The sequence below is a fragment of the Eulemur rufifrons genome, chromosome 3, assembly GCF_041146395.1.
Source record: "Eulemur rufifrons isolate Redbay chromosome 3, OSU_ERuf_1, whole genome shotgun sequence".
NCBI classification, from domain to species: Eukaryota; Metazoa; Chordata; class Mammalia; order Primates; family Lemuridae; genus Eulemur; species Eulemur rufifrons.
Window position 1 is genome coordinate 1,086,794 of NC_090985.1, and position 136,234 is coordinate 1,223,027.

Here is a 136,234-nt window from a genome sequence, read left to right on the forward strand (position 1 = left end):
TGGCAGGGCATGTGCTTCCTCTCCCACGCAAGACGCCAGGCAGAAGAAAGGAAATAAAAGAATGGCTGCTGTGAGGACAGAAACCCAGAAATCAGGCCAACAGGCAGGGCAGATGGAAGGAGTGAGGCAAAGATGTCAGAGCGTTGGCAGAGGGTTTATGGGACGAGACCGACATGAAGGATTCTGATGTCGCAGGCCGCTCACTGGAGCCATTATGTGTGTGCTCATAAACAGTCCTTTCTAAAAGATCCAACAAACTGTAAATAATTCTGTACAAACTAGATTTCCACTTCAATGCGTTTGTGTTAAACAAAGTGTGATGAAGAAAAATTGAGCCATTTAAACTGCTGTTTCCAGAACCAGGACCGAGTATCATATTTAAACTGCAGGAACAGAGATTAGCGCCAGGGGTCATTGCTCCAGACGCAGCTCCTGCCCCCGGCGCTGTGCTAAACACCTTTCTGGCCGTCTGCCTGAATCCGGGGCCCCGGTTCATCTCCTAACTGTCGTCAAGGTGCAGTTTGGTCACGAAGGTCACAAAAACAAAACGTCTAAATGAGCAGAGAAGTGAACGTTTGTGCTCTTCCCTTTTGGCAAATCTATTGAAGCCCATTTTGCATTTATCGCTTACAAGATTTGCATACGGGGTGGTGGGACTGCAGCTGATTTCAGCGGTTCACACGCGTGGCCGTCCCGCAGTGCGAGAGCCGCCAAGACCAGCAGGCAGCCCTGCCACGCTGGACGCTGAATATTTGAAACCCCTCTGGTGAAGCCTGTGGAGCAACTGGCCCTCTTCTAACGCAAGTCACGAAACAGAAATTTGGAAGTGACTTGCAGAGCGTGGGATCCACCCCATCTCGCAGGATGCAAACACGCCACAGCGCGGCGGGGACCTCAGAGGACGCAGCCAGCCCGCGCATCCCGGGGCCCTCCCTGGTCCCAGGCGGGACGACAGGCAGAGAAGACAGACAAGCAGGCCCCAGGGCAGCGCTGTGCGACGGGACGTGGGCTGAGCCACACACTCGAGCTGCTGCGTCGCTCTGGATTTCCCGGCAGGCACGTTTTTAAAAGGTAAAAAAGAAATAGGTGAAATTAGCACAAATGTTATATGCACGAGCACACACGAGCACACACACGTGCACACACACAAATACAAACACAGACACAAGGTTGTCCGGAAAGTATCCAGCCATGTACTATGAAATGTTATGTTAACAATGGCTGGATACTTTCCGGACAGCCCTCACATATATTACTTAACTCAATATATCCAAAATGTTATCACTTCAACATGTAATCAGTGGGAAAAATATTGATGAGATCTTGCACATTCTTTAGCGCTGTCTTCAAACCCCAGCGTGCGTCTCGTGCCTACAGCAATCTCAGTCAGGGGTAACCGCCTGCGCCTGCTGAGCACGCAGAAGGCCGGGGAGCCTGCTTTCCGTTTGCATCCGCGAAGTTCCTTCTGCATTAACCAAGGAGCTCTCAAAAAATCTTTTAGAGTTGGCAGAATGTGATAAAATAAGTCAAATACTTAGAAATTTCAGGTTAGGCATTTGGAAGAATTTCAGTGCCTTGCAACGTGTTTCTCAGGAAGATTAAGCATATTTCCCTCGCTGGCAATGTTGAAGAACAACTGGACTCCACAGATGGTGGACGAGGGCTGACAGCGCGCCGGGCGCCGGGCAGCCTCTGAGGATGCCCGTCAGCAAGGCAGGCGTCCTGTCCTCAAAGCCCTCGGCCCCCACGGAAGACGGATCTGCACAAGGAGGGCTGCCGGGGCGGGGGTCAATGAACCACGTCTGCAGCCGTGTGGGTCTAGCGTGGCTCTGCAGCAAGCCCGTGGCCACAGGAAAGAGACTGGAAGACAGGTTAGAGCTCGGGGTGCTAAGAAAGCGTCCTCCTCTTTCCATGGCTTTAACCAAGTGAGAGATGCCACAGAATTCAGACGAGGACAGTGTGTCAGTCTGATGGCTACTAGCTACAGGACAGAACAGGCTTCCTGCTCCTCCCCTGCGAATAGAACGCACGCCTAGTTAGAGAGAGAGCAACAGACACCTGCTTCTCCCTCCACCAAGGGGCCAGGTCTGCCCCACGCGAGAGCGCTGCGGCCTGCCCAGAGAAAGGGCCAGGGGGAGGGAAACCTGGGCTCCGCCCTTTCTCAATCTCATCGTCAGACGAGTCATTCCACCTCCACTGGGGTGACAAGAATCAGCCCCTCCGTAACTCCGGAAGTTTCCAGGAGACAGGCTGGTCGGGGGACATGGGTTCCTCTTGTACACAGTGAGTTTCTGTTCTGTGGCTTTTACGTGGAAGCCCATGGTCACCAGGAGCACCGGTGTCCCTTTGAAATGGGACAAGGAAGGAGACCAGACTGCATCAAACAGGTGGCTCCGCCTCTCCTGTGGCCTCTCTGCAGACCCGACCTCTCCTCGGGACGCGTCGGGGGCAGAGTCCTTTGCCCCCAGAGAACTCCGGAATGGATCCGAATAACAGTCCACACAGACTCTAGGCTAAAAAGGCAGTCGCCACTCGACTTCTGCTTTTGACTCACACACAGCCACGCCATCCAGATGGCCCACTCAGAGCCCAAGTCACAAGCACTAAGGACAGCACAGACTGTCCCTGAGGATTATAATGCCGGTCACATACACGTTCCCTAAATTGGACCTCCTCCCACTTCTAATTTCCCAAGAAAAGCTGAAGTCCAAAAACACAAGTTCTCTTCCCTTGTAACTTAAAGTCTGTGCAAATCCTCACTGTGCTTCCCTCCCCGACCGCTCAGTTCAATCTGGCAGTCCCGGCCGGCCATTCCCCCAAAGGATGGGCAGGAGAAGCTTCTTTCTGTAGCTCACAGTCTGGGCTCTTTTTCTGGGATGGCTGAAGCTCTTTCGGGCTCAACATCTTGGACCCCAAGAGTCCTCGGGGCACAGACAGTTACCGCAGCCCCAGCCTCAACCCCTGTCATCCTTGGGCGCTGGGGCAGTTGTCCCAGGGAGCGCTGGTTTGTCGGGATGCAGCGCCGAGGTCACCCACGCCCACGTTGCCGTTGTCGGCAAACCATCCCGAAGAGATGCAGTGGCCTCTTGAGTAAACGGGAAAACCTCCAGAGAAAAGAGAAAGCCGCCTTTGTTCCCATCTTGCCGGGATGCCGGCCCGTCTACGCCAGGCGTCTGGAGTCCACGACCAACGCGCGTTCACGCAAGTGGAAGAAATCCCTCATCAAGGGCTCTATTGTGCTCCTGCGTCCTCCTCCCCCCGCGCCAGGCAGGAAGCCAAAGCGCTCTCAGCCCTGGGCTTCCCTGGAGGCCTGAAGAGAGGCGGTATCTTCTGCCCCCAAATCTTGCCTTTCCAGCTTTTAACTTCCCATGACTTAATTAACCTCCTCTGCTTGGAGGGGATGTAAAAATCCCTTTCCACCTGCTGCTCTCCTGTTTCAGCAGGGTTTGATTTCTCCTGGATACCAGTCCCTTCACCAGAGCTGAGAAAAAGGATGAAAGCAGAAAACAAGCCCCAAATACCCCACAGTATCTGCCTTTTACCCCAGTGCTGAGCAGTGCACAGATGCAAACACTGGAAATCCGTGCGTGTGCACTTGAGCCTCGTGCCCCAGGGACTGGAGCGAAACCCCGTGAAGGGGCTGAGCCTCCCGCAGTCTAGGAGGAGGCAAAGGCCTTGCCCTCTTCACCTGGGACTCTGCAGTCCCCAACGAGTCCTCAGCATCAGCTGCCTAACAAAGATCCCCTGAGGCCCAGAGAGGGAGTCTCTACTTCAGCCTGAGACTGGCCTTCTGTGTGCTAAGGTGAGATCCCAAACAAGCCCATCTCAACCTAAGGTGAGCCCAAGGACAGCCCTGATTGGTAGCAACCGACCCACGAGGTCCACGCCTAACTACAGAAACATGTTCAGCCAACACCTGTTTAAACCAACCGCACACCTGCAAACATTAGCCGTGATGCAAGACGGTACAGACCACAGACACCAAGTGGTCTAACTAAACCTTCCAAACCAGCCGCACCTGTCAAATCCTGCCATGCAGGGATCTGGTCACCACGCTACTGGCCGTGTCCCATTAGGGCTTCCCGGGCAGCACATCGGATGTTGAAGATTCAAGGTGACAGTTAGCTGTATCCCTCTCCGTTTCATACTGTAGGACACACGGATCCCACAGGAATCAAAATACATACTCTGCTGCTGCTGGTAGAGTTGGGTAAGATTAGAAACTGGAACTTGGACCCAAGGCAAAGTGCTTTTCCTGTGCCCGGCGGCAAGCGGAGGATCTGGACCCCCACAGGCTGCCCCCTGGGCCTCCCCACCACGCCCCTGTGGGAGCAGCGCCTGCCCCAGGTTGCTTGGCAGGTGTGGGAGGCAGAGACGGGGAGAGGAGGCAGGTAGTGGCGAGATTCCAACATAAAGGACAGAGGACAGGCAAGGACACACCTGTGTGGTGGCCCTTTTCCGAACCTCAGCCTCAGGGCACCCCGCCTCTGCCCACTCGGGAGGAACAAAGAAGGGACGGGGAAGGCAGAAGCTACCTGCCAGGGGCCTCAGGGTACGAGTTCCCGGTGCTCTGGCTGGCAGCAATGCAGGGAGAGGAAAAGGATGGTTTCCCTGCAAAACTACATGCAGAATTAGCTTTGCCGACTATTCAGTACTGAGTGGAAAGTTGGTTCTGGAAGGGACTGTGAGACCCAGAGAAGCCAACTGGCTTGCTCAAGGTAGACAGCACAGCTCGCCCGGAACCCCAAACCCCCAGCGCCCAGCGTGTGTGCTACTCCGAGACCGTCTAGGCTTACTTATTTACTTTTAAGCTGATGATCACTAAGCACTCCCCATATGCCAAGCACGTGGTATCACTTCTAATCTATACAACAGTCTTTCAGGGAAGGGACTATTATTATGCCTGTATTATAGATGTAGGCATTCGGGCACAAAAATGTTAAATAACGTACCCCAAGTCACACAGCTCGGACAGTCTGGCTCCTGGATGTGCACTGACTGCAGGACCCACAGTCAGTGGCGTCTGTGCTGGACTCCAGGCCCCCTGGGTCCCCGTTCTCGGCTTGGGGGAGACTCCCGCTAAGGAGTGGAATGGGCCTGCCTGGTGGCATCATTTGGGAACTCTCCCTCACCTGCCCAGGAGAGACCCAGCTTCTCATCTCCTGTATTTACAAAGACACCTCCAGACGGTCTCTTGGTTAGAGGTGGCACAGAAAGGGGACACGGTCTCTTCCCCGTGGGATCCAGTGTCCTTGGGGAGACTTGTGTGAACAGACTCTCGCAGAGAGAGATGCCACGGGGTGTAGACGAGGACGTGACCAATCCCCATCCCGGGCAGGGCCCTGGCAGGACGCGTGGGACACGTTCAAAGGGGGTCATTTGAAGAAAGGCTGATAAAGGGACTGACTGTGAAGCTGAAGGCAGGGATTAGGCGCAAAGCCTGGAACCTCCAGCAGCCAGACGCCCCCACGCCCCACCCCGGCCAGGCCCCTCGGGCAGCCCCCGCCCACACCCCCCCCTTCCAGATTCCACTAACGCCTCATTATTTCCAGGAAAGGTGATTTTTAACAACTATTTCTCTGGGCTACGAACGGGATCCCTATTCACACCCACTAAGCAGAACACGATGGCAACTTTTTATCGTAAAATTGTTCTTGGCTGGCGGCTGCATTTTGCTGCAGCAACATTGACCCACCGGGCGGCCTGGGCTCTGGCTCGCGTGCGGTTACCTGCTGCGGGGACTCAGGAGATCACGCTTCCACGGGGAGCTGGATGCAGGCCCCAGACACGGAGGTCAGGGCTTGCCGAAAACGCCGTTCGAGCCAGACTGAACGTTCTCTTGCAGTCCGTGGAACGTCTGCTGGGGAAACACCAGGAGGGAATTCTGGGTCCAATTAGAGAAGTGAGAGCTGGAGCAGGTGAGGGAGGAAACAAAGCCTCAGCGGGGAGAACTTCGGGAGGGTTGATTGACTCGGACGATAGTCTCCAGGGACTGAGGTGCTAGGGAGCTCGAGACTGGCGAGAGTGCCGAACAGAGGCAGCTGCCCTGCATGAAGCAGTGAGCAGCTAAGTGTTTTGCCCACCTGGGGCCAACTCTGAGACAGGCAGAGGCCCCAGCTGGCAGGAGACCCCCCCCCTCCGCCCCCAGGCTCTCTCGGTTGAGGACCTGATGCAGCCCTGGGCGAGCTGAAATCAAGCCAGCAGAGCTTGACCTATCAAGCCGTGTTCGGACAGGCATCTGTCCCTGTCCTTGAGGACTTCTGGCGTGGAGTGGGAGAGAGGGAATGGTAAACAAAGGCAGCCACGCTGGAGAGAACAGAGACTGGTTACGTCAACAGCACTGGTCCTTGTCTTGGTCTTTCCTTTAAGGCAGAGGAAACAGGACACAAAACAGTCAATGAACTGAGCATCAAATGCCCAAGGAAAAGGTGGCAAAGCCAATGGCAGTGGGGACTCTCAGGAGGGCCCTATGGGAGAACAAAGGCCTGGTACGCCGTGTGTCCACCCCATGGTTGCTGCATTTTCACACCTGGACACCTGTGAATTTGGAGACCTGTCCCGTGGCCGAATGGGCGCCCGGGGTCCAATGCTAACATAGTTATAGCTACCCTGCCACAGGTGATCTCTAAATCTAGGGAGCTGGCAAGACTTGTCAAAGGAGAGTCAAATATGAACATTTAAGGCTGAGGCAGACACAGTTTCATCCAACCCAGTAGCCGAGCGTGTCAGAGCGCTGGACAGGTGGCTCTGCCGCGCTGATGCTCTGCTGTGCAGCCAGGATTTAATGAGCTCCGTCTGAAACAACATCCCCGAGAACGCTTGCAAATCATGTTTGCTAAGAGGGAGCAGCCGAATTTTCAATGCACCTCACTCAGAGATTAGCATAGCGCCTTGAGAGTAATTAAACATCATTACTTTAGAACCAAATGTCCCACACAGTGGGAAAAATGCACACGATTGTCTAGACATCCCCTTAGACAGAGGGATTCCTGGTCTAATCGGGGATGGCGGTGGAACTGGGCGGACTGATACGCGGGTTTTGTGTCTCAGAGCAGACTTGCCTCCAAGCCCCACTGTGGTGGTTTTCACAGCTTTAGTGTTGTTTCCAACTAAGAATAGAAAGTTCTTTCATGTTGACCTGTGAGGTTCATATTCCCTCTTTAATATCTTCATCTGCCCATGGCAAAGTCGGTGCTTATTGGTACGACCTGCTCGCTCATGTTGGACACAGCTGGCCCGGACTGCTGGCCTTGATCACTCACCACACACACACACACACACACACACGCATGCACACACACACACGCACGCACACACACACACACACACTACTGAGGTCTAGAGCAGGGTTTCCAACAGCGGCATTCTTGGTATTTCGGGGTAGACAACTCCGTGTTGTGAGGGGCTGTCCTGCGCACAGTAGGATGTTCAGCAGCGGATGCCGGTAGTACACCTCTCCCAAGTCATAGCAACCAAAACTGTCCGCAGACGTTGCCACAGGTCCCCCCACAGGGCAACGTTGCCCGTGGCTGGGCCCACTGGCCGAGACAAAGTCTGCGGGGCCCTCACTCTTTTACAAGGGAGAGGTAAGGCCAGTGCCTAACTCAAGGGAAGGGCTTGTGGCATTGCCTTGGACCCTGACGTGGACCCCACAGTCTGGGTGTCAGTGGGGACAGATACAACCTGTGCAACTGGCACAAGGAAACTACTGACCCTCTTTCCGAACCACCTTCTTTTATCCAGTTGTGATCAACCTGTTCAGAGAAAGTCCTGTCCTGTTCAGCAGTACCTGACAGAAAGCTAGATGGAAAACAACTAAGGAAAGGAAGCAATTCTTCAACATAAAGCGGCCACTGGTTTTTTTTTAAAAGAAGAAGATTTAAAATAACTAATAGCTTAGTAAAGGTTGGTTGGTTGATAGAAATAAATATCCCTTTCTAATTCCCACAAGTTTTTGAGACCACTAATGTGGTTCTTTCAAGACTTTTCCTGGACTCCCTCAGACCTAGACAAATTAAGGGTAAAATATTTAGCAAGCATGTAGAAAATCTAAATAAGCAATCAAACATTATATCTTATGGCTATGTATCCCAGCCTGTACCCTGCCAGCACAGAATATTCCTCTTTTCAAGTGCATATAAATCAATTATGAAAATAGACCATATATTTTAAGCAATAAAGAAAATCTACATTAATTCTAAAAATTGAAATATCATTAAGAAAATTCTTACCATATTATAATAAAACTATAAATTGCTAGCAAAATTTTTAAAATATGCCCTTTCACCTGAAAAACTTTTAAAACTCTTTATTAAATAATTCTTGGGTCAAGGTGATATGCAAAATGACAGAAAATTTCTAGAAATCCTTAATAAGGAAAGCACATCTAGAAATAAAACTAAAGTAGTGCTCATAGGAAAAATCTATATTTCCTTAAATAACCATATCAATAAGGACAAAAATGAAAATAAATTATTCAATATCCAGCTCAACCAATTAGAAAAACAAAAAGACAATAAACCAAAAGAAGATATAAGGAAGAAATTTAAAAGGATAAAAGCAGAAAATAATAAATTAATAAACAGAAAAACTGTAAAACTAATATGTAATTTTTAAAATTTAGCAATTAAAAAGGGGGAGGAAAAACATGAAAACACAAAATAAATGTCAAACAGGAAATACTCATAGTCAGAGAGGAAATTTTAAAATTATATGAGATTACTTTGTAAAAACCTATACAAGTATTTTTTTGAAAGGTAAAATGAATAACTTCCTGGGAAAATATAATTTACTAAAACTGACGAGAGTAAAGACATAAAGTCCAGACAGGAACTTTCAGCCAGGAACTAATGTTATCAGTGGGCACCTCCCGACCCCCAGCATAGTCACCAGGTGCAAACGGCTTCACGGGAAAGTCCTAATCAAAGCCTCAAAGACCAGATTCTTTGCATGATTAGTGTTCTACAGCACACGAAAAGGAAGAAGGTAAACATCTGTTGATACCAACCTGGCAAAGAGTTCACAAAAACAGAAAAACGCAGCCCACTCTCACTGGAGTATCAGCGCAGCAGCACAGGAGCCTGGGGGTCTGAGGCACAGCACGAGGACTGCGGGGAACAAAGTCGCACTCGATGTGGGATTCGTGCGAGTGAGTAGGTTTTAGCTGTTCTTGCCACACATAAAAAAATGGGTAACAAGGCGAGATGATGAGTGTGTTACTCTATTTCACTATAGTAATCTTTTTACTATCTATACCTACCCCATAACATCAGATTATATGCCTTAAATATTCACAAAATTTATTTCAAAAAAATATTATCAAATAGGCCAAGCATAGGGGCTCATGCCTGTAATCCTAGACTTTGGGAGGCCAAGGAGGGAGGATCACTTGAGGCCAAGAGTTCAAGACTGGCCTGGGCAACATAGTGAGACCACATCTCTACAAAAAAATAGAAAAATTAGCCAGGCACGGTGGCTCATGCCCATAGTACCAGCTACTCAGGAGGCTGAGGCAGGAGGATCGCTTGAGTCCAGGAGCTTGAGGCTGCAGTGAGCTATGATGCTATGATGATGCCACTGTACTCCAGTCCAGGCAACAGAGCAAGACCCTGTCCCCTGAAAAAATGCTGTCAAATTGAATTCAACACCAACAACAAAAATACATCATGACTAGTTATGATTCATTCCAGGAATGCAAAGATGGTTCAATATTTACAAGTCCATTAATATAAGTACTCAAAATAATAGAGTTGAGGAGAAAAAACATACGATCATTTTCACAAATGCCAGGTAAGTGTAGTGGTGGGAACCTCTGGAATTTCCTTTCTAGTTTCTCCTAGTATCTCAGTATAATAGGAAGCAAGGTCACCAACCAAGAGACTAGAGAACAAGGAAAAATATAAAATATGAAATTGTCATCTAGGAAATGGTTTATCTTCAATAAGTTAAATAAAATTGTGCCACAATATAAGATTATTTCTGCAATGCTCCTTTGCAAAAGGTATTATTGTTCTAACTCCATGTCATCCAAATTCATCTCCTTCTCTCCAACGTAAATGCATTACTTCTGTTGTGTCTCTAACAGGACATGAGGCCTTAAGACCCAAAACCGATGGCCTGAGATGGAACTTTATAGGTCTGTCCCATCAGTACCTTCCTCCCTGCTCCCAGACAATGTTTCATATTCAGGCATTCAGTGTAAACTTAGTAATGATTAATAAGGTAAACACATCTTTCAAGATGATATAGATACAATCTCCTCAATTCCACATCCAAGAATTTACCCTACAAATGTATCAGCCCATATATTTAGTGTATATGTACATGTTCTCTCATTGCGGAACTATTTTAACAAAAAACGACTAAAATGACCAACGAGGGACTGGATAAGGAAATTATGTTACCACCATACGATGGAAAATTATGCAGCCTTAAAAAGGAAATTAGGTAGATCTATATATGTTGATTTGCCCAGGATATACTATGAAGTATAGGGAAAAAAGTTTTAGAACTGTATCAATATTACAATTCCATCTCTTTTTAAAACTATATATACATATAGAAATTCATCATTATCTAAGAAATGACATATCAGTGGCAAAGTTATGAAGTCAAAAATCTTTATAATAAGAAAATATTATTACTGAAATAACCACCCTTAAAATTAATACCCAAACATACTCCACCCCACCCCCAGCTAAACACTTGAATCAATTTCTATCAACCCAATTAGCATCTTCCAGGCAGCCCCTGGTCCATAGGAAACTTCAGGGGACGTACTCACCATCTCTGCATCATTTTCGGAAGCACGGAGTTTTCCTGATGCTCCTATGCCACTATGCATAGGCGAAATCACTAGAGTACCTTAAAACTCATCAGGAAATTAGATTTCTTATTTGCCAAGTGGCTTGTTTAAGGTCATATTTCTAGAAAAGTTCAATCTTGAACATGCTCTTGTTCCTGTGTTTTTCAGCCACTATTTGTATTATTGAGCTGTCTCATCCTCTCCATCCTTCAGGGCTGCCAATCAGATTTCACCTACTCCAGGAAGTCCTCCAGGCTTCCCCTTAGCAGGGAATGATGCACCTTCGTCTGAACCCCAACACACGGAACCTGAATCACTCGTGTGGACTTCATTGCTGCCTTCTTTGCCTTGAACTGCTGATATACAGAGTTACCTGCTCACCTCCTCCGTCGTCTCCTTGAGGGACGTTCATTCATTCACCGTGTGTGTGATACCCCGGTCAGGATTAGGGTGAGGCAAGTGAGGGACCTGGGGCACAAAATTTGGTGAGGCCCTCACTCCCAAGGTCGCTGAAGTGCAGGGTCATCGGTCTCACCCTGGCCCAGCCCCAGTAGCACGTGGTAGAATAAAGGTCCGCCATAGGCTGTAATAGGTCGCCGTAGACCAGAACAGTCAGGGCAGCCTTGGGCAGCTGGACGCACCACCCAAGCCAGCCAGCAAGTGGCTGGTGGCACAGGGATCCCAGTGCTCCTAGCCTCCACCTCCTGACACTGCGTGAGGCGCCGTGCGGGGCTCCTGGTGAGGACGGGGCCGGGAGTCGAGAAAGATGAGCCATCCATGAGCACCACCCCAGAGCGCTCCCGTGTGAGGAGGAGCCCTGCATGGCTGCCGCTGTGTTCCAAAGTGACTGCATACGAGAGGGGCAAGATCCCTTTGCTAAATTCTATTTTCTGTCATTTCCAAAATAGTGATTTATTAATAAAATGTGCATCCTCCATGAAATAACTTGAAATTAGATTTTAAAAAGTAAAAAGAAATTAGATCAATGAAATGAGCCTATTTATCATTTTCTTTCTCCGAGGGTCGGAAGCACTTCTTTTCATTTGTATTCACAACTGAGTGCGCTCAGTTCCGGGCTGAGCTGCCGGCAGATGAATGAGGCCAACCAGCTCCGGCACAGCCTCCGGGCCGTACAGAGGGGCGCGGCGTTCAGGCTTCACTCCAACCATCTGCCAAATCATGCCTTGGAGAGGCGGAGTGGGGAATCGAGTGCAACTTCTATTTGCAGTAATGGGAACAAGAACTGAGGGTTCCATCCACTTGTGGCTGAACTGTTCATCAATCCCAAAGAAGCTTCTGAATCCAGCTCACTCTCTGGCCCCCAAGGGGATACATGATCCTAAAGTCAATCTCCCTTGACTTGGCATTCCTCAAAACCAAACCAACTGGGCAAGCACAGAACAGCACCCACAGATGACACCTGTATTCATTCTACCAAGAGAGGCCACGTCAGGAGGCTCCTTGAGGTCAGCTTGATCGTCTCAAATTGGGGCCTTCCCTCTCTGTCCTGGGACATCCTCCACCCAGCCGGGAGGCAAATCTGTCACACGTCCTCCCTCATGGCCTCTCTGACCTGCCTCCCATCCCTCTCCAGTCTGACTCGCGCTGGGATGTTGGAACAAGCGTAGCAAAAGATCATTGGTTAAAAAAAAAAATGATGATTATCAAGTTGATGAGCCAACTGAACGAAAGCAAGACATTTTTAATCCTTTTTGGCTGACGAGCAATCATCAAATTACGTTATCACGGACCTGTTTCTTCCTCAAGAAGGCTGAGGACCACTGCACGCCATGTCAGCACTAATCGCTGATCCACAAATGAACCGAGGAACCGACTGAGCACCCGCCCGGGAAAGCACAGGTTAGGCGTCGAGGCAGAGAGACGAGGAGAAGGTGCCGGCCCTTCCGAGGGCTCGGGGTAAAGGCTCGCGTGCGGAGTGGGCAGAGACCGGGTGCTGCGCTGGGGCAGCCTGGACGGCAGCCTGCAGCACTGGCGCAGCGGGAGGTCCCAGGAAGGTGGGCACACCACGACCAGTCCTCTCACCGTTTGGGGACGTGTGGCTCATTCTGCTTGAAATGGTTGTTCCCTCCTTTTCCACCTGGCGAGTTTCCTTCTCCTCCAAGACCGCACTGCTAAGGCCGTGGACACCACCTGGGGAGGTGCGCCTCACGACAGGGGCCACCACCTGGGGAGGGGGTGCCTCATGACAGGGGACACCACCTGGGGAGGTGCGCCTCACGACAGGGGCCACCACCTGGGGAGGGGATGCCTCACGACAGGGGATACCACCTGGGGAGGGGTGCCTCACGACAGGGGCCACCACCTGGGGAGGGGTGCCTCACGACAGGGGCCGCCACCTGGGGAGGTGCGCCTCACGACAGGGGCCACCACCTGGGGAGGGGATGCCTCACGACAGGGGCCGCCACCTGGGGAGGGGCGCCTCACGACAGGGGACACCACCTGGGGAGGGGCGCCTCACGACAGGGGCCACCACCTGGGGAGGGGCGCCTCACGACAGGGGGAGGCCCACACGTCGGGTAGCAAGCTTCACCCACTTCCCTTTTCCACGGTTATCTGTCCCAAAATGAGCCCGGGGTCCTTCGGCCTCACTAAACCCATCTGGGCTGCCCCTGATACAAAGCTGTGCCCGGATGTAAGAATTAGGACCAACTCGGGACCAGGTTCCAGAGACCTCGCTCTGGGCCTGCCTGGTCAGGGGACGCATCTTCAGATTCGCACCTGCTCCTACACCTTCTCCATCCTCTCCCTCCGCAGGGCAGCGACTGCCTGCTTCCCTGGGGGCCTGTCCCACGCCCCGCGAATGCAAATGTCTGTCCAGACCAAAGGAGTCAAAGGGGCCTTTTTACCCACAGCTTAGGAGTTACATAATCTCACACAAACTGGAGCTGGTGCCACTCGCAGTGTTTTCTCTGAGAGGACAGATGACAGGGAGGGAAATGCACGGCCTTTTCCCCTTTCCCTTTTTATTGATATATAATTCACATACCCTACAATTCATTAACTTAAATTGTACAATTCAAAGGTCTTTAGTTTATTCACAGAGCTGTGCAGCAATTGTGTAGAACATGTTTATCATTCTGAAAAGAAACGCCACCCGCATTGGCAGTCACCTCCCATCCCCCGCCCCCAACCACCTTGCCCTAAACAACATATCGTCCTTTCTGTCTGGACGGATGTGCCTGGTCTGGACATTCGTGTAAGTGGCATCACACACTAAACGGCCTTCTGTGTGTGGCTTCCTTCACTGAGGACACTGTTCCCAAGGTTCAACCACGGAACACACACCAGTACTCATTTCTCTTTGTAGCTGAACACGATTCCACTGTTTGGATATACAGCATTTTGTTCATTCATCAGGTAGTAGATACTTGTACTGTTTCTAAACGTTGGCTATTTATCTTCTCCATATCAGGCTATGTGTATTCACATAGTTGTTTTTGTGTGGATGCCTATTTTCACATCTCTTACTTGCTGGATCACATGGTAGCCATGTTTAACATTAGAGAGCTCCCAAACCGCTGTCGTAAAGTGGCCACACGATTTCCATCGCCACAGCAACGTCTCAGAGCTCCAGTGTCTGCACATCCCCACCAACATCTGCTATTACCTGTCTGGTTTGTCTCAGCCATACTGGGAGTGGGAAGCAGTATCTCATTGTAGGTTCATTGGCAATTCCCTAATGACCCATGGGTTGAGCATCTTTTCCCGTGCTTATGTGGCCATTTTTATACCTTATTTGGAGAAATGTCTATTCAGATCCTTTGCCCATTTTAATTTGACTATTGAGTGTAAGGTTCTGAATACCAGTCCCTTATCAGATATATGACTTACAAATATTTTCTTCCATCCCAGGAGTTGTCTTTTCATTTCCTTGACAGTGTCCTCTGAAACACAAAAATTTTTAATTTTGATAAAGTCCACTATATCTATTTTTCTTTTGTCACATTTGCTTTTAATTTCATATCTGAGAAACCATTTCCTAACCCAAGGTCATGCAGATTCACTATGTTTTCTTCTAAGAGTTTTTAAGGTTAGCTTTGACATTTTGGTCTTTGATTCCTTTCAAGTTAATTTTTGCATATGCTGTGAGGTAGGAGTCTAACTTCACTCTTTTGTGTGTGAATATCCTGTTGTCCTGGTAGTGTGTTGAAAAGAATATTTTTCCTCACTTAAACGTCTTACCACCCTTACCAAAAATCAATTGACCATAAATGTAAGGGTTTTTTTCTGGACTCTCAATTCTATACCATTGACTTGTATGTTTATCCCTGTGCTAATACCACACTATTTTGATTACTGTAGATTTGTAGTAAGTTTGAGGTGGAGAAGTGAGTTCTCTGATGACTTTTTTTCTATACTGGGTTTTTTTTGCATTTCTGAATGCATTTTAGGGTGAGCTTGTCAATGTCTGGAAAAAATGGTAGCTGTAATTTTTTTTTCTTTTCTTTTCTTTTTTTTTGGAGACAGGGTTTTACTCTCTTGCCCAGGCTGGAGTGCAGTGGCACAATCACAGCTCACTGCAGCCTTGAACTCTTGGGCTCAGGCAATCCTCCTGCCTCAGCCTCCCAGCCTCCAGAGTAGCTGGGACTACAGGCATGTACCACCACACCAGGTTAATTTTCTTTACAGGGGGTCTGACTATGTTGCTCAGGTCGGTCTCGAATGCCTCGGCCTCCCAAAGTGCTGAGATTGTAGGCGTGAGCCACCAGGCCTGGCCTCAGATCTTGATAATGATTGCCCCTTTGTGCTTTTCACGTGTCCTTGTTTTGCTTCCTTTGGTTTCAATGATGGGATTTTGATTTGTGGACACTTTGGTCAAAATATGCTGCATTGAACTAAAGACACTGTGTTGTTTTTTCCTGTGATGCCAACTGTTACCCTGGAGTCTATGAAGTGCCCTAACAGCCAATGAGCCAAGCTAGTCTGTCTGTTCCTGTGTCACCCATCAGCCCACAGGCTACAGCTACTAAGGAACAGAAGGCCTGGAAGCAGTGACAAAAATACTCTCCTCACCCCCATTCTAAATACTCTTACAAACCAGAAACACTACAGGATCAGTGCAATCAATGCTCTGGGCCAGGCACGGACATAAACTGGCCCTTTCACTGAATGATATCCGTTTGGGTTTACTACCCAGCACACACATTTACACGCACAAACACACACACACACACACACACACAGAGCTGCTAATCTGCCCCGCAAAGACTTTAAACTTCTTGATAAGCTCAACCATGTATACAAAAGTGCTTTTTCCTTCCTTTGATACTAGTTTTCATGAGCAGCCAGGCAAAGCTGAATGCTCAGCTGTGGGGCTTCTTTGAAAAGAAGAAAATTGGCTTCTGATTGTACATACATGATAATGAACCAGGAATATATATTATATAGGCTATATTTGCATATGCAAATTAGAAAAGCATCGCTTAACTTTTCTCTCCCCAGCAAAAACATGGTTGGAGATGCTCAGTCTGATTGAATTTAAATATTCACATATACGGCAGCTGTCTCTCGGTGAGTCAATAGCTAGCATATCCAGTTGCATCAGACAGAGAACCATTCTCAAATATATGTCCTAAAAATGGACTATGCTTTAAATAAATTTATTTTTTCCTCTCAATGAACTTAAAGTGGAGGCTGACTACCTCATAGTTGAAACCCAGGTTCAGCCACATACTCCATGCATTCTTTGTGGACTTATCCCGTGAGGACCAGACCTACGCTTTGCACATTTCTTACGTAGTAATCAGGGGAATTGATGACACACTGACAGCTTGTAGGCCTCCTCTCCACGGGCTCGCTGGTGACGCTTCAGGCAGAGACCTGAAAGGAGGGAAGAAGGTAAGTGCAACGCAGCGCTTCACACAGCTGGTGCTTTGTAGGCTGTTGTATGAGAAAACACACATTAGTTATCACATGACAATGCTTATTATCAGAGCAGAAATCAGGGGCTTTGATTCTATCTCTGGCTATACTATGTCTTTGTTATCAATAGTTTTCTGACACTTTGGAGGTGCTTGGCCAGAACCTTTTGCTCTGTGGTACCCAGTGGGAAGGGTAGGATTTCCATCCCGCAAGGTGGGAATAAAAGAGGAGGCTGTCTTCTTTTCTGAGTTGAAGACAACAGACCTCTCACCTTGGAACTAACCTTGGTAGTTTGATCCCAAGTTCTCAGACTCTCCCTCTCTTCAACCCTTTCCCCTTAACCTTGCTGCACTCCACCCGCCACCTGCCACCTGCCACCTGCCACCTGCCACCGCCATGGAAAAAGCTAAGCCCACAACAGAGAACCTGGGCTTTGGAAACAGGTCGTCAGCGACAGATGTGTGGAAACCCAGGAGGAGAAGGCGGAGGTGACACCTCCCCACTATCTTGTTTAGCAAGCGAGGATTTCTGATGTAACCTATACCCACACCAGACCAGTCTAGCGCAACTTTCACGTGACAAAGTTGCACGTAGTGTTTCAGTTGCCGTGGACTCCCAGGTTGAAGGTCACACAACCTGAGCGTGCCCAGTTGGACCAAGTGTTCAACCCTGGGCAGAACCTCAGTGCTCCAACCCAGGATCCAGGCCTGGATTGAGGAGTGGAGACCACGTGGCAGGATCCAGGATCTAAGCAGATCAAGCCTGTGGTCACCCTCCTGGCAGGATCCGGTCAGAGCACACCTCTCAGCCTCCCCTCGTTGCAAGATCCGGTCAGATTGCACCTCGTCACCTAAGGCTTATAAAACCCGACAGCCCCAGCTCAGGAGACAGATTTGAGCATTTCCTGCATCCTCCTGCCCGTTGACTCCCAATAAAGCTTTGCTTTTCTCAAAGGCCAGTGCCGTGGTATTGGCTTCTGTGCACACTGGGCAGCGAGCCCACTGATTGCTTGGTGACAAAGACATGCAGTAGGACAATGAGTGAATAGTGCCAAGTGGCCTTGGTGTGGAGTCAGGGAAGAACACTACATGGGTCTGACTGTACAAACAGCCCTCCGTGTCCAGGTCCCCAAGCTGCTACCCCCGAGTTGTCTCTGGGGAGCTGCTGAGAAGACAGAGGAACAGGTGGCCTCTTTGTTTGCCCGATGGAGGCTGCCACGAGTGCACAGCCCACTGTGTTCAGCAAGGCCACGTCAGACCAAGGGGAGGTGGTGAGGGAGGTGCTCACAAATCCACCAGACACAGAAAAGCAGAGAGAAGCCCAGTCCTTGCTCCTTGTTCCCAGCCCTTGACCACCATAGGTGTTACCATGGAAATGTCCTGGGATCCGGAGTGAGACACCTTGATTTAGGTCCAGTTCCCCCACTTAGGGGCCATGTGACTTTGATTGGCTCTCTCAACTTTTCCAAGTCTTGGCGTCTCCGTCTGTAAAGTGGAGATCCCTGAACTACACTTTCACAAGGTTTTGGTGAGAATCAAATGAGATGATGGGAGGGAAAACCCTTCGGACCAAAGTGTACCATGTACACGGCAATCTTGCCGCGTTCCCCGCTAGCCGGAGCTACTATCAGTGTCGCCACCAGACTCAATGGCTGCACGGAGCAGCTCTCGCTCCAGGGGAGAGCAGGGCAGCAGAGGCAGTACCTGCGAGGGAGCCGGGGCACAGGTGCAGCTGGACTCCAGGTGTGGATATGTGCACATCCGTGGTCACCAACACCCTTCACAGGAAGTACGAGGCGGGTGACTGTCTCAGACACAAAGGAGAGTCTGGTGTGAGGGCCACGAGTATGTGGCTCACAGATCTGCAGCTGCAGGGAGAGTAACTGCCCAAGGACTCGGGCTGTCTCTGGAATCCATGACTACGTTTGCGCCAGGTAAAGCTTCCGAAAGCTGCTTCCAGCCACGGACACCAAGTGCAGCAGGACTGCTGAGGCAGGCCTATTCCAGAAGATACAAAACTTCTCTAACGGCTGACTTTAGTTCAAAAATTCCCCAATGGCTTTGCCAAATTTTCCTTAGACTGCAGAACACTCTAGAGGCTTCTACCCATCCTTCTTTTCCACGATCCTTCACTCAGAACAGATGTTTCATACTTAAAGAAAGAGACCTGCTCACAGAGCACACAGGACTCACCTCCATGGGACTCACGGGGTGTGGACGGAGGCCCCCTGACAGTCAAAATGTTCCATAGCTCTGTGTTTCATGTGCCAGAGGAGAGATGGCCCAGTGAAAGGCAATGGGGAAAAAAGACTGGGAAAGAAAGGCTTTTTCTTAATGGAAAGGGAGAGCTATTTTTGAAAAAATAGAGCTTGACAGAAATATTAGTTGAAGAGTCGTTCAAAGATTGCACTGACCATCGCAGGAAGCAGGGAAATCACTGAAAGTATTGATCCAGAGGATGAGGTTACTTTGCAGGGATCCTGCTACGTGATATGCAGGGGCTGCTGAACTTGATACGCTGCAAGTCTGTGACGCTAGGAGCCATTCAATCCAATGCAAACACGGGTCTGGACACTTCCAATACCACAGAGCTGAAATGAGCCTGACGTCCTTCCCCTAAACGCCAAATTTAGTTCTATGAAAATGACCAGTGTGCATCCACTCTTACTTGACTTGCTCCTATTCTAGACCTTGAAAGAAACCCTGGGTGACCAGCTAGACCCCAGTCCCACCTTTCCCAGGGTATTAGCACTCCTGGTGGGCCTGGGAGTGGCCACCAGCCACCTCGGTGGGAGGCACTGGGCACCGGGCTGTCCTCGGTGCCCTTTTCCCGCCCTCCTGGCAGCACGGGCAGTGCCAGCCTCCCAGCTGCCTCCTCCTTCGCCTGCTCTCAAGTCTTCTCTCGTCTTTAATCCATTCACATCATTTCTTCAACAACTATTTCTGAGTCCCCACGACATGCCAGGCACGGAGCGAGGCACCAGGAGTGTGGTGGAGAGGAAAGGCAGGCACGGTTCCAGTCCTCATGGGATGTGCACTCTAATGGGGAAGCCACACGTTCTTCAAATAGCCACCGAGATAAAGGCCAAATTGCAGCTGTGACAACTGACTCACTGGAGAGGGACCCTGTGCAGCTGGGGCTTCCACACCGGGGAACCCAACCTAGTCAGGGAAGCCAAGCCTTCCCCAAGGACGTGATGCCCACTGAGATCCGAAGGATGGGGGGTGTTAACTAGGGGGACGGGGTGAGGAAGGGTGTTTCAGGCAAAGGAACCAGCCCATACGAAGGCCATTTAGCAGAGGAAACGTGGTAAGTCTAAAAGAAGATGTTTCGGGTCACCTTCCCTAGAAGCAGAGCCTGGACTTGGGTTGTGGTTCCTGTGATTTATCAAGGGATGCCCCCAGGAGAAGGGGTGAGGGAGACGGAGGAGCTAAGCTAGGATGTGGTCACAGCAGTAGCCTGGTGCCAGCCCGTCCCAGGGAGAACCCGAGGGGGACTTACAGCAGAGCTGAGGCAGGAGGAAAGGCTTCCGCCCTGGCTCCCGCGCAATCCAGCCACTGGCTGTGGGCTCCCTGGGGGAGGAGACCTGTCAGGCGAAGGAGGTCCCTTGACCAAGGGCAGGTCTCCAGGGAGGGGCAGCTGCAAGCCCTTAGCAGCCCACACCCACAGCAGCTGTGGGCGGGCGCCCCAGCCCTGCACGGAGGGTTGAGCAGGACGCAGCAGCGTTCAGCACAGGGGCCTGTGCGGCCAGATCCTGAGCGGAAGGAAGTTCTTCTGGGTCTGGGCCCTCGGTGTTCCCCCTCCCTCGACCTACATTTTCTTTCCTATAAAATCTCTTAGTGCCTCTCGGACCCATTCACATGCCGTGGTTATTTTTTCATCTTTTGGCTCCTGGGCTGGAGTTCACTTCAGATACAGCCTGGCTGCCCAGACGCAAGGCCCTGGGGGCCATGTGTCAGCACCCGTCCCAGCCTCCAACCAACAACCGCAGCAGGAGTCAAACCCCGAGGACACCAGGAAGGCCCGACAGTTCACGAGAGAGATGCTGAGGCCAAGGGTCAAAATAAGGCTGTCGCTCAGGCGGGTGGTGAGTTAGGGGCCACCAAAATGGGTAACAGAAGTGTCAGAGGGGAAGCCAGGGAAGGCCCAGGCAGAGTGAGGCTGGTCTGGGGACACGCGGGACAGGGAAGCTTGGCATGGGGTGGAGTGTGGCGAGGCAGGAACAGCCCTGGAAAAGCAGATTCCAGGAGCCACAGAGCCACTGGTGCCGTCCACGCTCCAGGACCCGGGGGCCGCAGCCGGGCACATGGAACCTTCATCTTCTCCCTGAGTCTTCTCCCAGAGACTCTCACTGAGCTGACACTCAGTTCCGGGAAATAGGTGAAACATAAAAATTCAGCAGAGAATGGAGCAGGCACCAAAACAGGAAAAAATACAGAAATGTTAGGATTTTTAGCTTTTTAGAAAAACCACTGCATATGTATTAATACATAGAAGGCACAATACACGTTATCAGTCTGCTCGTGGTAATCTGTGCACTGAAATATAGAGCTCTAACGTCTCAGCCCGCTCACCATTCAGTCTGACTCAAACTAATTTCCTAGTGCCGTATATATAGAACAAGACAAATATAGCAGTTCTTTATTGAAGAACTGTGCTCAGCTTTGCATACTTTATTTAAACAGTGCTCTTACATAAATCGTCTCTCTAATCCTTCCAACAGCCCATAGGAAAGTATAATTATCTCCATTTTACAGATGAACAAACCAAAATCTAGAGAGTTCACCAACTGGCATGTGGCAGACTCAGACTATGAACTCAGATCTTCCTTCTGACCACAAAAGAACATTTGCAACAGAAATATCCGATCTTCATATGCAAATGAAGTTTGCTCCATTCAAATGTGCCCTCTGGAGACAGCACAACTCTCTTCCTTAGAAAGAGCTTTGCGAACCTGAAGCACCATCTTCTGAGTATTCTCATTGCAGTCAGGGCTTCATCCTCGAAGGGTGGAGCTGATCTTCAGTGGTCGCTGGGAGCGAAGGCCAGCTGGCACCGGAGCCAGGGCGGGTCCCGGAGCCAGGGCGGGTCCCGGAGCCAGGGCGGATCCCGGAGCACGGCTGCCTTTCATCCGTCCGGCTGCCTCTCTCTGCGAGGAGCAGATCCTCCCCCACACGCGCCCCTGCTGAGTCCCGAGTTCACAGTGGTCACTCACGCTGCCTCGTCTTTCTGTCTGGTGTGTTCAGCCCCAAAGGTGGGTATACGGCCCAGGTAAAGCAATTTAGAAAACCCATACGAGATTTAGCATATCGGTGTTGGAGAAAAAGGTCTCTCTTCTTTTGGATTGTGTATTAACCTCCTATAGCTGCTGTAACAAATCCAACAAACTTTGTGGCTGGAAACAACTTGAACTCAGTTTCTTACGGTTCTGGAGGCCAGAGGTCTGAAATCAGCGTCACTGGGCTACAGTCAGGGTGTCAGCAGGCTGGTTCCTCCACGAGGCTCTAGGGTAGAATCTGTTTCCTTGCCTTTTCGGGCTTCCAGAGGCTGCCCACGTTGCGTGGTCTGGGGCCCCTCGCTCCATCTTCAAAGCGCCTTGCTCCACCTTCTGCTTGGTGCTCCCTTCTCCTCCTTCCATCTTGACTGTCCTCCTCCCTCTTACAGGGACCTTCATGATGACACTGGGCCCACCCGGATAATCCAGGATAATCTTCCCATCTCATGATCCTCAAGCACATCTGCGAAGTTTCTTTTGCCAGGCAAGGTGACATGTTCTCAGGGTCCAGGGATGTTTAGGACACAGACGTGTTTCGGAGGCCATTACTCTGGCAACATAGATGGCAGGTTTGGGGGCTGCCTGTGGCTATGACAGTCACATTAAGAACGCTTAATTGTAGTGTAGGGCATGGACAAGAAGAAAAAAATAAGAGAAATAGAGAGAGCAAGAGAGAGAAAGCTGACAGCATCTGTGATCTTCTAGATTCGGTTGTCCCCGGGAGAATGACAGAATGGGAATTCTGGGCTGTAATGTGGAGAAAGTCTGGGTGGAGAGTGATGTGTTTAAGCCCCTGAACCCAACTGAACCTACAGCCACCTGCACTCTTGGAAATCCAGTTGTGTTTCTGGTTTTTTGGTAATTTGTAATTATTATGGGTACGTAATAGTTGTATATCTTCATAGGGCACGTGTGATGTTTGATTCAGGCACACAATGTGCAGTCATCAAATCAGGGTAATTGGAGTGTCCGTCCCAGTTGTGTTTTTGTCACTAGCAATTAAAGGTGAAAAAATACCATGTTCTGGTCAAGAGGGAGTTGTGATACCAAGAATAGACACTGATTTTCTTTAAAGGAACGTCCCTGACCCTAAAGCCTGTCCTCAGAGACAAGTGCTGGGGTCAGCAATAAAATAGCTACACAGGTTTTGGAAAAGGTACTTTGCATTCCAAGGTAACCGCATGAAAATAATACTCATTTGGAAAGTTTTACATACTTGTAACTTTTCAAACCATTTACTGTTTCATAGAAGAGATGCTCCTGGTTTCTTCTCTCATCCTTTATTTCATTCTTGGAAAATGCACCCGTGGTTTATTCTCAAAGGACCCACCACAAGGTCACTGCTGATCAGATCAGGCAACACCCACCAGGCCTGAGCAGACTGAATTTTCCCGCAGGTTCTTGCGATGGGACTCAGAGCCACGGGCTGGAGTGAGATGGTGCTCAGAGAGCCAGAGAAAGCTGGCCTGTAAGGACAGGGACGATGGGGACACACAGAGAAACACAGGTCTGGAGGCCAAAGAGCGGGAAAGAGAAAGAGAAAGCAAGCAAGTGTAATGACATTTTAAGATTTGGGAAATCTGGGCAAAGTGTATCTTGGAATTATTTGCATTATTCTTGAAATTTTTGTATAATTGTGAAATTGTTTAAAATTTTTCAAGTTTCAAAAAGTAACGTGAGCAGTGTAAACACTGCAAGTAAAATGCATTGTTGAGAAAAACAAAAGGTGAGCAGACCAGAAGAAAATATTTTCACACCATGTACCTAGATGGTGGGGCGATGGCTGCCTAGAGACGTCGGTGCCAGATCGGCCGCAGGAAAAGAAGCGTTCGGGTTTGGGATACAGGAGGGGATGGGCGCAGCTCAGCTGTGGTTTGGAGGGAAAGGTGCAGAGCCCGCCCGAGACCTCGTGGCAAGAAAGGAGAAAAAAACATATCAGCAAAGACCAACCCGGGGAAGCTCAGAGCCCAGCGAAGGGTAGGTGGGGTTCGTTCCTCCTCCCCACATCCTCCGTCATCAACTGGGCGAGCTGCTTGGAGGCTTTTCCACCCCCACAAGCCCAAGCGCTGCTGCAGCCACTGAACTGGGACCTTCCAGAAAGTAAAGCATCGGACTCTCAGCACTCCCACTCCCAGACCCCTATACGCCCCCGCCCCCACCCTGTGACCACAGCCCCAGTGGACAAGGCGGTTACCATGCTGCTTTCCCGCCTGTAGGGACCCTTGACCACTCCAGGGAGCTCAAGCCCTTCGGTTCGCATCACCCGTCTCCACGCAGATGGTCCCCACGCCTGCCCAGACCACGGGAGGCCCCATAACTTGTGTGGTCCAGAACGTGGACGTCTGCGGCCTCAGTCCAGGGAGAGGGACCCATGCAGTGGGGTGCTGCCTGTTCTCCCAGACTCTCCCTCCCCACCCTGCAGCGAGGGCGGACCAAGCTGAGACTGCCAAGGCCACCTCCCCGCTGCTGCTGATCTTTGACAAAGCAAACACCAATGTGCACTGGGGAAGAGAAGCCCTGTTCAACAGATGGCGCTGGGAAAATTGGATAGCCACAGGCAGAAGAGTGAAGCAGGACCCCTGTCTATCACCACTCACAAAAATTAATTCAAGATGGATAAAAGACTTAAATGTAAGGCATGAAACCAAAGAATTATAGAAGAAAATGTAGGAAAAACTCTTCTAGATATTGGCCTATGCAAAGATTTTATGACTAAGACCCCCAGTGGCAATTACAGCAACAAGGAAAATAAATAAATGGGATTAGATTAAACCAAAAAGCTTCTCCACAGCTAAGGAAATAATCAAAGCAAACAGACAACCTACAGAATGGGAGAAAATATTCGCAAACTATACATCTAATAAAGGGCTGAAATCCAGAATCTACAGAGAACTCCAGTAAATCAGCAGAAAAAAACAAACAACCCCATTAAAAAGTGGGCAAAGACATGAAAAGAAGCTTTTCAAAAGAAGCTAGACAACTGGCCAATAAACATATGAAAAAATGTTCCACGTCACTAACCATCAGGGAAATGCAAATTAAAACCACAATGAGATATCACCTTCCCCCAGTTAGAATGGCTTTCATTAAAAAGTCCAAAACAATAGATGCTGGCATGGATGCAGAGAGAAAGGAACCCTTATACACTGTTGCTGGGACTACGTGTTGGGACCTCTATGGAAAACAGAATGGAGACTCCTCAAAGAACTAAAAGTAGACCCACCATTCAATCCAGCAATCCCATTACTGGGTATCTACCCAAAGGAAAAGAAGTATTTTTATCAAAAAGACACGTGCACTCCAATGTTTATTGCAGCATGCAGCACAATTCACAATTGCAAAGATGTGGAATCAACCCAAGTGCCCATCAATCCATGAGTGGATTAGTAAAATGTGGTATACGTATACCATGGAGTACTACTCAGCCACAAAAAAGGATGAATTAATGCCTTTTGCAACAATTTGGATGGAACTGGAGACCATTCTCCTCAGTGAAGTATCTAAAGAATGGAAAAACAAATACCACATGTACTCGCTATTAAATTGGAACTAACCGAAGAGCACATGTGGGCACAGACGGAAGTAAAGCTCAATGGAAATCAGTGGAAATCAAGCAGGTGAGAGCAGGGAGGAAGGGAGGGTCAAAACCCCACCTAATGGGTACAATAAACACTATTTAGGTGATGGGCACACTTACAGCCATTACTAAAGCATTACAAAAGTGACCCATGTAACCAAAAACATTTATGTCACCTTAATATTTTGAAATTTAAAAAACCCATATAACTGATAAAGGACTTATATCCAAAATATATAAAGAATACTTATCTAAATAATAGGAAGGGAGTCGATTCCGATTTTTTAAAATGGACAAGTAATTTTACTAGTCACCTCACCAAAAAAGATAAACAAGTGGTAAGTACATGAAAAGATTCATCAGAGACATGTAAATTAGAAGCACATTGAGATACACCCTACATGCTCAGTGGAATGGGCTAAAATTAAAGACTGACAATACCAAGTGTTGCTGAGGACACGGGATACCTGAAACTGTCATACACTGATGGTGGGAATGCAAAATGGCACAGCCACTTCAAAGTCTGAAAGTTTCTTATAAAATTAAACATGCAGTTACTCTACGACCCAGCAATCCTGCTCCTAGACATTGACTCATGAGATAGGGAAACATAAGTTCACACAAAGGCATGTACTTTATTCAGAAATGAAACCCAAATATCTATCATCTGCCAATCAGATAAACGAATTATGTTCTGTCTGTGCAGGGGAATACTACTCTGCAATGAAAAGGAAGAATTACTTATATGTACAAGAGCAGGAATGGCTCTCAAAAGCATATGCTAAGTCAAAGAAGTCGGACATCAACAGATACTGTAGAATCGATTTATGTGAAATCTACACAAAGCAAAGCGATGACAGAAAGCAGATCAGTGACGCCAGGGATGGTGAGGGGACTGGCTACAAAGCAGCATACGGGGGTGACGGAAACGTTCCGTATCGTGATTGTGATGGATACACACTGTATGTCCTTATGAAAGCTCATCAGATGACAGTTTTGAATTGATATATTTTATTGTATGCAAATTATCTCAAATAAGCTGATATTTAAAACTGACTTTTAAAAATTCTCTTCTCCCCCAGCACAAAGAATACACCCAGCCTCCAAAATAGAGGAGCTAGGCTTTTTCTAGCCCTTTGAGAGAAGGAAGGAGAAAATACCTAATTTCTCTACTAGGTCATCTTGCCTCACTTATAAAACACCCCTCTTCACCTTCATAAGTACATTCATTTCTCTCACTTGTGACCCAAACAGCTCTAAAATATTTTTTATGGAAAAAAATGAAGTTTCTTAAGTAACTCAGGAGGCCCAAACTACCTAGAAACATAATGTCATACGATCGTCCAACACTGCATTCGCGAGGCTCGCGCGGACGTTTAGCTCGCGGCTCCCCAGCCCGCTGCACGCATGCTCAGTGCGGCCCAGCCCCGACCTGCGCCAAGGCTGCTCCAGGATGAGCAAACCCCTCCCCCGGCAGAACGGTCTCAACACCTCTCTGCGTCGAGATCGAACAATGAGTTCAGTTCTCTGCGACTGCTCCGCGGAAGGAGCAGCGATGACTCCGTGTCGTGAGGTCACTGCAGGGCCGCCCTTTCCCGGGCTGCGGCACCTGACAGCTCCGCGTGTTTCCAGCGAAGGCAGAAACAGCGGAACCCCGGGACCCACCTGACTCCCACGGGCTCCTGGGTAGCTGCTGCCTCCCAGTCCCCGGGCTCATGTGACAGCTCCACGGAGAACACAGCCCTGCATCCGATTGTGAACCGCGTTGCACGTGCTGAGAGCAGCGGCACCGCCAGCAGCGCGCCCCGCACGGGGACTAGCCTCGGCCTCGGCATAACGGCTGTCAGGGCGTTGCAGATCCATCTGATGCTGGGAGTTGCATCCAAGACCAGCAGCCAGACATTTAAGGGTTTGTATCATGACAAACATAATTATGAGACAGAAAGGGCCTATTAGTTCCACCATGCAATTTTAAACCTCCAACTGTCAAACATAAACAAACCTCATCTTATTCTGAGAAGCTGTCACTGTCCCAGCACCCGGTACAGCCCACTCGGTGGCTGGCAAGTGGCCCTTCTTAGCTGACAGGGCCTCATTCTGTGCTGGTTCAGGTGTCAGGACAGTTTGGACACAGGAGACTGGTCCAGATGACCCGAGGAAGCCCCCGGATTCTGCAAGCTTCAGTGTGAAGCTGGGTAGAACATGCCTCACTTACTGTTAGTTTTTAATTAGGAAATTGCACTTGTCCCTAACAGGTTTCTGCCTACATGGGTCTGTGTGTGCACACCTGGCATTTGTGGGTCTACGTGAGTCTCTGGGGACATGTGTGTGAACATTCATGCCCGACCATCCGGATGCTTCTCTCTAAGTGCAGATGTTCTCAAGGCGTGAGGATGTCCTTCGCAACCTGCGACGTCATCTGCTTGGTGCTGTGTGGGCACAGCCTCGTGGGGCCTGGCGATGGAAAGGAAAGTGCCCTGGGCAGCATACCAGGGCTCCAGCTGATTAGCTGTTCACCTCTAGACAACTTGCCTTACCTCTCTGATAGTCCTCTGTTTCCTTCTCTGCAAAACAAAGATAAGCATATTTAATTCATAGGGTTCACAGGATTGGATGAGCAAACTTGTGCAGAAGCATTTTCAGTGCGTTTATTATGTAGCAATAGCAATAATAATCGGATAGTGTAGTATTATGTAGCAATAGTACTTGTCTTCCTTTGCATTCCTCCAAAAGCAGAATCTGAAACAAGGATTCAAGGTCAAGAGGTTTGTTGGGGTGTGAAGGAGAGAGGGGAAGGAGACAGGGAAGAGAAGTCCCTCGGCTACCTTTATGGGTGACAGGAGCTTAACCCCACTGGAACACTCTGGGAAATGGAGTAGAATACACTCCCTGGGGTGACCCCCGCCTGAGGGAGCTGATGGAGTCACGCATGGTGAGGAGCTGGCAGTGAGCCATTAGTCTCTCAGCACTCGCAGCCTGCTGGATACAAGGTCCAGGAGCTGCAGACCTCACGTCTGGGACGTGGCCAGCTCGCGCTGAACCCCAGACCCGAGGGCTCTGAGCAGGGGCCTGCCAGCAGCTGCTTCAGGGTCAGAGCCATAGCACAAAAAAACTGTGCTCCACAAGCAAAGAACTCAACTCTGGGCTGGCTTGGATTCCAAAACAGGAAGTGCAAAAAGGGCAACCTCAGGAGGAAGGTGAGCCCAAAAGGCAGATCTTTCAGGCCTCGCTGCTTGTGCCTCTCTTCCATCTTGTCACAGAAATAATGATTTGTGAGGACCTGCTCAATGCAGACCTTGTGCTCAATGCTGCAGACACAGCGTCAAACAAGACAGACTCAACCGGCCCTCCTGGGATTCTAGTGGGGATGCTCAGCTTACAACATCACAAAACAAATAGGTAATTAAAATAGTGATGAATGACAAGTCCATGCTAGTCTCAGGTGAATGGTGGGTAAGGTGCGGGGACGTCAGAGAAGACTTCCCTGAGTGACATTTAAGCTCAGCCCTGCAGACTGAGCAGTGGCCAGGTGAAGGGCAGGGAAATTCCATGCAGATGGCCTGGCATGTGCAAGGGCCCTGAGGCAGGAATGAGCCAGCACGCTCCCTGCGCTGGGGAGCAGTGTGGCTGCAGAGGCAGAGAGGGGTCACCCCATGCCATCTGGAGACAGGAGACAGACAATGGATCTCATCCTAAGTGCCGGCGGGGTGGGGGTGGGGGGGCCGGACCATGGAAGGGGTTAAAGCAAGGAAATGGCATGACCTGCTCAAACTTGAATTCGGGAGAGCTACTGTGTGGAGCCAGGGTACCTGGGCAGCTCTGTCGACCAGATATTCTCTGAGCGTAGCCTGATGTGGAGGTCTGCCATGACCAGGCTCCTGCAGGAGCTCTGTGGGGACGAGTGGCACAGGCCACACTCCATGAGAGGTTCACATAAGAAGGCTCGGAAGAGGTGAGCAGGGGATCCAATAGTCTTCCGGGAGGAAACAGCGTCTGAGCCAGGCCTTGGAGCAGGGGTGGTGTTCGAGCGAAGGGCTGGTGTGGGGAAGGTTCTCCAGGCCCTGGGCCAGCAGAGCAGAGGCAGAACAGACAGGGAGCTGCCCTCTCTGCTTCCCCAGACGGTGGTGCCCAGGCAGGAGGCGGCTGAGGGGCACAGCTCCTCTACCCATGCTGCTGCCATGATCCGCTTCTGGCTGCCAGGGCCGGTCCTGGCGATGGCTCGCGCACCTGCACTGGCAGGTCCTGGCGATGGCTCACGCACCTGCACTGGCCGGTCCTGGCGATGGCTCGCACACCTGCACTGGCAGGTCCTGGCGATGGGTCACACACCTGCACTGGCCGGTCCTGGCGATGGGTCACACACCTGCACTGGCCGGTCCTGGCGATGGCTCACGCACCTGCACTGGCAGGTCCTGGCGATGGGTCACACACCTGCACTGGCCGGTCCTGGCGATGGGTCACACACCTGCACTGGCCGGTCCTGGCGATGGGTCACACACCTGCACTGGCAGGTCCTGGCGATGGCTCACGCACCTGCACTGGCAGGTCCTGGCGATGGGTCACACACCTGCACTGGCAGGTCCTGGCGATGGCTCACACACCTGCACTGGCCGGTCCTGGCGATGGGTCACACACCTGCACTGGCAGGTCCTGGCGATGGCTCACGCACCTGCACTGGCAGGTCCTGGCGATGGGTCACACACCTGCACTGGCAGGTCCTGGCGATGGCTCGCACACCTGCACTGGCAGGTCCTGGCGATGGGTCACACACCTGCACTGGCCGGTCCTGGCGATGGGTCACACACCTGCACTGGCAGGTCCTGGCGATGGGTCACACACCTGCACTGGCCGGTCCTGGCGATGGCTCACGCACCTGCACTGGCCGGTCCTGGCGATGGGTCACACACCTGCACTGGCAGGTCCTGGCGATGGGTCACACACCTGCACTGGCAGGTCCTGGCGATGGGTCACACACCTGCACTGGCCGGTCCTGGCGATGGGTCACGCACCTGCACTGGCAGGTCCTGGCGATGGGTCACACACCTGCACTGGCAGGTCCTGGCGATGGGTCACACACCTGCACTGGCCGGTCCTGGCGATGGCTCACGCACCTGCACTGGCCGGTCCTGGCGATGGCTCGCACACCTGCACTGGCAGGTCCTGGCGATGGGTCACACACCTGCACTGGCAGGTCCTGGCGATGGCTCACACACCTGCACTGGCAGGTCCTGGCGATGGCTCACACACCTGCACTGGCCGGTCCTGGCGATGGCTCACACACCTGCACTGGCAGGTCCTGGCGATGGCTCGCACACCTGCACTGGCCGGTCCTGGCGATGGCTCGCGCACCTGCACTGGCAGGTCCTGGCGATGGCTCGCACACCTGCACTGGCCGGTCCTGGCGATGGCTCGCACACCTGCACTGGCCGGTCCTGGCGATGGCTCACACACCTGCACTGGCAGGTCCTGGCGATGGCTCACACACCTGCACTGGCCGGTCCTGGCGATGGCTCACGCACCTGCACTGGCAGGTCCTGGCGATGGCTCGCGCACCTGCACTGGCAGGTCCTGGCGATGGCTCGCGCACCTGCACTGGCCGGTCCTGGCGATGGCTCACACACCTGCACTGGCAGGTCCTGGCGATGGCTCACACACCTGCACTGGCAGGTCCTGGCGATGGCTCACACACCTGCACTGGCCGGTCCTGGCGATGGCTCACGCACCTGCACTGGCAGGTCCTGGCGATGGCTCGCGCACCTGCACTGGCCGGTCCTGGCGATGGCTCGCGCACCTGCACTGGCAGGTCCTGGCGATGGCTCGCACACCTGCACTGGCAGGTCCTGGCGATGGCTCGCACACCTGCACTGGCCGGTCCTGGCGATGGCTCGCGCACCTGCACTGGCCGGTCCTGGCGATGGCTCGCGCACCTGGACTGGCCGGTCCTGGCGATGGCTCGCGCACCTGGACTGGCCGGTCCTGGCGATGGCTCGCGCACCTGCACTGGCCGGTCCTGGCGATGGCTCGCGCACCTGGACTGGCCGGTCCTGGCGATGGCTCGCGCACCTGGACTGGCCGGTCCTGGCGATGGCTCGCGCACCTGCACTGGCCGGTCCTGGCGATGGCTCGCGCACCTGCACTGGCAGGTCCTGGCGATGGCTCACGCACCTGCACTGGCAGGTCCTGGCGATGGGTCACACACCTGCACTGGCAGGTCCTGGCGATGGCTCGCGCACCTGCACTGGCTGCCCGATGCCACTGGGGCAATGTGGTCACTCAGGCTGAAGAGCAGCGACACCCGAGAGGCAGCAGGAAGCCGCCGAGGGCATAGCCGGGCACGTGCTGGGTGAGCTGGGCGGTGTCACCCGCCCTCCACTCAGTCTCACCCCGGCACCACTCAGACCTGAATGCAAACGCACATACACCTAAAACTAATTTTTTGTTTGGGAGTTTCAACAAACCTCTGAGTGTGTGTGTACGTGTGTGAACACACATACATGTGCATATATGTGCATACGTGTGTCTATGTGAATATGCATCTGAAGCGTCCATAAATGTGCCCCATGTCAACATGCATGTGAATGACCACAGCTCACATCCACTGAGTGCTTGCCACGTGCTCTGCTCACACTTGAATCACCCTATTTAATCTCCACTTTATTATTAATAGTATATTGTTGTCCCACTTTATAGATGAGTAAACTGTGTGTTTGAATAGTTTCCTCAATGGAATGTGAGCTAGACACCAGTGTGCAGAATGAGTTTTTGTTCCTAGAATCCCAAGTCATGCGCTGACTCTTAGAAAGAAAGAGATTTTCACCTTTCCTGAAGGTCGTGTGGCAGAGACAGAAGCCAGGACCCTCAGCGCGAGCGAGCACCCACTCCGCCCAGCACCCAGCCTCCTCGCTCTCTCAGTGGGACGAGCATGGCGTTTATATCTGGAAATCTCCTTGTCCAAGGACCAGCACAGATTCTTACTATTCATTCCTTCAGTTCCTCCTCTGAACACCCTTTTTCTGGAGCCGCTGCCCATGAGCTCCAGGGCTAAGCTCCATAAAAAGGAGAGTGCAATGCAGCAGTTTCCAACCTCTCAGCTACTCTAAATCTTACCTTCCGTCTCTCCCTCTGTCGGCTTTGCCTCTTGTAGAGTGTATGATTAAGCCAAAAGAGCCTGGAAAAACCGCTTCTAATCAATAATTCAAAATGTTAGTCTCCTGTGACATTTTTTTTATTACAATTCTCTAGGTCAGGCATTCATGAATTTTCCAGGAGGGAGTTCTCTGCTGGGACACCAAAGTAGAATTAAGTAGTCTTTGGGTAATTATGTATTTTTAAATTATCCCTTTTTTTTTCCCTAAACAGCCAGAAAGAATTCTTTATAAATAAAGAAAAATGCTATGGCCTCATGAGTTGGACATTTGTAAAGAAAGAGATTCAAAGGAAGGTACAAATTAGAGGAGCAGAAAACATTTTGGGTATTTGCTGAGTCAAGAAACACCTATTTAGAAAGAGGTGAAAATAGTTCAAGCACTATTTAAAAACTCCTGACGTGACATTTCAGCTTTATAATGAGCGCTACTAAGGTGTGGGTGGCCTTGCGCCTATGCACTCTCTCTCCTCTCTCTCCTCTCTCTCTCTCATGCTCGGCCTCCTCCTCTCCCCAGCCCCCACCCAGCATCTCTTTCTTCCGAGCTGCAGCAGACGTTGCTAGTGGCTTACCCCATACTCACTCTCTCCACCTCTCCATATTCTACTCCAGCAGTAGCACCCTGATTTCATTGAGCACGGCCATGTGTCCAGCTGAAAATACCTGCCCAGTTCCACTGCAGCCAGAGGTGACCAACTGAACCAATCTGGCCAACGAGATGTAAACAGAAATCCACTCTGTGGGAACTTACAGAAAACAAACTTATTCAGCTGGCATAGGCTAGTGCCTATGCCATTCTATCTTCTTCCTGCCTGGAATGTGGAAGTGATGGCTGGAGGAAGAGCAGCCACCTTGCAGCCATGAAGATAAAACCCACATGTTAAGAATGGCAAAGCAGAGAACCGCCCCCACCCCACCAAAAAAAAAAAAAAAAAAAAAAAAACCTGGACTCCTGGACTCTTAGTTTCTCCCTTAAGCAGCTGCACCAGTCCTGAATAGGCTTCTTTAGGATGCTTGCTGCATGTGAAAACTAATTCTTTTTTTTTTTTTAGTTCTTTTTTTTTTTTATTTCAGCTTATTATGGGGGTACAAAAGTTCAGTTATATATATTGCCCATGTACCGCCCATCCCCCTGAGTCAGAGCTTCAAGTATGTCCATTCCCCAGACAGTGCGCATTGCACTCATCATGTAGTTATATCCCCATCCCCTCCCCTCATCCCCTATCTCCCCGAGTCAGCACCTTCAAGTGTGACCATTCCCCAGACGGACTGCAAATCACTTAACTCCAGTGAGAATGGCCTTTATCAAAAAGTCCCAAAACAACACATGTTGGCGTGGATGTGGAGAGACAGGAACACTCATACACTGCTGGTGAGACTGCAAACTAGTGCAACCCCTGTGGAAAGCAGATTCAAGTAGACCTACCATTCGATCCAGCAATCCCATTATTGGGCATCTACTCAAAGGAACAAAAGTCATTCTATGAAAACTGATTCTTGTGTGTTCAAGCCGTTGTTAGATGAGTTTTCTGTTACATACAGCCAATGTAAGTCCTAAATGACAGACACTGCTAAATATCAGGATACTCACAGAGCCAGCTAAATCATCCCAGTTTGCATGAGCACCCCTCTTTTGGACCCAATGAATTTGCCGACTCACCATTCTGTGGGGAGGCTTCAGGAGGGCCTAAGAGAGAGCCTCATGGAGAGGCCTCCCTGCACCCACTTAAAACAGGAAGGAACAATGGGTGCTCCTGCAGGCTGTGAACACAGAATTGAATAATACAGTTTCTAAAAGCAATCAGCTCAGTGGCTACGAGGAAAACCTTCCATGTGGTTTGAGCCCCACAGCACACGTGCCGGAGCCTCAGCTCCTCAAATCCCTTCTGCACCAGCACGTCTGGGTGACCCAGACTCCCTGAGCTCACCTGACCTCACAGCTCTTCTCACAGACGATGCCTCCTCCTTTGCAAAGCTGCTTCGTCTCGGGCGTCTGCAGCATGGCTCTCCTGCCCCCCACGCTGCACTGGCTCTTCCGCCCCAGGCACCCACTACCTCTCCCTCTCCCACCCTGCCTGTCTGGTTGACTTCCACAGGACACAGGCTGCGTGCCCTCTTTTAACTCTCTCAGTGACCTCCCCACGCTGCACCATCACCTACGTGCTGGCGACTCGAGCGTTAACCTCTAACCCCACCTCTCTTCAGAACTCCAGCCTCTGATACCCAACTGTCTGCTTGACATCTGCGCTGGATGTCTCATAGCAATCCCAAGCTTAGCATGTCAAAACTTAACTTTTTATTGAAATAAAACTGCAAATCAAAACTACAATGTGGTGCCACTTCACACCCATTAAGATGGCTATTTTAAAAAAGGGAAAATACCAGAGCAATCAGGCAAGAAAAGGAAATGAAGCATATCCAAATGGGGAAAAAAGAGATCAAACTATCACTCTTTACTGATGATATGATCTTACATCTGGAAAACCCCAAAGATTCTCCCAAGAGACTCCTAGAATTGATAAATGAATTCAGCAAAGTTTCAGGTTATAAAATCAATATACACAAATCAGTAGCATTCCTACACACCAACAATAGTCAAACTGAGAATCAAATCAAAGACTCAGTACCTTTCATTAAGCTACAAAGAAAATAAAATACCTAGGAATATATTTAACCAAGGAGGTGAAAGACCTCTACAGTGAGAACTACGAAACACTAAGGAAAGAAATCACAGAGGATGTGAACAAATGGAAAAACATATCATGCCCATGGATTGGCAGAATCAACATTGTTAAAATGTCTATACTACCCTAAGTGATTTACAGATTCAATGCAATTCTCATTAAAATACTAACAGTAATTTTTGCAGATCTAGAAAAAATAATTCTTTGCTTTGTATGGAACCAGAAAAGACCCCATTATAGCCAAAGCAACCTTGAGCAAAAAGAACAAATTGGGAGGCATCACTTTATCAGACTTCAAGCTATACTGCAAGGCTATAATAACCAAAACAGTATGGTAAAGGCACAAGAACAGAGACATAGACCAATGGCTCAGAACAGAGAACCCAGATATAAAACCATCCTCATATAGCCATCTGGTCTTTAACAAAGCAGACAAAAACATACACTGGGGAGAAGAATCTCTGTTCAATAAATGGTTTTGGGAGAATTAGATAGCCACATGTTGAAAACTGAAACAGGATCCACTCCTCTCACCTCTCACAAAAATTAATTCATGATAAATAACAGACTTAAACCTAAGGCATGAAACCATAAGAATTCTAGAAGAAAATGTTGGAAAAACTCATAGATATCAGCCTAGGCAAAGAATTTATGAATAAGACCCCAAAAGCAATCACAGCAACAATAAAAATAAATAAATGGGACTTGATCAAATTAAAAAGCTTTTGCATAGCCAAGTAAACAACAAAGTGAATAGACAAGCTACAGAATGGGAGAAAATATTTGCATGTTACACAACCAATAAAGGGCTGATAACCAGAATCTACAAATAACTCAAGCAAATCAGCAAGAAAAAAATCAAAAAACCCATTAAAAAGTGGGCAAAAAACATGAACAGAAACTTTTCAAAAGAAGATAGACTAATGGTCAATAAACATGAAAAAAATGCTCAAAATCTCTAATCATCAGGGAAATGCAAATCAAAACCACAATGAGATACCACCTAACCCCCATGAGAATGGCTTTTATCAAAAAGTCCCAAAACAAGAGACACTGGCATGGATGTGAACAGACAGGAACACTTACACACTGTTGGTGGAACTGCAAACCAGTACAACATCTATGGAAAGTAGTATGGAGAAACTTCAAAGAACTAAAAGTAGACCTACCATTTGATCCATCAATCCCACTATTGGGTATTTACCCAAAGGAAAAAAAGTTATTTTTTCAAAAAGACACTTGAACCCAAATGTTTATTGCACACAATTCATAATCACAAAGATGTGGAATCAACCCAAGGGCCCATCAATACATGAGTGGACTGATAAAATGTGGTATATTTATACCATGGAGTATTACTCAGCCATAAAAAATGGTGAACTAATACTTTTGTAACAACCTATATGGAACTGGAGACCATTGTTCTAAGTGAAGTATAGCAAGAATGGAAAAACAAGCACCACATGTACTCACTACTAAATTGGAACTAACTGATCAAAACTTAGGTGCACATATGGAAGTAAAACTCAATGGAAATCAGCAGCTGGGAGGGGGGAGGAGAGGATGAGTAAATTCATACCTAACGGGTACAATGCACACTATCTGGGTGATGGGCACACTTATAACTTTGACTCAAACTGTACAAATGCAATTTATGTAACCAAAACATTTGTACTCCTGTAATATTCTAAAATTAAAAAAAAAAACAGAAAATAACAAATGTTGGCAAGGGTGTAAAAAAATTGGAATTCTTGTGCACTGTTGGTGGGAATTAAAATGGTGCAGTCACTGTGGAAAACAAAATGGCAACTTCTTGAAAAATTAAACATAGATTCACCATATGATGCAGTAGCTTCACTTCTGGGTCTAAACCCCAAAAGAAGTGCAAACAGGGACTGGAGCCCGTATCTGTGCACCCGTGTTGACAGCAGCACTATTCGCAATGTCAGTAGGTAGAAGCAACCCAAGTACCCACTGACAGACGAATGGATAAACAAAATGTGGTATGTACCTGCAATGGAATATTACACAGCCTCGAAAAGGAATGACCCCCTGACACATGCTGCACACGGAAAAACCTTGAAGATACAATGCTAAGTGAAATAAGGCAATCACCAAAGGACAAATACGGTATGATTCCATTGATACAAGGTACCTAGAGTAATCAAACTCGTAGGGACATTGGAATGGTGGTTGCCAAGGGCTGGGGCCTGGGGGAGAATGAGGAGTTATTGATTAATAGGCACAGAGTTTCAGTGTGAGAAGATGAAAAATGTCTGGATGACAGTGATATTGTACAGCAATATAGATGCACTTAATGCCACTGAGCAGTACACTTTAAAATTGCTAAGATGGTAAGTTTTATGTTATGTATATTTTACCACAATAAAAAATGTTCATTTCACCCTCTTTCTTCTGCCAGCCTTCTCTATGTACACACATGACAGAAGTACCCACTTTCTGGAAACCAGGGAGTTGTCCTTGATTCCTCTCTTCCCATTTTCCCTATGACCAAACTGTCACCAAGCCCTGTCAATGCTACCTCCAAAATACATCTCCAGTGTCCACCACTTCTTTTCACAACCACCACCTCATCCCCAAGGCTCTGTCGCATCTCTCTGGGGTGTCGGCCAGGGCTTCCTGCGTGCTCTTCCTGCATCTTCCCCTGCTCCCGCTCCCCAACCCTCCCTCCCGCGGCTGCCTAATGCTCCTGGGATAACATCCTGCCTGGCCCGCAGCCTGCACATGCCATCCTCCGACTCTCCAGCATTGTGCCGCGCTGCCCACGCACGGCTCACCAGTCCCCAGCCAGACTCGACTGCACAAATCAGGGCCTTCAGCAAGCCCTGCCCTGACAAGGACATGCTCCCCACTGCTCTCAGCATGGATGCCTCTTCCTGTCCTTCAGGGCTCCTCTTGGAAGTCATTTCCTCAGAGAGGCTTTCCGTGGCCCCTAACCAGAGCAGACCCCGCTGCTACCTCGCGATCGCAGCGTCCTTCTGTACCTATGTGTCTGCTGCCATCTGTAATGTGTGTCCCTCACTACACTGGGAACTCCAGGAAGGGAGCGATCGATGATCTTCGTTGTGGTCACCATTAGCGCATACAGTAGGCACTCAGTGTTTACTGACTGAATGAAAACATGAGTAGTCAGGGGCCAGCAGCTTCTACCCAAGGACAAAGTGGCTCCTCATCCTGTCACCCTCAGTTATCTACTGACAGAAGTTGTGCCTGTCTCCCCAGTGACTTGAGGCTCTGTGGTCCAGAGGTCTTAGAGCCAAAGGGGAGGATGCTTCTCCAGGGGGCACGATGGTGATGAGACTGATCTGAAGCTGAGTCTGCCACCCCGACACTCTGGGCTCTTCTGGCCCAGAATCAGTAGGCAACAGGGCTTACTGCACTGGCTAGAATGACGGGTCCTGATTCTTACGGGTAAAATGGATTGGTCCTACGTAACAGGAGGCGGGAGGAGCATGTCTGGAATTCAGCAGATCCTCTGGGTGCCATTTAACACTCCCCGGTCCTATGGTTAAAGTTAGTGGAAAAGTACAACATCACAATGCAGGCAGGACTGCCAATGGCCTAAGCCAGTGGTCAGCAAACTACAGCCCACAGGCCAAATCTGGCCCTCCGCTTATTTTTGTAAATAAGGTTTTATTGTAACACAGCAACACCCAGTTGAGTAGTTGAAACAGAGACTAATTGGCCCTCAAAGCCTACATTTTAATATTTGGCCCTTTACAAAAAAGTTTGCTGATTCCTGGCCTAGACCTAGCACCTAGGGTGCTTGCGGAAAGCGAAGGAAATACTGAACGAGTAAAGGATAAAGGTAGTTGTAAATACCAGCTATGACCATGTGACCTGTTGCAGAAATGAGGATTATAATATTTACGAGTATTTCTTTCTCATTTGGTATAAATGCTTGTATATTTGAACCACAAATGTATATCCTCTTATCTGCTTGGATGGATTAGTAACAGTTACCCTGGTAGCTCAGCATTTTAACTTACAGGTATCAAAGGGGAGGTGTGAAGCAGCTAAGAGAAAAGTAAACATTACCCCAAGGCAAAAAGGGATTGTATATCCTCTTCTGGGGAAAGGGTTAGCGTGTGTTTGGTTGTATGTGGCTTGGCCGGGTCACGTGAGGTTGCTGTATGTATTTGGATACCAAGTTTGGTTGACAGTGGTACATGTGGGTGCCAAGTCCACAGCAGTGGACCACAGTGACTTTCCAATGTGCTGACTACATTTCCCAGAACCCCTTGCCTGCAGGCTGCTGGTTGGGGCAGGGCACAGGGAGATACTGAGCAGGCTCTGCAGAGCGTTAAAGCAGCAGCCTTGTCTCGCCTCTGGTCTGACTCCCAGCCAGGCCTGCGGCAGCTCCGCCTCCCACAGTCCTGCTGCAGCTGCTCCCACTCCTGCGTCAGGTGTCTGCTTAGCCCCAGGAGGAAGGGCCCTGGCTTCTGCGGAGCCCCCACCCCGCCAAAGCCAGAGGCAAAAGACCTGACGAGGGTCCAGCCCATTGCCCCAGTCTCCAGCGGATGCCTGTGTTCCCCGCGTGCTCTGTGGCCCCCACATGCTCTCAGTCTCCTCCACCTTACACCCCTCTTCCCTTCCCAGCCACCTGGGCTGTTGGCTTCACGCTCCAGCACCAGATGCAAAACATCGAATTCCTCTAACGATTTCTGTGACAAAACCAGATATATATGAGCAGGCCCTCCTGGTGCTCCCACATCTCTGAACCCTGACTGACACCCCAAGTGTCCACTACCTGCAAAGTGTGCTTGAAGTGGTGGTGGACGAGGAAGAGACTAAAACTATACCTGGAGCTCACACTGTGATGGAAGGAAAAGGGGCTCAAATTGCTCAAATAGAAGGAAAAGGACGAGGAAGGGCACAGGGAGGCATAAACAACGTGCTCCAGGGCGTGGAAGAATCCAAGGCTTTGGAGACAGCCAGGCCCGAGCTACGATCCCCGCACCACCCCCACCAGCAGTGTGACCTCAGTGAATGTCACCCAGGACTGCCTTAGCTCCTTCCACTACCCTTTCTGACAGGGAACTCTGGAAAAGGGAGATGGTTTTGAAGGTGGGGAACGTACCAGGAGAGGTTTCACATTCAAGGCTGTGATGTGTCCGCTGGGCCTTGCAGGCACATGGCTCAGCACAGCAGTCTCCACCGTGTGCAGAAGGAGTTAAGGCATTCTGGTGGGTACGGTGGGGAAAGGTCAGCCGCAAATACGCCAAAGCAGTTTCATGGAACAGTGGGCTCCCATCCGTCTGCAGGAACAAACTGGCTGGGCGCCGTGAGCCTTAAGCACTACACATTCAGCGAAATTATGACTCCCACAGGGGACATACTGCATTTTTCTCAAGGCTGAAATGAAAAGATATACAGTACACTGTATACATAGACTTATTAAGCCGGGGAAAATATCAGAGCCAGTTTTGCTGTTTATGGAAGATCAATGATAAATCAAGCTGTATAATCTGCAACTGACTGTTTCATTTGTTCTTTAATGTTCCACTGATCTTTTGGAAATGAAGGAACTTCACATAAAACAAGTAGTTTGATGAACTTTAATCTTACCCATAATTGGATAATAAAATTGGGTATGTTCAGTAATTAAAAGGATTGTGATAAAAGAGTCAATCTGTAGTTTCACATTGAGCCTCTTCCATAAACCAAGGAGTTCAGTTCAGGGCACAGGAGGAATCAAAAAGCAGCCCTGTGGACAGGAAAGCTACTTTGTTGTTGTTGTTAGAAGAAAAAGTATTTACGGAGAAGACAGACCATGCCAGCGAGGGTTAGTGTATCACCTGGGGAGCTGTGAGATAAGGACATCAGTTTTAAAGATTAGGTTTCGATCTGTTCGTGAGCAGGAAATAAACTGTTCAATTTTTACTTACGTGAGAGTTCATTTTTCCAGGTTATTTCTAGATTGGTCCATCTATTGCACGTTCTCCATCGCCTCTTTTACGTAAATGCAGACATGCAAGTTGCACAAAAGTCTGCATGTGCCAATCTTTGTTTCTGGGCTCTCCAGTGAAGCCTGTCATGCCTGCTCCTCGCCTTCAAAAAATCAGGTCTCTCTTTTGCCCAGCTAAGGCCTGCTCTTTCTTGGGGCCTCCAAGTCCCAGTGTCTGACCACCAGGACCCTGAGCTGAGCCTCCAGCAAGGCCGCCGCTCTCAGGACATCCCTCAGCCTCGAGCAGTTCTGCAGTCACTGTTTTCTGGCTTTTCCGGCATGTCCCAGTCCTGGCCTTGCTCTGCTACCAACCTCCCCAGCCCCAACTGCCAGCTGACCCCAGACCAGCTTCAACTCAGCCACTACGCCAGTCACTGGCCAGACCATTCCTGTTCCTTCCAATCCTTGCACGCCAGTGGCCCTTAGGAAGCTTTTCTTGCATCACAGTACATGAAACTAAGGTGAGTTTCTCGATTATCAGGTGATGACACAATAGCCAGCAGCCTACAAAGCACTGATCTACAAGGTGCAGTTGTGAGGTCAGAACAGAACAATGGCCAGCAAAGGGACTGGTAAGGCACGGAGCGGACACGAATGCCATCACACAGGCAAGGGCCGCCTCGTGGCACAGGTGAGGGAGTGGCCTGCCCAAAGCCTCGCAGAGGACAAGGGGCACCTCCAGGGCTAGACCGCAGGCCAGGCTTCCCATATGTGGGGGATCAGTATTCATGTTGTTTTTTCTTTTTTAATAATCATGTTTCTTAGATTTTCGCGTGTGATAAAACACAAAGAGACAGCCATGGTAACATTTTGGTATATATTCTTCCATTGATTTTTTTTTCTAAGCTGTTTTTTTAACCCCAAAAAAGGCAATGATTGTGATATACTGCTTTGTAACCTATTTTTTAAAAAACCTTGTACATTCCTCCTCTTTAAATATTTGTCAGTGATATTTTTAATGGCAACAGAGTGTACAATTGGCCTAAATGTACCACTCCCCTCTTATTGTATGGCTGTTTTTCACTAGGTAGCAGCAGTTATCACTTTTTTGGTGGGGTGGGGAGACAAGGTCTTGCTCTGTTGCCCAGGCTAGACTGCAGTGACACCATCACAACTCACTGCAGCCTCAAACTCCTGGGCTCAAGCCATCCTCCTGCCTCGGCTTCCTGAGTAGCTGGGACTACAGGCACGCACCACTGCACCCGGATGATTTTTTAAGTTTTTGTAAAGATGGGCTCTTGCCATGTTGCTCAGGCTGGTCTTAAACTTCTGGCCTCAAGTGACCCTCCTGTCTTGGCCTCCCAAAGTGTCAGGGTTACAGGCGTGAGCCACTGTGCCTGGCCCAGTTATCACTATTAAAACAGCCTCGTGCTGAACATAGCTGTACACAACTTTTTGCAAATAGCTTACATTATTTTACTGGGATAAATTCCTGAAAGTAGAATTGCAGGGCCAAAGGTCATGGAAAATTATAAGATTTTTGTTACATTTTGCCAATTTGCTCTCCAGAAAGACTGAAAACTTACACTCTCCCAGCAGTGTATGACTGTCCCTTTCCCTCCATCAGAACCTAAACTTGACATTGTTCTGATTATTTTTATGACTCGCATGGTTTGAATTTACATTTCTTTTATGAAATGTGAAATTAAATACTTCTCATATATTTATGGCTACTGTGTCTTGTCTCTTATGAGTTACCTGCTAATGTCCTTTGCCCCCTTTCCCCTGGGCATACGTCATTGTTTTCTTACTGATTTGGGGAGCGTCTGCTGGGCAGCCCATGAGTTAGGTCAATCAGAGACCTCCAAAGTGAGAAGCATCCTCACCCTCGTGAGCCAGAGAGGGCAAGGGGAACTGATCTTGCCAAATGGCCCAGAGCGAGGAATCCAACCACTCTGCCCTCTCCTCTGAGCCCCACATCTGCTGAGAGGGGGCCCTGGAGACGGCTGTGGCAGGAAGCAGTTGAGGGAGGACACGTGAGAAGACGTAACTGCAGCCTCTGCTCTGATTCTGCAATGGGGAAGAAGACGCCGGCGGGGAGGGTGGTGAGGAGGGGAAGGAAGGATGAGAGAAGGAAAGGAGAGGAGGAGGAGACGGGTGAGAGACAGGGAGGGGAGGAAGTTAGTGTAGGGAGGTCTCAGCAGCGCACTCAGCAGGACCATGGGGAATCCATGGGAGGGTGAGGAAGGGTATCCGTGATGAGGTTCAAAACTACACTCTAGTCCTACCACTGGTAGCTGGAATTGAACCTAATTTGGAGGCATACTCAAGCAGGCAAAGGAAACTTGCATTAGAGGAGGAAGGAAGGGAGGTGGCAAGTGACTCCTACGAGTCCTGGGCCACACAAGTCCCCTGGGCTTACCCTGATCCCGGGGTCCCTCCCACAATATTCCTCTGCCTCCTACGCGAAACCATTGCAAATTAGTGCACCTCTAAGAGGCAAATAACTTCCTCCTAGACTGAACTGCTGGCAAAAGACCAATCATTTTTCATCTCTGATTAAAATGTCTATGGAAGAAACTGGAAATAATTCAGCAAAGGAAGCTACCACTCATGCAGCTGCAGAATGCAAAATGAACTTGTAGGCAGTGGTCAAGGCAGCACGCTGCTCTCTGTGGGAACAACAGGATCTCTCCGGCCTGCTGGTTCACTGGGGATGTGGGGTCACTGGGAAGGTGCTTAGGCAACCAGAGCAAGAGGACCCTAAAGAGCCACCTGCTAACACTCCTCAAGTGTGCCTTTGTCAGATGCACTTGCCAGAGCTAAAAATCACCAGTCTTTGTTTCTGGAAATTCTGGTTCAGTATGTCCTGGGTAGGATCAGAAAATCAACATTTTTAAACAAGGTCCTTGGGTGGTTCTCATGATATGGCAAGGAATTGATTTTGTCCAGTGCATCTCACATTAAAATGACCTGAGGATGGCCAGCTGCAGTGGCTCACGCCTGTGATCCCAGCACTCTGGGAGGCCAAGGTGGGAAGGTCGCTTGGGGTCAGGAGTTCAAGACCAGCCTAAGCAAGAGTGAGACCCCACCTCTACCAAACATAGAAAAATTAGGCGGGCGTGGTGGCGCCTGTAGTCCTGGCTACTCGGGAGGCTGAGGCAGGAGGATCACCTGAGGCCCAGGAGTTTGAGGTTGCTGTGAGCTATGATGACACCACTGCACTGTACATGGGCAACAGAGCGAGACTCTGTCTCAAACAAACAAACAAACAAACAAAAAAACAATTACCTGATGAGATTTAAGAAACATTATCAAGGAGTTCCATTTCTGCCTCTGACAGACTAACATGTACAGATCAACTCTACTACCAAGAACAAACAGAAATGTTGAACAAAATATTTGTTTAAAAAAACAAACTGTTGGAAAGCCTCACAGAGCGATCACACGCAGCGAGGTCTTCAGGCACCCAAAGAGAAAGAAAACACAAAAGTGAACCTGGTTCACTTGGCACAGCTTCTTGCCGTGAAGGATCTGCTGAATCCTAAGAAACCCTAAAAGCCGAGCAGGGGGCTTTGCAGAAACCGAGCAGCGCGGCAGCCGAGAGGGGAGAAGTGAGGTAGAAACTGGCGGCGGGAGGCTGGCAGGAGCCCAGGCTTCCCCGAGGAGCAGGGCCTGTCGCACCCCGAGTTTCGGAAGGAAATCCGAAGCCTGGGAGCAAGGACGGAGCAGGAGACCAGCGTTCACAAAGACCAGAGCCTGGCTTCAACCCTGCTCAACGCCAGACTGGCGACAACAACCTGCCCTACCCCAGCTTCCAAAAGCAAAGGCAAATCCTCTCGGGAGCAGGGCAGCGTCATCCAAAGCCACAAATTCTCACTTCGATTTTTCATACACAATTATCCAACATGCAACAAAAAAATTACAATTTGTTTTAATTTTAAACAAATTACAAAGTAGGAGATGTGAAAGGCCAGAAACCAGGAGAAAAAAATAGACGTTGAAAAACCTAAATACACATCTGGGAACGACACCAATCGGATATCAGACTGAGGTGGGGGGTGGGGGAGGGGATGGGGGTATGCCTACACAATGAGTGCATTGCGCACCGTTTGGGGAATGGTAACGCTTGAAGGTGCTGACTCGGGAAGGGGGGTGGGGAAGGGAGGGATATATACCTACATGATGGGTGCAACGTGCACTATCTGGGGAACAGACACGCCTGGAGTTCTGACTTGGGGGAAAAGGCGGTACATGGGCAACGTATATAACCTGCAATTCTGTATCCCCCATAACAATAAGATGAAATAAAAAAAATAAAATAAAATTCGCTGAAAATTAAAAAAAAAACAAAAAACTGATGTTGGAATCTCACAGAGACTTTCAAAATGATTTATATGTCCAAGAAAATGAATTTTAGCAAACAATTAAAATCTATTTTAAAAGATCAAATGAAAATTCTAGAACTGAAAAAAATATAAAAATTAAAACTCAGGACTCAGTAGATGGGTTAACAGCAAACGCGGCCCAGCTGAAGACAGCATCGATGATTCGGAGACAGCTCAGCAGAGTATCAGCACTGAGAACGGAGAGGAAAAACGGATGGAAACACCGGGGCAGGGAGGACAGTGCTCAGGACACCACGGGACACGGCAAGGGGCCGTCATGCTCACAGGTGCCCTCCAGAGTGTGGTGGGCGTGGGCGGGGGTGGGTTTCCGTCCCCCTGTGCTTGGGAAGACCTGGGCACTGTCCGCAGGGGCGCCGGCCGCACTGGGGAGGGCTCCTGGCAGCTGTGACCCCGGCTGGGCTGCAGCGCCGCCGCGTTCATCTCCGAGAGAGCCCACGCCTGCCCGGGGCGAGCTCACTCCCCGTCCACCATCCGCACGGCCGACAATTCCCACGTTATTAAACAGCTCACCTCGCTGCACTTGTTTCAAAATAGCATGAGCAGCCATGCAGTTATCTACAGGTTTTTCAATAAACTTGGAAATCTGATCATCTCATTCTATGAAATTTCCCTTCTGGTGGCTGATGTTGATGGAATTTTTTTTCTGCTCTTATCTAACCTTTAATAAAGGACTGATGGATTAAATGGTAGAAAAAACTCCTCTTACAGGTAATAACGGAGGGAGGACTAATTCTGGGCAAAGCTGTCACGAGACTGAAATGCGGAGTGGAAGCCTCCCCTGTCCCTGTGCCACCCTCCCCCTCACTGAGGGTGGGGGCGCCGCCCACTGTCACCCCTGTCCCTGTGCCACCCTCCCCCTCACTGAGGGTGGGGGCGCTGCCCACTGTCACCCCTGTCCCTGTGCCACCTTCCCCTTCACTGAGGGTGGGGGAGCCGCCCGCCATCACCCTGCAGCAGCTGCCCTGAGCCTAGCGTCCTCAGGTGGTTTTCTGTAATATGCAGGAATATTTTGCAGCCCCTTAGCGCCTGGAAGAAAGTTCCTATTGTGCTGCCTTCTACCAGGTGACATATTTGAGATCTAATAATCACATGGAAAAGACCTTTTGCAGATAAGCCTCTCTCTCTGCTCAAGGTGGAATGGGGGTGGGAAGGAGAGAGAGGAGGGGAGGGGAACAGGGGTGGGAGAGCAAGATGGGGGGAAGGAATAGAGAGAGAGAGAAGGGTGGAGAGACACAAGGATAAAGGGGAGAGGAAGGGGGATAAAGGGGGAGAATGGGGATGTCTGGTGATTGGACCATCTGCAGAGCCCGAAAAACACAAAATGCAGCCATTTCTGGTGAATGACAGAGAGGCTTGTAAGGAAACCAGGAGACACCTCCAGTTTGGGGGAAGTGGTCAGAGTCCAGCAGAACAGACTAGCCAGTGGGGATGGGTTGAGTCTTGTGCCTTCATGACCAGAGAGAGTTAACCCTAAAGGGCATTCCTGAGTTGAAAGAGAGACCCCGCCTGGCCCAGCCTTGGTTAGAAGGCAGCGATTCCTGCAGACCGGACCACAGGAGCGGAGCTAAAGCAGCTGTCCCTACCCTGGCCTGGGCTCCCTGGTGGGTGGCCTGGTGGGACCTCAGTGGCAGCCTCTTTGGCCTTGTGAGGACAGCCTGGCGTGCAAGCAGGCACAGGTCCTGGAGGAGACACCAAGGCCCAGCACCACAGGAAGGGAGTCCTCTCCTCAGCCTTCCTGTCTTGGGCCCAGCGACGGCCCCTCCAGATCTGCCACACACCCGGTGAAAGCTGTGTGGGCTCAGGCACTTGAGGGGACTCGAGCAACCAGGCCCAAATGGAGCCGGCGGCTTCAGGACCCAGGAGAGCCCACTGGGAGGGTCCCAGAGCCAGTCCCCCTTCCCCAGCACTCCAATTAAGGAGCATGTACAGGGCATCAAAAATCACACAGGCTTCAAAATCAGAGACTTGGTTCAAATCCTGAGCCACCACTTACCTGCCTTAGCCTCAGCTTCCTCTTCTGTAGCATGGGGACAGTGACACCTCACAGTGCTGTAACAACTGGATATGCTAGTATATGTAAATACGGGAAGTAGCTATTCCACGCTTCCACTTTCCCAGCTGCACACGCTCATGTGAAGGACTTTGATGGAAGTAACGCTCCCGTCCCCTTCCCCCTTTCCCCTCCTCCTCTCACTCCCCCTGCTCGGGCTGGTGAGTTCTACAGCAGGAAGGGAGCATGCTGGAGTCAGCCCCCTCTGGTTTCTCTCTGTTGGCTCTGACTCCCCACAGGAAGAGTGCCCGCGGGAAGGCCAGCAGGTGTCCGGCCAGCTGTGCTCACGAGCGGTTGGAGGAGGGGTGTGTCTGATGCAGGAGTCTGGCATTAGGAAACTGTGTATCTAAGCCACGTCCACCTGTCCATTAGTGACCACCCTGATCTTCTGCCCTAGCCCCACTGGACCCCTTTGTCTGTCTCTCGGCGGCTCGGAACTCAGAGGAGAAGAGAGTGATATTTGGTGGCTCTGGTACGTGGAAAGTACTCATTTGAGCCTACTACGTATGCACCCCCAGAGGCAGGGTCCGCCCACCCAACCTGCAGAGCCTGTGGTAACTTACAGTCTAGCTGAAGACACTTACCCCTGCACAAAGCAACCCCGAATGAACAAGAATGGTCAGCAAGCCACAGACTTCCGTTGCAGGATGCACCCTGACAGACCACGGAGAAAATGTCGAGAGTTTTGTTTCCAACTGGCCTCTGTCCCAGGGCATTGGTGCCATCCTCTTCATGTCAATGCGTGATCTTCAATGAGCCACCACATCCTCTGCCTAGAGCTCCCGTCCCCAGCCAGCACGTTCAACTTCTTCCTCCAAGGAAACTTTGGATACTATGGTCTGGAAGACACATGTTGCTTCTCTTTCCCATCCACTACTCCTGGTAGTTCTAACCACAGGGCCCTGACGCCCCATCATCGTGCCCTCCTAGGAATTTGCAAGTTGACCAGAGACTCCCCGGTAGCGCCATAAAAGGTTTACCAATTTCTACCACTAAGATCTCCGGGGCTGCCCTGCCTTTTGTCCTTCCAGAGGCCTCAACCCGCCCCCCCTCCCCCCGGTACCATTCTGCCATAGTTCAAGTTCCCCAGGAAACAGACTGAGTTGGAGATTTGCCTGTAGAAAGTTTGTTGAGGAGTGTTCTCAAGGACAATGCCTAGGAGGGCGGGAGGGAAGGAAGCAGGACCGGGCAGAGAGAGGCTGGGAACTGAAACGCAGCTGTGCAGCACACACAGGCCCGAGCCAGTCCCGGGGGCTGGAGCTGGAGCTGCGGGGCCCTGCAGAGGTGTCCTGCCGTGAAGCGACGGGCCAGGCCTTTGTATCTCCACAGTGACCAGGCATTGGGTGTGGGCTGCGACCAAGAAGGGCCTGTTGGGGAAGGTTGCTCTCTCTAGCCAAGGGCAGCTGCAGGGAAGGCCTCAGCTCTAAGCTGCCAGCAGCCAACATCCTGGCAGCTGGAAGAAAACATGCCTCAGTCCTAACAAGGCATCGGGAGGCACACCACAGCATCTGTACTCCTTCCAGTATTTTCTCACTTAAGTTCAGTCTTTGCTGGAGGCAAAGAACCACAGCTAATACACACAGTCATAAAGTAATCTCAGACTACAGACACAATTTACCTCCTGCTCTTAGAGAGCCCTCTGCAACATCTAAGTAATGCTTATCTGTCCACCTCATATCACCCCTCACTCAAAACCCAGAACAAGAACACGAGCTCTCATCAACAGGACCCCAGCGCAGGCTGTTGGCAGCGTGGGGTTCTGTGTGGCAGGCAGCCTATGCCTATCAGCTTTCATTTCCAATGACAAAGTGTAGAGAGATGTCAGATGAGACTTTTCCTTTTTTCTAGAGTGTTTTCAGCGTCTCCAAAGCGGGGACAATGGATGATAAGTGTCCATACATTCTAAAGAGAGGTATGTACATGTTATTTTAGACTGGGTCCCCAGAGAAGCAGCACCTGGGAAAAGGAATTGCATGTGGAAAGTCTGTCTTGGGAAGTGATCACAAGACACAGGAGGGAGGGATGGGAAGAGGGAAACAGGAGGGAAGGCCAATCCGAGGGGGACTGCCCAGCTGGTCACCACCATGGGCACTGGGGCCAGTGCTACCAGCCTGGTGATCCTCCTAGGAATAATGCAGAATTTAGCTCAGAACCATCGGCCCAAGCACTGGAAGAGGAGAGAGTTGATCCACTGGTTCCTGATCTGCACTGGTCAAGCACTGCCCCTGGGGTGTCAACTCCCTCACACTTGCAGGGTTGCTGGGCACCAGTGTGACCAGGAAGTGCTTGTGAGGGTCTCACGCAGACTCAACATTCCGGGTGGAGAGGTGTGGAGGTGAGGAGAGGTGTGGAGGTGAGGAGAGGTGTGGAGGTGAGGAGAGGTGTGGAGGTGAGGAGAGGTGCTGTCTGGCTTCACCTGTATGAAGCCAGTTTGCTGCACCAATGACTGGAAGAAAAAAAAAAGAGGATGTAGGTGCAGGACAAGAGGTGTCCAACACACACATCCATGCATGATTCACCCACAGGGAGCCAGAATGGTTCTTTAACTAGCCACCACCACATCCTTCTTCGGGCTATATTAGAAAGGGAAAGCGATTAAGCAGACTCTTTGAAGAAGGAACTTTTAAGAGTGCTGTGTCATTTTCCTTCCGTCCCCACAATTTCCTGCCACCACTTCAAGACAAGTACAGTTGCTTCAGAGCACAGAAGTGTTTTCCAGAAGAGACAGTTACCTCCTGGTGCAATCAGACACCTGGTGCCACCATGGGGTCTGGGGGAGGGCAGCAGGACTTCCTGGGAGAACCTGACATGTGACTTCTGGCATCTGGGGAGAAGACAAGAAGGCTTGTCCTGGGACACAGTGGGACCAGGAAGACGGGACCATGGGAGGCTGCGCCAGCAAGAAGCTAGACACAGTCGGCACAGACACAGGAGGGGCCTGAGGAAGTCCAGGGCCCTGCAGCTCATGAACAGTCTCCAAGTGAAGCAGTAACCAGTGAGCCTCACCCTCTCTCTGTACTGCTAGGAGTACGAGGCCTTAGAACAATGATCTCCAAACAAGATGACACACCCCAGAGAGGGGGCCAGGTGATCCACTGGGGTTTGGGAAAAAGAAATTAGAACCTCTGTGTATATTTACCTTTTATCTTTAAAAGACAAGAAATTATGTTTTTGCTAAAAGTTAAAATTTAGATGGACATCGGCCCCTCACTCCATCTGCGTGTCCATACGTCTCACATCAGGCACAGTCTGCGACCCGTGCTCGAGGGGCAACAGGGGTGGGACAACGTGGGAGGGGGGTTTGACTGCCGTCAGCATACTGAGACATAATGCAGGTCTGTGTACATTCCCAGGCACAAGGACTTACCTATTCTAGTAGTTTTTACTAAACTAACCCTCTTACACTGGACAAGTGGCTTAAAAAGGTTCTTGTGAAAAACAGCAGACCAAGGATTATTCTAATACAGGTTGAACACCTCAAATTAAAAAGCCAAAATCCAAAATGCTCTAAAGTCCGAAACTTTTTGAGTACCAACATGATGCTCAAAAGAAATGTTCACTGGAGCATTTCAGATTTCAGATGTTTGCATTTGGGATATTTAACCAGTAAGCATATAATGCAAATACAGGCAGTCCCAGGGTTACAGACAGATGTGTCCCTGAGACTATCTTTAAGTCAGGTTTGTACGTAGCCTGGATCCCTGATGAACAGCGCACATATGGTAATAATACTACTACTGCTGCACTGACTTTCATGTGTCAATAATAATATAGTGTACTGTAGTAATTAAGTTACAGAAACTATATTGTGCTCTTTTAATTCAAACAAATGGAACATAAAACACACTCAAATAAAAAGTTCAGATAGGAGATAGGAGAAACTTCAACAAGAGCATATTAAAAGTTAACACTCACCTAATGCTGCCTCAGTGTCTTGCTTGTCGGAAGGGGCACTTTCGGGTAAGAAGGTGGCTAACGTTAGTCCGAAGACGAGGATGGAGATGGTGCCAGAGAGGATGGGGTGGGTGCTCGGGAATCGAGATTTGATTCTGTTGTGGGGGGAGAGGAACTTACCACCGAAACTGGTTTCTTGAAAGTGGCATCCAGGGTGGTTTGCACAGCCTTTTTCTTTTTTTCATCATAAATGGCCCTGTAGCAGCTGATGTTCTCACTGATTGCGTGGTAAACCTTTGTAAACCACTCAACGTTAACCCCTGAAGCTTAGCAAATCCTGCTTCCATGAGAAGAAAAGCTTCAGCTAATTCTTTTATCGTCAACTTTCTGGGTTCTGGATCTTCCGATTCTTTGTGTTCTTGTGTTTCTATGAGATGCTTCTCTATGAGACTAGCCAATGCATAAAGATCCTGAGCCAATGAACTGCTTACCCCATGCGGGTTTGTTCACATGCACAGAAGAAACTAGTTCCCAAATTATAAATTTAATTATCTAAGTATAAATGATCTCTGTGGGGAGCCTTCGGAGCCCATTCATAAGTATGGAATGCCTTAAGTCAGGTTGTCTGCAACCCAGGGACTGCCTGTATTCAAAAACCCAAAAAAAATCTGAAATCTAAAACACTTCTGGACCCAAGATTTCAGACCAGGGATATTCAGCCTGTAATGCCAGCAAAAGTGAGCACCGATAGCTGACATTTCTTTTCTGGGTACAAGCTACTCATCAGTCATAGGACAAGGAAGAAACATTAAGATTTGCCAAGAAGTCAGCCAAAAAATTTGAAATTATCAGGAAGACTTTTTGAAGTAGGTGTTTGTGCCCACCGTGGTTAATGACGAACCTTGCCCTCCTGTGCTCAGTGGGAAGGGAGAAGCCAGCACACGGAGCAGCTGCTGCAGATGCAGGCGGAGAGGAACCTCCACACTGCACTTGGCAACAGCAAGTGTCACGAGACGCTAACTCTGACACTTGTCAGTGTTCACCACATATAATCATAAATGTTTACACACCTTTTACACTTTTATAAACCTTTTCTCAATAGCAAAAACCAAAAAGTAATATACATTTACAAAATACTTGTTCTTCATGCCATGGAAATATGGATGAAATACTAGTAAAATAATTTAGAAAAAAAAAACCCTGATGCATCGTTTTGTCAGGAAGTACTACTAGATGACAAGTAGGAAATACTCCTGACAATTTGAAGAAGTACAGGAATAGGTTCTCAGGGTGGGAGGTTGGCTAAATGAAGGGATGTTTCCAACATATTCCATCTTATAGTAAGACAACAGGAAGATATTTAAGTAGAGATGAAGTTGAGAGAACATATTTCTCAAAATTAATTTACCTTAAAAGATCCTCAGTGTTTTATGTGCCAACTACTTAAGTCCAACCCCTAATGGAATGGCCACCTTGACCGGAATTTTTTTTTAAAAAGGTAAGTGAGGGGTGGATTCCATGTTAAGAATTCAGCAATAGCACCACTACATAATTCATAGGCAAGAAATGCCCCAAGTGCTGAGGGCATCACTAATGTGAATTTTATAAAATTAAGACCTTTAGTATATAGTATAATAGAATATCCATAATTCTTTGGGATGTAACAGGAAGTACCCATGAAAAATACTGTGATTCACCTAAATTTCTCTGATTATCTCAAGGTACTTTTAAAACATCTATAAACTTGAAGATGAGTTTTGCATATATTTTTTACACAAGAGCAAGTGTTCCAAATTTTCAGACCTCTCTGACATTATAAATGGCCACCAGTAAATTGCCACCTAAGCAGATACCTTCAAAAAAATAAACACACCTAATTTGAATCTTCAGGGTGAAAGTTATGTTTCATCAATGAGACAGGAAGGAACTACTTTCAGAAAGAGACTTGTGATATAGAAAGAACATACTGAAAATGGCTATTTGGAAATGTCATCATGATATGATTATATTGGCAAAAACTATGCTTGACACCTACACACACTTTCACATCTACACAACTAAAAAACTTGCAAGCAGAATTTTTCTAACTTGGTTTAAACGCTTTCAAAGAATTTCAATAAATTTGAAGCTATTTGTTAACAAAGTAAATGTGTAGCATCTTCAGATTAACATGTAAAAATGACAGATTCACATTAAGAAAATAGATACTTGCTAGCCAGATTTCAATAAAAAATAACTTTGGAAACTGGTAAACAGGATTGAAAATTTCAGTAGGACAGTGCCGCTTCCACTGGGTCTGCTGTCTCTGGAAAGGATCTTTCTCAGTTACAAAAGCCCTTAAAACCAAATATTGAAATAAACTGAAATTAGAACCAGGGTTCTGAATCATTCAAAAAGTATTAAAATAAGATTTTCAAAAACAATAAATTTCAAAAAAATTTCATTATATTGCAGTCTTTTAAAAATTAAGTATATTATATAATTATATAATATATTCTATTTCAACAGTATAGTGTCATCTTTTTTGTGTATATGTGTTATAATGCATACATTCTTACGTAAAATTTATACTATTCAAGCACATAAATAACTTATATTTGGGACGGGTGCTTACAGGGATTGGAAACCACCCTTAAAAGGGCAGCAAAGAAGATGACCAAAAAGAAGTAAAGAAAGAAAACACCAAGAAGGAACAGCAGACAGTTACTGCGACACACACACACACGCACACACACACACACATGGAGCAGCAGTTACTGTGACACACACACAGAGCAGCACAGTTAACTCGACACACACACGGAGCAGCACAGTTACTGTGACACACACATGGAGCAGCAGTTACTGTGACACACACACAGCAGCACAGTTACTGTGACATACACATGGAGCAGCAGTTACTGTGACACACACACAGCAACACAGTTACTGTGACATACACATGGAGCAGCAGTTACTGTGACACACACACAGCAGCACAGTTACTGTGACATACACATGGAGCAGCAGTTACTGTGACACACACACAGCAGCACAGTTACTGTGACATACACATGGAGCAGCAGTTACTGTGACACACACACAGCAACACAGTTACTGTGACATACACATGGAGCAGCAGTTACTGTGACACACACACAGCAGCACAGTTACTGTGACATACACATGGAGCAGCAGTTACTGTGACACACACACAGCAGCACAGTTACTGTGACATACACATGGAGCAGCAGTTACTGTGACACACACACAGCAGCATAGTTACTGTGACATACACATGGAGCAGCAGTTACTGTGACACACACACAGCAGCACAGTTACTGTGACATACACATGGAGCAGCAGTTACTGTGACACACACACAGCAGCACAGTTACTGTGACATACACATGGAGCAGCAGTTACTGTGACACACACACAGCAACACAGTTACTGTGACATACACATGGAGCAGCAGTTACTGTGACACACACACAGCAGCATAGTTACTGTGACATACACATGGAGCAGCAGTTACTGTGACACACACACAGCAGCATAGTTACTGTGACATACACATGGAGCAGCAGTTACTGTGACACACACACAGCAGCATAGTTACTGTGACATACACATGGAGCAGCAGTTACTGTGACACACACACAGAGCAGCACAGTTACTGTGACACACACACACACACACACACACACACACACGGAGCAGCACAGTTACTGTGACATACACATGGAGCAGCAGTTACTGTGACACATACATGGAGCAGCAGTTACTGTGACACACACACGGAGCAGCACAGTTACTGTGACATACACATGGAGCAGCAGTTACTGTGACACACACACAGAGCAGCACAGTTAACTCGACACACACACACACACACACGGAGCAGCACAGTTACTGTGACACACACACACAGAGCAGCACAGTTACTGTGACACACACACACACAGAGCAGCACAGTTACTGTGACACACACACACACAGAGCAGCACAGTTAACGCGACACACGTACGGACTGGCCAAGACCACGGGACTCAATCACAGAAAACCTGTTCTGGGTTAATCCAACCCTGGAGCGATGCTGAGGGACAGAACTCGGCAGCACACAGCCGACACAGAGACAAGCGAGGGCACAGAGCAGCAGGCAATGCTCAGACTGGCGCATTCCTCCATCGGGAATTCAGTGGCTATTCATTTTGAGCGTCTGCGGTGGGTGTTGGAGCAAACCATGAATTTGGCACAGAAGCTGCCTCTGAGGAGGTTGTAGGCTAGGAGAGGAATTAAGCATGTAAACATATGATTAAAATGCAACGTGATCAACTGAATTTCAATGATCTCTGCAAGAAAAGAAAAAAACAGGGGCCAGGAACTGAGCTTCTACAGCAAGGCTCCCATGCCTGGACATGTTACCAACCTCCTAGCCACTAGGACTGTGATTAACATGTGCTGTTCCTACCGATAGACGGACTAGAACCTCATATACTTCACTTTCTAGTTAAACTAAGCACAGTTCTATAGCATGCACAGCCAACAGACCTATGTTGGGCTCTGATATGTTTTCAATTCCCCAATACTAAGAGTTGTTTTCATTCAGATCTAGTTGCTATTTCTTTTCTCCCCAGATTTCCCCCTCACCTGAGATCCTCGTCATTCTCGCTTCATGCTGGCATGCACTGAAGTGCTTGACTCCTGGGTTCAAGGCCTTGTCCTCGGCCTCTGCTTGTGCCCTGATCGGAGTTAGGGTGTCGTCATCACTTGCATCGTCAGGGCATTTTCTCCCTTGCAGGACCCTCTGCACAAAGACCGTCCTGCATTACTCATCACTAGCAAATGGCTCTCTCCAGGCCAGAGACCCTGTGGCCCTCTGCACTCCTGAACCTCAGGACCCCACGTCTTCTGGCCAATCGACTCTGCATTCTGCCTGCACTTGAGGAGCTGGGAAGAGTGGTCTTTAAATATTCTCCTTACACTGAGGCCAGCAGTGCTAAACTTCCCAGACCTACAGCAGTTCAGAAATTTTACTGTTTAACCATTTCAGACTGACAGTCACATCAGCTGTATTAACATTCACCTTAACCTTATGGTTGAAGTAACACCTAACAAGAGTTCTAATCAGTACAATAATGTGACTGTATAGCTTGTACGAATTCCATTTCCCTTCCATTTCTCATTGTATATATATTGTACAAATCCATTTTTAGCCCAATTGATATTTTTGAAGTGCTTTTATTTTGTACATAAAACATCAAACCATATGCTATTATTCAAAAATAACAGATCCGTGTTTTAAATAAAACACTTCTTGAATATATTCAACTAACTCAAAACAAATTATCAAACATCCACTGTATGTCTAGCTGTCCACTAAGTCTGAGAAGCATAAAGACGACCCCTGCGCTTCAGGGCATAGAGTCTGGTGAAGGGACAGACGTGTCAACTAATCACAACATGCAGGACAACACAAGGAGGTCAGGGCAGGAATGAGGGGAACGAACACTAACCCACAGGGAACGCAGAGGGAGACCTCACTGAAGAGGTAATGTGGGAGCTGACCCCAAAGGACAAACAGAAGTTTTCCAGAAGAAGAAAGAGCATTTCAAACAGAGGGAAAAGCAGGCTTACAAACTGCAGAAAGCAGAGAGGCCTGCAACGCTCAGTCAGCAGCACAGAAGGGGAACATGGGAGCAGGTACAGAAGAGGCCGGAAAAAGACAGGTGGGGCCTCTCTTGAGGGGCTTCGTACACACAGAAGGCACCTGGCTGTTGCCCAGGGGGCTCCGAACAGCCCTGGAAGATTCCAGTCGAGTGCTTCGTGATCAGACTTGTGTTTTATGAGATCACTTTGCAGCTTGAGAAATAAATTGGAGGGCAAGACGGAAGGCAAGGGAGGCCAGGCAGGAGACTCTCACCTGGTTCGGCTTGGAAACGCTGAGAGGCTGGACAAGGAGGCACAGGATGATGGGCAAGAGAGAACAGATGTAAGAGGCTTTTCGGAGGCAGAGTCAACAGGACCTGTGACGGGCTGGGCGGGGGTGTGAGGAGGAGCGACGTGGCTGGGAAACTCCTGGCTTTCCGGTGATAACCACGTCCTCCCCCCACAAACTTACTGCTCCCTTGCTGCGATGCCATCTGCCAACTTGCAGCCCACAGCAAATCTCATCTCCAAAGCAGAGCCACAAGTAAACAGAAATAATTTCCAACTTATAAGATATCAGATCTTAACTCATAAGGGGCTGACACATGGAACAGCAGCTATGGGAACCAATCAGTTGGATGAAAGTATTTAAATCATAAAAGGTTTCTGTCCATTAACCACCAAAAGCTACAAAGTGTCAAACATAAAATTTCAGGGTAAGTAAATGAAGTCAGATGAAGTGGGATAATATTCTCAGGGAACTCTGTACCCAAAGCAAACACTAACAAATCAATTAATAATCACTGAGTCTGCATACACCTGCCAGACACTGACCAGGTCATGACAGGACATGGGGAAATACAGTGTCCCCTCCCAGTGAGTTTACCTTCCTCTCGCACTCTGAGTCAGAGCACAGTTCCTCATAAATATTTAACTTAAAATGCAAAGCAGAAAGATCAATTTGTCACATTAACAACAGGAAATGCAACTGAGAATCATATGGTGATAGCTTCTATTTTAATTAATATTCTACCATTCACACTTCTATTAATTTTTAAAGATAGCTTTATGTTAGGCATTTTATAATCACATTTTTAAAGCACAGTCCATTTCACATTAATGTGCATCTTCAACTAATTTTTGACAAGGGAAAAATGCACATATTTTATTTTACTCTCATATAAAATACTGATTATTCAGCTGTAGTCATCTGATTTAACACGTTGAGGAGTCTTCATAAAGGACTTCATCTATCTTCATGTCATTTTCATCCACTGGGACCTGGAGGCAAATCTGCTCTTTGAAGGCCAGGGCCAGGGTGTAGGGCTTCACTTCCTGGTGCTGCCAACAGCGCTTCAGGTAGGCGTCGTAGTAGCCCTTGCCCCTCCCTAGTCGGTTGCCGTGTGTGTCAAAGCCAAGACCCGGCACGAAGATGAGATCAAGTCCCCCTGTAGAAAACAGGAACACGTTTAAGAAGATTAAAGGTTTCCAAAAGATCACTTGAGGATGCAGTGCTTGTTTTTTAATGACATCTATTCTTTCTCTGATTTCTAAAGAAATATATGATCATTGTAGAAAATTCAAAAAGCATAGAGTTGGACAAAAAAGGAAATAAAACTTAGTAATTCAGTAAGTCCTTCATCCCATCCTTCCAGCAGTTCTTGTATATCTGTATCTGTATATACAGATATATACAAATACAGATACATAGATAGATAGAGAGATACATAGATAGGTACATATCTGTACAAAAACGCCAGATTCCAAGGCCCTACTCATGCCTGGTTAAAGAGAATCTGCAGGGATAGGGCCTTCGTCATCTTCTGCTTCTTTTCGAGCACCCAGGTGATTCTACATACCTGCCAGGTGTAGGAATCAACACCCCAGGGTAAAAATGGTTGGAAGAGTGAGAGAAGATCAGAGAGGAGCCAGACAAGACACAGCTGTTCTCAGCGTCAGGGAACGGGATGAGAGGCAGCTGTTGAGAGTACCAAGCAGTTCATTTCCCCTCCCACTGGAGAGGCCAGGCCAGGCTGTTGGGCTTCCCAGATTCACACCAGAGCAGGATTTGACCTACTAAGGGGACATTGCCATGGTACAAGGTGGGGCCCTGTAACTCATCCTCTAGATGGAATCCTCCCAAGTAATGCAGGGACCAAAACTGTCCATGGCATCACCAGGACAGACAGGCTGCTGGTGCTCAAGGTGCAAGGCAGGGTCTTAGAGACCATAAAAACCCAACCATAAGCCAGGCGTGGTGACTCACGCCCGTAACCCTAGCATTCTGGGAGGCTGAAGCTGGAGGATCACTTGAGGCAAGGAGTATGAGACCAACCTGATCAAGAGTGAGACCCTGTCTCTACTAAAAATAAAAAAATTAGCTGGGTGTGGTGGTGCACACCTGTAGTTCCAGCTACTCAGGAGGCTGAGGCAGGAGGATTCCTCGAGCCCAGGAATTTGAGGTTGCTGTGAGCTAGGCCAACGCCACAGCACTCTAGCTCCAATTACACATTGAGACCCTGTCTCAAAAAATAAAACAAAAACAAAAAACCCCACCACAGTGAGGGTGTGTGGAGATCCCAATGAAGAAGGCAATAAAGCTCACTAGGTGAAGAACCTCCATAGATTTTACGAGCCCAAGGAAGGGTCCTCCAGCCTCAGCAAGGAGCATGAGGTGCCAGTTCCAGCACAAGAGGCCACATTACAAGTCCAACCCAGTAGCCTGCCCTGTGGCCCTCCTGTATAGGGCCTTGGCTTCCTGATATCTGTTCTAGGGGTCTCTGGGTGACAACCACTCATGCAAGCACTGCTGGCAAGACAGAGCAGAGTTGGAAGCCACGAATTCTCTGGAACAGTGTTCTCAGCAGAGATGTTTACACTGCCCAGCCCCCACTGTCAGCAGCTGTTCTGACTGCCTACAGAACTGTAAGGTGAACTCGGCTTCTCTCTGGCTCCTAGCGTACACTTGTCAAACCCTGCCTGCCAAAATCCAGCAGAGTATGTCTCAGATTATAGCAATGACCTTCCCGTGTAAATCTGCTTGTCTATTCCAATCCCAACTTGCTAAAAGGTGCTGGTCACTGGCCTTTGTCTTTCCTGCCTGTCTCTGTCCAGCTCACTTGTCTCTCTTGGGGTTGACAGTGGCCTGTGCCGTTGGGTTTTGCTCCCTCATGTCCTCTTTCTGTTGCCAGAGCACTGTCAGGTTTGGAGCCCTATGTCTTCTACACCTAGGACACACATGCACACACCTTTCCTAGGATTCCTGCCTCTTTACAGTGTGGCGAGGTGTTTTGTAAGGTCCCCTGGGGCACACAGTCTCCTCCCTTCAGTAGACGGCAGTTCAGTTAACATAAAATTACACACCACACGTCATATCCATTCCAATGCCAGGCAGCAGTCTCCACCAACTGCCCACAGAGCCACAGGGACAAGTACTGGAGCCCTGAGCAGAGGGACGGCAATTCCCGCTGGGTGGTGCAGGAAGAATCAGGGGGAACTCTCACTTGACCTGGATTTTAAGGATCTGTCCGAGCTGGGTCTGAGTGTCTTTCAGAAACCAAAGGGAGCGTGGCAGGAGCAGAGCAATGAGAAGGGAGTGGGGGGCAGTTCACTCGCCGGGGCGGAAGGGTCACGCTGAGGAACAGTGGAAGATGTGAGCGTAGCGCTCCCCAGGGAGGGACACGGAGATGTGGGAGGCGAGGCTCAGAGACCCCTTACAACATGATAGCAAAAAAGCAAATAACCCAATTCAAAAATGGGCAGAGGGCTTAAACAGATATTTCTCCAAAGAAGACACACAAATGGCCGACAGGCATGTGAAAAGATACTCGACACCCCCAGCCATCAGGGAAATGAAATCAAAACCTCACCTCACACCCATTAGGATGGCCAGTATCTAAAAAAAGAGAAAACAACAAATGTTGGTGAAGATATGGAAAAACTAGAACACTTGTGCACCGTTGGTGGGAATGTATTAATAAAATGGTGCAATCACTATGGAAAACAATATGCAGGTTTCTCAAAAAATTAAAAATAGAACTACCATACAATCTAGCAATCCCACTTCTGGGTATTTACCCAAAAGAATTGAAATCAGGGGCTCGAAGAGATAATTGTGTACTCATATTCACTGTATCATTCACACAACAGCCAAGATACGGAAATGACCTAAGTGCCCACTTAGGCAAACGTGTGGATGGTACATGCAATGGAGTATGGAGTATGGCTCAGCCGTGTGAAAGAACAAAACTCTGCACACGCAACACATGGATGAATCTTGAGGACATGTGCCAAGTGAAGTAAGTCACAAAAAGACAAACACCGGGTGATCCAAGAGTAGTCAAACTCTGAGTTGCTTGGGGGTTTCCAGGGGCAGGAAGAGGAGGAAATGGGGATCTGCTGTTCAATGGGTAGAGAGTTTCAGTCACGCAAGATGGAAAGTTCTAGAGATCTGCTGTACAAACTGTGCTTTTACTGTACACTTAAAGTCTTTCAGGAGAGTCGAACTCATGTTACGAGTTATTTACCACAATAAAAAACAAAAGGCAAAGAGGCCAAAAGAGCAGGCAGGAGAAGAGTCAGGATTGCACAGGAGTCAGTGCATAGGAAAGAGAATGCAGAATTCAGGGAACATACACATTTAGGCAGTGAGAGGAAGACAATGAAGAAAGGAAACAGAAAAGTAAGAAAATAACATTCTCAAATCCCTTGAGCTAAAATTAATCCTGCTCCCTCTACCCATGGCACTCCCTGGGCTTTGCCCACAGCTCTCCCTGAAGTCTGCTGGGCACTGCAGTGGACTGGGTCTCCGTGCGCCCCGCCAGACAGAAAGTTTCGTGGAGGGTCATAATTTTTTACCAAGTCATCCTCCGTGCTTGAATTTTAATAGAATTCTAGGCCAAAGTAACCCCGAAAGGCAAGTATCTTATCTGCAGAACAGATCGATCCTGGCATGACATCCCCTATTTTAGTAACTCCAAAGCATACAGCTTCGGATCAAGGAGGCAACATTATGGGACAAGAAAACAATAAAAGTATAACCTTATGTGGCTATGTGTTCAAAGTAACCTCTGTAACTGCTAAGCAAGAAAGAGAATGGCTTTTGGATTCTCAGGTAACAAAGGCTCTGAAATGGTCCTCCCTAGACGGGGTCCTGACATCCTGTTTGGGGTGCTGCTGGCAGACCCGTCCCCAGGCTTGCCACCACGGCTCCCCTCAACCACACGGTCGTCTGCCGACACTGCCTTCAGGTCCTCAGGATGCCCTTCTCGTCTGCCCCGGCTTCTGCTATTTGGTGAATTCAAGTGTCTTCCTGAGACACACAGCGTATTCCTTGCTTAACTTCATCCATTTGCTGTCAGCCTTGAAGCTCTCCCTGTGCCTTACCACCATCGCCACACGCATTTCCCACCCCCACCCCACACACCTGGGGCTCTCCACGCTTCAGTGACACCATGCCGGGTGCTCTTCCTCCCCAAAGGTGAAGGGTAGGCGGGGCTTGAACATCACGTATGGGCTCAACAAGTTCCCCCTGCACATGCTGGTCCCACTAATAGAGGTAAACCCCAGACCCATGCTAACACATCACAAGGTCAAAACTCAGTAGAGGAAAACCCTCAATCCACGCACGTGTTCCTTACATGCTTCTAGCAGGACTCTACTTTCAGGTCACCAACGGCTCACTGAGAGGACACTGACACTGGCACAATGTACAACAACAGCCGATCCCCTCTGTTTTGTTCACTCCTGTGCACACTCGCTTCACAGGCGCCTGCGAGCACAGAATGAGACCAGCAGGGTCAGCGCACCCCAGCTGCATCAGGACCACACCACGGCACCCAGAAAGAGCTCTCTGGAAGTCACACGACTGTTCTGCAGAGTCATGGTTTGCTGGGTGTTTTCTCCAAGCTCCACTAGCTTTCTAACGCCATCCTGCACTCCAAAACTGCAAAGCTAGCCTCTGGAAAACTCACCCAGCCCCACACACTGTATTTGCTCACAACATCTGTCTGTTCATTGGTGCTGGCTCTGAAACAGCACAGCTGTGGGGAGGCAGTCTGGTGTGATGACTAGGGGTATGGGCCCTGAGGCTATCTCTTAGCTGTGTGACCATGGGTAAGTTACCACCCTCTCTGTGCTTCAATTTTCTCAACTGTAAATGAAGCTGATCCTGAAAATTAAATTACATAATGCTTATAACTCCTCAGGAAAGTATTTTTTATGTTAATTACAATTATTATGCTAGCTTTTCTTTTTTAAAGAAATGTCAGGCACTATTTCTTGAACCAGCTGCCGGGGAAAGGGGTATAGTTTCTCCAGTACCTCCAGTATTTTTTGACCAGAGCTTTTACAACCTTAGCTTAAAACTGGCTCTTACACGTTCTCTCAGCTTTAGGGTTCAGCAGAGCCAAAGAGGGAGGAAGAAAACTAGGGGAGAGGGGGTTATAGAATAGGGGTTAGCAAATTTTTCCTGTAACACACTGATTGCCACACTAGAAAAGAATTTTTTTTCCTTGAGGCCATGGTGTTTTATTATGAAAATAGAATAAAAACTTCTAAAACAAAACAATCCTTTCTAATTTAATGAAAAAATTGTTTATTGTTTTCTGTGCGTAAGTTATATGCAACTTGAAAAATAGCTCTTGTAGCTCCCAAGGTGAAGAGACATGAGTTACACATGTTTCACGAGGTCCTGGACTCAAAACTAGCATGAGTTAAATACAACTCACATGACAGTTAATGTGTTAAAGGGCCAGAGAGCAAATAACTTAGGCTTTGCAGGCCTTAGGGTCTCTGTTACAACAGCATAACTGCTGAGTAGGGTGAAAGCAGCCACAGACAATACAAAAACAAACGAGTATAGCTGTGTTCCAATAAAATATTATTTACAAAAACAGGTGGAGGGCCAGATTGGGCCATGGGCTGCAGTTTGATGACCTTGACATAGAATATAAGGAAAGCGTGTTTCCAGAAGAGAGGAGCAGGAACAGTGTCAAATATGATGGAATGGACCAGTAGTATCTATTAGATTTAGCAACTAGGGACCCACCAGGGTAAGGATAATTTAAGTGTGGAGATGGGGACGGGTGCTGAGCTGCAGGATCTTCACTGACTGGAAAAAAAAAGCCTAGGAAGTAGGCCCTGAGAGAGAATGAGGAAAGAAGATTCTGGAAATGCCTCATTCCTCAGACTGCAGCCCGAGGCTCTGAGGATTGGTGCACCTTCACAAACCATCTTATTAACCCGCAAGGAGTCAGCAGCTGAGCCACTGACACCTCTGACGATGCCCTGGTCTCAGACTCCCTGACCTGCACTTCCTGGAGTACAGTGGGCTCAGTCAGACAACTGTCTTTGCCCCGGTACTCAAGAGAAGGCTGAAAACAACAAGCGTCAGCGCCCAGGAGATACACACAGCTTTCCACTCTACTTTCAATTTGTGCAGTTCTTAAACTTCTTTTTAACTTCTGTTTCACGGCCGTGTCTCCCAGAAGCTCTTCGTCAGGAACTTCGTGACTCAGTAACTCCTTCCCCAGTTACCCCCTTGCACTGCTGCCAGAGCTCTCTTCACCTGTTATTCCGAATGTGTTCTTTCTCCTGACAGTGCACCTGGGTGTCCCATTCCTGGTCCCAATCGATCCTAAAATGCAGCCTCCATCCAGACCCACAGCCTCAAAAACTTTTCGTCAATCACCACCTCTTAAAGATAACGTCCAAACCCCCCTTAGCTGGTTATACAGAACCTGCTGCAGTTCCCTCCCCTGCCTGCTGCCTCTCCACACTGTCTCCCGCCAGGCTCCAGCAAGCCCAGGGAAATGGACCGCTCCCTTCTCCCACAAACCCACCCCGTGATTTCCCACCTGCGCACCTTTGCTCCTGCTGTGCCATTCTCCACTCATGTAAGGCCCTCCTATGCTTTCTGTTAACTTACCTAATCGTAACAATCATAATATAAGAAACCTCAGATAAACTTCCACCGAGCCCTCCCATGGGTGCAGTCTGTTGTGACCAGCTCTCATCCTATACTGTGAGAATGCCCGTGGGTCCACTGAGTAGGAGGAATCCTTCTCCCTTCCTTTTGGGAGCAGAGTTTTTGTCTTTCCCCAGAGATGCTGAGCTTAGTTTACAATGAAAAAAAGATTGAGAGTAAAGGATATAATGAGTGGTCCCTTGCCCATATTTATCTTAGTTTCCCACCTATATCCAAGTAGTGACCTGTTCAGACCATCCCATGGGACATCTAATTCTTAACCAAGGTCTAGCTTCTGGGAGAGAAGAAACTAGCACAGAAACTAACATTTAAGTGCCTGTAATGTGTCAGGCACTATGCTTTATCCTAAGGATAGAAGGATGAATAAAATCAGCTGGTACAGCAGTACATCTACCTGGTGAACAGGAGGGTGGGAATTATTGTCCTCATTTCCCAGATAAAGAGACTGATGCTCAGAGAGGTCAAATTACGCCCTGAGATCATTCAGCTTATAGAAGATGAAGCTGAAGCCTGGCTGTCTCAGGTGGATAATGACTCAACAACATACTGCTCCTACTGCCAAAGGCACAAGTGAGATTAAGCAAAGAGGTGGAAGAAACACAAAGCCAAGCACCTTAGAGGCGGTAAAGGAGTGGGGTTGAGTATGCAGTTTGTAGACAGGTGCCTGGGTCCGAATCCCAGCACTACCACTTACTAGCTACAAAATGCCAGTCAAAGTTGCCTTCACCTAGATCTAGGATGGATAAGCATACTGTGACGTAAACTGTCCCTGAGCTATTAATATCAAATGTCAACTTAATCAATCGCTGTATGCCTACTCCTCAGGCCACGCAACTGACTGCAGAGAGACACAGGCACTCCCATCAAACATGCTTCAAAAGCAGGAAGAAGCTGAAATCCTAAAATGAAACACAGAACCAATAATTCATGATAGCTCTGTGGCAGTACTCTCAAAAATCAATACCATATGCTTTGAACTCATTATGGCCGCCTTAGAAAGGACAGATTGAAGCACAACCCCCTTGAATCACTATTCATAGTAAACATACAGAGCATGCAAGGTAATAAACAAAACCATTTATTTGACTGCAGTAATAAAATATATTCAACTTCTGATTATATACAAAGTTGGGTTTTTAAAAAACGTATTTCCCTACAAATCTATAACATACTTAAGGAGTGGTCAACTAAAGGTGTAACATAGACTGCTAATTTTTTTTAAATTACATTGTAGATGAACCTTCACTCTTTCTGCTATGTTTGGTCACAACATTTTGGCCATTTTAGAATATCCATACTGAATCAAACACACAGCAGTAAGAATCATCTATTAAAGACACGATTATCACATAACTGATCACTTCTGCATGTGTACTATAAAATCCTTTCTTTTAAATACAGATATTAATGTCTGCACCAAAATATAGGGCGGTACTTGTCATAGGAGTGTCAGAGGTAAGTACCCAACACCACATAAGGCAGCCCTTCTCCTAGTGTCCCTGGGTGTGACAGGTCGTTCTGCTAATCAGTTAACAAGGTATTCAGAGTATAAGATAATCCCTGGGTGCCTTATATTTAAAACCCAGGTGTATTACGAGTTCAAGGCTTTCATTCAACCTATGAACACTATGTGTTTAAACGAAGAAGTAGGAAGTGACAGGAATTTAGACTCTTCCAGGTGAAGCCAAAAGCAAAGAAATAACCTGAATCCCATGTAGTGACCTGCCTGCTGAGGCTCTCACCAACAGCCTCCCCTGCTACCTAATCCAAGCCCAGAAAAACATCCAGGACAACAGGCCAGAGGTGCAGCTAAGAGGGGTGCTGAGGAGCAGTAATCCTTCCCTCTGCAATGCTGGTAACAGCCCTCTAAGGAGACCTCAGGAAGGACACAAAACGAGAGTGGCTGTGTCTGGAACAAGGGACTGGGGAACAAGGACTTAGATGAAGACACTTCCACACTTTCATACTATTCTTTTGTATGGTTTAAATTTTTACCATGTGCACAGAGAACCAAGTTTTTAAAATTATCAACCTTCTAGCATGTCAAGGACAAGAGCCTTGGAGACAGTCGAGCACAGCAGGAGGGCGTGCAGTCTTCTAGAGAGAATGCCTGGGTGTGAATCCCACAAACACAACTATTAGCTAGGAAACATTAGTCAAGTCACTGAACCTCTCTTTAAAATCCAATTTCTTCTCCTTAAAATGGGAATAACAATACTACCTTCTTTTGGGGACTAAATAAATAAAGGAGGTGTATAAAACTCTAGTAAGTGTGAAATAAATGCTAGCCATATTATCCTTAGGGATATGAATAATGCCTATTCTTTCTGTTGACTCTGAAAGTTACTTCTTTAGTCATAACACTAAGGCTCCAACAGAGTTATACAGATTTCCTGTTATCCTAAACCACCCGGGGGTGGCCTAGCTTTCCACTGCCACCTGCTGTCACTAGAAACAGGCAGGCGAGAGCTGTCCATGAGAGACCACCCACGCCCTGAGCAGGGCAGGAGCCAGGACCCTCTGAAACATGCAGTCTCTGAAACAGCTGTGACAGGAAAGCATTCCTCTGTTACAAATGGCCTTTTCCTTTACAAAGGATCCTTTGAGGAGTATCTATTTACAAACCCAGAAAAAATGGAGTGTTTTTTACGATCTGTTTCAGCACCTTCAGCCAAGTGCCAGGCACTATGCTGAGCACGTCACAGACATGACTTCATTTAATCTACTCAACAGTTCCGTGAGACAGATATTATTACCCCCGTTTTTCAAATGGGGAAACCAAGGCTCAAAGAGATGATACAATTTTCCCAAAGTCATACAGCTAGTAAATGCAGGAGCAGGGATTTGAACTCTGGAGTTCTAGCTCCAGTGAGATGTGGAAGCTCTTTGCTCCTTGCCCGGAGAAGTAGAGCAGGCAGGGAGAGTTCTGTGTATCTGCCTTGGTGGTGGAATACGCCAAACTGGACACAGCATTTCCGTCAGTCAGGTCAGGGCCACGGTGAGGGACAGAGGCACACTCAAACTGGGGAGGTGAAAGACGGTTAACAAAGGGATAATTCAAAGAGTAGGCGGGGCTTAGAGAAAGCAGTGGGGGTGGTGCAGTCCCCTGCATGGTCGACCAGCACTAAGCCTGAGGCACAGGGGGCACAGGTGGGGAGGGCAAGGTTACAGGTCCCCAAACAGCTGCAATAGGAGGGGCCGCTGGCACGAGTGTGGACAATACCCTGGGGGTGGGGGTTAAACAACCCCCCTCGCTCTCCAGCACACTTTGGTAGTCGTTGGTGCCTCCTAACGGAGTCCACAGAGGTCGCCCTTCCTGGGCACTGAGCAAGTGGAAAAGACAGATGGTGGGTCTGGAGGAGGCCAAATAAAGGAATCCAACAAAAAACTAAAATATCATTATTTTCAGTGGTTACTCCTGGGTTTGGGGATTGGGTTTATTTTTAATTTCTTATTTACGTCTTAATTTTATAATGAGACCAAAGCTATTTTCCTTTAGAAAAAGACATACGTTTATGAATACTCAGAAAAACTCAGAAAAATCTCCAGTCTTCTTTTTGAAAATATACTTCAAACATGTTAGCTATTTTCTTAAGTGTGCTTTTTATTATATCTTAAGGCTAGCATGTTGTCTAGAAAATAACACCAAAATTGTAAGTTGGAAGGCAGTAATACTTTGATTTACATTATTTTCTCAGTCACCACCACCATCACCACCAACTGTAGCTGTGTATGAAAGATAGCAAGCTACATTGCCGAAAACCAAAAAGATCCACTTGGCCGCAGGGGCTTGCAAGCTATAGCCTGTGGGCCAAACCTGGCCACGCCCTGCTTTTGTAAATAACATTCCACTGGGACGCGGCCACACTCCCTTTTCACACTGAGACAGCAGAGTTAAATCACTACAACAAGACTCAATAGTTACTATCTGGCCCTTTACAGAAAAAGCTTGCCAATCCCTACTTAGGGCATTTAACATAAGGTTAGTAAAAATCTATATATCAGCGTATGCTATGGCGGCAGATATTGACCAAAAATAAATCTTACTGGGAAAAAAACTGTCTTTACAGCAGATATGTAAAAATGTTTTGCAGAAAATGGGATCAGTAGCAGTAGCAGCTTAATCCAAAGGCATTTTCTAAGTGTTATATTTATTTTTGCTCTGAGTTTAGGATACTTTCACTATTTTTAATAATCAGATGGACCTAAAAAGGAAAATAAAACAGAGAACTACAGAACTTAAGATTTTTCACTAACCATAGGCAACCTCTGGTTGTCAATTTTCCTCATCTGTGAAATGGATGGACATAACTCTTCAATTTCTCAGATCTCCTCAGAATCAAAGCTTAGTGGCTCTGAGAATTTTAAGGACAATTCCCTGTGTATCTGTTTGACACAAAATAAATAAATATAATAAATAAATGAAATAAATGAAGCTAGTCACAAAGAGACAAACACTGTATGATTCCAATTACATGAGGGCTTTAAAGTAGTCAAATTCATAGAAAAAGAAAGTAGAATGGTGGGTACCAGGAGCTGGAGAAAGGGGGGAAAGAGGGATTATTTAACAGGTATAGAGAGTTTCAGGTCTGCAATATGAAAATTTCTGGAGATCTGTTACACAGCAAGGTAAGTGTACTTAACACTACTGAACTGAACACTTAGAAATGGTTAAGACAGTAAATACTATGTTACGTGTTTCTTTACCTCAACAAAAAAAGGAAAGAAAGAAAACTGGCACTGGGGGAAGATCTCAGGGACAGTCCATTCCATGGCACTAAGCCTGAGGCGCAGGTTCATGTGAAGCTGTACTCACGAAAGAAAGTAAAGCCTGGTTTACTCTTAAAAGCAATTGTTGAAGAACAATTGCTTGAGATACAGAAATATAAGGGTACTCTTGGAGCTATTTCTATTTTTCTCACTTTTTTGAAGATGAGCTCTCAAAGTCATTATCCTAAATAATTACAGCACTGCATGATTCCTAAGCGTTGAGAGTTTAGCAAAATGGAAACTTCTCCCTGGCTTCTGCCATTTGTTTTACTGAGGTATTAAATGAGCACTTGAAAATCCTGCAGCCATTCTGGTTCAGTACATTTGACTAAAATAAAATTACACAGTACATTATAGTTCTTCCGCTTGCTCTCTTCTTCCACACCTAGGAGGGCACACAGTTCGGCTAACATGAGCCTTGTGCCTTCTAGAACAAATGCTATTACCGCAAGCCTGTGATAAAGTAACCCATTACGTTGAAATAATAGTACCTGGATTTTATATAATGTCCTTTTCCAATGAGTCTAAGTGCCTTTTCCACTCCAACTAGCCTTGTTATCTGCTTCAGTAAGTCTCCTTCTGTTGAATGAGAAACTTGCTCTTGAAACCTCTAATGCTCCCTAAAACCTGCTAGAGAAGCTTGACAGGTGAAAGGAAGCAGAAAAACCTCCCTGAAGATTTGCACCTCAACTGAAATTTAATGGAATCAAATCAATAAACAGCTATTACTAATAACTTGCTACATGGAAGGCCCTGTCCAAGAGACTACCAAGAACATAGAGGTAAGCAACAATCCACGCCCTCTGGTGCCAATAATAACCTGGGCAGCTAAAAATGCACCTAATAAGCTGTATGTAAAGACATGATCAAATAACTGGGATAAGGGGTAGAGTCATATAAGTGCCAAGGTACTAAGTACAAAGGGAGAAAGCTGTATTCCTTTGAGAAGGAGGTTAGGCCCAAAGTACCCCACTAAGGAGGTAGCCTATTGCAGGAGCAATGCAAGGATGAGAAGGGTCCGGAAGAATCACGATGGAGCAGCAGGGATGGAGTATCAGTAATAACAACAAAGCAAGCAAAGGCACAGATCTGGGAAAGCACAGGGAATGTTCAGGGAGTGACTGGTTCCCTTTGGAAGGATTCATGAATAAAATGAGAGCAAGGTGGCTGAGAGGACACAGTTAGACCTTGTTGAGAAGGGTCTCCAATGCCAGGGTAAAAAATCTACTTAATTTTGCAGGTTGAGCCAGTGAACCTACCTATCAGCTTTTTAGAGGAAAATGCCAGTGGCTACAGGGAGCCAAGCAGATTCCAGGAAAATCAGAACCCACCGGCACGTGGCAAGTCACAGGATGAAGCTGAGATTCCAGGAGAAACAATGACTAGGGTCTTTTCTGCCATTTTTAAAAACTCTACATAGAGTATTCCTGGTTAAACAGTTTTGTTCCTTATAAAATTTGTTACAAAATTGTCTACCATTCCCGCATTCTGCCAACAATATATAAAGAGGCCTCCTAAGGGAGCCCTACTGGCCAGCCCTCCCTGCTGCAAACAAGCCCCTTGGCCCTAGACACCAGTGGGTTACACCCACCCCCCCCCCAACATACCCAGCTAGAAACCTGGATTGCCTTTAAAGCTTTTTAAAATCTTTAGAAGGAGCAGCATGAAGAAGTTCCTTTGTAGAAATGGAGCTGTTCTGTACCTTCACTACTGTAGTGATTACACAAGTATACACATGTAATAAAATTGCACAGAAATGTACACATACATATGTACACATAAATGAGTACATATAAAAACTGGTAGAATCTGAATAAGTTTGAGAAATTGAACCCAGGACTATTTCCTGGTTTTGATATTGTCTGAAACTTTTATAAGATGTTACATAGACAGAAGCTCCATGAAAGGTACACAGGACCTCTCTGCATTACTTCTATAACTTATTGCTGTATTTCTAAATAAAAAGCTTTAAAAGCCTATAGAAAAACATCTCATACTCTGACCTCCAACTCAAAAAGTCTAAACCCAAACCAACCCCAGTCTACCCTTAATCTTGCCTTCCTTTGATTGCCCTTAAACTCGACACTTAATAACCGGTCCCTGCTTACCCTGACGAGGAATCCAGCCTCCACAGTGTCCCACTTCCAGTCTCTGTTCACGTAAGTCCCACCCTTCCTTCAAGGCCCAGCTCACAGTCTCTCCCTCACCTTCACACCAGTCCACACGGGCTCTCCCACACCCAAATCCAGTGAGCCTGGTGTCAGGGGGGTGGCAGGTGCTCATCATGCGCACTCCGGAAGGGTCCCGCCTCCCCGCTAACAACTAAGTGGCCCATATCCTTTTTCTACAAGATTTTGATAGAGTGGAGTCAGCTGGTTAAAGGAAGGATATTTCTTTGAAACTGATATTTCATCCACTTCACAATTTTGTCAGAAGCTACCCCTAATCGTTCCCCTGGTTTCTTTTCTCTGGTTTGTCTATTAATCAATCATAACATAGAACAAAAAAAAATTTTTTTTTACATTTTTACATTACTTATTTATTGGAAAAGATGATAGATTCCTTGATAGTATTTTTTGACACCGGTGGAACTGAATGATTTATATTGTTTCTCTGAAACATACCCAACTTAGCTGTGCAGAGAAGCGATGGGAGTTACTCTATTGGTATCATACAAGTACTGACACTTACGTAGACACCAAGTACCACAGTCAGGATGAAGAATAGGACATTGTATCAAAGGTCACTTTCACATCCAGGAATTCTACATTCAGGTAACAAAAGTCAGCTGTTTTCAGTACGTTTTACCCAATTACTATTAAAATCCAAGAATCTAGCATCTTATGTATAAAAAATTTTTAAACATACACCTACCCAAACAAATTGAACAGCTTGTGCTTCCCTTTCTCCAAGATATAACTTCTACATTGGACAATATATTTATTGTTCTCTGTGATTTTGGTGACTATCTTTAATCAGTCTTTTAAAGAGAGAGAGTATCCTTTGGAAACAAGAACATCTAGATTTTAACCTAATTCTGCTGACTGTGTGGCTTTGGACAAGTCATTTCCCATCTAGGCATGCTGCCTTCTCTACAAAATGAATGATTAATTTAGATGATCTCCAAATTCCTTCTAGTTCAAATCATCCCCAGCGTGCTGATTAAATGACTCAAGGATATATAAATTCAGGAGACTGCAGACGAAACCACCACCACAGACTAATAAATCTGTAAAACACTGACCTCTGCTGGAAATTGAGAATATTACTCAATCCATCTAAGAAATAGCAGCCTTTAAAAACCTATTATTCTTGGATACATCATTCTGAAAACATGTTATCAAGGATGCATGTTTCTTATGAAACTAAATTTTCTAATATTTGATTTTATCAAACTTAAGAACATTTTGAAGAAAATAACTTTAAAAGTACTTCAGATACTCTGGTTCCATTTGGAAATCGAGCCTATGTTCCCATGAGGTGCTGTGCAACCAACACCAGCTTGGAAATGTAATGGAAAAAATTCCACCCCCAATAACAACAGCAGATATAAATGGATTAGAAATACACTTAACAAGAGCTGTGCAGAAACAACATGACTAAAAGCAAAAATGTTTACAAAGGAACACAGCAAAGGCCCTGAACAAATGGGGAGGGCACAGCACACTCCTGAGGAAGACTGAATATTCCAAAGAACTCCATTTCCCCCAAATTAATCTACAAATTTAACACAATTCCAATCAAGATCCCACGGGGATTTGGGGAAAGAAACTAACAAAATTATTTTAAAGTGAATCTTAAAAATGAAAATTTAAGAATAGTCAGCTAAATTTTTCAAAATAAGAACATTGAGGCAGGACTCATCATCCTATCAGGTTTAAAATCCATTAAACAGCCATTACACGGCGATATTAATCAAAATACTATGGCATTAGTTCCAAAATAGGCAAATGGAACGGTGGAAAAGACAAAAACATTCAGAAACAAACCCAAACATATACAAGAATTTAGTTCATGAAAATGGTGACATTTCAGACGAGCAGGGAAAGGGTAGATTATTCACTAAATGGTGTTAGGACAACTAGCAATCCCTTATAAAAGTTACATTCCTTTCCTATACATCAATATAAGTTCAAAAAGGATTAAGATTTTGATATTAAAAGACATAAAATACTAGGATAGAATGAGAATTTATATAATCTCAAGAGTGAAGAAAGACCTCCTAAAAATGAAGCCAAAGGCAAAAGCCCCAAAGGAAAAGATTAGCAGATTTTACTAATAAGATTTTAAAACATCTGTATCCCCCCAAAGACATACACAAAATAAAGAAGAAAATTTAAAAAAATGGATAAAAATCATTTGCAGCATTTATGAAATACTAATGGATAATATTTTAATATATGAATAATTATTACCAAACAGAAAGAAAATGAATAACAAAAAATTCCCCAAAAGAAATGAAGTAAAAAATAGCACTTTACAAAAGATGAATCAGAAAAGTTAAAAAACCACGTAAAAGCTTATATATTTTCACATTTTCCATAACGAGCACATTTTAATCACTGTAATTTTTAAAAGAAACAAGGAAGAAATTAAAACAGAATTTAAGAATTATCATTTGATTAGTTCATCAAAACAAAACCAGAAACATTGATAAAACTAAGTTACTTTCACTGTTGAAAATTAAGCAGCAGAGTCATAAGATGCCCCAGTGAATTTCCTCTGAGAATGTTTTTTCAATATAACGGTGGGATTTCCTGTTACAGTGTACCTTTTTTGAGAAACTATTTTTAAAATATTATATTTCCTCCGATACCACCTCATGGCAAACTACCATGTGTAATTAAAGACTTGGCTTAGCTACGACTGCCCTTCCCAAGCCTCCCAAACACTTGCAGGCGGAGAGCTCTCCACCTGGGCCCCAGCGCACTCTGGGCACCCCCTCACGTGTGATCCTCAGGACTGAAATCGCCAGTTTATGTGTGACAGTCATGGAAAATATCATCATCATCATCAAGCACTTATTCTGCAGTAGGCATTGTACCTAAAATCTTTATGTAAATTTCTTATTTAATCTTAAAAAAAAATCCAGTGAAGCAGACATGATTACCCTCATTTTCCAATGAAGGACGCGAGGCTTAGACGAAGGGATTTACTAGGTCCGGATGGCAGGCAGCAGAGTCAGTAACTAAACCCAGCTCCATCACAACCCAAAACCTTCACCCCACTGTAACCAGCCTCACCCTCCCTCACCACACAGCCGTATTCCCCATCAGCCTGCGAGCTCCTTCTGCCCAGGGACCACTGCCCCTTAGTCATCTTTTTGTTTCCAGAGCATCACATGGGGCCTGGCACATCACAGCTGGTCATTAATGCATGGTCATTCATATTTTGATCATCCATTCATTCAGGGAAAGGTCAACACACTCTCATAGGTTGGCGATGAGTATGTAAAGTGGCGCAGCCTTTTTTGAAAAGTACTAGGAAAACATCTATAAAAAGTTAGAATCCAGAGCCATTCTGCTAATAGGAAATGAGCCTACGGACTCACTCGCGTAACTCTGTAGAAATATATCTATCGGGATGTTCTTTATTATTATTATTTATAATGTTTAAAAAATAGAAGCAACCTAAATGTCTACCAACAGAAGACTGGTTAAATAAATCAGAGCACACCAACACTATGCAGACATTTAAAACACCATGCTGGATCTACATGTGTTGCTATGAAAAGAATTCTAAGGTTTATTAACAAGTGAAAAAGCAACACGCAAAACAGAATGTAAAGTATGACCCTATCTGTACATGTATATTTTTTAAAAGGACACACACACATAGATCTAGAGGGTCCGTAAGTATGTTAACAGTGGTCACATCTGGGAGTAGGCTGTAGAGAGGGGGTGCGACTGTTACTTTTCAGTTACGCTGGACAGGCCAAGAGGGCTACCTGTGTGTCAACCTCCCCACATCCCAGTTGTCGTTCAAAGCCTGTATCCTTACCTTAAGGATCTGCAGCTTGTGCACAGACTGTCCTCCTTCCCACCACCAGAAACACACAATGTAACATCGTCCTTTCCCTCACAGCATTTTTCATTGTATTTGTTAAACCTACAGAGGGTACGTGAGAGAAGCGAGTCTTATCTGGAGACAGTTAAATCTGCTTTTATTGATGGTTTATCACTAACTGAACATGCAGCTAAAAATACGAAGTTAATTACTAGTTTTGAAAGGAGAGACTGGGCACACTGAGGGGTGAGCAAGTGGCAGGGCAAGTCTTACATTTCTCACATCCTCCTCTCGTGGAGCACATCAGCCCTCAGGAGAGACTGTCTTACTCCAGCGTCCCTTCCCCTGCCCTTCCTACAGCAAAAGCAGAGGCACAAAAAATTACCTTTATCTGTAGTCTCTTAATTCTAGCACATTATTAATACCTATTTACATGTACTTAAAGATTCTATTTTCTCCTTTTAGCTAACCCTTTCCAAATTTATATTTATAGTTTCTTTCTACTTTTATAAATTATGTCTAGAAAATAATTTCAAAAACATTCAACCTAGAAATGTTGAATGTTTATTCAACCTCATCTGGAAGGGAAGTGAATGTGGGTCTGCCTCATATTTGCCAGAAGGTAATTACTTCTACAAACCAACCAGGCTCCCTGTTTGTAACGTGGGGCTCACCCCATGACCCTACTCTGATGACTCCTGAATCAATATGCCCTATGTCCTGACCTCCAGATCTGCACATCCAACTAGCTGCCTACCAGCATGTGCTGGAGGCCCCAGAGCCACCTCAAACAGGGTTTATTACCTGCCCCCCAACCGCCACCACTACTGCTCTCCCTCCTGCATTCTCTGCCTCCGTCAGTATCGCACCCAGATGGCAAAGCCAGACTGTCCCTCGCAGCCTCAAATGGTCAGTCACCAAGGCCTGGAGACTCTGCATCCTGCATGTGTCAGAACTCACTCCATCCTCTCCATTTCTAAAAGCGGCCATCATTTCTCACCCGTTCTAACCCATCAGGCTCCCAAAGGATGCTCCGCTCCCCGTTTCTCTGGCCTTCATCCTCCATAGCCTGTCCTCCTTACTGCAGGCAGAACAACCTGTCCAAAATACAGAGCTGGTCATGTCACTCACCTAGTTGAAGCCTTTCAATAATCCCCAGCACCTACAGAATAAAGTTCAAACCCCAGAGGCATGATCTCCGGCCTCAGCTCAGCCCACAGCATCTACCAAACCACAACCTGCCTTGAGCTAAGTGCAGCGAGGCTGCTGGCTGCCCATCTGAACACCCCTTTCCTTGTCCTCCTTAGTAGCAGAACCAGGACTTTATTCAGGAGGCCACAAATCCCACACAAGACTACATTTCTCACCTTCCTTGACAGCTATGTGTGGCCTTGTGCCCAAGTTCTGCCAAATGAGACTCACCAGGTGAGGGATGCTCTTTTTCCCCCATCACTCTATTTTTCCTCCTGCTGCCTGGAATTTGGAGCTGAGAGCTGAAGCTTGAGATGCCATGCTGGACCACATGGCAGATGTGGCAAGATTTGTCCCTGACAACCGTGGGGCCTTTACAACAGCCACAGACTATTAATACTACTCCCAGACTTCTTTCCCAAGTACCCCGTTACTTTGGGGTTTTCTGCCATACGCAACCAAATCTGAGTCTAACTGACAGGTGCAGCAAGCCCCCGTTACCCACATCCACGGTGCAAGATGGCAGCATGGAAAGACAGCGTGCCCTCCCACATGGGCACGCCTTTGGGGAAAGCAGACCTGGCAGGAATGCCTGGCTCTGCCTTTTCCTGTGGTACGCCCCTAAATAATGCTCTGAGACTCACGTTCCGCGTCTGTGAAACTGGGATAACAATGTGTAGTCACAAGGAGTAATGAGCTTACATATGTAAAAGCCCTTAGCATAATGCTTAGTACTTAGCACACTCACAGGGTAGCTACTAGTAATTTACCCATATCATTGCCTCGGTACGAAAAGCTCCTTGGGAGACCACTGCCTCACTTTCTAACTCCATCAGGATGAAATGTCTAGAAACCGAGCTTTCATAGGTCTTCACATACTTCATGATGTTTCCTTCAATAGAGCATAAGAAACTTGACTCTTATAAACAGGACCAAGGCTTATGACAACTTAGTGTCCCTGTTCCTGGCACAGTGTCACACATAGTAGAACTCACAGAGTGTATGTTGCACAAATGAGTGAACCAATAAAACACTGTAGAAAGGACAAGAAAAAGGCAGAAGGTATAATATAATTGATTACTGGGCTCAGATCCTGATTTTCACTTACCTAATTCTGCTTTCTTTTTGGCAGATGAAATAGAGGATATTTTTATGGCTGGCATTTACAATTTTCTAAAGTAAGAAACAAAATAAAACAAAAAAAAAAACCCACCCAAAAAAGTTAACAGTTTACTCCAGGCAAATTTCCAAACGTTGTGATGCGTTTTCTGTCTGTTTCAGGGGGAGAGGTTCAGAATGAAAGAAAATACTACAGTAACCATTTGCAGATAAATCCAAAATGTTATCAATAATATAACTCCCACCATTACAAAGAAAATCTTGATTTATAAAAATACATAATTTCTATTACAAGAAGACTAAGTGCAAATGTACCTGAACTTGTACAACTGTCATCATTAAAAAATAAATCTTAAAATTCAAGAGAAGGACCTCAGCACACATATTTGACTTTCTACTTTCCCAATGAAATGAACAAAGGAAAATAAATTTGGGGAAAATATCTATTACTATTAGAAACCAGAGAAGGATGCCATATCTACATCAGAAGCTTTGAGGTATTTCTACAAGACATAATTTACAAAAAAGGGAAGATGATAATGAGTCACATGCCAAAGAAAAGTCTGCCCTGGGAACAGCCAGAAGAAATCCACTGCAAGAACGTCCATCAGGTCCTCAGCCAGGAGGAGCAGATATATACATAACAAACGGTCTCTGGGCAGCAAGCAGCCAAGGAGCAAATCTTGACCCTTCTGGGGCCTTGGACATCTAGTGCAAAGCCGATTTAATGAACGAGGCCGGCTCAGCCCTCATCCCAGTGTGCTACGCAGAATGTGAGTGTGGCCACTATTCCTAACAAAGGCTCCACTCTATGGAGCTTCTGCCTCTGAAAATCTGGGGCTACGCGGCAAACAAACAACTATATAGAAAACAAACTCTTCATACCGTGGTAAAGTTCACTCCAGCAGTTGCCAATAATAATCCCTTGCTCCCTTCTCCCCTCAGTTTACCGCAGCTTTCATCAAGGCAAATAAACTGCAGCAAACTCAAATCCTTCCCTTCTTTCTCCACCTGGGCCTGAACACCAACCACATAATCGCTAATGGAGCCAATTAGACGCATCAATATGGGACAAACCTAAACTTCTTTTAGATGAGCGAAGAGAGAAAAATCACTACAGTTGGAAGTTTTAGAAGTTTAAAAAAAAAAAAAAAAAAAAAAGGAGGGGGAACAGGAGCAGTTTTGCCCATGTGAGCTATGATGACATCTGAGAAGCTAATGGCTAAGGACAAATCCAGCAGGAGAAATACGTACAGTCCTCATGAATGAAGGGATTTGTGTTTTCTTCCTGAGAGGCCCTGGTCACAGCTCCAGACCACTGTTGTGAGGTCAAGCGTTTCCTTTTATCATAAGTTTCTGGCCCCCCATCCCGCCCCAATTGTCTCTTACATCTTCCTAAGATTTCTGTCCAAACAGTCACTCTGAAGGAAGAGTTTAAATCTATCCTTCCCAGAGGTAACCAGTGGCGTTTGAAAACAGCACTGAGAAAGAGAGTCCTGCAGAGAGCGTAACGCGAAACCTCTTGCCAGGAGCTGGGATCTGGGCAGAGCCCAAAGACAAAAAGGGAGCTGATGCGGAGGCTTCCACATGGGAGGATTACAGACAGCAACTTCGTGCCAGAGCCAGGCAGACTCCAGAAAGACTCCAGACGGGCAGGGGCTGCTCAGCGGGCACGACCCAGACTGCGACCTAGTCAGCGAACGTGCACACACAGGAACCTCAGTGCACATACAACCTTCAAGACTTTTTTCCTCAAGAATTGCTAGCGATAAAAATATACTTTTTTGGTATCAAAAAGGCAAATTTTCAAAACTACATACATCAACAATTTATGTTGCTTCCCATAGTTTACCCCAGCCTGCACCTAACTCACCTCTCCTATGAAATACAGTTTCTGCAGGATAAAAATAGTCTAATATATCTTTTAAATATTCCTACTCAAGGTAGTTTAGGTATATTATCAGGGCTACCATCACTATCTTTGTCTTCTTTATTTACTTTTTTTTTTTTTTTTTTTAAAGAAAGGGTCTCACTCGGTCACCCAGGCCAGAGAGCAGTGGTGTCATCTCATCATAGCTCACTGCAGCCTCAAATACCTGTGCTCAGGAGATCCTCCTGCCTCAGCCTCCCAAGTAGTTAGGACTACAGGTGTGCACCACCATGCCTAGCTAATTTCTTATTTTTGGTAGAGATGGGGTCTCAGTGTGTTGCCCAGGCTGGTGTTAAACTGCTGGCCTCAAGTGGTCCTCCCACTTTGGCCTCCCAGAGTGCTGGGATTACAGGTGTGAGCCACTGAGCCCAGCCTCCTACCTTTCTCAAATTAATAAGAACTTGAAAGTTAGCAAATTACATAAAGGAAGTACAATTCTTGGTTGACTGCCATTATCAATTAACTACTGAGGCGATTTTAGAAAACCAAACTCTCAATGGCTCTTCCCAAAGAAATAAAATTGTGTAGCAAAAAATAAAAAAATAAACGGACACTGAAGTTTCCTGTATGCCTCTATATGTATAGTTCCATACATCACATATGACAAATATATAATATCATTTTCACCCATTATTGTTTAATTAGATATTTTTCTTATAATCCATCTAAATCTTTTTTTCTCTTGTAGCTTGTTGTAACCACCAAAATCAGAAATATTTCCAAACATTTTTTAAATGTAGATAAAGAGTGAAAAAAAATAGAAAAAATATAATATTCATCATAAAAACCAACAGAAGTTTTCCAATCACATTTATTAAAGATGCCTAGTCATTAACGAATTACTAGAGCTAGTGTATATGTGAAGCATAAATTTCTAATTAAAGTTCTAAGACAATTTAGCTTGTTCTGCTCACTTACAGATAATTAATCAATACAAAACTGATTTTGTAGTAATAATTAGCATAAAAAACAAACATTGATGGATTATGTGCTATTTTTTTGTTGCAGTTACTATCAGTCATTCATTCATCATACGGTTAGCAGGCGTGTACTTAAAAGGATATTTAACTTAGTGAAGAAAAAGGTGGTACATTTCATGTTCACTGGTATACTGCTTTGGCCCAAACTTACTAAGGAAAATGTCTGCAGACTATTTATGTTCATCTAAAGGCCAGGAGGACTGCGGGTGAAAGTCACATGAAGGTGTAAGCATAATATAGAGAATAACTTTCTAACCTTTTACAAAATGGCCTATAATGTAAAGCGTTTCCCTGTTAAGTGGTGGGCTCCTAATCCCTATAAACAGTACAGTTTGAAAAAAAACAAACCTTTCAAATCACACATGTGGGATATAATAAAGTAACTCCAGTAACACAAAGCATACTGAGGTATCATAACACAGGAAGAAATACAAAGGAAGAAGTGTTTAAATTTGACTAAGAAATCTAAGACTTCTGGAGGAGGCAACACTAAAGCTGCACCTTAAGGGATGATTACGATTCCATCAGGCAAAGGAAGAAGATGGAAATTTCAGGTTGAGAAACTAAAAGAGTAAAGGCAAAGAGACCATCTCTAAAAGAAAAGGGGGTGGGGAAAGTATCTTTTCCTCTTCCTTGAACCTTGCTACAGAATCAGGACTTATTTTCTAGGCAATGAAGGCAGAGTTTTCAAGTGGTGGAGAAATATGATCTAGTTGAGTTTTAAGGTCCCTTTGGCAGGAATTTGAGATTGGGAAGATAAGTGTTTGAAGACAGGTGGCCTGTTAGGAGGTCACTGCAATAACCTGGGACAGAGAATTCAACCCCAACATTTGCCAAAGTCATTCGAGGCAAAGGCGAAATTTCATTTACTGGCACAGCTTCCCTGACATCATCTCTTGTCCTGATTGTTCAATGGTGAAAACTCTCTAACTCACTTGTCTGGAAAGAAGAACATGTTATAACTCATTTAACCCCTCAAAAAGTGAAAAATCACAGGATTTATTTTGATGAAGAAACATCCGTCTTGTGGCTTTTCAGAATCCTACAATGAAGAAGTTTACAGGGGTGTTTTCACTGCAAAGGGATTCAAAGAAATAGATGCCCCTGGCCCTTGCCCATAGCACAGGTGAATGCGACTGAGGCTCTTCCAGTCTGGCGGTCAGAAGTTCCCTGAGCCTGCCACAGGGCTGCTCCTTGACTCTTGTGGACAGGGACAGAGACGGAGACTGGGACTGACGCAGAGTCAGAAACACAGAGAATGACAGAGCTTGCTGGAGAGGGAAAGCACATAAGCCCACAGCAGCATTTATTCACACACAGGTTTTCAACATCCTCGCTTGAGATTTAAGGCGAAGAATAAACTTAAATTTATTTTTTCTAATTCAAACTCCCCTTAAAAATTCTGCCCTTTCTCTGAATTGAATGTATACAGACACATACATAAACCTAATAGACATTTTAATGTCTTGATTAAAAGTAATAAAATAAAAATTGAATTGGAAAAGTAGTTTAAACACCTGAAGTTCTGTAAGTAGAGAGTTTTAGGTCACCTGGATTAGTCCTTTTAAAGATACCTGAGTGTTCAATAGTATATTCAGTGACTCATTATGCTTGAATAGAACATTTAGCAGGATGGCCCATCTTGGCAAGAACAGGCCACAACCCCTAAGGAAGTATCTTTTAATCTTAATGGGCTGGGAGTTAACAAGAAGGAAATTACCACTCTCTGTAATGAGGATATATTCTAAACTTGCTGCTGCAAAAGATAAAATAGACAATTCTGGAAAAGGTCCAAGGAAGCCTATCATGGGTGCACTTATCATTCAAATGAAAGGCCCTATTATAAATGAAAGCAGTAACTGTTCTTCCTGTGTATTTAGTTGAATATAAAACAACTGAAAAAAAGCTTCACTTCACAACCAGTGTACTTTTAGACATATGTGACTCAGTACAAGCTCTGCCTTGGGAAAATATGACAATGTTCCCGTGAATACAATTACCAAGAGTACCTGTTTCGTGAACGATGGTTTTAATGCAGCACGCTTTCAGGGCAAAGAAAGAAAATCCAGATGGCAACGAAGTCTTCATGAACGAGGTGCTAAGAAAAGAAACAGCACTTCAAAGAGCACTGGAGTGGAACACAGAACTGCATGACCTTGCATCATCAATTGCCTGCGTGTCCCTAGGGATGTCACCTGAGCTCCCTGGGCCACAGCTATCCCATCAGAAGACAAGGAAGATGAAATGAGGACGAGGACAGTAAGGGTTTGCTTTGCCTCCCACAGTGCCTCACTCAGGAGGCAACGTTCCCAATTGTCCGGAGAGGAAGGTCACCCCAAATTCCTGCAAAGGCACGCCAATGGAAGAGATACGAAGAATCACAATCACAGACAAAGGACTGCCTTGACACTGGAATTAGAAAAGACATGTGATAAAAACATTACACACAAAAATCTGGTAACACTTGATACCTGGTTGGGTGGAAAAGAGGCAAGGATAATTTCATGCTCACAAAGTGGCTACTAACAGAAATGTGGAAAGCACAAAAAGAATGCTAAGAATGAATTTAGACATGTTGAAACAAAAAGACAGTGAGACATCTAAGTGTTCAACAAAAACTGAAAAATGGTAAAAGTTCCACAAAAAGCTGACCAGGACAGCACGACAGAGCCCCGCAGCGCCCTGCACAAACCTGCCCCTGTGAGGACCACAGGCTGGTACCGCCCAGGCGCTGGGGACCAGGCCATGCTGTTTCCTGCTGTGTCCCCCTCGCACTGCGCACAGACTAGGAGCCCACCAAATAGTTTCTGAATAGAGCATCGTGACCCAATCCAGATTTCTTCAGCCTGTCCTTAAGGATATTATGACTCCATCAAACACCCTGATGAAATCCAGACCCACTGTCTTTATTCTGTCCTGACAGAGGCCGTGCCACCCCAGCACAGACAGAAAGGAGGTCAGTGTGAATTACTGACAGGGAGCCCGTCACAGCTCCCCCAAAAGTACTGACCATGAACAACCCAGAAGGGTTATGGACTCTGTCCTTGAAAGTGTCCCATTCAATTACTTTAAAATGTTTTGTTGGGGACTAGAAAGTCTTCACTATAATCATTTATTTAAGCTACCCACACATAGATATAAATCCCCAAAAAGCCTCCACAAAGGTCAGAAATTAAAAATCAGCACGGACAAAGCTATGACTGCAAAGAGCCTGTTACAGTCTACGAATTTCAAAAATGATTGATAGCATAGGTGAATTTGATTTTCACTCTCTCAGGATCCATTCCCCCCTTGCTCTGGAAACAGCATCTATTTTTCCTGTGGTGAATCACTCCCACCCTGCTCTCAGCTCAGTGGTTTGAATAGGGCCACAGAGATGGACATATGACCTGGTCTAAGTCAGTCGGCACACCCTTCCTTCCTGGTCACAGGGATGGGAATGTAAGCCCCAGGCCTGAGTCGGCCAGCCTGTTCCATGCCCCTGGCCGCAGAGATTAATTGCAGGATGGCCACTTGGGCCAATGAGAGTCAGGATGAGCACTTTATTGGGACTGTTAGAAAACAGACTTGCTTTTTCCCCTGGGACTGCTAGCTGTAAGGATGTCATGGAACCTGAAGCTGCCATGGGCCACCATGTAGCACCAGAAAATGAAGCCAACATAGACAGAAGCAGAGTCAAAAGGCAGAGATAGACTAGCTCCTAATGACACTGATCCTTTCAGCCTCTGAGCCAATAAAATCCTGTTTTTGTTTAAGCCAGGCTGAATAAGATGATAAACTTGGAACAGAAAAATTCCTGGCTAATCTAATTGCCCAAGCATCCCTCACTTTGAGGATAAATTCAATAAAGAGACAGATCCTCTGTTTCATTTGCCAATTTGTTTATTTTGCTGCATACATAATGTAAGAATAGGCCATGTGAAATTTTTGCTTAGGAACTTATCGTTGCAGCCGAGGACACCAAAGCTCCCTCTTTTCTAAGCTGCGATAACGTAAGCAAACTGGACAGACAAACAGACTTCAAAGGCCACACCAAGGACAATCTGAGCTCTGATCAGCTTGTCCCAAACACTGTGAAGCTAGATTTATGCTTTAGCACTGAAATTGCCACATTCGAAGCTGCTGATGCAGGCAGAAATCCACAGTGCAGAGTGCGATGCTCTGAGATAACATAGAGCAGAGACTGCCCACTCGGACGTTTCCATGAGCAACGGCAGAGGGCCTTGGCCCCTAGACTGCAGGCTCACGAACTATGGCTACAGCCCCCTATTCCTTTGTCCTACAAAGAAAACACACGGGGGAAAAAGCCACTGGGACCACAAATACAGCAAGAATAAATGCGATGGAGGAGATAAAAATGAACAATCAGGTTTTTTTGGTAGACTGCTTTTCTATGCAGGACCAGGCCCTGAACTTCTGTTGTTAATATTCAGTATCTTTTCATTTGACACTTACATTTGACATATAGCACAGGTTGGGATATTCTTTTTACATACATTTTCCCAGCCAGAGTGTGAGTCCCTTGAAGCCAGAATCTTATCTTTCCAGAGCTAAAATAGTGTCTGACACAAAGTAGATATGTGATAATATCTGCTGAAAATTATCAAAACATTAAATACTTGGCTACCAATAAGTTTATCTTACAATGAATAATTCTGCTTTCCTTGCTTAAAACTAGTAATAGTTACCCCTTACTGAATAGCTCATGTATACCAAATGGTGTGCTAAAAACCATACATAAATGAGTTAGCTCATTTACTTGGACTGAGTTTACCCTAACCAGGAAGCACAACTAAGTTAAGAAGATCATGCCTCTTCCTTACCCTTCCCACTGCTGTACTTGAATAAAAATAGCACGAATGCCATGGAGGTTCAAAGTGACACATTTTAGTTCAACCTAAGGAAGACATTCCAGAAGAGGCAGAGCCGTTTTAGAAGGAATGGGCTGCCCTAGAGGAACTGAATACGGGAGGACACCAAGCAGAACGTCCATCACCAGGCGTGTTACAGAGACGGAGACGGTGGGAGCATAGGAGGAGCTGCTGACATACAGTCCCCAGAATTAGGAAAGTGTCCTGGGCTCCACCCTCAAGCCTGCGAGTCTGGAGAAGTAACTGCACTAAATTTGAACAATGTCGGAGCCTACAATGTCCTGTTTTTCCTTATCTATAAGCCGAGGCTACTCCCCCAAACACTCTATACTCCCTTATCTCACTGTCTTAAAATGCTCGCAATCTTTCCCCTTCAAGACATGAAAAAGCTCTGTCATGCTGACAGCCACACAGTCTACTGAAGCAGGACACAAGCGGGTAGGTCTGAACGTACTTTTGGTGCCTAAACTCCAGCAAAGCCCAAGACTGGATTCCATAGGGGAAGTGAAAGTAGCGAGGTGGACACTCCCTCTCCTGCTATGATTCTTTGACCCCGTCCCTTCCCACTCCACCATACTGATTTTAGCATATGTGCCACCAAAGCGAGCACAGTCATATTGATTTTACAGGTTATGGTGTTATATCGAAAGGGCCAGAAATTGGAAGAAGGCCGCAAAAAGTTGTACCGGGGCTTCTGTGCAATCCTGTAAGTCTCAGTCAAAAATATATACCTCTAAGACAAGTTTGAGGTATTATATTAAAAAATAGTTTCCTTTTGCTTTCACCTCTTTGCTTGATAATGAAAAAAATCTCCCAAGCAGCTGTTGGCTGGAGAACAGCATGCATAAAGATCAAGTAGTAGAAAAAGCCAAACAGGGTTGGGAAACAGCTATTCAGAGTGGCTGGAACTTAGACTATGAAGTAGGGGGGTAGAGAGATGTGAAAATGGAAAAAGCAGGACCAGGGTCGGGAAGAGCCTTATTAGGGAGTGTTTATTTCAACCTAAGGGCAAGAGGAAGTCACTGAAAGGGGGGCACAGAAGTAGCAGGTTTTGCATTTTGGAAATCTTGTTTCAATCACCATTAGACACTGAATTGAGAGGGAGGAGAAGACGCAAGATGTGGACAGGAAGAACAGTCAGGAGGCTGTGACCCAGGTGACCCAGGCAAGAGAAGATGCCAGCTTAGAATGCAGTAGTAGCAGTGGGCTGGAGAGAAATAGACAGATGCAATAAATAAATATTCAATAAATAAAATCATCGGGACTTGGCAATAGACCACACATGGGGCATAACAGAGAAGCGTCCAGGACGATCTGGAGATTTCTGACACGGTCAACATGCTGGTGATGCCAGGCACTGAGGCGAACACGTGGTAGCTAGGATTGAGGGGAACATGATTCAATTCGGAGCATGTTGGGTTTGAAATGTGTCTGTGGTATCCAAGCAAAGATATCCAGAAGGTAGTTGTTAGGTCTGAACTGGAGATATAAATGTTCACTGACATCAATAATAGTACACTCATTAGCACACAGACCATAGTTGAAACCACTGAAAATAACTAAGTTATTCAGGGAAAATGTAGACTTCAACTCACAAGCATAGGGCAAGAGTCTAAGAAGCCAACAATACCGCGCGGTACCTCACTACCATGGCTTACACCTCATAGCTTACAGAAGGCATCACATCCCAAGCCAAGGAATGTGGGTGTCCTGGAATGTAAATGAAATTCAAATTCATCCCTGTGGGCAACGCGACTCCCACTGGCCCAAACTTAAACTTAACGAGTGGATCAGAGATCTAACAACCTGTCACCGTCTGACATCCTCAGAAGTCAATTCCAACACCGTAACACTCACCTGTGGACAAGGCCTCCTCCCGAACGTCACCCTCACCAGGTTGATGAATATTCCAGGACGTTTTGGGAAGTGAAGAGATCTCCTCGGGTGACGCTAACCTCACCATGTCCATGTGATTGCTCTGGAACTGGTACCGAGGGATAAAGCAGGCCTTGCCCTGCTGGAAAATGTCCCTGATGATCTCTTCTGTGTCGATTTCATCTTGCATGCTCAGAAAAATGGAAATTCTTTTGGACTTTTGATACTGGCTGTGGGCGATCACCTAAATGGGAAATGGCGGCAATTATATTTTCCAAGATCACACTTTTAAAAACAAGCAATTCCCCTGAACAGTCCCTCGTTTCTCTCAGCCTTCCCCAACTTCTCTAACTACCAGAACAAAGCAGAGTGATACAGTGGGTCGGACAGCGCTGCGTCCCTGAGCCTGACTTTGAGCTCAGGCCCTGACGCTGACCTCTCCGATCCTGTTGCCCCTTTCTGGCGTGCCCACTCTGGTAGGGATGAGAATTCGCTGTAATCACCGTGGGGACCAGCTGTCTGTCTTGAGAACGAGGCTCGATCCCCACCTACCCATTTCAGTAACCTTCAGTCATTCCACTTGCTTCTCCTAGAGTCTTCGCTTTATCTCTGAGCGTCGGCTCCCACAAGCTTCTCCACACCTTGGACTGTCAGGCTTCTTTACTCCTAAAGTCCACCCATTTAAAGCCCAACTCAAGCCCTCACTTCTCCTAATGAGTGCAGGACCCTTACTACATTGAGAGTTAACATACAACCTAACAATTCTGTACTGCATGAGTTGGATCACTAATTGTTTCATATGCCCTAAACATAGCGTGCCTGACCAGTCCACAAACTCCCTGAGGCAGAGAACATGCCTTACAACTTTCTCTTAGCTCTATCATTCCCATCCTGCTTCCTAAAATTCTTCTGTTTAAATGAATGTTAAAATGTCCACAAAGGCCAGGCGCGGTGGCTCATGCCTGTAATCCCAGCACTTTGGGAGGCCGAGGCGGGTGGATCGTTTGAGCTCAGGAGTTCAAGACCAGCCTGAGCAAGAGCGAGACCCCATCTCTACTGAAAATAGAAAGAAATTATATGGACAGCTAAAAATATATATATAAAAAATTAGCTGGGCATGGTGGCACATGCCTGTAGTCCCAGCTACTTGGGAGGCTGAGGCAGGAGGATTGCTTGAGCCCAGGAGTTTGAGGTTGCCATGAGCTAGGCTGACGCCATGGCACTCTAGCCCGGGCAACAGAGTGAGACTCTGTCTCAAAAAAAAAAAAAAAAAAAAAAGTTCACAAAGATGCCAGGTGGGAAGGGAGGATCCTGGTGAAAGAAACCATATTCACTAGGCAGAATCAGGAAGCTGAGCTTTGCTTACCACAGAAAAGTTAACAATCTCAGGAACTTACCCAGACTCAGAAGTTAGCCCTTAGCTTTCTTTTTTGCCCCTCCTTTTCTGTTCTTCCCTGTTCTCTAAGTTAAGTAGAAAAAAATACTGCAAATCAGCTTATAAATATGACTGGCAGAAAGATACAGGTACAGGTCAAGTTATTCCTAATGAAAAAGGAAACACAGAAATTAAGTAGATAGAGCCCATCAAGCCAGTGCTAAGGAAGGAAGTGAACTCTTGCTTTCTGTGAAGTTACAAAGCTCTTATGAGGCCTGAAACAGGCAAAGAAAGGAAATGCAAAATCCAGACCTTGGGCAGGCCTAGGGCTTTTGGTATCCAAGTTAAGTGAAAGTTATGTAAGAAAGTTAAGTGTCTTTCTTGTTCTCTTTAAAGCGGAATACAGAAAATCAAGAGCTGAATAAGCAGTAATAAACATCCGTTAAAATTCAGTGTGAGACTGTGCATACACATTATCTTCCTTCCTCAAATCCCATTTATATGAAAGTAAAGAAGCCCAGAAAAAGAAAATCCATTATAGCACTGAGGAGAAGACAACAGAGATCTGACTAGTTTATGTAAGACAGAAAGTGGATGGGACAGTATTTATAGATAAAACAGCAGCAGACCACAACACTCAGAGAACAAGGATAGGTTTGGGCAGAATCCATTCCTCCCCTGGAATCCCAAAGCAACAGAAGAAACCCCATTGGTTACCAAGCCTTCTCATAATTATGCATAGACAATAAAGGGTCATCAAACACTTTGGGAAGCCAAAATACAAAATATAAGGATTAAAAAAAAGGGGGTGGGGGTAGGGGGAGAAAAAAAATGACCCAGCAGGAAACTGAGATAATCAGAGAATTTTTTGAAATTCTAATTAGTTTTCTCAGACAAATTTAAGAAGATAAGGGTACCTATAAGACAACAACAGACTGCTATGAAAAGGAAGCAATCAGAGGATTAAGAAATAATCACTGGAAATTAAAATTGTGATTAACAAAATTAAAACAATTTAGGAAAAAGACTTGAAATAGGGGAAAAGGACAAAAATAGGGAAAATGAGAAAAAAATGTTAAGAGATACAGAAGACTGATCGAGGATTTTTTACTATCTCATTAATAAGGATTCCAGAAAGGCACAAAGGAAAAGAAATAATCAAAGAAATACTAATAGATAAATAAAAAACATCAGTTTCCAGATTGAATGGGGGCCATGGGTGCTGAGCAGAATAAGGAAAAATAATTATAAATTAGAAATTGAAACTATCAATCAAATATGAGGGTAAAACACTTTCTATTGAATAAAGAATTTAAAAGTTTACCTGCACCCACAGATATTTTCTCAAAAAAAAAAAAAAAAAAAACCCTGAAGATATACTAAGACAGAGGAAAAAAAAGAATCCCAGAAAGAGGAAGACACTAGACTTAACAAAAGCCCTAGCTCAGAAGCGGAATGAGGAGCCCACGCAATGCTGCGTAATGGGCCAGAGGGCAACCAGACCAGAGGGAGCAGGGGCTGGTGTGCTTTCAAAGAGAAAGTGGATTTATTTTAACAGATAAAATGAAAAAGAATCTATTGATAAGATAAAGGCATATTCCTGTTTTGCCAAAAAAGAAAAATGAAGGCAATCAAAAACTGGAAAAATACAAAAATTAGAATTATGCTCCAAATAGGAATGAAGTAAAACATGCCATGATTTTGAGCAATTCTAGGGTAAAAGAAAAAATATTTGGTATTGACACTTGAAACATTCCCCTCCTAGTGACACATATCCGGTGACATGAAAATATATATCCTTTCTTACATATTCAATCACACAACTTGGTTCTACAAAGTATACTATTGACATAAAAAACTGTAAACACTATTTTCTGGAATTTCAAATTTGGAAATCAGCACAAACACTGCTCAGTAGCATCACTTTAGTTACAAAACAGAGTTTAAATATTATAAAACTTGACAACATAAGTATAATAATATGGATGTCAGAAACTGGCAGATGCAGTAAAAAACAAAATGAGTAAAGGTGCAGTAATTGACTCAATTATTGAGAGAGTCAAGATATGGCATAAAGCTGAATTTCTTTACCACATATTACTTGTCTAATAAATTCCTAAGTTATATAAAAGGTGCTGTGCCAACAAGAAGAAATATGCTTTTTTAATGAAACACATCATTTAATGCTTGTATTGAGCATTCATTATGGCAAAACATGGTTCTCGTCACAGTATGCTGACGTTTTGGGCCATGATCCACTGGTCATAAAATCAATAGTAGGTTACAATCAGCATGTTTAAATGAACTATAAAAGAAAATATTAAAGTACATTGTATATGGTAAGAATTGTAGAACATATTCCTTGTATGTACATATCTGTGGAGTAAAATTGTAGTTATTACTGAGTAAAATTATTCCAATTTTTCTCCCTCCTCCTTTGAGGCCAGCTCTCAGCTGTCATTCTATTGCAGACAGCAATTCTGCCTCTATATAACCACTATTCACACTCGGAGTTTATGAATTCTAATTTTCTATGGACAAAGAAACCAAACTGAATTCATCTTTATTCTCCCCATGCCCCTCCAAGATCTGTCCTAACTCCTACATTCCTTATGCCTACTGATGCTAAACAACACTGCCCCAAGCTCTAAAGTTTGGAATCATAGGTGACTCCCCTTCCCTTCCAATATTCTCAGCCTCTACCCAATCAGTTGCCAAGTCCAGCTGATTCTCATCGCACGGTCTCCCCTTCACCTCTTTCCCCCCATCTTCCCTGTCCCTGCTCTAGTTTGCATCTTTATAACCTCTCACCTGAATTATCACAGCAGCCCCTTACTGGTCTCCCTATTTTTTTTCTTCCCACAACCCCTTATCCAAATGCTGTGAACACACTGCTCCTTAAAGATACGTGAAAAATATGTAAAGCACTGGATACCTCCCTTTACACACCTCTTCAACCCTCACAATAGACCTACCAAGATATTATCCTTTTTACAGGTAAGGAACCAGAGGTTCAGAGAGATCAGGAGACTCGTCCAAAGCCACACACAATTAAAAAACGATGGAGGCCAGGAGGGTGGCTCACACCTGTAATCCCAGCACTTTGGTAGGTTAAGGCAGGAGGACTGCTTGAGGCCAGGAGTTTGAGACCAGCCTGGGCAGCAGAGTAAGACCCTGTCTCTACAAAAATTAAAAAATGAAAAAACTAGCTGGATGTGGTACTGCATGCCTCGGTCCCAGCTACTCGGGAGGCTGAGGCAGGAGGATTGCCATAAGTTAAGAGGCTGCAGTGAGCTATGGTCATACCACTGCACTCCAGCCTGGGTGACAGCGACTCTGTCTCTGAAAAACAAAACTGGAGCCCAAATTAAATGCAGACCTGCGCAGTTCCAAAGCCCACGTTATTATAAAATGTGTTCTGCCCTCTGTTGCCTAAATATCCCTGCACACGCTCCCGCACCCATCCTTCCCTCCGCGTACCAAAATTCATCTTCCTCTTCAAAATCCACCCCAAACACTTTGTTAAAGGCAGCCTTCCAACTCCCCCTCCCCCGGCCACGTTTCCACGACACTGGCGTTCCCCTGGCGACACTTGCGTTCCCCTGGCGTTCCCGTGTGTCACGAGTCTGGCAGCTCTGCAATGCTTCGGTCACACGCCTGTCCCCTCTCCTGGGCGCTCCGCCCCTTCCAGGCAACAATCATATTCGCGCATCTCTACGACGCAGTGTAAATGCAGCGGGTGCTTAATACGCGTGCGACTTAAATTTTAAGCAGCAGGAGTGAGGCCCTATGTTCTCTGCATCTACGGAGGCACCCAGCAACGCCTTCCTCGTAACGGCTGAACTAATTCCGTCTGGACGCAGCGTAACCCCAACCCCACACGGACGCCCCAACACGCCTGCGGCCACGCAAAGGGCAGGGAGGGGCGCGAGTCCGCCCTGCGCTCTGGCCCGCAGGAAACCCGGATCCCAGGGAGGAACGGGAGCAGGCGGGCAACTGAAGGGCCACTGAGGTGGTTTTCTGTCGGATCTCATTCCAAGGGACTTCAAGTCTCGGAATGTCCACGGATGCCTCTACCCGGACACCGGGGAAGGCAGAGCATTAGTTCCACTTACAGCAGAATCACTAACACGTCCTACGCACGCGACACTGGTCTTTTCCCTCCAGTGTCCAACAAAAACTAGTCCCCGAGCATCTTCGGAACGCGCCTCGCGACAGGCCACGACCGCCACCCGCCCCTGCACGGACCAGAAAAGTGACATTTCGCGGAGCGAAGACGCAAGGCGAGGCCGTCAGGGACGGTGCCCGACGGGAAGCCGCGCTCCCGCCCCGTTTCCCTTCCGCTTCCCCCTGCGTGGGAAACCCGCGGGCGCGTCACTTCTTCCCTTCAGTACTTCAGAGGAGAGTTAGCGTCCCCGCCCTGCGACCGGAAAATGCCCGCCCTGGGCACCCGCGCCGCTCCCCGCGTCCCTGTCGGCGCTCAGGCGCCCTCTCGCCCTCTCGCGTCGCGGTCCCGATGCCCGGACTCCTCACGCTCAGGGACGGCGTCCTGGCGGGTACCCCCCGCCTCTCTACCGGAGCCTCCCTCAGCGCCGCCACCGTCCACTGAGGCGCCCCACGACCCACGGGCGCCGCCCAGGACCAGGCCGCGACGCCCGCCCGCCCTCGCCCCCTCAGCCTCGCCCCCTCAACCTCACCCTCTCAGCCCCCTCGGCCTCACCCCCTCGCCCCCTCGGCCTCGCCCCCTCAACCCCCTCGGCCTCGCCCCCTCAACCCCCTCGGCCTCGCCCTCTCAGCCCCCTCGGCCTCACCCCCTCGCCCTCTCAGCCCCCTCGGCCTCACCCCCTCGCCCCCTCGGCCTCGCCCCCTCAACCCCACCCTCTCAGCCCCCTCGGCCTCGCCCCCTCAGCCTCACTCTATCAGCCCCCTCGGCCTCGCCCTCCCGGCCGCCTCGGCCTCGCCCCCGCAACCTCGCCCTCCCGGCCCCCTCGGCCTCGCCCCCTCGGCCTCGCCCCCTCAACCTCACCCTCTCAGCCCCCTCAGCCTCGCCCTCTCGCCCCCTCAGCCCCCTCAGCCCCCTCACCCTCTCAGCCTGCCCCTCTCGCCTTCTCAGCCTCGCCAGCCCCGCCCCTCCGCCGTGGCGCCCGAGGGCGTCCCAGGATCCGCCATGGCACGTGCCCGCCCAGGGGGACGTACGCGCCGAACTAGACGAGCGCGCGCCGCGGGGGGCGGGGGGCCCGGCCTGCGCCTGCGCGGACCCGCAAGCCGGAGTCGCTGGGCATCCACGCGGGCGTGGGTCCGCCGCGGTCCCGGCTGCCGGCGTCCCGCACCTGCTGCGTCAGTAGGTGGGACTGGCGTAGCCGCTCCTCCGCGCTCAGCGCCCGCAGACGCTGTTTCAGCTCGGCCCGCAGGCTCCGCTTGGCGCCTCTCACAGCTGCCGCCGCCATCGCTCGCCGGAGCTGCCCCCTTCCCCGCCCTCAGGGGTCGGGCAGGGCAAAGGGCGCCCCCGCTTCCGGGTCGCGGAGCCCGCCACGTCCCCGGACACGCCCCCGCCGCGCCACGCCCCCGCCCTTCCCGCCACGCCCCCGCCCTCGCGGCAAATGGCGCCGCGCCGCCCGCCCTGCGGCTCCCGCGGCGGGAACTGGGAGGCAGGCCCTGCCAGAAAGGGTCCTGCGAGGCCGCCGGCGACGCCCGCTGCTCTGCGCGGGCCGCAGGGGCTTGAGGGGAAGGGAGCGGCGGCGAGTGGAGAAAGTCACGGTCGCGTAACTGCGGGACTTGGGGACCCGTCCCGGGAGGGCTGCGGTCTCTCCTCGCGGACGGCCGAGCGCACGCGCTCACCTGGATGGCCTGGTCCGCCAGGTGTCTACCGCCCGCCGCTCCCGGGCCGCGTCCCTGTCCTGTTCTTGTCCGGACACCGGCGTTGGCGCCGTGGCGTTCACCGGAACAGGTGACGCCTGCGACTGCGTGCGGCCGCGTCGCTGGGTGACGGGAGTGTGTCCGCGCCGTTGTGACTTGACGGGACCGTCTGCGTGCTTTGCGTTGTGGACGGAATCCGGCGAGGCGCGGGGCGCCCTACCTGGTCCGGAACGGGGCTCCTGCGGGGTCGGGAAGGACCCCGTTTCTCTCTCGGTTGGGGGTTCACGGCTGTGGGCTGGGCCGGCCCCTGACGCCGAGCGACTTGCCGGTCCCAGGTCGGCCACCGCCTCACCTGTGGGGCACTGAGCTCTCAGGTAAGTCGCTCTGCCCCTCCCAGGCTCGGAGTCCGAGAGTGCTCGTCGCTGTAGATGCTGGAACTTGCCGCTGCCGCGAAAGCTCTTCGGAAACGGACGACGAGGGAGCGGAGACGCCGACAGAGCGTTTGAGCTGGTGGAAAGGGGCGAAGACGGACGCGCGCGGAATTAAGAGGAGGCCGAGCGGAGCCGTGTGCCGCGGGCTCACCGCGCGTGCTGCCACCCCGCAACCCAGTGGAAAGGGGACACGGTTAACTTGTCAATGGCGAAAGGCGTTCAACTTTTAAATAATTTCAGGCTGGAACGTAACAGAAAATGGAGCCAGTTTATGGGAAAATTTAGTGAGTTTTATATTAATAAATAAGTTTTACAAAAGTTTGTGTAGAAAAACAAGTGTTCAAGAATAGCTAGGGGAACACTGAGAGGCCACCAGCCCTTCCAGATACTGAAACATACTGAAAACCTCTGTAATCAGAACGGTGTGGTGGCGGCACTGCGGACACACCTGGACGACTGGAAGAGAAGAGAAAGCACAGACATAGACCCAAAGCCGTATGGAAATTTAATACACGTAAAGATGTTTTCTCAGACCACTGGGGCAAACATGACCTTTCTAATAGATGATTCTGGGACAAACGGATAGCCATTTTTAAAAAAATAAATTCATGTTCATTCGTCACACCATGCATAAGAGAAAAACTCCAAATGGATTAGGGATCTAGTGTAAAATTTGAGACCATCTATGTAGTGAAAGAAAACAGGATAATTCCTTTTTAACTTCAATTAAGGGAAAGAACTCTATGACTCAAAATTAAGAGGCAATAAAAGATGGATAAATTTGATGACATAAAAGTATTGTAAATTTTGCTGGCAAAAAATTGGCTGACAATCTGGGAGAAAATACTTGCAACATATACCAAAGGACTAATCTCGCTAATACATAAATGTTTTAGTCCATTTTTGCTGCTACAACAGTACCTGAGACTAGGTAAGTTCTAATGAACAGAAATATTAATATATTGGCCATGGTTCTCAAGGCTGGGAAGTCCAAAATCAAGGGGCTAACATCTTGCAAGGGCCTTCTTGTTGCATAATGTTATGGTGGAAAGTGGAAGGGCAAGAGACAGAGAGAAAGAAAAGGGAGCCAAACTTGCCCTTTTATAACAAACCCACTCCTGAGATAACAGCATTAATTAATTCACGAGGGCAGAGCCCTCATGGCCTAATTACCTCTTAAAAGTCTTACCTCTTAATACTGTTACAATGGCAATTAAATTTCAACGTGAGATTTGAAGGGGACAAACATTCAAACCATAGCAATAAAGAATTCTAAAAATTGAGATGTAGGGCAGTTAGACAAAAAAAGAAAGAAAAGAAAAAAAGGCACCCAGACAGGAATGAAAGAAGTAAAACTATATTCACAGATGGCATGATCTTGCATATAGAAAATCCTGAGAAATCCACAAAACATATTGGAACTAATAAGTGAGTTCAGCGAAGTTGCAGGATGCACAATCAATATACAAGTATAGCTCTTCCTGCCCTATGGTCCTCAAACTGGGACATCAGCTCTTCCGAATTCTGCAGCAGCTGCCAGTGTTCAGACTCATACTGGGACACTGGCGGAACAGATTTTGGACTTGCTAACCTCCGTAATCACATGAGCCCATTCCTTATTTTATCAAAAAGAAAAATTTCATTTGCAATAGCATCAAAAATACTTGGGAATAAATTTCACAAAAGAAGCATTAAACTTACACTATGAAAACTATGAGGCACTGTTGAAAGAAATGAGGAAAAAAACCCACGTAAATAGAAAGACATCCCTTGTTTGTGAATTAGAAAACTTAATATTGTTAAGATGGTAATGCTCCCCAAGTTGATCTCCAGAATCAACACAATCCCTATCAAATCTGTCTTTTTGCAGAAATTAATAAAGTGATTGTAAAATTCATATGGAAATGCAAGGAACCCAGAATAACCAAAACAATCTTGAAAAGAATAGAGTTGGAGAATTCACTTGACAAGAATGCCCTAGACAATTCTATAGGGAAAGAATAGTCTTTTTCAACAAATATTACTGGGCCAAATGAATGTCCACATGCAAGAAAAGATAGTTCAAAATTTAACTAAATTCAAAATTTAGCTCAAAATAAATCAAAGGCCTAAATATAAGAGCTAAAACAATAAAACTCTTAGAAGAAAACATAGGCTTAAATCTTTATCACCTTGGATTGGGCAATGGTTTCTTAGTTACAGCACCAAAAACACAAGCAATAAAAGAAAAAACAGGTAATTTGGACTTCATCAAAATTTAATACATTTATGCATCAAAGGACGCTATCAAGAGAATGAAAGACAACCTATAGAATGGGAGAAAATATTTGTAAATTATATATCTGATAAGATACTTGTTCCAGAAAACATAAAGGACTCTTACAACTCTCCAATAAAAAGACAAACAATTCAATTTTAAAATGTGCAAAAGAATTGAATAGACATTTCTTCATACAAACTATAAAAATGGCCATTAAGCACATGAAAAAATCCTCAACATCATTAACCATTAAAGAAATGCAAATCAAAGCCACAAAGAGATAACACTTCACACCCACTACAATGGCTGTAATTTTAAAAAAATTGGAAATAATAAGTACTGGCAAGGATGCAGAGAAATTGAAACCCTCATACCCATGGGAATGTAAAATGATGCGGCCACTTTGGAAAACTATCTGACAGTTACTCAAAAAGCGAAATAATAGAGTTACCATATGACCCAGTAATTTCACTCCTGCCTATATACCTAAGGGAATAGGAAACATGTTCACGAATGTTCATAGCAGCATTGTTCACAACAACCAAAAAGTGGAAACAACCCAAATTTCTATCAACTGATGATTGTACAAAGGAAATGTGGTATATTCATACATTGGAATATTACTCAGCCATAGAAAGGAATGAAGAACTGGCATGTACTCTAACCTGGAGGGGCCTTGAAGATAGTATACTAAATGCAAGAAGCCAGACACAAAGCCCGCATACTGTATGATTCCATTTGCAGGAAATGTCCAGAACAGGCAAATCCATGGAAACAGAAAGTCGATTAGTAGTTGTCTGGGGCCGGAGGCAGTGGTCGTGGGATACAGGGTTTCATTTTGAGGTGATGAAAATGTTCTGAAGTTAGATTGTGGTGCTAGTTGCACAGCACTGTGAATATACTAAAAAAACAATAAATTGTACTTTGTTAAAGGGTGAGTTTAATGGTATGTGAATTATATCTTCATACAGTGAACGAGCGGGATAAAAGAAAACATGCACATACCTGCTCGGTTTGGGGGAAATGCAGTGAGCACAGCCAGGTGGGCAGAGGGTTTCAGGAGCCAATTCTATTCAAGTGAGTGGGTGAGAAAGGGTAGAAAGGGCGAGAGAACAGGAATGCAGTAACAGTGACGAGGAGAGCGACATTTTTCTGGTTATGCCTTTGTGTGTCCCTCTGACTCTCACTGCACACACGTGCACAGCCAGCCAGGACGTGCAGCAAGCCCAAGTAGAGCACAGGCAGGAACACGCCGCGTGACCTGCATCATGGATGCTAGCGACCACAGCGAAGTGGGTGGGGAAGAAAGGAACTCAAGTAATTTTGGAAAATTGTATTTTCACTATATATCATAAGTCTAAAAACAAAAAGAACTTTATTACAAATGTTTTATTCTAATTAGTGCATTTATTTTTCACAGGGGTATAAATTAGCAATTGTGAAACTACTTTATCTGTATATGTACTTTATCTGTGTTCTATAATTGAACAAGTAAGTAAATTTATTGTGAATAATAACAGTCAGGTTTCTCCCTGTTGGAAAAACAAGTTATAAATAAGGAAAGGGGGAAGGCTGGAACGACCTTTGTGGAGTGGGACCGGAATCAGAGGTGTCAGTATGAACTCGTGGTTCTTAGTACACACACACACACACACACAAATGGATTGATACAGAAATACATAGATAGTTTTTTCACTAGCTCTGTTTGTGAGAGAACCCAGAAATAACGATGCCCCAGTAGCTATGAAATCTAGCATCCAGATCTGGTTTCTAAATATCATTCTCCCATTCTGTGGCTTGCCTTTTGATTTTTTTTAACAGCTTTATTGAGATAGAATTCAAACACCCCTTGTTTGAGTTCTTAACAGTGTCTTTTTAAGAGTAGAATTTCATAATTTTGATGCATTCTATGTTACCAATTTTTTATTTTCTGGTTCAGGATTTTTGTGTTCCAGATAGGAAACCTTTGCCTATGCCAAGGTTGTGAAGATTTTCTCCTATATTTTCTTCTAGACGTTGTCTAGTTTTAACATACGTTTAGGTCTGTGATCTGTTTCAATTTAATTTTTGTGAATGGCGTGGGGTAAGAGTTGAGGTTCATAAAACTGTTTTTAAGTAAGTTAATAAAACACACAGCAAGGTACAGTTTAAGACCAGTCACAGAGCAAGCCAGAAATGGCCACTGATTTCCCAACGTCAGATTGCTAAAGAGGTAATTGTAGCGTAAAAGCCAGAGTTTGCGGTTTCTTGTACAAATGTATTCCAGGTAACAGCACCCCTATACACACTTCCTGTTACATCCATGTGACTGTGCGTTCCCACCACTCAGCTCTGAGTAACAAAAACATGAATTAAAAGCAGCTGAGGGCCAGGGCTCGGTGACTCACGCCTGTAATCCTAGCACTCTGGGAGGCCGAGGCGGGTGGATCGCTCAAGGTCAGGAGTTCCAGACCAGCCTGAGCAAGAGCGAGACCCCATCTCTACTAAAAATAGAAAGAAATTATCTGACCAACTAAAATATATATAGAAAAAATTAGCCGGGCATGGTGGCGCATGCCTGTAGTCCCAGCTACTCGGGAGGCTGAGGCAGGAGGATCGCTTAAGCCCAGGAGTCTGAGGTTGCTGTGAGCTAGGCTGACGCCACGGCACTCACTCTAGCCCGGGCAACAAAGCGAGACTCTCTCAAAAAAAAAAAAAAAAAAAAAAAACAGCTGAGGAGTGGGCGAGGCACTTGGCAGGAAGAGGTAAAAGACAGTGTGAGGTTGTACCCTGCCAGCAAAAGACCAATGACCCAGGTGGCACAGGTGGGTGGCTCTTGGATGTGAGGTCATAAGAAAGCCAAAGCTATCTTGGCCACAAAGGCTCCCTGCTGACTTGCCCCAGTGGCCTAATCCCCACTTAAGAATCCCACCTCCCAGGGAAAGCGTCAATTAACCGAAACCCCTGTGCGAATGCACATGGCCTGGGAGGGGCGCTCTGGTGTCCTTACTAGATCTACCGACAGCTTCCTGGGAGAGGGACCGTAGGCCCTCAGGGAGGGAGAGGGGTGTGTTGTGGGAGGGAACAGCCACACGGGAAGGTCCAGAGCAAGGTTCAGGGCTCCCAGATTGCAATCAGATTTGCTGACCTAAACATTAGGACAGAGGGTCTAACAAAAGATGATCATTTTCTAATTTGTGAATTTTTACCAAAAAAAAAGTGTAACAATAGCTCAGCATCGAATCCTTTCCCTAATTGCCTTTGTTCAAACCACCCCAGAACATCCTGCCGTGCGGTTGCTGTGTCCATCGCCCCTGCCCCCTGCCCAGCACGCCAGTGAGCAAGGGCGGGGAGGACCTGAGTGGGAACCCCGGGCAGCGGGCACTGAGGACGGCAGCCTGGGTCGCCAGCCCCCACCCACCGCGCAGCGCAGCCTCGCCACCGGGAGGGACTTCCGGGTGACCGGCACGGCCTCAGGGAAGAATCCACGGTGGGGCAGAAAAGACAGCACCTTCCTGGTCATCACCCCCAATTCTAGCCCTGTCTCCCGTGTTGAACTCTACCCTTTTGCTGAATTTCCAGGCACACCCCCAAAATTAAGACACAAATGGCATATAGAGAAAATGCAATTTATTCATTAAAATGAGGACAAAATTTATGTAACTCTGGAAAGTCGAGTTACGTCATGGGAGTTGTTTGGAAAGATGGCAGTGCCCGTTGGCAATAGTTCCCGTAAGGGTCAGGGAGATCAGGCAGGTTTCACAACACGGAGCGTCCTTTGGGTCAGTAGTTGAGGAGGGACAGCATGTCACAGATCTTCCCTGTCACTTCCAGAAAAGTCAGCCAGGCAGGTCTAGGTTCAAACTTCCTTACGAAGCCGTGTTCCTGTGAGATAATAGATTTAACAGTTTTAAATCAGTGGAGACTGTCTGCTGGAATAAAAAGCAAAGAAACTTTCATTTAAATAATGCAAATAGTTAAATCTTCTCTGTACTTTGACTAGTTGTATTCTGTTCATTCTAATCATAGTTCTCTACTTCCAGTTCTAGACCTCTCCAGAGCAGCCTTCTCCAGGAGAAACGCAGTGTGAGCTACACGTGTAGTTTTAGTGTTTTTGCAGCCACGTTTTACAAAGTAAAAAAATAGGCACAATTAATTTTCAAGACATATTTCATTGTATATATCCGAGATATTATTTCAATATGTAATCAGTATAAAAATCATTAATGAGATATTTTATTCTTTTTCATACCAAATCTTCAAAATCTGATGAGTTTTTAGGACTTACAGCGCATCTTAGCCCAGACTAAGACGGCCATGTTGCCCTTGTTTGGTGGCCGCAGCGACTGGTGGCTGCCACAGTGGGCAGCAAGGACAGCTCCAGGGGACAGAAAGTCTGCTTTTTTTTCTTTCTTTCTTGTTCAGTTGTCTGGCATTGGTTTCAACGCATTTATATTTTAATATAAATTGTAAACTGTGTTGCATTGAAAATCGTAAGGACTCACAGTAAATCCAAAGTAAACCGGCACCTTTTGAGCCTCTGAAAAGGTTGGTGACTGTTTCTGTTTCAATTCGTTCTCTTTGTGATCAGACACAGTTTAAAAAATATAGAAAAAAGTAGGATAACCCAATGAACTGGACACTGCATTTAATTAATTTATAATCTGTAACCATGGTTTATATTAATACCTCCTCTCTGAAAAGTGCCTCTGCGACCACCGAGCCTCATGCCCTCTCTCACTGTAACAAATAAGGAAACCGAGGACTGGGAAAAGTAGGTTGCCTAGGATCACCCAACTCCTCAGTGCCTAGACCTGGCTTGGAATGCAAATCCTCCTCCCCTGTCCACGCCGGACATTTCCAAGCAAACACCAGAAGGATTAGAAAATTGTTAAAATAATTTTCTAAATGTTCACTTGGCAAACATTCGCTCTGCATCTTGCGAGTTCCGGAACCTGGGCTTACAGATGCCTCATAGCTCACGGCCCAGTGTGGCTAACGCTGGAAAACAAGCCAAGCGTGGTTCCTTGGTAGTTGGAAGAGACTGAGAGCTCGGCAGTGCCTTGGCATCGCCTTCGTGAGTGGGAACCAGTCGGGGGGTTCGTGCACTGACAAGCCTGCCCAAGAAAGCGCCCTTCTGCCCGCGTGCGGAGTGTGGGGTCCCGCCCGGGACACGCGCTGTCACACGCTGTCACGCCCTCACAGAGGGAGGAAAGGGCTCCCGTCTCTCCTTCCTCTTCCCCCACTGCCCTGTCACACTCACGTGTCTCCCGGGCATTCGGGGTTTGTATTCTCCTCGTTGCTCCCTTCCTAGAATTTTCATAGACCCCACGTTTGCTAAGTATTACGGGGCCCTCTGCAAAGATTTTTATCATTATGACAACGATCATTGTCTATTGTGATTGGGCAATGAGCATGTCATCCTATGTACACTCAACTTGGAAAGGAAAGACAGTGGACAAAGGAAAAAATCGGCCAATTCAGCTAGATGAACATTAAAATTTTTTAAAAACTATAAAAAACAAAAATTAAAAGAACAGCAGACTAGCAAAATATTTACATTATTATGAAAAAGTTCATTCAAATGTAAGAGAAAATCATCAAACCCATAATAGTTGAAAAGGAAAAGGCCATTGTAAAGAAAAATATAAATTATAAACAAGTATATAACTCAACATTACTAGCAGCTGAAGAATTGTGCATTTTTAACACAATCTTACTAGTTTTCAGACCTTTTACATTGACCTTGTTATGTTAAACCTATGAAACACCCAAAACTATTTTGAGCAGTGCCACCCAGTGCTGATGAGGCGGTGGTGACGTTCGTGGGTGTGCCGTGTTCCAGCGTGCACGAGCAGCGTGATTACGTGCATGTGCTAGGAACCAGCCACGCCACGCTGGGGATTTACCGTGAGACCATCTTCTGAAGTGCGGGCTGGGGCACTGGGAAACACAGCCCTGATTAGCCCTGAAGCCTCATTTCTAACAGGGGAGAACTGGCAACAACCCAAACGCCTACAGCTGGGAATTCGTTAAGTGCACCCCGGTACAGAATCTCCTGCAGGCGATGGAGATGCTGACACGGAACACGTGAGCCCGTGCGGGAACTACTGATAATGTCACGTGGAAACTCTTCCGTCCACCCGAATTATGATCACACACGGTGTCTGCGCGGGGGCCTGTTAGGGTGGTGGGAGCGATTTCTTTTTCTTTTCAAAATATTCTTTTCAAATATATTTTTTCAAGTATATTTCCTTTAATGATGCTGTTTATATATCTCAAAACCATTATATACAAATAAATATACAAACAAAAATTCAATACCCTGTCAGCGATGTGGCAGTAAACCAAGAATGCTCAGGTCTGATTATTTCTGGGAATAGTGATCGTGTGTTAATTCAGCTACCTGGAGTTTCAAGAAAGCCTAAAGTGAATTGGAACCCATTCTACTAAGTGAAGTATCCCAAGAATGGAAAAATTAGCACCACATGTACTCACCAGCAAACTGGTTTCCCTGATCATCACCTAAGAGCACATTTAGGAATAACATTGATCGGGTGTCAGACAGATGGGGGGGAGGGGATGGGTGTAACATACATGATGAGTGTGATGCGCACTGTCTGGGGGATGGACACGCTAGAAGCTCTGATTCGGGGGCAGGGGAGGGGCGGCAAGGGCAATATACATAACCTAAACTTTTGTAACCCCATAAAATGCTGAACTAAAAAAAGAAAGCCTAAAGCATAAAATAATATGCTGTATCACTAATCCAAAGAAAATCAGAACCTCAGAGTTTTAGAGACGTAGGCCGACACCGTGATGTCAGTCCCACTTCTCTCGAGATTATTCATTCCTTGATTCCTTCAGGAAATACCCACTGAGCGCTGACCCCGCGCCAGGCACCGTTTAAAGCGCGGGTGAGCAGAGCGAGAAGGACCCTGCCCTTGCCAAGCCTGGGCTCTCGTCTCAGACACAGGCAGACAGACAAGCAGATAAATACTTAATGGGACATCCAGGTGCGAACACGCTCGTGAAGGAGGTGGCCGGCTGCGGGGACAGGGGCGGTGGCACTATCTCAGACGGGCGACCAGGGAAGCCTGCTCTGAGGGGCAGCCGGGGAGCAGAGAGCTAAGCGAAGGGGAGAGGGGAGCTCTGTGCAAACTTCTGGGGGACGTTATCCCAGGCAGAGGCGAGAGCAGGTGCAAAAGCCTCGAGGGCGGAGCGGGCTTCGCTTATCCGGGAGGCTCGGAGCCTGGAGCTCAGGAGACCCCCGGACAGCGGATCCGAGGCCCCCAGAGCCCAGATCACGTAGGGCTTGGAGTGCAGCGGTCAGGACTCTGCACTTTTGTTCCCAGGTGAAGGGGCGTCTTGGAAGAGTTTGATTAGGCCAGGACATTATCTAATTCAAAGTTTTTTTTTTTTTTTTTTTTTTTTTGAGACAGAGTCTTACTCTGTTGCCCAGGCTAGAGTGAGTGCCGTGGCGTCAGCCTAGCTCACAGCAACCTCAAACTCCTGAGCTCAAGCGATCCTACTGTCTCAGCCTCCCGAGTAGCTGGGACTACAGGCATGCACCACCATGCCCGGCTAATTTTTTTCTATATATATATTTTTTAGCTGTCCATATAATTTCTTTCTATTTTTTAGTAGAGATGGGGTCTCGCTCTTGCTCAGGCTGGTCTCGAACTCTTGAGCTCAAACGATCCGCCCACCTCGGCCTCCCAGAGTGCTAGGATTACAGGCGTGAGCCACCGCGCCCGGCCCAAAGTTTTAAAATGTCTCTCTGACTGCTCTGTGGAGACCAGGTTGCGGCAGGTGCGGGATGGAGACTGCAGGGAGGCTGGCAGGCGGCTACAGACTGGGCGAGCGAGACAGGGGGGTGGCCCCACGGGCAGGACATGCGGGTCGCTGGAGGACCAGCGTGGGGCGCGAGGGGCGTACACCCAGGTCTGCCTGACTCGGAGTCGGCGCTCCTCGCAGCCACGCCGTGCGCACACCAGTCTTGAGTCAAACTTCTCATAAAGTCCCCGGGCACTTTTAAAACCTAATTCGATGACAGATTGTGTGTTTTACGATCGGTGATTTGGGGGGACTTTTTTCAGGAGGGTAGAAAGTGAGAAGCCGGGGCTCCCATGTTGATAAGGCTGCGAATGTCTCTTCCCCTTCCCGGGGGCCGCCTGACTCTGCCAGTACAGGCGTGTGACGTGTCACTTCCCCTGCGATGCGTCGCTCAAGAGTGAATTCATTCATTCGAGCAGAGCCGGCCACCCTCGCTGCGGAAGGAAGGGGACCCACACCGTGTGCGCTGACTCAGAGAGGCACTGCCTGTCACTAGCAGTCCGTGTCTCGTGTGAGCCCGCAGAGCGGTGCTGAGACCGCTCTCAAGTGGCGTCTAGAGAGCGTCTCTATCACGTCTGCAACCCCAGCCCTGCGGGGCTACCAGAGAGCTCGGGACCTGCGGGGAGGCTGAGAGTGTGCGGGCAACGTGCGTGGTTTAGCTCCACCCGGCCAGGCTCACACGGCCACACTCGCGCTTACCGACACCTGGACCACCCCGGAAGATAAGGGCACTTCTAGAAATTCTCAGAGACAATTCCACACCCTCTGCGGATTATGAGTTCCAGGAGTTCACAAAATTTATTGTGAAGTTGTTGATTTTTTTTTTTTTTTAGATAGGCTCTTACTCTGTCACCCAGGCTGGGGTGTAGTGGCATCATCATAGATCACTGTAACCTCGAAATCCTGGGCTCAAGCCATCCTCTTGCCTCCACCTCCCAAGTACCTAGGTCTATAGGTGCACACCACCACACCCAGCTAATTTTTGTGTTTTTTTGTAGAGACAGGGTCTCGCTGTATTGCCCAGGCTGGTCTTGAACTCCTGGCCTCAAGCCATCCTCCTGCCTCAGCCTCCCAAAGTGCTGGGATTACAGGCATGTAATCCCACCGTGCCCCACCAAAGTTAAATATTTAAGTAACATCTGTATATGTGTGGGAAGGCCTTAAACAAAATGGAAAAGGCATCTAGTAAAAGATTAATAAATTAATCAAATGCAACAAACTTTTAAACATTTATAATGACTAAATCTATAGTTTTGTTCTGTTTTGTTTCAATTTTAAATTTTTTTAAAGTACAGAGTTAACAAATTCTGAACTTTTTACATAGGAAAAGACTAGTCAGATGCCTTACAGAAAAGTTAACATTCAAAAATCATACGTAACTCCATAACTAGTTTCATGACTAAAGGGGAAAAATAATTGTTTTGAAAGTTAGCACAATTCTAACCATATCAGGGACCATTAAAAATTTCAAACAACGGATTCACCACACATATGGCATGAAATCTATAGTTTTAAAAGATAACCAGCAAACTAGAAGGTATCTGCCACATATATAAAAATAATTTGTATCCAGAATACTCAAAAAATTCCCACAAATCAATATAAAAAGACAAAATAATAGGAAAATGGGCAAAGATATGAACAGACAATTCTCTGAATAGGAATTTCAAATGGTCAGTAAACATATGAAAAGAGGCTCAATGTGAAAAGATGCTTAACCTTACTAATAACCAAGGAACTGAGAATTAAAACAAAATCAACCAGGTATTTTTTAGCCCAACAATTTGGGGCAATTACGACGGATGCTACGACCCAATGTTGTCCAGCTGAAGGGGGAGGACCCTGGAGACTCCGTCAGTCCTGGTGCCACTTGGCAGAGGCTCTTGGAGGGCGAGGATCAAATGCATTTGAAATGCACGTGCACCGTGACCCACACCCACCCAGACACACCCGCGCGCAGGGAAGGTCTGTGAGACGGCGTAGACTGAGGCACCGTGGCGACAGCAAACCCTGGAAATCACCTAAATAACCTGTCTGGCCACGTCTCCCCCAGCAGCCAGCGGGGCCTCTCGGCAGCACTTGCCTACAACAGAAATGCACGTAGCACTCTTTGAAACACCATCTCACATGTGCTTGGGGGAAGGAAAAGTTGCAGAATAAGAACCATGGACTATGTTTACATATAAAACTATTTTACAAAGAAGTGCTCTGCGTAGCTTCCATGAATATGCTCCACAGGCGTGTTCTGCATGTAAAACGGTTGGTAGCAGTGGTTATTTCTCGGGAGAGGTGAGGGCCAGGATTGGGGGTGGAGAGAGGATCCATGGGAACAGAAGTGCTTTAAAAAGTAAGCGTTAAGCGCATGGGAAAATAAGGAAGGCTCTGAGAGGCTGCTTGCCCGCACCAGTTCCAGGCCAGGCCCCTAGACAGTCTCGGTTTTTTGAGGCACTGACAACAGAGTGAATTTTTATTTGAAAATCGTTGAATAAAAGTTCTTGCTGGTGATACAACACATTCATTATTCCTTATCAACAAGCTTTAACTGTCCAGAATTTGTTATATTAGAAAACTGAAAAAAATCAATTTGTAAATATTAAACTTGAAAAACTGTATACCCGTCTTTTGCAACCTGATAAATTCCTAAATATAACAGCATCTAATAGCAACGCTTTCTGTGCTAATTCTACATTGCCATGACAACCGCAGCAAAAGCTAAGTACTAGACAGAGTGTCTGCACTGATGGTTCCTAAGCTGTATCGGGAGGTGCCTTGTTAGTCTCCAGACCTCACTACTGTAATTTACCCCGATGGGACTAAAAACTGAAAACACAAGCGTTTTCCAACTATAAAGTTCTAGAACTCATTGGAAATGAGCCAGAAAGTATATTTTTATTTTAAAACTTAAAGCAAACCACCCAAGGAAAATAGTATTCTTAGGTAGGTGCCTTGCCATTGTTTTAATGAGCAAAGAAACTATGAATTTCTATCTCACAGTAAAGAGCAATGAGGAATTTTTCCGTCACACATACCCAGCCTCCGTTTTGCCGTATCCATTCTCCCGTGTTATTCATTATGAACTCAGCAATAAAATAAGAAATCTCCTTGTAAGTATCCACATCCAGGGCAATCTGCTCCCGTAGAAGTTTCTTGATGAGAATACCTCCGAATGCAAATACGGTCACAATCCTTCCCCAGTTAATGATGCCATCTTCAAATTCCTTTTCCATCACTTGATTGAACACAGTTCTGGCAGTATCTACGGACGCAACACTGAAATTGTCCAAGCATGGTTTCAGATTCTTTTCAATTTCGTTTTGGACTGAGAATGCGATGTTTTGCAGCACTCTGGACGTCCTGCTTGGACCCGACCCGGGCTGCGGTATCTGCAGGACATACAGCAGGTAGTCCTGGGCCAGCCTGTGGGTGTACCCAAACTCGCAGTCACTCATCTTCTGCCTGCCAGAGAGCGGAGTCTCGAGCCGCTTCATCTGGGAGCTGATGAGGCAATTTGAAGCAAACGGTCACAGAGCTCGGCCGGGTTGTGACACATGGTGATATGTGGGGGCCGGCAGAATTTCTGTTTGCATCATGCTGTAGTATCCTTCCTCCTAGACACTGTCCTGCATAGGCTGCGTGTGAAAGAGAAAGGGGAAAGCACCTCGGAGAGGCCACTTCCTCATCCTGTGATTAGTTCAGCCTTCGCAGTCTTCAGTGCAAGGATACGGAGAAACTAAGATCCTTGCTCGTTGCTGGTGGAAATGCAACATGAGTCAACCCCTGTGAAAGAGTTTGGCAGTTCCTCAAAAAGTTAAATATAGAATTACCGAAAGACCCAGCAATTCCATTCATAGGTATGTACCCCAAAGAATTGAAAAACAGATACCCGAATTCTTACACACACAGTCATGGCTTCACTATCCACAATAGCCAAGCGGTGGAAACAACTCCAATGTCCATCACCAGGTAAGTGAATAAACAAACTGTGGAACATTATTCAGCCGTGAAAAGGAGTGAAGCACGGCGCAGGCTGCAACGGGGCTGAGCCACAGCAACATCGCGGCGAGAGAAAGAAACCAAACAGAAAAGGCCACGAATTACACGGCTCCGTGTCTTCGAAATGCCCAGAGCAGCTCAGTCCGCAGAGACAGTGGTGGGTGGGGTGCTGGGAGCCGAGGGGGGCGGCAGCAGCTGCTCCCTGGACACGGGCCGAGCTCTGCGTGTGACACGTTTCGGACGGGGGAGGGGGCCTGCGCAGTATCGTGAGTGGGCTGAACGCCGCTGACCTGCTCACTTTAAGATGCTCATGTGAATTTCACATAAAAAGGTCTTACGTGCAGTCCAGAAAGTAAGTCAGACTGGTGAAAATTTGGATTGACAGCTAGAGAACAGCCTGCCAGCAGGACAAGGGCGTCTCAAGGTCGCTGTGGCAGAGCCACCCTGACGCTGTGAGCGACTGAGGAAGGGTGAGGTGAAGAGGCGAGAAGAAATTACCTCCTTGGGTCTTCACCTGCCAATTTACCCTAGAATTTCTGACGGAAACAAAGCTCTAGTCCAAGCTGACAACTCATACTCTTGAGCCAGGTAAACTGTCCGATGCAGGGACCAGAAACTGTGGGACCAGAGAGACCCCCGGGCTGGGAGGACCTGGGCTCAGCCCTGGCCAGACCTTCTTCCCTACGCATGACCTGCCCCGTCTGTGCTCAGCCTGTAGCACGAGGCACCACACGCTGACCGCAGAAGGCAGGTGAAGTTCAAAGCGATGACCTGTGGGAACCACCCAGAGCCACACCTGGTGAACGCAGGTGCGTGAGCAGCACTCGTCCCCATCACGTTTATGAACCAGCGGGGAACCTGACTTCCCAGTTACCTCTTCACCCAGCAAGTGTGTGATTCCGCAGGTGCACAGTCTGAAGTGAGATGCACATGTCATCGTGTTTGGCTTTGGCAGCAATTCTGGGAAACGCTACACAGTGGGTGGAAGAAAACGGAGACACCTCCTGTGCCCTGGAGAAACTGAATTCCCTTTTTTTCCATCCGCATATGAAGTGAGTTTGATTCTTTGCGTCAGTGTCTATGAACAGCTGCAAACAGAAAAACAGGTCTGTATATAATTTGCATTTCTGAACCATCACCATAGGATTAGGGAGGAAGGGACAGGTGCCACCCGATTCGGTGACAGCCGGGAAAACGTCCCTCTCAGACCTGCTGCGGGCGTGGGACCCACCCGGCGCCAGCTGCCTGCTGTGGATCCAGCACTCACTTCGCGCTGGGCCACCCGGGCCGCTCCCGGCCGGTGATGGGCAAAGCGGGAACACCAGGGCCCTTCCTGCAGGTCAACCTCCTTTGACAGGTGACTTTGGTTCAACGATTCCCCAGCGGCTTTGCAGAAACTGCCTTAGACTGTGCTGCCGTCAGAGACTGTCCCACCCCATCCTCCGTTCCTCCCTCGCCGCCCACGGGGGCCGCCCGGCAGCCTGGCAGCCTGGCAGCTCCCTGGCCTCGTTTTCCCCAGTAAATCTCTTACACATCTCACCCCTCACGTCTTCCCCTTGGGGTACCCGACTGATGGGGCACCTGTATGGAAAAGGAGCGTACAGACCTGTGGTCAGCCCACTTCTCCACGACCTTCCCCCGGGGAAGTCCTGCTGGGCCCACGCGGTGCCTGCCGGCCCCAGGAGCACAGAGCCGAGCGCAGGCTGCTCCTCTCCCCACCTGGCTCTGACCACAAGAACCAACCGCAGGATGGGAAGATTGCGTTTTCTCCCCCTGACATTCCCATGGTGTGAGCGTTTCAAAAAAATAAAATACAGTAATAGAAGCATGGTGTTTAAAAACTGCAACCAAGCGTGCCAAAGTCAGGCTCTATCTTTTTCCTATTTCCACCCAGGGCCCAGGCCTGGACCCAGGGAGGGCAGGTAGTGGACCCTTGTTGAGCAAATGTGATGGGCTCACATCTCAACTGCGTCCACCCCGATTTAGGGCTTTATGTTCCTGATCTTCTGGGTCCAACACGAAGTTACTTTAAAAATCCTTACATGTCGTGGCCTGCCATGGTGTATTTGGGGGAGTTTCCAAACAATCACTTTTCGAAGATAGGTGGGAAAGAGAAAGATAGTCCTTTCCAAAGAAGACGAAGGAAGAGGAGGAGGGGGAGGAGGGGAAGAAGAAGAGGAAGAAGAATTCTATTCCGTCTTTGCACATGAAGTGCACAAGGCCTGGTGTGCGCTGGGTGGAGGAGGTGTGAGCCAGAGGCGAGTACCTGACCACGGACCAGGTGCGGACCCGGGGACGTCCTCTCTCAAGCCTGCTGCAGTCCAAGGCTGCCCCCCGGCCTCGTGGACGGGCCCATAAAGACCAGCTCGTGACCCCGTCCTCTGAGCCACGCTGCCGACACACGGAACTTTGTATGAAGTGTAGGGTCCACCCCGGGTATGCTCTGAGCAAGTCGACCAGAAGGGTGAGATCCGGAAACCACGTGTGCATTTAGTTACTCCACAGGTATACACTAACCTGCCACGGCGTGCCAGCAGCTGCGCCAGGTGCGGGGAGCAAGCGCCTGTCCTCGGTCTGGGAGAGTCTGTGCCACGTCATGGGCAAAGGCCCTGCGGAAGAGAGTAACTGAAGGCTGTGACCGCAGAGACCCTCCCCGGAGCCCTCGCTCAGGCTGGGGAGCCAGGGTGGCGGCCATGTAGCTCTGAGGCTCTGGGAATCGTATGTGTGGCCTCAGCCGTCGTGGCCGAAGGGGGTGGACAGACGGGGGAGGGGTGAAGATGGGAGATGATTTATTTACCAAATCTGTCCAGACGTAACAAGCGCCTGTGACCAGACTGAGATTTCCTCTGTGCTTGTTTTGTCCAGAAGTTTCTACTGCAGAAGCCTGAAGCCCTGGCCAGGGCTGAGGGAGCTACTGGTGTTTGTTATGGGATTAACAACGAGGAGCACATGAGTCACCCTAATAATTAATTACCAACTTCTTCCATTTGTAAGGTGCTCTGGACGCCACGATTATACACGTATGTGTGAACTACAACCTCATGTGTACCCATCGAGCTTACATAAACTGACACAATTATACACACGTTTCAGTTAGCCGTGGCTTTGCTAACAAACCGCTCCCCAGAATTCAGTGGCTCAAAACAATACTCATGTATTTTGCTCTTGAACCTGAAATTTGGACAGGACTCAGCCAGGGTGGCTGGTCTCTGCTCCACGGTGTCCGGGGCCTGGCTTGAATGACTCAGACAGCCGGGCTCTGCCCGCCCGGGGACAGACAGGTCAGATTCGATGGGGACTAAGAGGAAGAACCCTGAAGCCACCTGGCTCATGAGTGGCCAGAGCAATGCAAGCGCGGGGACAAGGTGCGTGACCTCAGAGAGAGACAGCTGAGGTCAACTTCCCTTTTCCCCGAAGACGGAACCTGGAGCTCGCGGGGCTTGGGGCTGTTTGGGGGCCGGAGGCTCCGGGGAACCCCCCCTGCCCCCGCCCCGGGTGCTCTTCAGCCCGGCCGAGCCTGTCAGGGTTACTTCCCCATTCCAAGTCCCGACCAGGGCAGGGTCCCTGCGGAGGACGATGGTTGCAAGGGGGACGCGACTGCAACACAAAGAGGAGGGGAATGTGCACAAGAGCCACCCACGTGTCCCCGTCTCTCCCTCGGTCCCTCGGGGCCAAGACTCGATGCTCAGAAAGTACAGAGGGGAAAACCCCCCACCCAACCCCACCCAGAAGAGCCCGAGGCCTGTGGGATGCGGCTTCTGGCCGTAACTATTCGAGGAGACCGATTTCAGGGAAATTCTGTGAGCACAGCGTGCAGTGGGTCCCCATTTTCCTGCCATACTCGGAGTGAGGTTCGGGGAGCCGTGGACAGGGCAGCGGGTCGTGAGCCAAGGGGCAGAGCGGCAGGGAGCGGGAAAGCGTCGGAAGCCTGGCTACGGGGCAGGATGTTTAAACCCAGGTCGCCAAGGCGGCAAAGAAGGAGGCGGAAACGGCGGGGGGAGGAAAGGCAGGTGGGCGGTGAGAGGGGGGGGTCCCCCGTGAGACGGAATGCCCGGGGGCAACCTGTCCTCCAGTCACCGGTTTGTCCTTCCTCATCCTGCTGCACCCCACGCCTCCGCGCCCGCGGGTGACCGGAGCGCTGCTCCTCACCCTCCCGGGTCTCACTGCACTGTCCACGCGCCTTCTGCAGGCCGAGTTCGCCAAGGGCTTCCCACTGCTGCGAGGAGGAGCTCAGAACCCCAGAGGCTCTCCCTGCTCCGACGCAGACGCAGCCTCCCGGCCCACCTGACTTCCCTCGTCCAGTCCCCTGCGGGACCTGCCCTGGCACCAGCAGCTGCCTCCCTGCCTCCAGCTCCTTGTCTTCCTGCTGTCCCCAAAGGAAACGGCTTTTCCCTTTCAATTCTGCGTCTTTAAATCTTCCCCGTCTTCGGCCCAGTCCATAAAGGCTCCCCAGGAAAAGGCCCTCAGGGTCGCTCCCTGGGGAATTTGGCAAGTCCTGGCGTCTCTGTCCTGTACCCCCTCTCCGGACTCCGGGCGGCTCTGCCAGGAAGAGGACAGGTTTATTCGCCTTGGCTCCCTCCGGGGACATGGAGCCTGGCGCCTGCACAGGGCAGCGGACTGCACTCTGTCGCCGCGACGGGTGGGATTTTACAGGCGGCTTCTTTATAATTAGGCCCACGCTGCGGCTGAAACTATGTGAACTTTTCTGTCAAATTTTACTCAACAAACCAAGAGCAAAATTGTCCTTTCTTTCCGATAGTGTCATCCAGGGGGAAGTACAGAAGAAAAGCCTATTTGAATAGGACCTTTAAGCAATCGGGGACCTGGACTTTCCGCCGCCCTGAAGGCAGCAGCGGAAGAGGCACCGAGAGCCAGAGAAGCAGAAGTGCGCGGTGGCAGCCGGCGAAACTGGGCCCCCGGCCGGGCCCTGCCCCAGTCCCAGCAAAGTGCAGAGAACGGCGCCACCCTCGGCCGGTTGCTCAACAAGCTGCCCCTGCACTTACCACGTGCCGGCCTGGCGGGCTCCAGGGAGACGTTCCCGGGGCTCTGTTTCATTCCCTCGGTGCCTGCCGTGCAAGGGGCGGTCACACAGATCCCCAGACATCCAGCTGCAGTGTGTGACGTCCAGGCTGGGGGCAGAGGCCTTGCAGGGAGGCTGACGCAGCGCTGGCTCTCGGCTGAGCAGGATGTTGCCAGGCAGAGCGCAGCGTTGCTAGATATCCACAGGCGTGAATCGTAAGGGTGCTTCTGATGAGGCTGAAACGCGGGATCCGGGGCTGCGAGAAGTGGCGAGAGGTGAGCAGAGTTCGAGTCGTAGCAGCCTGGTGTGCTGGATTGGGAGTTCCCAATAAAAATAGCCTTCGCAGAGTTTGCGGCAGGGGAGTAACATGGTCAGAATCACATTTTATTAAGGTTATTTAACAGTGTTGTTTCTAATGGATCGGTTCCTGGGGAAATCAGAGTCAGGAATGACAGATTCTTTTTCAAAATCAACTTTGTTGAGGTGCAAAATTTGCAAAAATAATAGCTACCCACTTTAAGTGTACATTTTGACCAGTTTTAACAATCATAAATATAAATGTAGGGCCGGGCGCGGTGGCTCACGCCTGTAATCCTAGCACTCTGGGAGGCCGAGGCGGGTGGATCGCTCGAGGTCAGGAGTTCGAGATCAGTCTGAGCAAGAGTGAGACCCCGTCTCTACTAAAAATAGAAACTAGCTGGACAACTAAAAATATATGTAGTAAAAATTAGCCAGGCATGGTGGCGCATGCCTGTAGTCCCAGCTACTCGGGAGGCTGAGACAGGAGGATCGCTTGAGCCCAGGAGTGTGAGGTTGCTGTGAGCTAGGCTGACGCCACGGCACTCACTCTAGCCTGGGCAACAAAGTGAGACTCTGTCTCAAAAAATAAATAAAATAAATAAATACATGTAAATGTAAACATCCCTGTGAAGACAGAAACATTTCCACCTGCTCAGAATGTGCCCCGGCCCGTCTGCAGTGAAGCCCGCACCGCCCTTGGCCGCAGGCCATCGGTCTGCCGTCACATGGGCCGGTTTCTCCTGTCCCCGAATTCCACACGAGTGAAATGAGCCGGTGTGGACTGTGCTGTGTCCGGCCACTGTGCTCAGCGGGAGGTTCTGAGGTCCGTCCACGCTGCTGACCGCGTCTGCTCCTCTTCATCACTGAGGAGTGTGTCCCGGTGTGCGAGCGAACCTCGCTTGTCCCTCCGTCTGCTGACGGACGGCGCGTTGCTTGCGGCTTTGGGCTTCTATGGACAGGGCAGCTCTGAACGTCCACATACAGAGTTTTTATTCGCCTAAGTATCCAGATGTCATAGCTACGGCGTAGGTAGCAGCTGCCTATGGTGACATAATGCTGCATAATAAGCTTCCCCAAACCCAGGGCCGTACGCCAGTATCATCCAGCGCCCTGCCGGGCAGTCTGCAGATGGGCGGGGGCCGTCCTGCTCCGCCCGGTTCTCACCAGGGACAGCGGCCACGTGCGTGAGCTCTCTCACAGGGACGGCGGGGGCCCAGCAGGGCAGGCCCCGCCACAGCAGCCCCTTCCAGCTCTGCGCTTGGGTCAGAGCTGCTAACCCCCCCACCCCCGTGGACAAAGCAAGTGAATATTTGCCGAATAATCCAGACTGTGGCACTGGCCACCAGGAAAGTCCCTCCCTGGGTGAAGAGAAATGGCTCTTTACTGATCTGGCGGCCGCAGCGGATGTCTGTCTGTCCGCCCTGCACTCTTCCCTCCGATAGGCACTGGACTTCCCTTTCTCCCGGTGAATTCTCACCGTCCCCAATCGTGAGGTTCCAACTGCAGGCACCGGATTTGCTGCAAAGCCTGCAGCCCCCTGGCTAGAGGTGACGGGTCAGGCGTGGGAATCTGACCCACGGAGCCCATCAGGGCTGTCCCCCGGATCTTCAATCCTGATGACCCGGCGAGCGCGACCCCCTTCCCTCCAGCACACGAGTGCCGGACGCGAGCCCCAGGGGCTTTAGCGGCTGTTTCCCACTTGGCGAAGGAAGTTGCTGAAAGTAAATGAAACCCGTGCGCAGAAAGGAGAAGAGACGACAGAGAGGAAGGGAGTCTAGTGGTGTTCAGGTCCTTGGGTTGAACTGCTCCATCCCATATTCAGGTACTAAGACGTCTCAGAGTCCTCCCAATAGATTCTTTTCGTCGTCATCTCTAATGAGAGGGCTTCCGACAAGCGTGCTTATCCAGCTGGCCCCGTGAGAACAGGCTTTGGCTCTACTGAGAAAAGAGGGTCAAGATGAAAGGCTCCCGAGAGAGCAGCGCTGACCACGGTGGACGTTTGCCGCCGAGAGCTGGGCGTGTCCGGAGCTTTGGGCCCTGCTCCCCGCACCCCTTCTCCCTTCTGGATGGCAGAACCGCTCGTTCCCGGGGGCGCAACTCCACGCGGTCTGAGCGAGCCGTCCGTGGCTTCCCCCCTGCGCCCCGCGATGGCAAAGGCTCCTTCGCTGGATCCTTCCCTCCGCACCCAAGACTCACCCTGCGATCACCTCCGCAGCCCCCCAGACCAGCAAGGGGGTTCCTCGCTCCGGAACATCCATCGGCAAGATAAGCACATTGGAATTCCTCTCAGGTTAAAAGGAAAAAACAATCTCCCCCGGCTCCCATCCCTCTGTGGTTGTTCCCACGCTTTTCCGTTCTCCACGGCAGTTTTCCACACTTTCTGGCACCGTCCCTCCATCCCGCTCTCCCTCGAGCCTGCTCCAGCGGCCCCGCCCCGCACCCCTCCGTGTCCCTGTCCAGGCGCGGCTCGGGCAGGGGGGACGTGGGAGGCACCAGGGAACCTCTGGGCTCCTCTCTGGCTGCCATCCATGTGGATGCGGCCGGTGTGGCCGGCGTGGCCCAGAACACGCCGAATTCCAGGGCTGCGTCTTCCCGTCTGGTCTGTGTCCCGCAGGCCCAGGCCGCGCTAGGCTCCTGCACCCAACTGCGCACCGGGTCTGCCCACGTGAACGTCCAACAGGCGTTTCACACGCAGCACGTGCAGACCGGACTTTTGATTTCCCACCTGCCCCCTCCCACCCCCCAGCGCTCCTGTCTCCGGAGCTGCGTCACCGTCTCCCCACTCAGAGTACTCGGAACACTCGCTTGTCTTCTCCGTTCACGTCACACGCGTGTCCCACCCATCAGCGAACCCCCACAACTCTGCCTTGGAAACACATCCCCGCCTGGCCGCTTCCCGCCACGCCCCCGCTGCCAGCTCTAGTCCAGACCATCGTCATCTCTCGCCAGCTGGTGCCTCTGCGTCTGTTCCCGCCCCGCGGTCCTGGTCCCCGGGCACCTCTCCCCTCCACGGCCTCTGCACACACTCGCCCACCCTGGCGCCATCACTGTCTCTGCCCACGCCCTGCTGGCGCCGTCACCTAGCCACCCGCATAGCAGCCCGTCTCCCTTGAAGAGCCAGAGGAAACCTTTCGGGAGTTTTCAGAGCTATAAAACTACAGGACCTGCCACCGGCGTGGAGCACGCACGGCGTGGAGCACGCGGGAAGAGCCACAGCTCTGCTCCGTCTTTCCCGTCCAACACCACGACACGTGGCAGGTGCGTCACCACGCCGAGGAGGTGGATCTCGCCAAGGACACTTAGCTCTGGGGACCCTGAGGCCTGTGGAGGGGACTTTGCATCACAGGCTCTGGCTTTGTGGCAGCAAGTGACGGAGTCTGCGTCCGGCACCCGGAGCCAGCTGCCGGCGCGAGGAAGAGCCAGAGAGAACCGAATCCAGCCCGGCCTGGTCACACGCCAACTCGGTGACATGGGAAACTTCTTAACCTTGCTGAGCCTCGGTGTCCTCATCTGTACACTGGGGTGAACAACAGCAATAGTAGGTGTGTTTTGGGGATTACCAAAAACAAGATTAAAAAGCATTAGAGGACACAGCAAAGGGCTTTGGCCCACAGCAAGGCTCCGTCAGCACAGGGCTCGCCCTGCCGCCTGTCCTGGTGTCCCAAGACCCCTTGAGAGCTAAAATTGAGGACTTTGGGCACTGTGAATGTGGCACTGTGCAGGACAGGGTGGCTGGGCCAGACGCCCTCCCTTAGCCCTGCCTGCCAGGGTGCCGCCCCGCCAGGCAGTGGGGGGAAGATTCGCTCCGCATCAAGCATGGAAGGCTTCTGGAATGCTCTGAGCCCTGGCTCTGTCTGAATCACCCTCAGCCACACCAGAGAAAAGGTCCCCACTTGGTGGGGACCTCCCTGCTCCCTGCCTTGAGCCTGGGTCTTCCCTTCACAAAGCCACTGTCGCTGTGGCTTTTCCTCCTCAGGGTGAAACTGCAGGAGATCTTGGGGTCCCAAGGCTACTGGGCTCCAGACGCAGAGGGCCCCGCTGTGGAGCACCCCACTTTCCAGCAGGGACCCAGCCACGCGGAGACAAGGACCCTGGGCTGGAAAAGCTGCAACCTGGGTGTAGTTCCGGCTCTGCCAGGGGCTCAAATCCTTCACCTTCCTGAGTCTCCCACGGGACGTGACCACGGCACCCGCCATTCACAGCTTCGGGGGGTCCAAGGCGCTAATCGAAATGCAGACTCTGAAGCTCTGTGTCAACGAGAGCTCCTTCATCGTGCTCTAAGGACTCGGAGTCTTTCCGCGTACACGTAACACACTCTCTCCTTCCCAGCAGATTTCGCTACAGCACGCGGTGGCTGTCCGCCTGGGGCTGGCTGCATGCAGGCATCGGGGGGCCGAGGCCTGGTGCCCACCTGGAGTCCACCTGGCGTCCAGCCCAGCCTTCCTGGGCCCATTTCCCTCTTTGGGCTTCGGTGGGTTTTTTTGTTTGTTTGGTTTTGGGTTTTTTTGTTGTTGTTGTTTTTACCAGTAACCTAAGAAAGTTGGATTAGAGCATGTCTAAATGTCCTCCCAGCCCCATAAATTCTGTCTTTGATCCTTGTCTTAGATATTTGTAAGGGTTTAGTAGTCTCCTAAAATGAGTTAAAGGAGTTGCTTTTACCCTAGGGAAAACAAACAAAAAAAAAGCTGGGGAGAGATGAAACAAGAACCGGTAAAATGTTGGAAATTTGCGAGGCTGAGAGAGGATCACACGGAGAGTCATTAAATTGCCCTCTCTTTCGTGTGTGTTAAAAATTTTCCATGATAAAAACGTTTCTAACAAACAGAAGTTCCATTGAATTTGGGTGTCTTTCCCACCTTTGTTTTCTGGCCCCTCAGGAGCCACCGTCCTTCCAACGGAAACTCCCCTCCCTGCGCCTGCCTTGCCCACCTCCCCCAGCGCCTCGCCAGTCCCGCCGCTCCAGCGTCAGAGGAGCTTGGGGGTTTCCAGAACCTTCTCTTCCCACTTCCCATTTCTCAGATCCCTTGAACTATCACACATGTATATATAAAAGTCACAGACAGGCAACAGGAGAAGACTCGAACTCTTGTCCAAGCTGGGGGCTCTGCCCGGGGGCACAGTCCCTGTCCCTGAAGCCGGGTCTGCGTTGCGGGTCTCTGCAGCAACAGAGAGTTGAGGGTCAGAGGTGATTTCTCCCCGTTTCGTAGGTGGGCTGTGTTTGGTGGCACTGGGGACACAGGAGGAAGCTGTGGGGCTCAGCGCGGCGGTGTGGAGGCCGCACGGCCCATGCACACAGCATCCCCCCGCCTTGACATCCAGGAGCCGCTCCCTGGCGAACTGTCCACAGTGCTGGGTCCCTGCTCCGGTCCCTTAACCAGGGGGAACTGGGGCTGCCCCCCTTTCCACCCTGGAGGGGCTGGCGACCCTGCGGGAATGTGCTCATCCCCCTGGGAATGGCAGATCCTCCCAGCGGAGATGCCTGAACCTCTCCCCCCACTCACAGGGGGGCCGGCAGGACTGCGGGACTCGGATACAAGCCCACACAAGGGGGCAACCCCTGCCCACCTGCCCTCTGGGCCTCGGTGCCCTCCCTGCCAGCCAAGCCCCTGTGGGGACAGCAGGGGACCACGGGTGCCGCCCCAGGAAGGCCGCCTTTCTGACCACATGACTGCCCCATGCAGCTTGGCAAAAGTAACAGTTCAGGTTTTGCCAGATTTTCCCTGATTGTGTGTGTTAAGCAAAAACACCCAAGAACCTTGACCTGAATAGCTCAGCATTTTCTCTGGTCCCCGGGAGGAGGACGTGGGGGCAGGGGCGGGGAGGTGCCCATATAGTGTGTTCATGCAGCCTCCTCCTCTGAATGTCTATGGAAACCCTGCTGAGCACACGGCACCCAGCTGGGGGCTGACAAGGGAGGAGGCCAGACGAGTCCTGTCCTCCAGGGTCCTAGACTAGGATAAGCCCCAACAAGACACAGACGTAAAGAGCCGTTGTAAAATAGAATAGAAAGCAGGGAGTGTGCAGGAAGTATGTAGGGGACACACGCACCGTTTAAAGGGAAAATCGTATTTACTGAACGTCTAGTTCGTGCCAGGAATATGCTGAGAATCCTGCAAACCGCGTCTCCTTTACATTGTATAAAAGGTATCAGCAACCGTTTCACACAAGAGGCGCCCGAGACCCAGAGCTCGGCAGGCCACACGTCTGGTTAGCGGCAGGGCCAGAATGTGACCCCAGGACCCTCCGACTCCAAAGCACACAGATAAAACACGCCTGTAAACTGTTCTGAAGTTCACGCATGGCCGTGCGTGAATAAACGTGCCCATTCGATAGCTCTGTTCACCCTAAGACAGTGGGTGTCGGTCTCATCACAGATCTGGGCTACCGGGGGTCCCGCCGTCGCCAGGCCGGACCCTGGGCTACCGGGGGTCCCGCCGTCGCCGGCCAGACACGCTGTCACCCGGGAGCCCTGTCTGCCGCCTCCATGGCCCTCTGCGGGGCGCCACCTCGTGTTCCCAAGCGGAACTGCAGCGACGGAACCTTCCAGGCCAGAAGCCTCCTCCCCTGCCTGTGCTTACCGGGGGACGGGAAAGTGCGGCAGTCGCAGTCGCCACCGTCGCGGGCTTGGCTCGGCGTCTGATCTCACAGAACAGGTCCTCTCGGGGAAGGGTTTGTTCTGTGAGGTTTGGACCCTGCCGGGGGCGGCCCTTGGGGACCTGCAGGGCCACACGTGGCCTGGGGGCTGCGGGTCCCCGCCCCCGGCTGGACTAAGAAACCGGAGCCCGCCGGCCCCTGTCCGTGGGAAGCGCCCGCGCGCGGGGCGGCGCTTGCTGTCTGCGGGGCGCTGCGTGCCGTGAGCAGCTCCTCGTCTGCGCCAGCGCGGGCGCTGCGGGTCTGGCCGGAGACGGGGCCCTGCCTCGCCCACAGGCCGCGAGGGAGCGGCCGAGCGGGAGGGTCGCCGTCCCCGCGCGCTGCTCCCCGTCCCCCGCGCGGTGCTCCCCGAGCGAGCGTACCATGGAGCGGGCAGTGCAGCGCACGCGGGGTTGGCGGGTCGAGAGGGGTACAGACGACCCGCCGGGCAGGGCCGGGGAGGTGGGCGGAAGCGGGGGGACCGCAAGCATTTCCACTCACGCAGAGTGCAGGCTGCCACCAGAGGACGAGAGGCCCCAGGTGGGCAGGGCCAGGTCGCACGGGGTCGTTAAGCCGCACTAAGAGGGTAGGGGACCGTGGGGCGTGAGCAGGGCGCTGACTCAGCTGGGGGTGGCCGTGGAGAGGACCAAACGTGGTGGAGCCTGGCTCGGATGCTCGTGTGACTCTGTGATGCTTCTGTAGCCCGGGGAGGCCTGCTCCGGACCCAAGTGAAAACAGAGAGCACGAGGGTGGAACGGGAAAGACGGACCCAAGCAGAGTTGAGGAAGGAAACTACAGTGACCAGTGACAAGGCAGTGGGGCCACCGCAGGAGCTGAGGAGGTCGGGGACACACTCCTGAGGGGGAAGCCCAGGAAGGGCACGTTTGATGGGGAGGATGGGACCCGCTCAGGACACGGTGAGTTCAAGGTCCCAAAGGAACATTCAAGAGAGGCGCTCCAGAGCTCAGCAGGGATGTTTCAGGACAAACCACAGATCAGAAAAGTGCATTTGCAAAACATACATGCAACAGTGGACTCATAACTACAATATATAAAGAACTTCTACAAATCAATAAGAAACAAATCAATCCCATTATGAAAAGCAAACTTGGTCAGGAACATCATAAAAAGGACACCAAATGGCCAACAGACATGAAAAGTGCTGCACATCGTCACTCGCTAGGGACATGCGAACTCCCACAGTATGACATCGCTACACACCCAGCAGAATGGCTGAAATTCAAGTCTGACAGTCAACCGTGTTGGAGGATATGGCGCACAGGAACTCTCTCACGTTGCTTTTGGGGTGTACCTGTACAATCGCTTTGGAAAAGCTTTGGTGGTATCCACACAGAAATCAATACCATGGCCTAGCAACCCCATTCCCAGTGCTGGTGGGACACGGAGCGCTGCGGCTCTCGCCCACAGCTGGCGAAGCGTAACCGGCACAATCACGCGTGTGCTGTGCTCAGGAAAGCGGACGGTGTACATAGAGGGAGAGAAGGTCCACTCCGAGGTTCGCACCTGGCAGAGACACACACAGGTGTAGTTCAGGAAATATGCGAAAGAGTGTTTCCTGCAACATTATTCGTAAACAGCAAAAACAAGAAACAACCCAAACGTCCATCCGCAGTAGAATGGATAACCGGTCTAAGGTGTGCCTATCAAACATTGTAAGTGGACTAACTGCAGCTAACAGAGAAAGCTAGATGATTCTCACAGATACGAAATTGAGTCAAAAGAGCAAAACAGGAAAACACAAGGGTATATACTGTATGATTCCGTTTGCATACGGTTCAGAGCAGGCAAACAAAATTGTAGGATTTAGGGCTGTGTTCGTATGTGGCAAACAGAGGATGCAGGAGTAGGGTGTGGTGGCAGATGCCTGTAGTCCCAGTCTGGGATATGTGTGTCCCAGAGGCCAATCATTCACCTGGAGGCTGAGGAGGAAGGACTGCTTGAACCCAAGAGTTCCAGGCTAGCCTGGGCAGCACAGTAAGACCCCATTTCCTTAAAAAAAAAAAAATGATAAAGCAAGGAAGTGGTTTCCATAGACGTTTGGAATGATGGAGGGAGGGATTGTCATTAGAAAAAGGCCGTTGGGGTCGGGGGGAGCTGATGTGGGGGAAGGCAGTGCTGGAGGACTGGCTACGTGCTCCTTCACGACAGCAGTGTGGATTACTTGGATATTTGCTTTAGAATAGCTTATGGAGCTGTGACCTTATGTTTGATACACTTTTCCAAGTGAATGCTACATTTTACGATTAAATGTTTTTTAAAAAGTTTTTAAAAAAAATTAATTTTTTTTTTTTAAATAAGACACTTAAAAATTACCAGGAAAAAAAAGAACACATGGGACTTGGCCAGTTGGAGGAGGGAAGGAGGGCTGACCGGGCCCAGGGCCCGGCGAGCCGGTGGCATGGCGGGGGCACGGAGGGCTGTCTGACGCCCCGCCACAGAGAAGGCACCGTGGGAGACGGGGCCCGGAGGACAGTCTGGGGCCCGGCCACGAGGGACCGGGAACTGCGCCACCACATGTGACGAAAGGTGTGCCCCACATCCGGGCACCCAGCCGAACGGGCAAAGGGTCTGCCCTGGCGCGTGCTGCGTCCGTTTCTGTTTGCACAAAGCTCCGCCTCCCGGACGGGACAGTATCTCCTTGTATTATTATTTTTTCAGTAATTTGGAAGCTTTTTTAATACTGTAAGGACGTGGGACTTCACTCGGGAGGCGCCGCTGAATGGCGTATGCACCATGCATGTTCCTGGCATCAGGGGTCTATGTAACGTGGCCTCCTCTACGCAAATGAGAGGGCTCTGGAAGAGGAGCCACCGCCAAATGCCACCCCCGCCGGCAGCTTTGGGCGCACTCTACGCCTGGGAGGTCCGGCGCCCTGCTCCCAGCCATCACCGTCGCCGAGGCTGGGCCAGCGCTGGCAACAGGGCTCGGCACTCACGGTCACGAGTGAGCCCACGTGATCTCCCCGGTGGGGCAGGTCCCAGCAGCATCGGCCCACGGAAAGGTCAGATCGCGTTTTCCACCCGCAGGCTCTGCGGATGACATGTCAAAAGGAACGCAAAGTCTTACCACGGGTGTCGGGTGTCAGGTGTCACGGGCCTCGGGCAGTCTGCGTCAGCGTCCTCAGTCCCTCCTCCCACTGCACACCCTGGCATCTCAGCTCCTCGGCCCCGAGTTCTTGGATTGGCTGAGTATCTTGGAAAACCTCCTTTCGTGTCATTAGTGAGCAAGAAAACTAAACATAAACAACATTCAAACCAGCCGGAAGGCAAGCTAAGGACGGGGAGCTAAGGACGGCGAGCTAAGGACGGTGCGCTAAGGACGGGGCGCTAAGGACGGGGAGCTAAGGACGGGGCGCTAAGGACGGGGAGCTAAGGACGGTGCGCTAAGGACGGGGAGCTAAGGACGGTGCGCTAAGGACGGGGAGCTAAGGACGGGGAGCTAAGGACGGGGCGCTAAGGACGGGGAGCTAAGGACGGGGAGCTCAGGACGGCGAGCTAAGGACGGCGAGCTAAGGACGGGGAGCTAAGGACGGCGAGCTAAGGACGGGGAGCTAAGGACGGCGAGCTAAGGACGGGGAGCTAAGGACGGCGAGCTCAGGACGGGGAGCTCAGGACGGCGAGCTCAGGACGGCGCGCTAAGGACGGGGAGCTAAGGACGGGGAGCTAAGGACGGGGAGCTAAGGACGGGGAGCTAAGGACGGGGAGCTAAGGACGGCGCGCTCAGGACGGCGAGCTCAGGACGGGGAGCTCAGGACGGGGAGCTAAGGACGGCGAGCTAAGGACGGGGAGCTAAGGACGGCGAGCTAAGGACGGGGAGCTAAGGACGGCGAGCTAAGGACGGCGAGCTAAGGACGGGGAGCTAAGGACGGCGAGCTAAGGACGGGGAGCTAAGGACGGCGAGCTAAGGACGGGGAGCTAAGGACGGGGAGCTAAGGACGGGGAGCTAAGGACGGCGAGCTAAGGACGGCGCGCCAAGGACGGGGCGCCAAGGACGGCGCGCCAAGGACGGGGCGCCAAGGACGGGGCGCCAAGGACGGGGCGCCAAGGACGGGGCGCTAAGGACGGGGCGCTAAGGACGGCGAGCTAAGGACGGCGAGCTAAGGACGGGGAGCTAAGGACGGCGAGCTAAGGACGGCGAGCTAAGGACGGCGAGCTAAGGACGGCGAGCTAAGGACGGCGAGCTAAGGACGGCGAGCTAAGGACGGGGAGCTAAGGACGGCGAGCTAAGGACGGGGAGCTAAGGACGGCGAGCTAAGGACGGGGCGCTAAGGACGGGGCGCTAAGGACGGGGCGCTAAGGACGGCGAGCTAAGGACGGGGAGCTAAGGACGGCGAGCTAAGGACGGGGAGCTAAGGACGGCGAGCTAAGGACGGCGAGCTAAGGACGGCGAGCTAAGGACGGCGAGCTAAGGACGGGGAGCTAAGGACGGCGAGCTCAGGACGGGGAGCTCAGGACGGGGAGCTCAGGACGGGGAGCTAAGGACGGGGAGCTAAGGACGGGGAGCTAAGGACGGCGAGCTAAGGACGGGGAGCTAAGGACGGGGAGCTAAGGACGGGGAGCTAAGGACGGCGAGCTCAGGACGGCGAGCTCAGGACGGCGCGCTAAGGACGGGGAGCTAAGGACGGGGAGCTAAGGACGGGGAGCTAAGGACGGTGCGCTAAGGACGGGGAGCTAAGGACGGCGAGCTAAGGACGGGGAGCTAAGGACGGGGAGCTAAGGACGGCGAGCTAAGGACGGGGCGCTAAGGACGGGGCGCTAAGGACGGCGCGCTAAGGACGGGGCGCTAAGGACGGGGCGCTAAGGACGGGGCGCTAAGGACGGCGAGCTAAGGACGGCGAGCTAAGGACGGGGAGCTAAGGACGGTGCGCTAAGGAAGGCGAGCTAAGGACGGGGAGCTAAGGACGGCGAGCTAAGGACGGGGAGCTAAGGACGGGGCGCTAAGGACGGCGAGCTAAGGACGGGGAGCTCAGGACGGGGAGCTCAGGACGGCGCGCTAAGGACGGGGAGCTAAGGACGGGGAGCTAAGGACGGCGAGCTAAGGACGGGGAGCTAAGGACGGCGAGCTAAGGACGGGGAGCTCAGGACGGCGAGCTAAGGACGGCGAGCTAAGGACGGGGAGCTAAGGACGGCGAGCTAAGGACGGGGAGCTAAGGACGGCGAGCTCAGGACGGCGAGCTCAGGACGGCGCGCTAAGGACGGGGAGCTAAGGACGGGGAGCTAAGGACGGCGAGCTAAGGACGGGGAGCTAAGGACGGGGCGCTAAGGACGGCGAGCTAAGGACGGGGAGCTCAGGACGGGGAGCTCAGGACGGCGCGCTAAGGACGGGGAGCTAAGGACGGGGAGCTAAGGACGGCGAGCTAAGGACGGGGAGCTAAGGACGGCGCGCTAAGGACGGGGAGCTAAGGACGGCGAGCTAAGGACGGCGAGCTAAGGACGGGGAGCTAAGGACGGCGAGCTAAGGACGGGGAGCTCAGGACGGGGAGCTCAGGACGGGGAGCTAAGGACGGGGAGCTAAGGACGGGGAGCTAAGGACGGCGAGCTAAGGACGGCGAGCTAAGGACGGGGAGCTAAGGACGGGGAGCTAAGGACGGGGAGCTAAGGACGGCGAGCTCAGGACGGCGAGCTCAGGACGGCGCGCTAAGGACGGGGAGCTAAGGACGGGGAGCTAAGGACGGGGAGCTAAGGACGGTGCGCTAAGGACGGGGAGCTAAGGACGGCGAGCTAAGGACGGGGAGCTAAGGACGGGGAGCTAAGGACGGCGAGCTAAGGACGGGGCGCTAAGGACGGGGCGCTAAGGACGGCGCGCTAAGGACGGGGCGCTAAGGACGGGGCGCTAAGGACGGGGCGCTAAGGACGGCGAGCTAAGGACGGCGAGCTAAGGACGGGGAGCTAAGGACGGTGCGCTAAGGAAGGCGAGCTAAGGACGGGGAGCTAAGGACGGCGAGCTAAGGACGGCGCGCTAAGGAAGGTGAGCGCGGCAGGAAGCAGGAAGTGCTACCGCTGACCCCCTGGGCGCCTGCCTGGCCCCCGCTGCCCCCTTGTCCTGTGCTGTGGTCCTCGCCTCCCACCTGCAGGCTCTCCCTGGTCCCAGGCTCCAAGACGGGGAGAATTAGGGGTCCTCAGGAGCTTCGAGGGGCTTCAGCAGCAAGGCGGTCTGGCTGCTGGTCCCTGTGTCATGGAGACCAGCGTCTCTATTCGGGGTCTCTGTCCTCATAGCCTGCCCGGTCCCTGCCCCCCAGGACTAGGGAATCCTGCCTGGGTCTCAGACAGCGCCAACCCTGACCTCCCCGTTCCTGTGTGCTGTCCCTGGGGAGGACTCTGCCGTTTCTTGCAGGCTCTGCTGAGTGAAAGACAATACCCAGAGCTTGTCCCTGCCTTTAGTCTTTGTTCGGGTTGGATAACGCACAAGTGCGACGTTTATACTGCAGATGACAGACTCCAGCTGCACAGCCGGCTTCACAGTCTGTCGTCGTCTGTCAGTCCCGCCTGCTCCGGACAGTCAGGACGCTGGTGTGACGTGCATCAGTCAAGCTGAGCTGTTGAGAAAGAATGTCATATACACATGGGGACACGTGTGTCCCAGAGGCCAGCCATTCTCGGGAACCACCCCCATCACCTGCAAACACCCTCCCTGGTCTGCACGAGCCAGGTGCCCAATGGGCGCGTCCGGCTGCGGGTTCTCGACCTTTCAACCTGCCCCGCTCAGCCGGAGTTAATTGCTCTGCACTCAGTCACGTCGCAAGAAAAGCCAGAGGTGACCGTCACTATAGTTCAAAAGCTGGCCCCTCCTAATTTGATGCATGGATACATTCTGCATGACATTGAGGAAAATGAGGCTTAAGTGGCTCGGAATGAAACTCGGTCGTGTATAATTACCATGTCAGGAAAAGAACGTAACTCAAAACTATTGCATGAAAAAAGGTGTCCACATTTGAGAGTTAAAGGTCTTCCATTAAGGATAAATCCTCTTACAACCTGCGGGCTATTGTGGCCCAACACCTCACAAAGGTGAGCACAATTACGGGTTCATCTTAGCTCCAGTCCTGCTCGTGCCGTCGGTGGCGCCTCTCTCTCACTCAGCCCTTCGGGCTTTGGACCCCTGGAGGTTTTTTGTTTATTTTGCTTTAGTTTTACCTCCAATCTTTAGAGAGAGCAGCATTTTATTTTATTTTATTTTTTATTTTTTATTTTTTTTGAGACAGAGTCTCGCTCTGTTGCCCGGGCTAGAGTGAGTGCCGTGGCGTCAGCCTAGCTCACAGCAACCTCAAACTCCTGGGCTCAAGCGATCCTCCTGTCTCAGCCTCCCGAGTAGCTGGGACTACAGGCATGCACCACCATGCCCGGCTAATTTTTTCTATATATATTTTTAGTTGGCCAGATAATTTCTTTCTATTTTTAGTAGAGACGGGGTCTCACTCTTGCTCAGGCTGGTCTCGAACTCCTGAGCTCCAGTGATCCGCCCGCCTCGGCCTCCCAGAGTGCTAGGATTACAGGCGTGAGCCACCGCGCCCGGCCGAGAGCAGCATTTTAATCACGTATAATGATTCTCCAGCTCCCACCCTCTGGCCTTTCCGCTGTTACCGTCAACGCGTCTCTGCGAACGCCTGGGCGTAGCTGTCCTTCCCGCAGTGAGGAAGCCGCCGGGCACCGGCCCGACACCCAGAGAGACAATAATCTCAAGACGTACAGGCTTTTCTCATGGCTTAAAACAGTAAGTGATAAAAAGCTTTGTCTCTTGCAGTGAGTTTTGGGTATGTTCACCGTGTGGCATGTTTTCACATCCTTATAAAGAGTGGCCAGAAACCCACCCTGCAGAAACGGAAGCGCGGACCCTGCCCGGCCCTCCCCTGGTCCTCAGCCTTCAGAGAGCAAGCAGTAGGGTGGAGAGCTCCCACGGAGGTCCCTCCAAACTGGGGACAAACCGGACCCAAGGACCGAAACAGTATTAAAAGGCCAGAGGTAGAGCCAGACAGGAGATGCAGAGAGCCGGTGTCCAGGGCTGCGGGAGGCCCAGCAGGGCTGAACGGACTTCAGAGCGTGGAGGTTAGAGGTCAAACTCCAGGAGAACATCCTGGGCAGGTGGAGAAGCAGGGTCAGAGGCCTCCGATCTTCCCACCTGTTTTGGACGCGTTCTGTCTTTCCACGTGCCACGTGGTTGCTTTGAGTCTCATAGCACGAGGCTCAGGTGAGCTCCCCCGTAGGGGACGACTGAGCACCTCCTAGCCACGGACGCCCGGGAGGTGCTCTGGGGAGGACGGCAGTGGACTCTCACACGGTGCTCCTGCAGCGTATGGACTCAAATCCCAGCTCTCCTACTTACCAGTCGCATGACTTTGGCCAAGTTACTTTATCACCTGTGACTCAGTTTCCCCCTCTGTAAAACAGGGATAATATGCACCTGTTCCACAGCATTATGGTGAGACTGCGTGAGTTAGATCACATGACAATCCTACAACAGGGCCTGGACATCGTAAGCACTCAGTAAACACCAGCTATCGTTGTTATTTCCGCTGTCCTAGCTCAGGGTCTCACCTTTAGAGCGTCCCACCTACTTGTTTTCCTCCCCAGGATCCTCCAAATTCCCACCCACAGTTCTTTACCTCTGCAGACCAAAGTCCTTATTCCCTCATGTTGTCTTGCAGTGGCCCTAGAGTTTCTACTGGGAAGAGCCTGCTCACTTTACCAAAAAGCCAGCCCATCTCATCAACTATAAAATTAAAAAAGTGATAAATTCGGTCTCGTGAGAGTTAAAGTATTCAAAGGACACATTAAGAAAATGAGAAGACAACTCACAGATTGTGAGAAGAAAGTCACCGTGAATATCCGTGACAAAGGGCCGGTACCCAGAATACGTGTTAATAACAAACAACTCAGTGACAAGAAGACAAGCGGCCTCTCTTTTAAAAATAGGCAAAAGGCTTAAATAGGCATCTCACAGCAGAGATGGAAATGACCAAGGAACAAACGAACAGGACAGCATCTTTAGCGGACGGGGAAGTGTAAACTACAACCGCGCTGAGGGACTGACCACCGCTCGACGCCCTCCAGAACGGCGGAGACGGAAACACTGAGGACGTCAGGTGTCCCGAGGACGCGGCAGGACCCGACTCCCACGCACTCGGTGGGCGGCAGAACGGTGCAGTCTCGTCGGAAAGAGCCTGGGCAGTTTCTTATAAGGTTAAGCGTAAACCTAGCAAACACCCTCACCATTCCACTGTCAGCGTTCCACTCAGCGGAAAGAAAAACGTGTCCACACAAGGAATTGTGTTCAAATGTCCACAGCAACTCTATTCATAACAGCCCAAAGCCGGGAACATCTCAGTGTCCGTCAGCGGGGGATGGATCAACCAATGGGACAGCCACACGTGGAAGAGTGGTCGACGGTGGAAAGGAATGAGTCACTGACACATGAACACGAATGCATTTTTAAAACATCGTTAAGCAAAAGAAGCCAGACACAAAAAGTTCCGTACTACAAATTCTGTTTACATAAAATTCAAGAACAGGCACAAGTAAGCTTACCATGGCCCAAAAAGCAAATCCGTGTTTTGCTGGGTCTGGGGTCCGGGAATGGGCCTCGCGGGGCAGCAGGGGATTTTTTCAGTGAGAGAAATGTTCTGTGTCTTGCTCCTGCCGGCTGCCGTTACTTGGGGGGTTTACGCTTGTAAAAACTCACTGAACTGAAAAACCCCACAGCAAACGGTACGCTTAAAATGGGTCCATGTTATTGTATGTAAATTTTACCTCAATAAAATTGATGTCTAAAAACAACCAGCCCGTTTCTTTAGCAACAGAAAAATTAGCTCTCCATGCCTGGGGTGACGGTGAGGACAGTCAGGGGTGAGAGATGGAGTCAGCTGATTTTTTTCTAAATAGACTGCAGTTTTGGAAAGTAGTTTAGGTTCACAGCAAAACTGAACAGAAGGCACAGAGATTTTTCACTTCACTCTCTGTCTCCACCCCCGACAATGTCTACGTCGCACACCGGGCGGCACGTCTGTTGTATCTGAAGAACCTGCATGGACACGTCACTGTCGTCCAAAGTCGCAGTTGATAGGAGGTTCACTTTTGTTGTGGGACATTCTGTGGACAAATGCATGATGACACGCACCCACCTCCGTGGCATCGTACAGAACAGCTTCACCGCCCTAAAAATCCCATGTGCTCTGGCTGGAACCCCTCCTTGCCGATCCCCGTTTCCTCCTAACCTCGGACAGCCACTGACCCTTTTACTGTCCCCATGGTTTTCCTTTTCTAGAATGTCATGTAATTGCAGTGACATGGTATAACACCTGTTCAGATTGGCTGCTTTTATTTAGTTACATTTAGGATTCTCCTTGTCTTTTCACAGCTTGATAAATCATTTCTCTTTATTGCCGAGCAATGTCGAATTGTCTAGGTTTATCCTTTCACCTACTAAAGGGCATGTGTCCAAGTTTTGGCAGTTATGAATGAAGCTGCTATGAACATTCACGTACAGGTTTTTGTGTGGACGTGGTTTGTAACTCATTTGGGCCAGCATCTAGAAGCGCAACTGCCGGATCGCACGGTAAGTCTACGCTGAGCCGTGTTGCCAAACTCTCTTTCAAGTGGCTGTGCCTTCTGCAATCCCACCAGCAACAAACGAGAGTTCTTGAAGCTCCACATTCTCTCCAGCATTTGGTGGTGTCAGTATTTCGGATTTTAGCCACTCTAATGCAGCGGTATCTCATTGTTATTTAGTTGGCGATTTGGCCCAAGAACTTGAGGTGGCCGTGAGCTGTGATGGCACCACTGCACTCTAGCCTGGGCAACAGAGCAAGACCCTGTCACTTTAAGAAGGAAAAAATTGGCAATTCCCTAATGACATATGATGCTGAGTATCTTTTCATAAGCTGCTTTGCCACCTGCATTTCTTCTTTGATGAGGTATCTGCTTAGATCTTTTGCTCATTTTTTAATTGGATTGTTTGTTCTTATTGTCGAGTTTTTAAGATTTTTTTGCACATTTTGGATAACAGCCCTTTATCAAATATATCCTTTGTGAATATTTTCTCCTAGTCTGTGTCTTGTCTTCTCATTCTCTTAAAAGTGTCTTTTGCAGAGCAGGACTTTTAAAAACTTTATAGAGTTCAGCTTACCAATTATTTCTTTCATGGAGTGTCCCTTTGGTGTCCTATCTAAAAAGTCATCACGGCACCTGATGCCATTGTTTTGCTTTGCTCCTTAGTCAAAGATCAGCTGCTGTATCTGTCTGAGGCCACGTCTGTGCTCTGCTCTGTTCCGCTGGTCTCTTTACCCGTCCTTCCCCCAGCACCGCACTGTCTGGACTGGCGTAGCGTCACAATTAACCTCGAGGGCGAGCAGCTCAGTCCTCCAACTTGTCCTTGTCCTTCACACTGTGCTGCCCTCAGTCCTTCGCCTCTCAGTATAGACTTCAGAATCACTTTGCCGCTTTCCAGGAAGCGCCTTGCTGGGATTCTGAGTGGGTCTGCGTCGCAACTATAGATGGAGTTGGGAAGAGCTCATACCCTACCAGTGAACACGGAACATCACTCCATTTATTTAGTTATTTTGTTCCTTTCATCAGAGTTTTGTAGTGTTTCTCTGAGTACAGGCCTTGTTAAGGAAAACATAATGTTCTTGTGTTTCAAAATGGTTCATCTTCCCCTTCCCCTGCCAGAAATGTGAGGGGATTTTTGTCTGATATTTACTGTGAGAACCTGTTCAAGCTCCTGGACACAAAACTCCCCAAAGTGTGGGGGCCCCGGTGCCCGAGTCCCCCTGAGTTTTCCACCCTCAGACGTGTCCCCTCTGTGTCTCCGGCGAGTCTTGAATGAATCACAGTCCAGGTTTCCCACCCGGGGCTGGCTCCCGCGGAAGTTTCTGCCGCAGCGAGTTGTGACCGAGTCTGTCTCTATCCCGGGGGCAGCAGTTTGCCCTGTGGCCTCCCTTCTCTGACAGAACAAAGGGGGCTGCTGATTTTTCAGTGTGTTCAGCTTTTCGCTTGTTAGGAGGAAGTGCTGACGGCCCAGCTCCCGCGTGCCACGCTGGAAACCAGAAGTCAGGAGTCGGTGTTTTGAAAATGCAATTCCCTGATCTGCACTCTCTAGAGGAGAACTAATCTTATTAATCTTGGAAAAGTTGCTCTATCTCCGCCGAGAAAGGGCAAATGATTCCTTCCAAAGAGCATTAAAGATAAGAAGGAAAAGGGAGGAAAATTGTGACCAAACATTCATATCCTATTACCCTGCAGCTCCTTCTCCCCTCCGGAAACTTCCGTTCTGCGGAGTCAGGTGGCAGCAGAGATAAGCTCGGGGTTCGGGTCCCTGGTCCGAGTCTTCTTGTGGCAAGATCCAGGGGCAGGAGGGGAAGTTGACCAACAGATGTGTTCACACCTCTGGCAACACCCGCTTCCCCGAGGGAGAGGCTGGGCTCAGGAGCCGGGCCTGCGCCCTGCGGGGCCGCTTCCATGGCCATGGCAGAGCTGGTGGCACGGGAGAAGCTCGGGCCAGCTGGGTCAGGAATCCACTCGCCACACCCTTCTGCTCAGGGCTGGAGGCTGCCGTGGGCCAGGGTGAAACGGGCACAGCCGCGTGCAGCCCACCATCCGGTTCTGCCCGCTCCAGGTCCAGACAAAGTCCAGACCATCCACTTTCCCTGGCACCCCCCCCCCCCGGCCCACGGCACCTTGCGGGGCTGCACTTGCCTCCCACGGCTCTTCCCGCCCCGTCTGTCCTCCCTGTGATCCTCCCACAGCAGCCAAGTGGTCTTTGTAAGAAAAGATTAAATTATATAACTTCTTGCTTAAAATCCTGGAACGCATTTTCATTACTTTTAGGAAGAATTCCAGACTCCTTCAGATGCCCTGTAAAGCCTCACCCGATCTGGTCCTGCCGCCTGTCTGGAACCCCTGATGCCCACTTCCCGCTCCGGACGCTTCCGCCAGCCCAACCTCTCCCCGCCTCGGGCTCTGCACCTGCTGGCCTCGCCCAGCTCCTGCTCCGCTTTCAGTTCAGAAGCCACAGTCTCCTCTCGTGCTCACAGAGTGCTCTGCAGTTGTTTCGTTCATATAATTTGCCATATTTTTAAATTATATTTATTTGGGTGATCATTTGTTGCATGTCTGTTGCCCTAATTATACTTCATAAAGGCAGCCACGGTGTCCGATTTGCTCATCACGGGATTCTAGATGCCAGGAATGACGCCTGAATTTAAGAGGCCTAGGTAGATATTCTTTAAATGCATGGATGCGCAAAGGTGAGTTTCACAATGTACATTTTATTGTTATTTAGGTTCAGGAAGGCCTGATCAGGACACGGCGCCATTGGAAAGATGGTTTGTTATACTCACAGGTCCCTGAAGACGGGGCAGGCCACACCACGGGGACAGGCAAGCACCAGGGCCAGTCAGGCGCAGGGAGAGCCAGAGGAGAGCGTGGACAAGAAGCTTTGCTGTGGTTTCCGCGGGAAGGAACAGGGAGGCAGGGTGAGCAGGGCTGGGGTGGCCACCTTACATAATTTCAAGGGGCTCTGGGCACAGTTACGGGGCCCTGGCCCTGGAGGATGAAGGCAGGGAGTCTGAGAGCCCAGAAGAGGAGGTGTTGGGGGTGGGCGCTTGGCTTGGTTGGTTTGCACTTGAATAACCAAGGAGGGGCGGAACCTCCAGGGTCAGCAGGGCCCCAAGGTGTCAAAGAAATAACAGACATGGTCAATACGATGGGCCAGACCTGGTATTTAATTTATACAAATTCCCCAGGGGACTGATCCTTCAGTTGTTAACACACACACACACACACACACACACGCGCGCGCGCGCATGCACACGCACTACACCCAACCATGGGGTCACGCGAAGATTCAGAGAAAGCAGCCTCTGGGCCAGCGCCACTGAAAGAGGTGCTCTAGGTGTGGCTGTCAGCCCTCCTCCCAGGAACAGAGCGAACACTTCTCCCCTCTTGTTTCCTTTCCGTCAGGAAGATTAGGAAGAGTAACCACCTCCCCAGCCAGCAGTCGGTACAGCTCCCAGCAGGGCTGGGCTTCTAATTCAGCAAGAAGATGGCTGCTCAGCCGGAACCGGAGCGGTGGCATGGTCCCAATCCTGGTGACAGGCGGCAGTCGGCTTCACGCTCGGAACGTGCTTCCCTAAAGGCCTGTGCGTTCCCGGGAAGAGCCCAGGCACAAGCAGGTGTGTCTCCCAGGCGTGGGGTGTTGGTCAGAGTTCTAGGATGCAGACCACAGAATCCACCCCAGCTAGTATAAACAGAAAGGTATTTATTAAGGCTTAAAGACAGATCACAGAATCCTCGGAGGCACTAGACGTTGGAATGAGCCTCCCGGAAGGACTCCCCAAAGCACAACGCAGAGCTGTGCAGCCAAGGGACCTTCTGCCCCTGCAAAATCAGGAAGCTTCCGAAGCAGGAAGCTGCCACCCCAGCCACCTCCAGGAAGCTACCTCCCCAATCAGGAAGCCACTGGCAGCCTCCAGCTCCATATAGCCTCTACCAAAATGCCCGCAGAGTTTCTCTCCCTGAAAAATTCATCATCGCCTGCAAGTATATCTGGTGGG

The 136,234-nt window shown here is 48.9% G+C and overlaps 2 protein-coding genes across 3 annotated transcripts; both read right to left on the reverse strand.

Moving 5' to 3' along the window:
* Positions 1–56,886: 56,886 nt before the first annotated feature.
* On the reverse strand, positions 56,887–94,878 carry MTHFS (methenyltetrahydrofolate synthetase). Its single transcript, XM_069466527.1, has 3 exons — positions 94,694–94,878; positions 87,971–88,232; positions 56,887–58,707 (listed from the first exon to the last, which is right to left on the reverse strand). Exons 1-3 carry the CDS (start codon positions 94,808–94,810, stop codon positions 58,475–58,477), a joined length of 612 nt encoding a protein of 203 aa, XP_069322628.1. The 5' UTR covers positions 94,811–94,878; the 3' UTR covers positions 56,887–58,474.
* A 6,729-nt stretch (positions 94,879–101,607) lies between these two features.
* Positions 101,608–121,672, reverse strand: BCL2A1 (BCL2 related protein A1). Of its 2 annotated transcripts, XM_069465626.1 has the most exons (5): positions 121,617–121,672; positions 112,236–112,327; positions 110,593–110,806; positions 108,755–109,502; positions 101,608–101,774 (listed from the first exon to the last, which is right to left on the reverse strand). In XM_069465626.1, the coding sequence occupies exons 4-5, from the start codon at positions 109,211–109,213 to the stop codon at positions 101,673–101,675; spliced, it is 561 nt and encodes a 186-aa protein (XP_069321727.1). In that variant the 5' UTR covers positions 109,214–109,502; positions 110,593–110,806; positions 112,236–112,327; positions 121,617–121,672; the 3' UTR covers positions 101,608–101,672. The 2 variants fall into 2 exon arrangements, with proteins under 2 accessions (XP_069321727.1, XP_069321728.1); XM_069465627.1 differs by lacking the exons at positions 110,593–110,806; positions 112,236–112,327; positions 121,617–121,672 and having other exon boundaries at positions 108,755–109,565.
* Positions 121,673–136,234: the final 14,562 nt, after the last annotated feature.

What these genes read in the sequence shown, in the direction of transcription:
- MTHFS (XM_069466527.1), bottom strand. Translation starts at nt 94,810, where the DNA reads ATGGCGGCGGCAGCTGTGAGAGGCGCCAAGCGGAGCCTGCGGGCCGAG. An exon ending in CCCACCTACTGACGCAGCAG is followed by an intron (nt 88,233 to 94,693) that starts GTGCGGGACGCC and finishes TTTCCCATTTAG; the next exon opens with GTGATCGCCCACAGCCAGTA. An exon ending in GGAGGAGGCCTTGTCCACAG is followed by an intron (nt 58,708 to 87,970) that starts GTGAGTGTTACG and finishes TGTTTTCTACAG; the next exon opens with GGGGACTTGATCTCATCTTC.
- BCL2A1 (XM_069465626.1), bottom strand. Translation starts at nt 109,213, where the DNA reads ATGAAGCGGCTCGAGACTCCGCTCTCTGGCAGGCAGAAGATGAGTGAC. An exon ending in TACGGCAAAACGGAGGCTGG is followed by an intron (nt 101,775 to 108,754) that starts GTATGTGTGACG and finishes ATTATCTCACAG; the next exon opens with GAACACGGCTTCGTAAGGAA.